A 144,179-nucleotide genomic window follows, 5' to 3' on the forward strand; every position below is an offset into this window, starting at 1 on the left:
TTGTTTTGCAGTAGTTTCTCTTCAGTAGGCTAGATGACACAAGAAGAAAGACTCCCAAACTCAGTTGCTGTCTGCTGAAGTTCATGAGATTATTTATTTCATATCATGTGAAGAAAAAACGAGGAGCATTCTGCCATTGGAGTTGCCATTTCCCACCGGACACTGCTGAGTCCCACTAGCAAGCCTCATTAGAATCAATGAAACTGTGCTGTGTCCCACCAGCAGCCCAATTTCAGCAGAGACTGGTGATGTTTGCCCATCAATCTGTGCAGCACTTTGCAGAAGAACATGCAGAGGGAGGCCAGAAACTCTGCTGGGGACAGTGTTCCTTGCTCAGCAACAGTGGTGCCATGCTATAGGGCAAGGTTCCCCTGGCAGCTACCCCTGGCACATCAGGGGTACCAATCAAGACCAAGTTCCTGAGCAGGAAGAGATTGGATCCACCTGATCAAGTGGAACAAAGCATCTTTGTCAACAGGCTCACCAACCTGGTGAAGAGCACATTATACTAGGACTGGCGTGGGAGAGAGATTACCGGAAATCAAGTCAGGAAGTGGTAGAACAGGATGGCAAGCAAGGGTTATGGGGTAACAAGAGAGAAACCCCTTTTAAACAGAAGAAAAAACATTTTTTACTGTAAGGGTGGTTGAACGCTGGAGCAGGTTGTCCAGAGAGTTCGTGGAGTTTCTATCCCTGGAGATATTCCAAACCTGATCAGACATGCTCTGAGCAACCTGTTGTAGGTGACCTTGTTTTGACCAAGGGGACTGGGACTAGACAACTTCTAATCTGAAGCAAGAAGAGGTGCCTTCTTGCTTCAACCATTTGGTGATTCAGCCTTTCCCTCCGCTCCTTCCTGCATCTCTTTCAAACATATTGTCTCACTGTTTCACGCATCAGTGCAGCTCTTCTCAGAGGTGCCAACACATACAAAAAAGTGTCTGGCACTGCTACCTGATGGTGTGGTTAAAACCCCAACAGCATTTTGTCAGTTAACATTTCCAGTGTCCTTATCCCAGGTGAGATTGCACTGGGACCAATGAGTCTAGAGACAGCAGAGGAAAATACACCTCATTACTTTGGAATCCTCCATTAAAATGTAATCTGCTGTATGTTGTTATAAATTTTGTCAACGAATATTGGCCTTAAAGGATAAGATTAAAAACCATGGGGAAATAACATGCAGTTGAAATGGCCAATAAAAGCATACCAATATCCACACAATCTTCAAGATCTAATATGATCTAATAAACAGAAGATCAACTTGGAAACTAAGACTGTCTAAATCCTTGCCTCTGCTACTCCCTAGGCTGTCTAACCTCACACAGGTCACTTGACCTTTCCATAATATCACTTTACGCACACAGTCCTACTTGCTCCTCTAGCTGTGAAATGGGGTTTGAAACAATTAACTACCCACACTTCTTATTTGATGACAGAACTAATTAGTTCCTTTGTGTATGAAGAATTCTAATGTTGCTATTGCCATCAGAGTATTCCTTCTAGACAGTAACTGCATTTTATAAGAATACTAATACTGTTTCTAAGCAGTCACATAATGGTTGTCTCATCACATACGAACATCATCATGCTTTGTGTTGGATGTTTACATAGGAGAAGGGAAACTCTTGGGGGCCATTCCAAAATTCTCCCTCATTGAGAACCCCCTGGACAACACCATGCTTGCTGCCAAATTCTTAAGAGAATTTCAGCCAGGTTTAGAGTCACTGGCTGCCTCCCCCCTCCCTTCACGATCTCCCCCTACAACTGCCCTTCAATGACCATGGCCACCCCTCCTCTCTCTTCAAGATCTTCCTTCATGGCTGCCCTTCCTTTCCCTTCATGATCTTCCCTCATGGCTGCCCCTCCTCTCTCCTCATGATCTTCCCTCATGGCTGCCCCTTCTGTCCCCTCATGATCTCCCCTCATGGCTGCCCCTCCTCTCCCCTCGTGATCTTCCCTCATGGCTGCCTGTCCTGGGTTCAGCAGTAGCAGTCATTTTTCTCCTTCTTGGTAGCTGTTGCAGTGCTGTGTTTTTGACTTTCAGCCTGGGAACAATGCTGACAACACTGATGTTTTTAGTTGCTGCTCAGTAATGTTTACTCTGACCAAGGACTTTCTGAATCTCATGCTCTGACAGGGAGGAGGGGAAGCTGGGAGGAAGCAGAGACAGGACACCTGACCCAAACTAGCCAAAGAGGTATTCCATACCACAGCATGTCATGCCCAGTATATAAGCTTGGGGCAGTTGCCCAGAAGGGCTAGATCACTGCTCGGTCGGGCTGGCTATAGGTCGGCAGGTGGTGAGTGGTTATATTCTCTCCCCTTGTTATTTCCCTTATCGTTATTATTACTGGTGGCAGCAGCAGTGGTTTGTGTTATACCCCAGTTACTGGACTGTTCTTATCTCAACCCATGGGAGTTATGTTCTTTCGATTCTCCTCCCTATCCCTCTGAGAGCAGGGGGGGGAAGTGGTGGGGAAGTGAACGAGTGGCTGCATGGTTCTGAGTTACCAGCTGGGCTTAAACCACAACACTGCCCCGCCTCTCCTATCATGATCTCCCCTCATGCCTGCCCCTTCTGTCCCCTCATGATCTCTCATGGCTGCCCCTACTCTCCCCTCATGATCTCCCCTCATGGCCACCCTTCCTCTTCCCTCATGATCTCCCTTCATGGCTGCCCCTCCTCTCCCCTCATAATCTTCCCTCATGGCCACCCCTTCTTTCTACTCACAATCTTCCTTCATGGCCACCCCTCCTGTCCCCTCATGATCTCCCTTCATGGATGCCCCTCCTTTCCCTTCCTTCATGGCTGCCCCTCCTTTCCCTTGATGATCTTCCCTCATGGCTTCCCCTCCTCTTCCCTCATGGCTTCTCCTCCTCTCCCCTCAAGATCTCCCCTCATGGCTGCCCCTCCTGGAAGGAGGATGCATGAGTATTTCATGTGGCTTTTCAGTCTGTTAGCCTGCTGGATAGCCTTTTTGGCTTTATTTTCAGCAGAATCCCACAGGCTGTGAATTGTTTAGTGATACCTGCTCCCCATTCAAGAAACCTAGCTCACCGCTAGTTCTGGTAGGCCAACAACTGCAGGAAAAGCACCCATTTGCTTTTTCCTAGGTGTAATTCCCTCTGAAATGCCAATAGGAAATTTTTATATGGAAGGATGCAGAATGAAGCAACTTTTCTTGGTATCATTAATGCTGTTGTCAATTCTGGCCTCTGTTGTTCCACCTGCGGTGCACAAAGACTGTTGTTTTTCCAGGAGCTCAATGTTACCCAGAATAACTCACTTTCAAAAGCTGCAACTGCCCTGACAGGCTGGCAGGACTAAGAGGAATAAAGATTGAATCTCCAAATTGCAGGGGAACTGCAGGCAGGGTCAGTCACCTATACATGTTTGGGACGACTATGAGAGGGAGACGCAACACAGGACAACATGGTGGTCTCTTGGGTCTTTAATATGTCTGTCATGTGGAGTGTTGTAGCACTGAACACTATAGGCCTTTTAATTAGAGGTGGAGACAGATACCTCATGCATCCATGCCAGAAATATCCAACCTGCCTGTTTTAAATAGCTTTTCATCCATGGCAGAGCTCTTTAAACTTTCTCCTTTTATTAAAACAGCTCAACTGAGACCATTTTAATGTGCCCCCATCTAGTTATTTTATTGGAAAATATTAAATGTGTGGACCAGGTGAAATTAAATGCTTTGAAAGTGGAAATCAAGCAGTACTTTCAGTTTTTAAAAGCAGCTTCCCCTTCTTGTGCTGATGCACTTAATATTATCCTCTTATTTAAGACCTATTGTTTGAGCTAAAATTGTGAATAACACCTTAATGGGCATGAACAAAGGAAATGATAAGTAAGAAAAATACAGCTCATTAAAGAGAGTGTGATTAAAAGGATAAATGGACTTCCAAAGGCTTGGGACATTTTTCTCTGGTTCTTAACCAATCTTCCTAGCATTCTTTCCACGACGTGCCAAGGGTAGAACAAAAGCATGAGAAGCCAAAGATAGCATGTCCTCCCCAGCTGCTGAGACCAGCAGGTCACCTCCAGGGAAAGGCTGAAATGGAGGCACAGAACAGACCACTTCTATCTTGAGCACAGAAGTCATGTCTGTTTTGTGGAAAAGACCAAGCTGTTACAGATGCCACTTTGCAGACTGGCATGTCCTAGCTGAAGGCTTAGCCTGGATGGTTGAGCCTCATGCATGGGAGTCAGCTGACATCCTCACAACCATGTGGGCAAGTTAAAGCCCATAACCAGAAAGACAGCAGTGCCCATATGCCTCTTGCCAAGCCAGGTAGGCAGCCAGCCTTAAAAGTACTTATAATTTCAGGTGAGACTAGCTAAGAGAAGAGGGGGCATTAGGACAGTAGTTGGCAAGAAACTAATTCCTCAAATGAATACACTGAAAAGCTTTTTCAGCCATGATTAAAATACCTCCTCCTGGTTCTCACTGAAGTACTGCGTTTTAGGTCCCATCTGACACTAAGGTCATTCATAGAGGAGAGGAACAATACTGTCATCACAGACACAGGATTGTCACCACGGTGGTATTAACAGCTGTGGTCCAAGCCCTGTGTCAGGATGTTTACAAGCCCAGGATGGGAATATAACCACGCTCCTTATCCCCAGTGAAGGCTGCCCATGACTGGGCTGCGCTTCTGTCAAGAGCAAGCACTGGAAGAGTTGTCTGGACATTCAAAGAGTTCTCCTACCCCAAACAGGCATTCTCCTTGGCACAGCTTTGAAATAACTTGCATATCAATCGTTTGCCGCACCTGGTGCAGAACAGCCCTTTCTTTGTAACTAGATGTGTGTGATATGGTGGTTGCAGTGGGATCCCAGTGCATTTTTGTGGTTCACATCATCCAAAGGCTGAGAAACATTCCTCTAGGCAAAAACACAGTTCAAAAGCTAGCAAAAAGGAATTCCCAGAGCTGCAGGGGGACAGAGGGGGACTACAGGATACAGAGTCAGTGAGGCAAAAGGAAATATTCTAGTGTAATCAAGCTGTAAAGGCTGACTGTTAAAACATGCCTATCCCATCTACCTTGGCAAGAGCACCAGTGTAAGCTGTACTAATTCAGCTGGGAGGGAGGTGAGGACTTCCTTAAAGGCAGCGTGACAAAGACATGACACCAAAGCTGGCCTTTCATGAACCTGCTGCAAGATGCAGCAAATCCATTTTATACAGCCCTGCTGAATGGACAGCTGTGTATGTTCATATCACAGCACTCTCACAAGAAAAAAGGAAAGGAGACATATGGGAACAGTACTTCGCCCAAATTTTGGGTTGTTTCACGTTTTATTTTAAGGAACAAAGTAATAAAGACATAGTAGTACAAATAAAAAATGTAAAATACGACTTTGAGAAAAAATGTAAAATATGACTTTGAGTTGACCTAAAGAGGATATGGGATATGGACAATAAATAAAATATTTCTGAAACTAAGGAATAAATCTCGCTCTGGGAATTCTCAGGGAGGGGAAAAAGCATTCATAAAAATTCACTCCTGTCTGAGCTGCAGCCCTGAACCTCCCATGCACTAGATGGGAGACACTGATAAATCTAGGAGGCCAAACGTGCCAACCAGCTCATATGTTTTCAGTGAGCAATGACAGGGAGCCAAATTGCTTTACTCCGATTAGTGAAAGTCCTCTGACTGCAAAATACACTGTGTGAAAAAAATATTGAGTTTTAGTTTGCTGACACATCAATTTAAGAGAATTATTGCTCTCACATAGAGGCCAAAACATGTATCTCCCTTCATGTATGTGCAGTAAAAACTAATTGCCAACTTTTATGTAGGGGCAAAAGGGGAGGGAGGGCTAGGAACGGTATCTTTCAGACCTGTGGCAGCATGTTCTGTCTCTCACATGTTATCTCAGTGGTAAATTACTGGCATTTTATTTTATTCCCATGGACAAAACAAGCTCTCCGTAAACAGCATATGCATGACACACATTTTTTTAGCTGCCTTTTCTCTAGAGAAGTTTCCAGAAAGCTGTTTCATCCAGCTTCTGAGCCATAAAGTCTCACAGATGGCAAAAGAGACCACTCATCTGAAATCCATGACTAGACTGTCTCCTGCTGCGGCTTAAATTTTGCTTTCCTTTCAGAATTAATTTGGGGGCAGTGGGGGAAGCTGGATGCCAAGGTGCTTGGGGTATGTTGCCATTTCAGTGCCCCGTCCAAGCGGTTTTTAAGCCCTGTCATGTGCTGGAGCTGATTCAATTATGCTATTTCCTGATTTGCCATGATGCTCCCCTCACTCAGAGGAAGGGGGGCTGTGAGTCCTACGCACACTAATACCACTCAGACAATAGGCATGCAAAATTGATGTTCATGCAATATCTTTAAGTCTCCAGAGATTTGTATTTTAGCTATTGCACGAAATGCTTCGCTTCCATTGCCTTTCTCATTCACCTTTGTTTCCCAGCTCACCGTCTCATCTTCCATGTTGGCTGGGGCTCCTGACTGCTGCAGGTTTCTTCATTGCATATTCAGGAGATCTACTGGTGCAAAGCAACTCATTTTCACCACCTGAAATTCACACCGTGAAGGCAGAAATAATCAAATATTTTGAAAAAAACTGGCGAAGCGAAACACTGCACATTAATTATTGTGATAGTTATAGGATAATTATTAATTATGCTTTCCAGCAATTCCTCCCTAGTATTTCGTTGAAATCTTCAGCTTGACACAGAAATTTGTATAAACTCTTCTAATGCAGCATTTTACAGTCAAAATATATAGTTTGCTCCTGGTTCTGCTGGAAGGTTTTTCTCTGCAATAAAAGAAGGACTAGCCCTCCCTAGGATGAGGAAAAAGAATTTACACAGCTTACTACTCTGGTGCTACCTGTGCCAAAACCAGAAGAAGAAAGAGGAAACAAAAATGGAGTTTTCTAATCCCAGCTTTCTCTTATCCCCAGTCATTTTGCCACTTCTCCATTTTCTCACAGTGGACTGCCTTTGATTTGCTTTCACATAAAGGCCTAGCTGACAGACAACTGTAAGAACAAAGGGGCCCAAACAGGAGAGGAGACTTTGGGGAGGTGCCAGCCATGAGGAGGAGGGGATGGCTTGGACCCGGCAGGGGAGACAAGAGGGTTGAGGAGGCTGAGAGCAGGGCAGTGTTGTGCACAGGCAGTAGGCAAATGAGAGGTAATGGCAGAGAAGAGGGATGGAAATAAATGAGATATGAACTGCAAGGAAAGGTGAGGGTAAGGATGTAGAGTCATGGGGTGTCTTATTGCCTAGCCAAAGAGAAGACACTGAGAGAAGCAGGATGACCTGCCTGCATGAAGGAACAGCCAGGCTAAGTGGAGCTCCTTCTGTGCCTGCTAAGGCTGAGCCCTGATCGATAGGTCTTGGTTAGATGTCCCTGCTGAAGGGTAGTAAGATCCATGAAGGAAGTATGAAAATGACTTTAGGAAACATCTTGCACCTTTCCAATGTATTTGAAAAGGGATGCAGGACATGCACCCTCACAGCACACTTCTCATGGCTGGGGAAACATGAGGGTTCCTCTAGGCCACCCTGTGATTCTGCCCTTGTGCCTGGGGTTTCCAAGCCAGTGCTTCCCTCTGTGGGGTTGCTCTGAAGACACAGGTCTCAAACTGGGGGCAGGTCACTCAGGAGAGCAGGCACAGAGCTGATGATAGGGAGGGAAGTGGAGAAGTGCTGTGGAAATGCTACCAAGCCTTCACCTCTCCTCTTCTGGGTCTCCCAACTCCAGCAGCTGTTTGCTTTGTGTTACTAGAAGACAGAGAAGAGCAGGACCAAAGGCTCAATAGGGGTGGAGGCGTGCCCTCCTTGTGAGGGCTGGCTCACACTCCTCATCTGATGAGTTATGGCAAGCATATCTGCATTTCATTTCCCCTGGGGAAAGTCCAGCCTTGCTGGCTAGGATGCGAGTGAGAGGGAACAGGGCCTCAGGACACTCAGGACAGAGAAGCCATGAATGTATGTCAGTGTGACAAGGAGCTGCGGAGGCAAACAGGAGAGGATGAGCAGGCAGGAGGCAGAGACAGGGTACAAAAACCTGCCACTGGGGAGATCTGTGGAACAGCTCTGAACAGGGTTGGGGCTGACATTGCTGGACTTCAGGATGCAGCAATACTTCAGCTGGGTACTAGATAACATGGGTTGTTCTGCATAGGGGAAACCTGAAGGAGCTGGAAGCAGGCAGGCAAGTGTTTGGGATAGACCAATGCATATTAGAAATGCATGCATGGGAGGAAGCCAAAGTACTGCAGGATTACAAAAAAAAAAAAAAAGAAAAAAAAAAGAAAATATTTAAGTTGTTTTAGAGCCACTACTTGACATAGCTGAACAGCTTTCAAGCATTCAGAACCTTAACGGCACTAACAGAAATGGAAATTTCTTAATGACAGCGTTTCCTACACAGTCCTTTACCATATAAGAGATGCATAACAGGAGCTAGGCAATCTAATGGAGATTAACTGCTCAAAATAAAAAATAAACCCCACAACACTTCTGCACAGCACTGACTGCTGCCTTAGCTCCCCATCCTCTGGCAGCTTCCCAAACACACAAGTTCATACCGTGAATGCTGAATTGGAAAAGCTGGAGGGCAGAGCTCTCGTGAAAACCACAGGGGGAGAGCATACATGAAGGAAAACCTTTCTGCATGACAGGATTTAAACTAGAAGGTACTTCTACTGGGGAAATAGCCCCACATACCAAGGCTGAGCCAGGGAAAATATGACCTCGCTAGAGTGTTGATTAAACCTACTGTAATCCAAAGAAACAGCAATTTGCTACTTAATTGTAGCCAGTCACAAAAGGAAAGAAAAAGAAAAAAGGAAACAGTAAGAGAGTATTTCCTCACTTTTAAAATTTTTGTTCATGGTGACTCATTACTCATGCACGGTGTAGGTATTCATTTAAATAATAGACAGATACCTACCTCCAGGTACAGAATCGGGCATGCTGCAAAATATGTAAACAAATTAAAGCTGGGCTCAGTGCCCAGGTAAGAAAGCTCACCAAACCCAAACAAGCCAACCGCAAAAGCTCAGTTCTTAGCAAAAGAGAAGAGTTCCAAAATGTTTGAGGTATGAGAGTAAAAAGCTGTAATGCTTTTTTACCTGACTGGAAATGTCTGATTAGTGGCATTACATCAGCCGATGTGTCAAGGTTTTCTTATGATAAGCGCTGTACAACTATAATAGTGAGAGATGGCTCTTGCTGCCTACAAAGAAGAGGCAGTCAAGTCATAGGAGAGGAATCTGAGATTTAAAGAAGGTATGGGATTTGGCGCAAGTTGCGCACAGAGCCAGGATCAACTACATACTGCTTTCCTCCCAGTCCTGAGTTCAGAGAACACTTCACTGCTGAGGTTCATGGCTTGTCTCCTGAAATCCAGCATGGTATATTAAATGTAAGCCTGACCTTCCTCCTATGACCTCATACTGTTCCTTCAAAGTCAGCGAAAGGAAATTCAGGGCTGAAGTCTGAATCTGTTAAGGACAGGGTTGGGAAGAGATGAGGAAAAAAAAACCTTTGCAAGAGATTTCTAGTTTGAGAAAAATCATTCTGGACAGAAAGCAAGGACAATTTTGTATCTGTCTTATTTGCCTTGGAAGGACATGACAAAGCAGAAGTCACTCAACAGCCTCAGGCCTGGATAATTAAAACCTTTATATAATACGAGGTAAAAGAGTAAACAGTCCTTCCATGGTGTTGTGGTTTAACCCCAACCCGCAGCTCAGCTCCACACAGCTGCTCACTCCCCTGCTGGGGAGTCAGGAGTCCCCCTGTGTTGGGGTCAGGAAAAGAACCAGAAAAGTAAAAGTGAGAAAACTCGTGGGTTGAGATAAAGACTCCTTAATAGGTAAAGCAAAAGCTGTGCACACAAGCAAAGCAAACTGAGAAATTCATTCACTGCCTTCCATCAGTAAGGCAAGCATTCAGTCATCTCCGGGAAAGCAGGGCTCCATCACATGTAATAGTGACTTGGGAAGACAAACACCATCACTTCAAACATCCCCCCCATACCTTCTTCCCCTAGTTTATATGAATATCATAAACCCATATGTTATGGGATATCCCTTGATCATTTGGGTCAGCTGTCCCGGCTTTGTCCCCTCCCAATTCCTTGTGCACCCCCAGCTGGTGGGGTGGTGTGAGGAGCAGAAAAGAGGGCTCTGTGTAAGCACTGCTCAGCAGCAACTTAAACCATCCCTGTATTACTAACTCTGTTCTCAGCACAAACCCAAAACATGGCTTCATACCAGCTACTATAGGGAAAATTAACTTGGTTCCAGCCCAAACCAGCCTGCACAGCATACTGAATTCAAATGCCCCTTTCCCACTTGCACCTCAGGGTTGTAGGTTTTTCTCAGAGCATCTTGAACAGATAATCAGAGCGTGCTGACATTCAGCAGTAATCAATTAGCGCCTACTTTAGATTAAATTGAGAATATGTAAATTAGGCTCCTCATCAGGCACCACAGTCAACATTTCAGAGACACTCACTGTGCTCTGAACATATCAAACAGATGAAATGCAGAAGTTGTTCCAAATCCTGTTCCAAAATGGGAGGCCAGGTGGGCTATACCAACTATTTAAGATTACTTTTTTCTGGTTTTGTTTCTGACCTTTTTGTCATATATAATATGACACATATATAATGTTACTTACACATGTAATATGATAAAATGCAGCACTTACAAATTAACACAAGGATTCTGGCTCCTGAAAGGCACATTACACCGTTCCCCCTCGTTTTCCTTTGGTCCTTCCAGTGAAAACACAGCCACCACCAGGTGTCAAGAGCTTATGCTGGTCCTGGCAATGCTTGGGATAATTACACTTTGTTTCATAAAAAGACAAAGAGGATAAGCCTTGGTGTTATTCCTCTCCCAGTGCCACAGCATCCACACCTACTGTTTAGCTAAGTTTCTGCTGGACGCAGCCCAGAAGTCCTATGTTTGTACGTATTCAATGGAAAAGACCTGCCAATGGAAGAGGAACCGCCTCTTTCTTGAGACACTGAGCAAGGAGCTTGGTGAGAATGGTGTAATTATTCTTACTGTTGGGAATTTTTTACCCACCTTCATAGCAAACTTTCTGTCAGACCCTGTCTTGGGTCAGTCTGCCTGACCTCTCACTATGAATTAAAAATGCTGATTCTTCACTACTCCCCTTTCACAGGACGCACCCCCAGCTGATCACATTTGGAGAAAGAGACAATAACTGGACTCCTCCTAGAGCAGATATTGTAGTTGGTGCTCATTAAAAAGAGCCTCTAACCTGTGTGAGGATAAAGGCAAGCATGGATGTGTTAAAAATACATGTATTTGAGTGGTTTTTCTATATCCTCTGTCTCTGAAGATCATCACGTATACAGAGGGGCTTTTCTTCTGGGTTCTGAATGCATATGATTGCCACAACTATAGGAGTTTTGCATTTCATTCTGACTCAACAAAAGCCGTATGATTCAGCCTCCCCCACAATCCCCCCATTATATTCTAGGTGAGCTTGCTCCTCTAGAGACCAGTTTGTCATTTTTGCTCAAATGTATTCCATTTACATAACTCATAAGGCATTAGCAAAAATGTACCCCTCAAACCAAGGCACACTCGCGCATATATATCCGTATAAAGCTGTCACACCGTGCCTACAACAGCATAACAATGTACAGCGGAGAGATGCTGCTGGTCCCGCAGTTTGTTTTTGTGATTAGCAGGCACAGCACAGACCCAATAGATATTAGCATGTCCGGGAAGCACTCACGATAAATTGCAGAGCTACTAATAATTTAGATATTTTTATGACTGTTCAGCGGTGGCTAATTTCGCCTAATAAAACCCCATTAAGTTGCTGCCTGGCCCTCTCCCTTCCTCCAAGTCCCCGAACGGGACTCATATGCTAATTGCAACCAGTCTATGCTAATTAGACCTCATTTCCATTTCTTAAAGAGATAAGCACTGCCTTGTGCCAACCCATCACTCAAACGTCCCACCTTTGCCGCAACCTTTCCGTCTGGCTCACGCAGAACCGCGATAAGCCGCCGCTTTCCGCCCCACAGGGACGGGGGGGTCCCTCAGAAGGGGGCGGGCTGCCGGCCGGCCTGACCTGCCCTTCCCGCCTCTTGGTTCGTCGCTTGGGGCATATACAAGGGTCTCAGTATGCGAGGGAGAAAGATAGCGAGCCAGGGCTGCGGCGGGCTCGGAGCCGGCAGTTCCCCTTCCCTCAGCGGAGGAGGAGCAGCCCCAGCCCACTCCTCCTGCTCCTCTCCCTCTTCTCACGCCCTGGCACCGCTCCTTCCCGCCCGCCCGGCCTTCGCGGGCTCATTAGAGCTTCGGGGAAGCAATCAGGAGTTTATCACGCTTGAAGGGGCGGCGAGCATCCTTGCGCTGCCTAATGTGATTTCGCGGCACCGCAATGGAGTCAGAATTAGATCCGTATTAAAGACCGGTTAGCGGGGAGAGAGCGCAAGAGCGAGCGAGCGAGGCAGGCAGGCAGACAGACGCTGCTCGGCTCTGGAGGAGCACAAGGTGCTTTCTCAGCTGCCGGCTGCAGTACCACCATACGCTCTGCTCAGGGGAGGATGACCTTCAAATCCCTGGGATGAGGCTTGTCAGGGTTTCCAGGCCCAATACTTAAGAATTCAGGCAAATTTTATGCTCCATGTCAAGCCAGCAGCCTTCCCTCGCACACTCAGGATCAGAGTCTGAGCTCGCCGGCACCACCAGGGAAGAAATCATGCCTCAGAAGTTCAGAGGGCAGCTCCCGTGTTACACCAGTGCCAGTTCAGAGCAGTGCCACCAGCACAGGGAGACTCAACGGGGAGTCTGGCTGAGCGGTTCATCAGCACATACCTTTCTCTCTACAAGGCATCTCTTGAAATTATTTAGAAATGACATTTCCCCTCCGCCCTTCCCAGGAAGCTAATTGTAACATTTTACTGTTTGAAAAAAGACAATTGTGAAGTCAAAGGAGCTGGGAACATTAGCGATGCCATTGTTTGAAAAATAAGCAGTCTCGAAACATCATTTGCAAATCTATTCATTATTCTGAAATGCTAAATGCAGTAAGAATGGGTTTAGCATCTGTCTGCTAACTAAATCCCTTATTATTACACAGTGGAAGAAGAACACCACAGACAGGCAGAGCGTTATTTCAGGAAACCTGAATGCTGCAGATGTGAAGGGTTCCCAAAACATGCAGAACCCTCAACCCCCCACGACAGGGCTCTTCACATCTTTGCTTTGTGCTGCTTGACAAATGAGGGTCGAGTGGCTCCTTATTTTTGTGGGTAAAATGAATCCCCAGTGTTGTCTCTGGGAGCTCAGTGATGTTACACCAGGGATGAATTTGCCCATGTATGCTTCACACTAATGCAATTCTCCCCATAACCAAAACCATTAACTGCCTGATTTCCTCTCCACTTTTCTTATCTCTCCCCTCTGTGTACACACACACACACACACACACACACACACACACACACACACGCATATACACTCTCTTTTGCCGGCATGTCAGTCACACCTATCTATGCAAGAGGACTGAACTTCACTCCTCAGTGTCTCCAGAGAGGTCACAGACGGCAGACACAGATATACGGCAGGTTCTTGGAATTCTCTGTGTGGGGCAACAGGACAAAAGGGCAGCATCCCCTTTGGTGGTGGTACCAGGGCAACCATCCGCCAAAGGTAACATTTAATCACAAGGCGTGGGGGAGAGGCAGAGTGGAGAGCTGGCAGCTATCCAGTGTAAGATAGCCTGTAGCGGTATCAGCTGCACACTGGTGCCGCGAGGGAGTGCCAGCAGCAGCAGCAGGAGCAGCACAGAGATGCTCCTGTAAGATGGAAGGAGAGGGAAAGGGCACGCAAGGCGAAAATCCATCAATATGTAAAAATTATTGCAAAGGCTACTTGCTTTCAGTAAAATTAAATGGACTGAAGGGGGGGTTCCTGAAGAGCTGATCTTTTTATTCCTTGCACATCTCTTTTTATACCTCTCCCTTCTGCTATACTGATTATTTAACTCTGTAGCTGCACTTTTACTTTAGGAAGAGCTCCAGGATAAGTCGGTTTGAAGGAGGCCATACAAAATACAATTTCATATTTTACTGCATTTTATTGTTCAGCATTTTAAAGAGGTAAATTAATCACTAAACTGATGTTCTGTGCTTTAAACTACCAGCTGTTCAGTGCTCTGAATAACAAGATTTATCCTTCAGGATTTTTTTTTTAAATAATTCCCCCCCCCCTTTCATATAAACTCTTTATAGAGAAAGAAGAACATCCTGGGGAGTGGAGGAGGGGATTAAGAGACAAAGAATCACACCATGCTTTGGTCTTCATCCACATCAGATGACTTGGTGACAGACCTTTCTCTGTGGGCTTTACAGCTTAATTACCTGGATTGTGGGCTTTCTGATTTCCACTCCTTCCAATCACCCTTCGTCTTTATTAGTATTTAGATGGTCTTGCTTAGTGTGTTGAGTTTTCTCTTTACCCTGGCATCTGCAGTGTTAAATACGCACACAAAAGGCCTTTGGTAAGCCGTCATCACTGTGATCTGTGCTGAAATCAAACAACGCGAAGTCTGACCGCAGCGGGGACCTTTTTTCATTACAGGTAGAAGTGAGGCAATAAAAAGAAATGTGTGCATGTGTATGTGTGTGTTTGCAAATGCCCAACAAGGTATCCACAAGCCCCCTCCTTTTAAGAGAGCGTGCAGGGCTGATGAATAGGATAAGGGAGGATGGTGGAGCAGTGATTCTGTGTGTTCAAATGCTCATCTTTTCCTTTAGCTATTCTGAGTCACTTCTCTGCACTTTTCACTGAAGAACAGTTTTGAGCTCTGGATTAAATGGCAGGAGCCATCTGATCACTCCCCTTTCTGTACATCTGGCTGGTGCTAGCTCACCTGCAGCATGTTCTCAAAGCATCTGCACCATGCTCAGAAGAGTTGAGCTCAGTGTTTCTGCTGGGCAGCAATGCCAGCATGCTAACCTCAGTTCCCAACCCATCCAAATGAGGTGTCCAGGCCTGAGCTACAGCACAGAGTATGACTGGGGTCTCTGCTCTCCACAGAGCAGACAGGATAGACAAACCCAGAATCCTCTTTGTCACTCCAGTACGGCTTTTTTAGCCATTCTGCCTACACCAGTTTCTCTCTCTTTTGCTTCTGTGTTATACTGGAGAAAAAGTCTTCTGCAGAGGGTAGAACATGCGAGGGAGAAGAGCAGGTCTCTGCCTCTACATTGTAGCTAACCCTTAGCATATTACACTGCAGTGCTTCAGTTTGGTCTCTCTTTCGTAAAACTGAGATAGCATTGCCAGTCTATTGTTGTGAAATGCAAGATATAGATGGAAAGTCCTCATACGTGTTCTAGGACTGGGCTGAATGTTCTGCTACATAACAGGTAGCCACACACACAGCCTGAATCCTATATAACAGGTGAGAATGGAATTTGAATGCTTACAATATGTCAACTAACCAGTGCAAACACAGGAGATGGAAGCCTCTTGGTAAGGAGAGACATCACACAAGCTTTCTGGGCATAGGTTTGGCAGTAGGTCCAGATTTATCACTAAGACATTGCCTTCAGACACCAGTGAAAAGCCCCAAATCTCAGCCACTGCCTTTTGATTCTCCTCTTACCTACAGCTACAGTCCTCCCCCTCCTCCAGCTGCAGAGAGATGGTAACTGCTTTAGTACAGAGCCTGAGTGCCCAGTAGGCACTCAGGACTACCTAAGGGCAACACTACTTCCTCCCACCATTCCTCAAAGTATCTTGTGGCCAACAGCTAGGGATGTTCTCTGCTTCTGTAGTATCCGCCCAAACATCCTTTCTCATATGCAGACCCAGAAAACGTCACATGCTAGCTCCTTCATGCCTCCGTAGAGCATCCTTCTAGTCATCTTCTCAACCTCTTCTGTAGTTAGATCCAAACTGTCATTTTCCCCTTTCTGTTCCCCTGAAAGGGCTCACAGGCTTCACTTTTGAACGGCACTTCACCATGCAGTTATGTCAGTGCTATTAATTTAATTAAAAAATTCTAATTGAGAATGAGATGCACAGCCTGATATGAGTGTGTGTGTGAGCTTAGACAAGAGAAAATACCACTCCCCAAATGCTGGTAAAGCATTTGTTAAACTGTGTCTCTTGCAAACCAGGGCAGTAAAAGCAACTCTTGGTGACAGGTACAGGAAGGGGTGTGAGGGTAGGTAGGAGGAGAGCCTTGGGTATGACTGGAAAGAGCAATTTCAGTGATTCATGAGGACAGGATGTCATGAACTGCGTACTGTAACGCAAGTCAGTAGGTTACTTGGTCACTTGAAAAGCATTGCAGGGAAGCTAGCTTTCATCGTGGCATGCTCTGAATTTTAAGCAATCCCTCTGAAAATTACTTGAAGGCTCTCTAAAATGTTCAGACACAGAAAGCTTGGTGAACTGAAGTGTGGAGATAACGCAGAAAGTTTTAAGATAACTTATTAATCTTGAAAATGTCTATGAGATGAGCGTGTTATCACTGTGCTTTTTAAACCTTTGATAAGGTAAATAAAAACATATCAGTTCAAAAATAGTTTGCCACACTGTTAAAAAAAAATCTCATGACATTTCAGACGCCAAATCTTTTCCATTCTCTGTTAATAGCATGTCTGGATCAGTTTCACAGTCCTTTAGAAACACTATCTACAATTATGAACTTCAATCAAAGCAAGGAAGACAAACTTTAAAGAAAATTTACATCAACTTCCCTAACATTTGGAAAAACCACTCAAAGATATGCATCCCAACATCCTATGGTTCCAACTGTAATTTTACCTGAGAGAAAGCAGTTTCATGTACTAGAACCACACGTGCAGTATGAAGTGGTACTAAGTCTGGAATCAATGAGGCATTACATGAAATATCAAGGACCTAATTCTCCATTATTTGTCTCTTGTACAGTCATTTACAATGCTTCAAGTCTCACTACATCATTCTCTTCATTCTTTATGCAGCTATTCTGCATAAGAATAAATCTTAAATTTCTGTGAGTGTTGTGCATTGTGCAGCAGCAGAGCCTGTTGTGACGTGTGAAGGCTAATGTACCAGCTTGTGAGCTAAAAAAGTGCTATGTTGCACTGCAGTTGGGACAGTTACCACTTTCTGGAGCCCTTCAAAGCACCAGGCGTAGTGTAATCCCCAGATCACATAGTTTGGCTTCCCCAACCATCACGGGCAGAATTTGGAGACCACCAATAACCATATCTCTCAAGGAACAAAGCAGTGGGGATTTTCCACATGACAGCCCAGCAGTGAAACAGTGAAGCCACCAGTGGACATCAAGACATGTTGAAAAACTCAGTCTGGAGTGTCTTCTGGCTGTTGTGTAGCTCATATGAAGAAATGGTGTACAGCCAAAGCCTGGCACCAACTTCCCATTGGATATGTATATAACATGAAGAAGCAGAAAACAATGGAAAGTCTTCCAAAATAACCTTACTTATGGTCATACCAATGTAGAGATGCAAGAAGCTATGCAGAGAAGCAAACATATCACTAGTATGACTCAGAGCAGAACTGGAGAAGAAATCCTTAGGTGAGCTATGCTAATAAGCAAGAAGACTGGAGCTCACCAGCACTGAGAATAGTATTCAGAAGCACCCAAAACTTACTACTTTTTTTCTCTGCTTAACCTAAAGAAAAATCTGGAAGTAAAGAACTGGATGTCCATGACATGGTCAAGTACTTTGTTGCCTGGTGATGGTCTAGAGGGGAAGATTTCTGACTTATGCAGTGGACCTAACTACCTCAACTTGGGATATGAAGAGCATATTGCACATGCACATATAAGAGATTTACCATATCCATTCACAGACTGTTCTTCCCTACACAGGTGGTGTTTATCACCTGAATTTGCTTCAGTTTTTTTTCCTGGGGAATTACTGAATAATCAACTTATCCCTCACATAATCATTTCCTTATTATCCAAGGTAAAACCCGCTGGATCTAATAGAAGACCTGCACACAAAGGGCACATAATATTCACCACAACTGAACAAAAGTAATTCTTTCTTTACATTTCAGATGCTACACTCCACAATGGCATTTTTGAATCTAATGCCATACCAAAATCTGATCAGATAAAGAGAAGTGGAATTGGTCCAATATTGAATTTTAGAGAATTAAGAAACCAGAACTCCCCTGATCAATCAGAATTCACAAGAAAGAAAGCCCACCAGCTTTGCTGATCCTGGATCCCAAAATGAAAACCTGGACATAATGCATATTCTTGACAGAGGAAGGAATAATACGGTCTTACTGAACACACTCTGGGGACAGGTGTAGAGGAAGAAAATAATAAACCAATATGAATTTTGGATTATATTTAGTTGAAGATTCACATGCAATTTAAAATCAGATTGGTTAGCTCTGTGAATGAGATGTGCCAACACATGATAACATCATAATATGCTGCATGGGATATTTTTCTGAAGAGTTTTCTCAAGCCATGAGCTGTGAGGGAGTGAAGGGAGGCTCAGCACAGCTTATCCAGATCAACATCTCTCTTCAAGACTGACAATGAGATTTTTAACAAAACCATTAGTCATTTGATTGAAGGCAGTTTGACCAAAATTGATTCTCCCTGATCCAAAGGAATTAATTTCAAACACTGCAGGGTGTTTTCATGTAACATGAAAGGGCCCCTTTTGTGCTGCATGAGATTCAGACCCCACAGATCTGTTCTTCTGCAGCTCCCATCTGTGCGTGGAAAATCCTTGACAGTTAGTTATCCAGATATTTAATGTTTCAGAGAAATAATTTATTACAGGGCTCTGGCACCTCTTCTGTAACCATGCAGCAACAAACACATGCCACCCATGTTATTAATTACTCTACTTTCAGGAAATCATAAGAAAAGGGCTACAGAAGGAAGGAAAAACATAGGGGGGCATATATATAATTATATATATATGTTTTTAATTCTGATGGTACACTGCTTTCTTATTTGGTTGGTAAACTGGAGCATCACATTTGGTGGACTACAACTCCCTCTGATTTGTACTGTCTTGTCTGCACCACCTTGAGGCAATGCTGATCTGAAGAAGCTGTAGCTCAGGAATCCTAGGCTGTTGAAAGCACATCAGTACAGCTGTCCATGCTACCTTGGACCACTGTGTGACTCAGCACAGAACAGGGACTTGGTGGGTGCCCAAGGACAGTGACAGCACTAGTTGCCACAGAAGCTGTCATAAGGGGAATCCAGTGTGTGTGTGTATCCTGGGACTCCCTGTCCCAGCTGTATAATTTAGGACATGGCACAACCACGCTTGCTCTCAGAAGCTGGCAGCTAGGTTAAGATGCCCTTTTATGCCCAAATTGGCATTTAACTTGGTGGTTTGGGTACTTTTGGGAAAGATGTGGATTTGAGTCACTTTGGTAGAGCCTTGTGAGTGAAGAGTAGAGTATCAAACCAGTAGGCTATTGTATAAGAGGCCCCTGCCAGGTCTTAAAAGAAAAAAAAGGTTTCCATTCCATTTGAATCCTATGTGCCAGCTGCACTGTGACAATACTTAGCAGCATAGATCTCTCTGGGGAAACAAGCATTGAGTACATAATTGCTGGGTTAAAGATGGGATAGGTGTCACTCTGCTCAGCTTTCTCAGAACTGAGGGGTTTCCAGGCATGAGCAGATGCACAGCTCCAGCCAGTTAAGGAATATATAAGAGAAAATTTGTGACATAGAAGATGAGGTGGACGCCTTCAGGTATGCAGCTTTGCACTTAGGCACCTGTGTTTCAGTTTATATGCCACATTATGTGCATAGGTCCTTTTTGGGATCAGCCCTTCATATCTTCTTGGTTTCTTTCATGTTTTGTTTTCACAGAGGACAAAGGGTTTCAAGAATGTTTCTTGCACAATCTGCATAAAGGATTAATTTCCTTTTGAGAATACTTTTATTCTTTCTTTCTGTCCTCATAAGAGAATTTTAAATCAGAAAGACAAATGTCTTTTTCCCCTGTCAGCATGTTATCCACATGGGAGATTAACAGTCACATGCTATTCTTGGGGTCAAATAAATAACAGGAATGAAAAAAGAAAGGCCTGAACAGTTCAGGAAAAAACAGATACTAGCATACAAAATGTGTATTTAACCTTTCATTTTAGATATAAGCCAACAATTAACTGCTTATCACTATGAAGAAATCTTTATTAACAGCTTATTTCCCAGCTATGAAATTGCTTTTTACTTTGCTTGGTCACCCTTGCACATGTGACCCTAGAAAAGGAGACCACAGACTAGGGCATTGATGCAATCTGGTAATTTCCAGACGAGTAGCAGGAACTGACATATTTTTGCAGAGACAATGGGCAAAGAACAAACGTATTGTTACCTGTTAGAAGATGTCACAAAATAATGATTTCTGAGAATCAAAACAGCCATATCTGCTCAACTCTGAACCACTGCTAGCTGATCCTTCTGGTAGGCATTTCCAGCTCTTCGGGAAGAGGGTGTAGCTCTGCACAGAGAATGAAATAGTCATATATGCTAGGCAGAAAGACACCACGAATGACAGGGATAGACAGGGGAACAGATAAAACATTTTGCTGGGGTGAACACAGAGTTTAACCTGAACAGAAGGGCTGAGTATACACACACCAGATTGCTGTTATGAACAGACTGCTGTATGTCTCATGTAAGCAGTAAGGCCTGAAAGTGCCCTGATGGAACATGAATGTACAACATAGTGGAACAGCACACACACTACACCTCTGTCCCATTTCAGGAGCAGAGATGACTTTAGAAGTGGAAGGCACCTCTTGTCCCTACTATGTAAAAACATGTGTTTACTAGATCTATAGCTAAGCTGGTTAAGTAGAAAGGAAAGGTGAGGAAAAAAACAGGACTGTACCACTACTGCAACAATGGCAGTGTTTTTTAAGGAAGGTTGCACATTTGGGGATTTCAGCAGCATTGAAGTTCCGGGATGTTACATTATAAACAGCAGTTCAAGCCATGTTCAAGGCTTCTTAAGTGAACACTTACTTAATATTTTACAAGAAGACTTGAAGCTCAGCTACAGCAGAGCAAAAGGAGGCACTTCTGCTGCAAACATCTCACCAGATTTTGCAACCTCTCTGTCTCACACTTGTAACTATCTAAACTTCATGTCTGTGAGGCATAGCAATTCTCTTGCACCCTCTTACAGATGAAAGAATTGAGAGCTAGTGCAGGGTTCTGGCTTAGGAGTGTGACGGGTGTACCTGTGTCAGCAATAGCTCAGTGCCTGTACTTGTTACAGCTACAGTCAGGGTTGCAACTTCTCCACTGTAGGAAAGGTTTGTCTGTTCATGTGGCAGACACCATATCTCTGCTGCTCACTATATGGGACAGCACAGGCCATGTAGGTCTGCTACTTCTATACAAACAGCTGAACTTTCTCTGAGCCCCTGTTCAGAGGGGAGTGGAGTCAACAAGGTTGGAAAGAATGGCTGTGGAATTTCTCAGTTACTCACTGCAGGTCACAAAGAAGACAGAGCAGGGGAGGAAACTGTAAATGCATTTTACAAGGCTACTTTTCTCACTCTCTTTCTTTCAACATCACAATCCTATTTCCATTTAATAGTGTTTATCTTTTCTACCTGTACCAGAACCTTTAATAGTGATGGCTTCAAGTGGGTTCTTGATCATCTTAGAATATAGTACTTACCTACTTAAAGAAGAATGGTGCAGAACTGCTTACATTGTTGGTGAAACCAAGAAAACAGCAAATAATACAAGAATTAAATGATGGTATCATCTGTCCATGTACTCCAGACATGAAAATACTGGCCTTTTCAGTTTTGAGATTCCTGACCCTTTGATGAAAGTTTGTGGACTTCTTTAAGAGATTAGTCTAAGACCTTACTAGATACTCTTCAGATCAAGTTCCTACTGACAACTAGCCCTTACCTCAGAAGAACAAACTTCAGTAGGAAAAGACCTAATGCACATTAATCTCACAGCTCAAGGTAGGGACCACAGAGGAAAAAAAAGACAACCCCACCCCAAACCTTTGGTCTTCAGTCTTACACTCCATTACAATGTTTATTAGCTACAAACTGGAGCATATGCAAAATTCTGTTATACAATACAACATGGAGAAAGTCAGATTACGCATAGCAGAGTAGCACCTGCTACAAAACAATACAGTACTGCTGATTAGACTTATGACCTAAGTGAAGCCATGTCCCTCTTCCCCCATTACTGCTCCAACAACTGATACAAAAATAAGGCTATCTCCTCTTGGTTCAGGTGCAGCCCCAGCTAGAATTCTGATGCTCAGGTACACCCTTAACCACATGTGTTTCATCTAACCAAAAATCTCACTGCTAGTTAGCAAAATTCCAAGCCCTATTGCACATACCTATAAGATAACAAAAACATTCTTAGTCAGGATGCCAGAGGCATATAAACTTTGGCAGCACTGCCACTTTTGCAATCCACAGTGGCAAAAGGATTGCTGCTAGTTTACAAAACACAGCAGTTGACATGCTCCTCTTGGTTGCTTGCCAGCATGCTGTCCTGAGATCCTCTCTCACAGTCTTTTTTGACTTTTTGACACAATCAAACTACAGTACAGACCTGCTTCCTGACTGTCCTCAGGTTTCCTGCTCCAGGTAATCTGACTGTCAGTGGTGGCAAATGTGAAATTGAGGGTGGGATATGAAGGAAGTAATGTGAACCCTGAATCAAGAAGGATAATGACAAAGAGGTAGGAAAGATGTCCGTTGGAAACCACAGCAGAAGATTTGTATTTTACCCTGTATTTAAATTGATCTTAATTGAAACATGGAGGCCAGATCCTTCCCTTAGACACATATCCATGAGTAATTACCAGTAGCTCAGCAAGGGAAGAGTTAACTTGACTCCAAGGTAATTAAAAACCCAACTTTTACAGCATCTGACTAATACGATTGCAGCCTTCCAGGAAGGAACTGGGGGCTTATCACAAATATCAGCTTTTATGTCATCATTAACTAATGACCAACTCTTCATACCCACCTAGAGATGAAAGTGAAAATTTGCACATGCAGTATCTGCTTCTTCTTATGTTTCCCTATCAGACTTAGAAAACAGAAACTTGTAGTGGGGCCTGACCCTGCATTTGCAGTAAATTCCTATGAATGCCAGTGTGATACGAGGTCATGTAAAGAATATAAGCCTGGGAAACTGTTAAGTAAGAATTTCACACTTCAAGATCTACAGTAAGAAAGTGCATTAAAGTATCAGTGTATTGTAAGTGCAGATGCTCCTGAAGGCTTTTAGAAATGCCAAAACACTCAGTTTTCAATCCCACGGTAATCATGTTGTTAGCTAATTGTATCTGTGGATGTGCTCAGTCTTTTAATACAGCTTTCTATGTAATTTTTACCCTCCTCCTTTACCATGAGTAAGCATCTATGTTTAATAATGGTTTGTGCCACATGAAACCCTCTGAATAGATAACCAAATGTAATTCATTTTTTAATAAAAGGTATGTTGTAAATATTGAGTAAATAACCATGCAGACAAGTTGGCAAAAGCATGCAACTAAAGGTGTGCATCACATCCAGGACCGTGTGAAGGACAGGTATCAATCCTTATTGTTTAACATTTGTGTAGAAAGTAGGCAAGATTTATATATATATTTATATATATATAAATATATAAATATATATATTTATATATTTATTTATATATATATATTTATATATATTTATATATAATATATAAATTATATTTATATATATTTATATATTTTTATATATATATTTATATATATATTTATTTATATATAAATCTGGACACAAGCTGGAAAACTTTATACAGTAATAAGCAATAAGTAAGAGAATCACAATCTAGAAATACGCATGAGTGTTTGAATTCTGCTATGGTATAGGTACCTTGTTTGTCTGTGCAGGTGTATGTAGCTATGCAGCCAAAATAAGGGTATTGCTACTTTCCTTATTCTTGCAGCCAAGATTTTCTTTATAATTACATCATGGACTTAATTTCTAACTAAGGCATGGCTAGAAATACAGGCTTCATGTAGCCAGAAAAGTAAGGTAAGGTTTGGTTAATTGTCTTTGGCCTTTGAAGAAGTGTACTTAAGTTGTTCAGTGGCCCTTTGCTGTCAGATACTCTTGTTAGATTAGAAAACATGGTTTAACTCTGTGAGTTTTGTTACATGGGTGATGAATTAGTCAGTTTGCAGTACATGTGCATTAAATGGGATTATTTGGAAAAGAACTGCTGATTTATTTAAGAGGGGATTTTAAGGCAAGTTTCTCCTGTGGGGAGATTTTGCCCTGAACAGTTTGTCTTCCTCTCCGTTGCTAAACACTACTCTCTAGCTACATCCCCATCTGAACTCTTCAAAATTCACTTTGTGGCATTCTACACCCCCCCCCCAACCAACTAGGAAAAAACCCTCTCTTAGGCTTATTAATTTCTGAATATGTCCTGTGCTTCATCATTAGCAGAAGTACTAAATATGAAACCATGCTCTCCTATTTATTCTATTTATTCCCTGGAAAAAAACAGCCTGCAGTAAGTCTATATCTTGAGTTGTCAGCCTTCAGTGCGGGGATGGCTTTTATTTGTATTGTCCAGCACTGAACTCCTTGGCAGGACTCTGAGCAAAATAATTCAACAACATTAGCACCTCCAAAGGGGCGATCGTTTGTTACATATAAAAAGAAGGCATTATTTTCTATGCTGATTTTGAGTACTGCTTCCATTTAAAGGACATGGGGCCAGGCTCTTGGCTGGAATTCAGTCCAATAACATCCTGGTGATTTGCACCAGCTAAGAATCTATCTGCTTGTAGGGATCTGGGGAATCACTGGTCTACCCTTTCCCTTTAAATTTCAAGAAACTAAAAAAGGGAAAATCTCCTAGCTTGATACCCTGCACAGAATGCATCCCAGGTATGTGAGATCTGTCCCACCTCTGTTGGCTCCTTCCCTAGATCAGCCCCAGTGCCTGCAGCACTCTCCAGGAATCAGAAGCAGCAGTGAATCCAGGCTAGAGGTGCCCAAGACATCTAGATGGATGGACTCAGCCATCCCCGGGAAAGGTGGTGACAGCCCCAAGCCAGGGAGGAGCAATGATGAGAACTGGTCCAACCCACTTAGAGATAGAGGTTCCAGCTTCACCACTTGTTCCCAGGCAGTGAGAGTAAGAAAAGCAGAAGCTTTCTCCACAGCATTTTTGGAAACCTTTGGTGAAGAAATACTGGCATGCTCCCTAATCCTTTAACATGAGATAAGATTTGGGATGGGCCACAACACTCAGAATTACGGGAGAGTTTTGCAGGCACACAGATTGTCCAGTGGGATTTCATAAGACATGCTGAGAAAGAAAAACATTTTCATTCATGACATTCCCTTGTGCAATTCCACACATTCAGAGACAGGAGCAGACTGTTTTCCCACTGTGAAATCTCACCAAACCTCGTTGAAGCTGTGGGCAAGGTCTGAGTGCAGCTGAATACTCTCAATTCTGGTGAAATCAGTGTGAAGGCTAGAGGTTCCTTAATGCTTTGTTGCAGCAACAGAAGGAAACGGGCTGAGAGAAAGAGAAAAAAATAAAAGTTTGTTTTCATGGGTACAGCTCAGAGCAAACAATTAAGCCTCATGTTGGTCAGCCAACTCCCCCTAATAGCTGACTATCTGCAGCACCTGCAGGCCCTACAAAAAACGTGTGTGAGGGATGGGAGAGGAGAAGAGAGAGGTGTGGTCTGGCCATGGTGCATGACTATTAAAACTGGTATTCTTCAGCACTGACCATAACAAATACCTTAGCAATGTTTACTGTGTGCTGCACAAGGGGTAGGAGCAACCAGATAAGGTGACTGTATGAAGAGCCAGGCTCATTTGAACTTTGGCCTGATTCTTCTTGCTGTTTGCTCAGTTTATTCCAGGGCCATAACAATAGTGCTAAAGAAGTCTCTAGATAAACACTCGTGTCAGTGAAAGGGGAGTCAGTCTCCTTGTCCTTCACGTGCTCTTCCTGCCCAGCATCATGCTGGCCATTTCAGTCTGTGACTGACAGCTGTTCTACAAGCATTTGGGTGCAGTTAGATGCCTTCATTTACCTTCTGCCTAAGCCAGGAGGTAACACACGCGTATCTCCATGTCATGGATTCATTTTCTTCAGAAAAACGCAGGGAAATGAGCTGCCATAGCTCAGTTCTGCTCCCATTCCCTCCAGAGTAAACTCCAGGCACTGCAGTGAACTCAGAGGAGATTAATTCAAAGCGAAACAGGGCAACTGACAGTAGTTTGGCTGGATAAACTTAAACAAAAGAATATCTGGCTTCTTTTAGATTTAACTGAAATAAATTTGCTTCTCAAAGCAAACGCAAACCTTAGCTCCTAGACTCAGCTCCTGTTCCCTGTCACCCTGTGAAAAGGCACAACTGATAGATGATCTTCCAGAAGCTGCAATTCGAGGCATGTTTATTTGATGGCAGTGCTGGCTTAGTAGACTTAGTCTCTTTTCACTACCGGTTCCCTCCTCAAACCACCTATCTGCTGCGCTGGGACAAGTGTTTGCTCCACTGGAAGAAGTGGGTCAGGGAACTGACATGGCTGAATAACTCAAGTTCCCCGCACACTCCCAAGGTTACTTTCTGGGGAGGTGAGTTCTCCAGGCTGCTGGGAGGGTGCAAAGGACAGGACAGGGAAATCCAAGGATCTTCAGGTTACCTAAACACAGCTTAACAAAGGTTGTAAGGTGAGGTGCCTCATGACACCTGATATAGACACCCCCATTCCCAGCTTTGCACTGTCAAAATAGATGTGCCAACTTTCATCAGCCACTGGTGGGGCTGCGGGACTCCCTCTGGAACTTCTTAAATCTGAGCTGCCACTCAGAACTTTTATGAACTTAAAGGAACTTCTAGGCCGGGGTAATATCCCTGCCTTGCACCTTCACCTCTAGCACTTTACCAGTTCCAGGATCGAGTTACCTCTGCTGCCTGGCCTTGAAAATGCAGCAGCAGTGCACCAGGTTTGTTACCAGAGAGGGGCAATCAAACAACACGGATTAAAGCAGAACAAACCCACTCCTTTCAGGTGAAGGTTTCCTCACACAAGGCCTTTTCCCTTTTCTTTAAATTATACGTACATGTTCGGGCCCTCCTGTAGCCAGAGGACTGGAAATGCTTGCTTTGACTTCTGAGGGCTGCCTGGCACATGCTGGCTGTGAATACAATGTGATCAGTGGTGTCTTGGTGCAACTGCACAAGCCATCAGGAGCACAGTCCTACACAAATACTTGGCCCAGCTAGCAGTACCCTGTTGGTAGGCCAAGGATGCTTCAGCCTGCACCGTGACTGAGCACAGCAGTAAGGCAGCACATGTGGAAATGGGAGAAGGAGGCAGGCAGCAGCTTGCTGAGGGTAATACCCTGCTGTGCAGGCTTTCTGCACAACAGAATGGTGGTATGTTTCTGCATGGTTTTAGTTTGGCCCATGTGACATCCTGCCTGGGTGGCTTCTTCTTACCCTTAGCAGGAAGTCAGGATTATAACTGATCCCTGCTGCTGGCTGGGCTGAGGTGGATAAGAAAGCCCTGAAGCTATGAGGGGAGAAAGCAGCTCTGCATCTCCTGTGTATCACCCTCATGCCTGGTAAAGGGCACAGGCAAATTAGTCAATCTTAAGGGCTATTCTAATTTATAATAGCAAAGAACAGGCCTCTGGGAACCATTATAACTAGGCAAGGGTAATTGGAGAGCTAACACCCTTTAGCTAGATGTCCTTTTCTGAACACTTTGTACGTGGGAACTGCCAAGAAGAAGCCAAATGGCATCAGTTTGGATAAATTCCCCATCAGACATATCTTCTGCCCCTTAACCATAGGAGTATTACATCTCTTTAGCTAAAAGGTGCTGGCATTGTCCCACGTGTGCACAGTATGTGTCTGTTCTTAAGACTGATGATAACTTGTACCTCTCCCCAGTTACAGAAAGTACTTTCATGTGAAGAACCAAGGCTTCAGTTCATTTTATACATAACCAGGCTGGGTACTACCTTTCCCACAGCCACTCCTGCCCCCAGTGATTGCAACTGCTGATTTAGGCTCTCATCTTTGATCTCAAGCACCAATTCTACTCTTTTGCAGTGATCTTAGTCCCACAGAAGATAAACTGATCAGGGCACATAATCCCATCTACTCACTCTGTTCCCAGGATGAGTTTGCAGCGAAAGTATGCAGAAAGGGTCATACAACACATGGAGAGCTTTTCCAAGACATTAAGGTGGAAGCTGATCCCTCTTTGAATAGTAGATAGTTGCTAAATTAGCCACACCTCTGCTTCAGGTACTATTGCAAGAATTGTCAGTTTTGCTTCCGCTATAAACCTGATGGCTGACTCAGTATGTGCCAGTAACTATTCTTCTAACTAAAGCTAGCTCAATGAATGTATGATGCTCAAAAGTATGTAGAAGAATACAGTACAGCGTACAGAAGCAAATACTACAATATGAAATTAGATGGCCTGGATTAAGACCCCACCTGCAGTACTTCGTTCAGCTCTTGGGCCCCTAGCACAACAGAGATGTGTACCTGCTTGAGTGAGTCCAGAGTAGGCCATGAAGATGCTCAGAGGGCTGGAGCACCTCTCGTATGAAGACAGGCTGAGAGAACTCGGCTTATTCAGGCTGGAGAAGAAAAGGCTCTGGGGATACCTTGGAGCAGCCTCCCAGTACCTGAAGGGGTCCTACAGGAAGCCTTGAGAGAGACTTTTTACAAGGGCAGGTAGGAATAGGACAAGGGGGAATGGCTTTGAACTGAAAGAGGGTAGATTTAGATCAGACATTTGGAAGAAATTCCTCACTATGAGAGTGGTAAGGCACTGGAACAGGTTGCCCAGAGAAGCTGTGGCTGCCCCATCCCTGGCAGTGTTCAAGGCCAGATTGGACAGGGCTTTGAGCAACCTGGTCTAGTGGAAGGTGTCCCTGACCATAGCAGGGGGATTGGAACTGGGTGAGCTTTCAAATCCCTTCCTTTTGGGTTTAGAAACCCAAACTGTTCTATGGTTCTGTTATTTCCATGCATCTGTTTTAAGAACCACAAAGACCACATTATATTATTATATGGAACTTAGAGCTAAAAGTAAGTTTCACTGGAATTGATTTCCACTCATGCCAGGCTTAAGGAGATAAGAATTAGGCTCTTATTCCAGATTTACATCAGAAGAACTAACGGCAGAATGCACAATTTTCTTCCAGTAATATCTAATGATTAAATAAAGCAAAAATGAAATTTGACAAGCAGCTGCTTTGATAAAATTTATAGGCACAGAATCAGATTCTCTGCCTCTTGCAATTTACATAGATGTTCAGACCAACTCTAAGTGACTATACCTCTCTACTATTCTAAGACAAGTGTGTCTCCCACCCAAAATGGTAAAAATAGAAATGACTGTACAATGCATGGGGCAGTATAGAGTCAGATACAGTAGAAATACATTGCATCCTTCCTTGTGAAAATTTACAGCCATGAAAGTTCTTACATTGTAATTGTGACAGTGTGTGAAAAAGGAAGCTGTTATTATGATTCTAGAAAATGGAATATTGAAAATGGATATTTTGGAAAACCATTTTACCACTTGTTCTGAGTATAAGGCTGTATCATCAGCTTCCATAGACTGACCTTAACCCAAAAAGCACTTGAAAATACTAAAGAAAGTGTGGTAGGAAACAGGATGATCACAGAATCACAGAATTCTAAGGTGTATGTAGATAATTCCATTCCCTTAATCATCTTTGTGGCTCTGTGCTGGACTCTTTCAAGCAATTCCCTGTCCTTCTTGAACTGAGGGGCCCAGAACTGGGCACAATATTCCAGATGGGGTCTCACCAGGGCAGAGTAGAGGGGGAGGAGAACCTCTCTTGACCTACTACCCACACCCTTTCTAATGCACCCTAGGATGCCATCGGCCTTCTTGGCCACAAGGGCACATTGCTGGCTCATGGTCATCCTCCTATCCACCGGGACCCCCAGGTCCCTTTCCCCTTCACTACTGTCCAGCAGGTCAGCCCCCAACCTGGGGCTTGTTCTTCCCCAGATGCAAGACTCTACACTTGCCCTTGTTGAATTTCATCAAGTTCCTCTCCACCCAACTCTCCAGCCTGTCCAGGTCTCGCTGAATGGCAACACAGCCCTCTGGTGTGTCAGCCACTCCTCCCAGTTTAGTGTCATCAGCAAACTTGCTGAGGGTACATTCAGTTCCCTCATCCAGGTCGTTGATGAAAATATTAAACAGCACTGGTCCCAGCACCGACCCCTGAGGGACTCCACTAGTCACAGACCTCCAGCTAGATTCTGCCCCATTGACCACAACTCTCTGCCTTCTTCCTTCCAACCAGTTCTTGATCCACCTCACTACCTGATCATCAAGCCCACACTTCCTTAGCTTATCTATGAGGATGCTGTGGGAGACAGCATCAAATGCCTTACTGAAATCAAGAAAAACCACATCTACCGCTCTACCATCATCCAGCCACCTACTTACTTGCTCATAGAAGGCTATAAGGGAGAAGGCTAAAGGGAAAAGCCAACGAGCTTTTTTTAGCTTTTGGCTAAATTATTTAGAAATGATAGTTCACTGATTTGTCTACCTTAGTGTATTTTTTATGCTACTAAAACAAAGAATAATTTGACTTCTAATACTTATGATAAGAACCTTGAAAGGAGATTCTGAGAAAGCATGAGTTTATGCCACTGCAAAATTCTGGCACAGGAAGAGGAGGTGAACATGATTCTTGGGATCAGCACAGCTGTCTGTTCTCATTTCTAGAGAATATACCAGGAGAAGCAAGTGAAGTTCAGAGTGCACTGATCACTTCAGACCAAGCGGTGCTTAAAAGCATGAGGGATCAAGAAGCAGAACAAGAAGTAGCCAAGTGTACATCTGAGAGGGAGACTTCAATAGACCTATATACTAGGCCTATTTTCTTGATTCAGAATACAATAGTTTGTCCTTGTCCAGCATCACCTTTGTGATGATGAGAAGTGTGAATGGTGCCAAGCTGTTCCTCACCCAGTAATGGAATATGCACATGATGGTGAGTTTTTTGGTGGACAGCTAAAGGAAGCATTGGACTCCTTTTTCCATTTGGAATGGGCTGTTGTACATCAGCTTGTCTTTCTGCTACAGGCACCACTGCAAGTCTGTTAAGAGAAAGAGGAGAAATGCAGTAAAGAAACCCAGATCCCCTGGGAAACAGCTTAAGATCGTTTTCTCAGACATCTCTAGAAAGCTCTTTGTTATTCTAGACTATGAGGAACTGTAATCTGAGCAACAAAAACCACTTAAATAGTGGGTCAACTGTCCTTTATGCATTCATTTTACATACCTTTGAATTTAAAAGCACAATTTGAACTAGTCATTGATGAATTAGAGTTTACAATACAAATAAACAGGCTACACCATAAAGTTAAGCAGGGGTAACTTTCACAGCAAGGCTCTATTGAAATTCATTTCTATCACTGTTAAAGGAAGGAAACTGAATTGACTGAAACATATATTTCCTCAGCTATGGCAAACAGCATTCACCTTCTGTCCTGTGTTCAGAGACATGATGAAGACGAATTCTGTTATGAATTGAAAAACCCAACCAAAAACCAAAAGAAGACACTCTCCTGACAGTTAGATGAAATACCAAACAGAAAAGAAAACAAAACAAAGCCAACTCTCTGCCGACTTTTTCTGAAGCTTTCTCTTGCTCCTGAAACAGACAGCTACCACATGGAGGCAGGCTCTAATGTGTGCAACCCCTGCTGCTGAGCCTGGATTTAAGCCATAAATTGTATCTTAAATGCTCTGAGCAGTCCTGTGACTGGTGGAGTCTGAGTCTTTCTGTAACAGAACAGGTCTTCTGAGTACCTGATCTTGCTGTGCAGTACAGCATGGAAACAGGACCTAGGAAGCCAAGTTAAGACAATCATGCTGCTTAGGTGGCAGCTGTATTGAGGGAAAAGCCAACGAGAAGGATGAGTGTTTCTTCTGCTGTAGATCAGGTATTATGCTGGGGTTGCCAGTGTGTCAGCTCTGGAAGCTGAGCTAAATCTATCACCAAGTCTCCTGGACTGTTTTAAATGAGCTGTTAACAATCTTGACTTGGGGAAAGCATCATGGTCATATCTTGAAGAACTGGCTATTTGGCCCTGCTGGTAAGCTGTCCATCATTTTGCACAACCCACGCTCATTGCCACAAAGGAGGTGATCCCATGCTCACATGTCAGGAGCCTTATGACACCCCTCGAGATTGCCCAGCCAGCACCAGGGCAGGATGATACCTCAAGCTGTGTCCCTCAGTCCTGCCCTGCATATCTTGACAAGGCTCTGGATATCCTAGTCAGACATCCCCTTGTCTAAATTTCAGCAGCAACAGAATCATGAGTGTGACACACAGACCAACAACAAAAAATTAAAACATCAGACAAAGGCTGGGGAAGGTTTTGTTGGAGATTATTTAATAAATCTCCAACAGAAGTTGGTTATCACAAGGAATAAAATATTACGTGAATAAAAAGAACTCATTTCAACTGTCTGTTTAACGTTTCCTTTGTAAAAACCTTGAAATACACCTGCCTCCACTTACAATGCACCGATGTTGCAGTTTACATCCAGTCCTCTGAGGCACTTGGATGTTACTGGGTATTGCCAGGCAACTAGAACTCTCAGTGACATAAAAGAAATTGGTGATCTTCTGCCGAAGATTTTTAGTATCTAGACAGATGCTCTGAGAACCTGATTCAAAGAGAGACGTGTGACTCTTCTCTCCTTGCACACCTGTATTCCTTGGAAGAGTGATGTGTAAGTGACTGCTAACTTTCCTGCTAAAAGTATTTCCTTTTTTTTTTATGATCGGGCCCTTTCTGACACAGGCTGCAAGTCAAATAGAGAATTTCAAGAGTGAAAGCAAAGCACCCATACAAAGCTCTGCTTTAGCCTGAAACAGCAATGAGCTCATGTCCTGATAAAAGGCTAAACACAGAGAAGAGCTAGCAAGATCAGAGGATTTTCTTACAACACAGTCTCAGCCAGCTTTGATATTGTGCTTCGTTTTATAGTGTAATATAAACATCCACTAAGCAGGAAGCGAACAACCTGCTTCAGTGGCAGGCACCAGCCCACCAGCCACAGGGAAACTTGGGATGCAGCCAGGGACCTGCCCTGCTTGCATGTTAGGTAGCTCCCTGGGAGGGTAGATGGTAAAGCCATGTGGCACACCACCCATCAGGTAGCCAGCTGCAGATGTCAGGCACTCCTTTCATGCATGCACATGGAGATAATTTGAGTTACCATCCTCCCAGCCCAGCCAGCCAGAAAAGACCCACCAAAAGCATGTTTCCTGACAAGGCAGGGGTGTTCCATGCAAGCAATTTCATTGTCAGAGCAGCATTTGCCAAAGGAATAGTTTTTTTTCCCTGGCAATGGGGTGGGGAGGACAGATAGCAGCACAAGATTAAAGAGGACAGAAGACTGTGAATTGCTTGAGAAGACATTCTCTTCCTATTTGTAGCTAGGTCAGGAGATCCTTTTCGTAAAGGGCTTTTGCACACCAAGTGTGAGCTCTTTTCCTCATGCAAGCAAGCCAGGACAGGCCTGGCATGAGTGGGATGGAGTTTTTCGGGGCCACACCTATCTCACAGAAACTTGTGTTGGAGCCAGCTGTGGCAAGTGCCAGTAAAACCTGCAATCAGGGGCATTTTTCATACTGAATGTGTCCAGGATGACTTTCCTTTCAAAACCGTAGAGGATGAGACTGCAAAATATGTCAGCAGGTTGATTATTTTACAGGATGTTTCAGAGCACAGGCCTGTCTTTCATTGCCATGGCAGAGATGTTAGGCAGTCAAGCACAGGCAGGAGCGCCCTGAGGAGCGCAGTGCAGATCAGGGGGCCAAGGAGGTGGGATGACCAATCATTCCCTCCCCACCAAAGACCAGTATTTGGAAGAAGGGGTGAGAGGGAGGGTGCACACCCTTAATTTAGTGCCTCTGTCTCTTTTACTTGCTAATGACTGAAACTGGTGGCAGGCTCATATACCTGATACAATCTCAGGACTCTGCTTTGGAAGTGGCTGTTGCAACAGAGCTGGGTGAAACCCTCTGGTTCTGTTGTTTATTCATGAGAAGCTGCAAGTTTCAGGTTGGTCACCAAAATTAGATCTATTATTTACACAGATCTTCAGGGAAACTGAACATCCATCATAGCACCACAACCAGACAATTTAAACAAAAATCCAAACCTAAAAGTCCTCCAAAGCCTGGATTATGAAAATATGCAAAACCAACATCAATATCCCTAGAGAGATACAACTGTGTAGTCAAAATACAAATTTGGCCACATTCTGCACTCCCACAGTCTTGTCAAAATTTATTTGTTGTGACTTGCACTCGCATGACTCTGAGCACAGCAGAAAGTGTTCATTGATCGTGTCCAAAATCAATTGACCTTGACTCCAGGCCTGAGTGAGAATTAAGCAAACCACATATTTTTGGCGCACAGATTTAATCAAGATTAAATAGTATGCAAAAGAATCCAAATGTAATTTGATAATAGAAAAGGGTTCCCCCCCCCCCCCCCCCCCCCCCTTTTTCTTAGAAACTTGGTCAATATGTTTCTCTCCAAAACAACAAACTTCTGCTCCTGAGCAAAGGACAGGCATTGAACGTTTAATTTGTAGTAACAATTTTTTCAGGAAGCTGTAAGAACAGAAAACAAGCCATTGTAAGACAAGTGCAAGTGTAGCCTTAAATAGGGCTTTCAGTGTCAACAAAGGCTTTCATAAATACTATGTGAGACTAACAACTTTGATTCTTATTCCACAGACTTTGAGGTGAATTGCTATTCTACCTGAAAACAATCCCATGTAAAGTCAATTAATAGTTAACAATCTTGAGCTTTCTTATAGGTTGCATGCAGAATAAAATGCATTCTTTGGGATTCTTCTCTGTATTTCCCCTTTGCTCTTTGTGCAACCTACCTAATTTTGCATCAGCCTCCACTTATGCAGCAGCCAGAAAACATGATCCCTTCATTGCACACAGCAAAGACTCAATAGCTTTGAACCTGATTTGACGCTTACTGTGCCTGTATCCTTTGCTATGCCAAGGAACTGGCACTGAGGGCTTCAGAAGGGTATATGGGCAGAAGTGCAGGATGCATTCAGCAGAAGCATTTCCTGAACCACACATCTGACAGGATGAGCTAGCTTGTGAAACCCCTCACAGGCTTCTCCTGGTCAAGGCATCGCCACTTCTACATTTCTTACGCTGTATTACTTTGCTGGGCAATAGCTGTTTTTCAAACACAGCCTAACAGGGAGGCAAAGAAACAGGCTTAGTGTTCAGGGTGGGGAGCTGTGAGCCCTGCTCCTCTCAAAGCCCCAGGAGCAGCGTACTTGCTGATGGGAGGCACAGCACGCTGCTGCTGACCCAGCCTGCCTGGATGCTGAACTGCCGTGCCACAGAGAGAATTGTAATTTGCTCTAACAGGATGGGCGTACGCTGGGCTGTGTCCCCAGCCAGTGTAAATCACAGCAGCCCTCCTCAAATCAATGCAATTATGCCAATTTTCATAGATTCATAGATTTTCAAGCCAGAAGGGAGCATTGTGATTTACATGTTGGTTACAGCTGTGATCTATGTTGTAAATGAGGATTTATAACAGCCATGAGGATCTAGCCCTTTTCATGCATTTCATGCAATCTAATCTTTTAGTCAAATAAATTCCACAGAGAGTTGCTTTGCTGCAGACAATTTTTAGCCCTGTTGGAGAATAGCAGAATCCTGCAGACCCACATGGAGTGGGAAGCTTTATGTACACCTTGATGAGAGGCTGAGGGGGCAAAAAAGCCCCAACACAAAGTACTGCCTTGAGTAGAGGACTGGGTCAGGGAGCAATAGAGGTCATTGAGCAAGGAGGGAATGACAGGTAGGTGGAAAGCACCAGCTCAGCATGACCTCTTCAACATGCTCAGGCAGCCCTGAGGCTTCCCCTTTCTCTCTCATCCAACTGTACAGTGTTCCTGCCACAGACCACCTCTGCACAGAAAGCACCAGCACTCTTCTCAGCCTCTTCTGCCTTCACAGCTTGATGCTGCCAGCCTATGGCCATATTGCAAATGTATGCCTCACATCCTTCGTAGCGATGTACCTCTGATGATCCAAACACCAGCTGACAGCATCCTCTGCCTTCTCACTGCTCCTCAGTCCACTTCACTGTGACCATGAGCTCTGTATGAACTGGAGGCTCTGGCTTTGCCAGTGTGAGTCCCCCACAGGTTGATGGTACTGGGGAGGAAGTCCCTAGCTGGTTCTGATTTTCTGCTGTGCTGCTCCAGACACCCCTGGCAGCTAAATGAGGGCAGACACAGAAAGCAAGTCAGAAGCTTTTGAGGCATAGTTGCATGCTTTCTTCCCTCTTGCAGCACCAGCTCAGCAGGAAACCTATAGGCTGAGTGGGATTTTGAGACCTCTCCCTTGTCTTTGCAGTTCCCGTCTGTTTCCAAAGGCACTTTGCTGCTTCTGCTTGGCCTCTCTTAGCCAACTCCAGGCAGACCTGCCTGCAGGAGAGTGCTATTCATGTACCTACACTTGCAAGGGACTACAGATTAGCAGACCTTTCAGTACACTGATTATCTCACACAAGTATTTGCACTGATAATTTAGGGGGTTTACAGATGTTAATTAGTAGGTTCATTTAATTTTCCCCATTTTCCACTATTTACTTCTGTTCTCTACTAGTAGGAAAACTGAGGCACTTGAAGGTTAAGGTAACAGTGCACCAAGCTTTAAACTACTGTTTTCCAGTGCCTTCTCTTTTCACCATGACAGCTAACAAAACCTTCCTTTTGTATTGCCAAAACATCCCACAGCGCAAATGTAGGGATAAGGACCTGTCATGCCAATGGGCTCTGCACAGTAGCCTGTCAACACCTAAGGACTGATGGTGGCATCCCAAAGGACAGGATTAGTATGTGAGGGAAAATGAGGAAACCTTAAGGAACTTTTTAGAAGCTCCCTCCTTCCTCAAAGGAATGTATTAAAAGTAATGGGTCCAGTCCAATGCTTCAGGTAACTGACACAGTTTGGGTTTGTCTTTACTGAGAAAACAGCTTGAAGCAATGAATCTAGAGCCTATCAAATAAGCTGTGGTCATTTTGCTTCATCTCACAGAACAAAATAAGGCTGGATTGAGTGGAGCAGTCCATCTGCACTGCCAGGAAGCTGTTTATGTTGTACGCCTTTGTAGGGAGAAAGTGGGTTAGTTCAGACTACTTGCAGCCCACTGAAAGGCGTCAACGTACCAATCCATCTGCTTAACCTTAACTCATCCAGCTCAAATTTGTGAGGTCTTAGTGAGATGAAGAACATGTATCTACTCCATGGACCAGACTCTGGGCTGATGTAAATAAGCCTGGCTTCAGGGGCACTGGTGCTTGATCAGAACTGGCAATTTATGGGGCATTATCAGGAACATTAAGGCTTCATTTCTGGGGTGTTGCAATCGGATGTGGGATTTCATCTGCTTTATTTCAATAGCTGTGGTTACCCAAGTAGGCCCAGACATTTAACTTGAGCATTCCTAGAAGCTGAGATGAAATAGCTCTTTCCCTTGAGAAATTTTATACTGTGTTCTGTATTTACTGTGCAGACCCAGTGAATATGGAATACAGTCTAAAATTTCTGAAGTCATGCAAAATACATTGAACTGCCTTTAAATCTTGCCCACAAATATAGCAGTTAGAGAGCAAGTCCTGGCCTCTCCCGTATCTCCTAACCCAGGTCTTACTCCAGTTGAAACACATAAACCAGCTCTGGAACTGCACCAAGAATAGGAGCACAGTGTGCCTCTCCTTCCATGATTAATTCAATTCACAATGCTTAAGGAAGAGTGCATAAACAAGTACACGCACACACACAGCAGCAGTCCACCAAATTATGCAAAGAGTTTGCTTCATTTTTAGTTTTGCAATCAACCCTCATTTTGATCAGTAGCACACTGACACTCACCTGGAAATTTTTTAGAAATTACTTTTTTGCTATGAATGCATATTGCAGCCATCCTCCACCAATGCAGCAGCAGCCTCCCAAGGCCCCAGTGGGAGTGGGAAAACATAAGGCAGTAGCTGGGAAAGGCATTGTTCCTCTTGCCTTTCTGGTTTACATCCGCACTGAATCCCACTTGATTTCATTGCCAGGTTGGTTTGGACACAAGGAGCAAAGGGAGTCAATTAGCACTCACCCCCCTCTGCACACACACATCCTCTTGGGAAAAACATCTCTGTGTCTGGAATCTCTCTTGTTCTTTCCTTAATTGCAGACTGATGCTGAAGGATTTTGAAGCAAGGCAAAAGAACTGCTGTTCACACCCAGTTTTTTCCTAAAAAACTGTTGTTTTCTGATCTCTTTTTAATTCCTCTCAATGTTGCCATTAAGAATTACATTTTAAATGCCAACCTAACATACAAGTCAGTGGTGCAGAGAATCCAAGGAAAAGCATTGCAAGCTTAGAAAGTAGGCATGAGCAGAGCACACTGGCTTACCTCAGAAGACGGAAACAGTGCAGAAACAGTCAGAAAGGTAACTGGAGACTTTCCAGACAGCTGCTTTTTCTGTGTTGTACATTTCCACAAGGATTCTGATTTGATGGCATGGTGGAACTGAGAGTGGCACCACCCGGGCATGAGAGGAAGGACTCCTGAAAGAATTATGGAAAGGAGCTGGAAGGAATCCAAATTGCTCTAGAAAGCACTGGGAAAACATATATTATTCAGGGGTTGGTTACTACTTCTCAATCGCTATAACGCCTCAGAACCAAAACCTGAGCTCAGGACAGGGGCTGATCCAAACCACAATCACCACAACCACCACCTTGGACTCAGAAGGTTTTGCTGTGCATGCAAAATTGAGGGCAAAATGAATTCTGTTTTAGAAGCAGAGGTGCCACAAAACCCTGCATATCTGTTTGGGGTGAGGGGGTGAAGAGCACCATTTTAAAAACAAGCTAACTCTTCAACTCAGAACAAAACATAAGATAGGAGTGTTTCTGCAGAACCAGAAATTCTGCACTTCTGCAACACTGAGACAACATAAATATGGAATATAGAAACAGGAATATGTAAATACAATAGCAAAAGTTGCAATAGGAAAGTTCAAGAAATCAGAATGAAACATTTTCACTTGCACAAAAGAAACAATTTGATGTTACCACAGTAAAATGAGAAAGTCAAAAGATAATTGTTTCTCATTTTCCTATTTTAAGTTTTGACACATTTCCACAAAATAATTGCATTCTGACAAAAACACTTTTACTGACAGAAGGCCACTTCACTGATTCTTTTTTTCTGCTCTGCTAAAAAGCTTCCCACAACAATGCAGCATGAGGCAAACCTGGTCACTTCTATAGGAACTGCTCCTGCCCTCAAATTTCTAGCCTGCTTCTGTGACACCAACTCTTCCCTGCTCATATGCTTCAAGTCAGAGAAGAATCTCATGCAACTGAAGTTATCAGCCTACCTGTGGTTTATGACAGATCTCATATTTTCTAATCTAAAACTTCAATTGTGGCAGCTAAAACCAAGGCAGGTGATATTTTTTATTCCTGGATTCATGTCAGGTGTCTCAGTGAAACACTGGTTCCACACTCAGTTGCCCTGAATGCCTCCATGTTCTGTCTCTTCTGCAGTTAAGATATGTGCTATTTTCTGCTTCTTTCCTCCAGTGAGTACCTATAAGGACTCCTATTACATGGTTTCCACAACTTGACCATCCACATCGATAAAGATGAGAAATCAAAAATAATCTGGAAATAAACACTGGAAGATGCACAATGCATCAGGCCACAAGCAGACCTGGTACAGCTCACTGTAAGCACACACCCCACCAAAGACCACCTGAGAAAGTTTTGGGCTTTGTAAAGGCTAGATTAGAGACTAATACTAAATAGTCAGGGGCTGTGGGAAGTGTTTGGCAGATACAATTCTCCCTATCTCTCTACCCTGAGCATATTACAAAGGAGTGCTCTTCTTATTATCTGAAGGAGACACTTTACTAGGGCCCTAGCTGCTTCTGCTGATGGAAGATATTAGAGCATTTTTCACATAAGGTGCACATGGCCCAGCCAAATCCCCACTGAGTAAATGCTTCCAGTCTACCTAATTCCTTTTTACAGTTTACATAAAACCTGGCATTTTTCACTGTCTGTACCCAACTGCTGTGTAGCATCATTCCGTGCTTCCAAACACCTGATGCGTCATCTCTGTGATGGATGAAAGGGTTCACACAGATTATGTGTGTGAGCCCTCTTGGAGGCTCCAGAGATAAAGCCTCTGAAATTCTAAAGCACAGTCTAATTTTCTGGTAATTCAGGTAGAAATGAAAACATTTTTAAGCTGAACCATGTTAAAAAACAAGTGGAGCTTGACTTTTCTGGGTGATTCAAAAACACTTTCTGCTTCTTCCACTGAACATTATAAAGTTCCTCTGGTTTCACTCGGGTTCTGCTGGACTACAGAGGCCTTTCATTTACTCCCGTGACACCTGTTGGTCTGCAATACAAAATGCCATGGGGCAGTTTTACATAACTTGGAAAGAAAATTCCAGCTTCAGCAGTAACAGGTAGATCCTCAAATTAGTCATCAGGTGAAGCCCAATGGAAAGTGTTTAGGGACAACTCAGCACCATAAAAACTGCCTGTGAAAGAGTTTCCCTGTCTTCTCCATTGCCTGGCTATGCTATGAAGCACAAGGCAGTAAGCGCACTAAGTAGACAGTACAGTTGTACAACTTCACTGATTGCTGACATTGATGAGGCTTCTGTCCTTGAAAGCCAGCCACTCTTTTATGAGACCAGGCTGGCCTTTACCAAACCTCAAAGTTCCCTGATACTGATAAGGTCTAAAGGAAAAAGAAAGAAAAGGAGAAAAAGTGCAGATTATGGGGGATGACAGTGAAATAAAAAGGAGGGAGGTGAGGATCACAGGACCAGACATACACTGAGAGAGAACTGGATGGAGGGAACATTAAGCAGAGCACCCGTCATGTCGTGATGGCATCTAAGAAGCGGGTGACTGCAACCCACTGATGCTGTGCCCAGCAATGTGAGAAGGTGATAGCACAGGCAGAGCTCCCACAGCTTCTGGGATTTACCATCAAACTTCCCCGCTGGGGAGGTGACAGCGAGGTCCCTCAACTCTTTGAGTTCATTAAGATCCCTGAAGCTCTGTATTCAAGCTTTATTCTGAAAGCCTTTTACATTAAAGCTGAAGGAAGCACACAAACCCAGAAGCTGGAGCTTTAAGAAGCACAGCACATATTGCAAAGCTTAGTGTAAAAAATTAGTAGTAAAAAATGCACCTGGTACTAGCAAGCTTCCAGGTGCTAGTTAACCTTTGGACTTCTTGGCGTACAGGGTGAAAGGGGCCTGATGGGCAGAGAAAGCTTGCGAGCTGAAACAGATCCTGATGTCAAGGTTGCTTCAACAGCAGCTTCCCTGCTTTCTCATGGTTGTGTTAGAAAGAAAAGCATGTGCCACACAATCTAAAACTCTAAGTTGAAAGAGCTTTGTGCCCCTTTTCTCATCTTCCTTATCCTTCCTGTCCGAGTGCACAATAAATGCAGAATTAAATATTGCATTAACATATATCATGTGGGATTGCTTACTTGAATACACAGTGTAAAAAAGTGTGGGATTTTAACTGGCAGATAGATTTGTGACATCTACCATTTTTATGTAAACGGTTGTAAAATGGTCTTTGCACAGAATGTGGTTTTGACATAGTATCCTTTGTCTAGCTCAGGAAAAGACAATGAACAATGCAAGGCACAGCATATACTTTTTCAAACTATTTCTGGCATGCTCTTTCATTTTACATAGTACATAGCTTTAGGCTGTATTACATGTTATATAGTAACAGCCAACAGCGTTAAATTTTTTCAAATGAATCCATTTTTTATTACACAAGCCCATTAAAACAGATGTTTTGTGTGTGACATGTGCGTCTGTGGATTTCCCTCAAAAAGAACCAGATTGATCAACTAAAGCATGAAAAGAGTAAGCTTCTGCATTGAGAGTCAAGATTTTGTCAAGTTCAGGCAATTTCTCCCCCCCTTAAAAACTGTAGGATTGACTTTCTTGCTCAGACCATGTTTATATTATTGTAGGTTTATTACTTCATTGAAGACACTGCAGGAGATACCAGAAATCAAGTCCGAGGTCTGTGCTGTTAAAGGACTGACGTAACCCACGTGGGAGGAGTGAAAACATGCACACGGAGGTGACCAAAATTGGGTTTATGCAGCAGGACTTGCAAAGTCATACCAGCTAGCCTTTAGATTTCCACCGGACAGCACAGAAACCAACGGCTGTAGTGTTAACATTTCTTCAGTGTTAACTCTGAATGCATGGCAAAAAGAGAAAGATTACCATGAGTGGTGCAGTTTAACTGTTCAGATACTCCCAGGGATATACAAACAGCAGACTACTCTCCACATGAATAAATTGAGTCAATAAATTCTGTCCAAAATGTTGTAAGACCCCAAATATATAATGGTCCCCATATTGCTGAAAGAGATCCTGCATTTCCTGGAGGCTGTTGGTGAGCAGCTGCCACCATTGACATGCAGACAACAACACAGACCCTTGTTGTTTTAACAGGTCTGGAGCTGCAGTGGAGCAAGTGCACAGCTTCCTGCTGAAGTGACCTGCACAAAATTACTGCATGAGCCTGGTTAAAGCTAGTGGAGCTCCATGGCATTTTCCACCAGACCTTAGCAAAAGGTCTAGAGGTCCCAAGATCTGTGCTGGCCTCCAATTTTATGAGGACTGCACTTGCCATTTTTTATGCTTGTGCAGAAAAGCCCTTTCATAAACATCTTTCTTTTTCCTCTCTCAAAAGAATTGTGTCCTGCCTTAAACACTACAAAAGAAGTAACAGAAAATACAGGAAAACAATGCAAGGTTCTGCATAATGTGTATAAGAAATGACTGTTTATCACTGTATGAATACCTAATTAGAACAGACATAGCTCAACATCAAAATAGCAAAAGTACAGGTTAAAGCATGCAGCATTCCATGGTTAGTACTGCAAAGATACAGACAAAAATGTGTAATGAAAACCCTGTGAAGTAAGAGCCATTAAGCAGGTAAGTAAAAAGTCCTGCAGAGATGAAGGCACGCTATAGCTGGGCAGCCACTCTAATCTCTTCATTGCAGTCCTTGTTCTCCACCCATTCCCGGCCATGCATTTATTCCCTGTCCTCACAAGGATGTTGGTTTCCAACCTGAAAAGACATCTGTCTGTCTTTTGATCGAACTGAGTGTATGGTCATAGGGTGTACTCAAGGCAGACTTCTTGAGATAAATGCTGACCTGGTTTGTTAGTTCACACCCAGCATCACACTAATGTGGTTACACTGCTTCCAGACCTGGCTGGCTTGTGCTGGTTAGCATGGAAAGAAAATACCCTGTGATTGCCAACACTCGTCCATACACATAGGAGGACAGGTTACTGTGCATAGAGACTGTCTGCTTTTGGTTTTGGACAGTATTTAGAGAAGCAGCTGGCAAAAAAACTCACAAAACCAGTTTTCTCACTGACCATGAGGTAGTATCACACATGTCTTGTGATTTATTCTTCCAAGCAATGAGAGCAAGACCCTCTGTCCAAGTCCAAACACCAGAATAGCCTTAAAAGGATTACCTGAGAGAGCATGGGAGTAACGGAACTCACAGTGTAGTAAAGAGTGCCACTGTGTAAAAAGATGTTCACAGCCTTAATACAACACTTTGTACAATACTTTGTGCTTTATTCTACTTATAGGAGGGCTTCAGCTGGCAAAAGTGCCCAATTTTATTTGTCTCCTGGAGGTCCTTTTCCTAATAGTCCCTGCTGTGGCTCCATCTCTTTTTTTGCACTCTACCAACAGATAAAAGCCAGTAAGCAAGATTTCAGAAGTGGTCGTATCATCCCTGCTCTGTCCTTAGCCTTTTCTTCAGAAAACTTTGCTTTCTTACCTGCTGTAAAATTCAGGTGCCCATTTCTCCTCTCCTGTACAGGCAAAATGTCAAACCATTCTCCCAGTATCTTCTTGCAGTATGGTTATTTTCTTTCTCGCAAAGACTCTTTTTCTTCCACATCCTACTTTCCACTGCTCACTTCCAAACTCAGCTGATCCTTTTCTGAGCTTCTGGAGTACACCTCATCCCAAATGCCACTGCAGTTTATTCCTCTCTCGTACTGCCTGGGGATCTTACTCATCATTTTTGGGGTGATTGCTTCTTTGCACCAATGCCTCATCTAATACTTGGCCTCTCCACAAGAAGAAGTGTAGTTAGAAGAAATACGACTACCTAGCAAGCCCTGGAGATAATGAAAAAGGGCCTCCATCCACTGCTTTTACTTTTGTTTTTTGGAGTGACCTGAGATGGGGTATCCTGGACAGCTCAGAACAGAACCTACCTCACATTAGGAGCACTTCAGTCCACTCCAGGGTTTTCATCTGGTGAGGTGCACGCCATTCATTCTCCAACACATCCTCAGCAGTGACAGGGACATGCTGAGTCTTTTCTCTGCCACTGTGCAGCTGGCCCCACTTATGTCTGAAACCACTCCTGAGCAGCACCCACCTGAACTGTCCCATCACTGGGACTGCTCAAATAAGGAGCAAAAGTGGGTGTGAGAAGGAGCCAAGCACATGGGCCCAGATTCTCAGCTCTTAAACCGCTTCACCAGTCACTGTGCAGCGTGCACGTCAACAGGAGACTATCTGCCTTATTCCACTATCCATTTTTGTGCTTCTCAAAATGCATTCTTACATTCACCTCTTTCAAAGACCAAGCTGAGTGCGTACTACATGTGGGTGCATCTCCCCTCCATGTTTAATTCCACTTTCTGAACTGTGCATTTTGAATGCTTCTGCAGCGCACAGCGCGCAATTAGAGACGGTCCCACAGGGCAGAGGTGCAGGCTGCATCCTGAGATATTCCTCTGCTGTAGAAAATAAACAGCAGCCTCTGAGACTGCCTCTCTGCCGAAGTGATTTTAGCATTTCACTGTCACACAGCAGGCGACCTGGGTGGGGATGGAGTGCGCTGAGAGGAGCCGCTGCGCCATCCTCGGGAGGCTGGTTATTTTCAAATGCACCAGACAATTAATTAATTTTCCTTAAAAAAAACGTGCTGCAAAAATGTAGTTGGAGGTATTACACTTCCATAACAAAGTCTCTATTATAAATGAGCCTCTCCTTTTCAGACAGGGCTCTAATTAGATTGCCTGCGGTGATGATGAATGGCCAAGGTGAATTCATTTCTGGGGGAAGTGTGCAGCAGCAACCCATGTCCAAAAGGCAGTGCTGCCTGTGGTTGCTGCCTCAGGCACCCCATCAGCACGGCTGGGAAACCACTGCCTGGCTTGGGGGGCTCGGATGTGCTTCCCGTAGCCAGCCAACACGTCATGAACAGCCCCCAGCCCCCAGCACGGAGGAGCCATGGTCACCATCTTCCCCCCCTCTCTCAACAGCAGCCCTGCAGCAGTGTGGGGCTGCCCCAGGCAACAGGGAGGCCTAAGGCTGCTTCAGTGCCTCAGGGCCTGCACCTGCCCAGAGACCCTGGCAAGGGGCTGAGGGCCGTGGGTCAGTGAGCATGCAGCCCTCCTTGCCTTCAGAACAAGCTACAACCTGGAGCACCGCTGGGCAGCTTTATTACTGTGATTAATGTTGGTGTGATGAATCCTACTCCCTGTCTTTCTTTGCCCTCTACACAGTAAATGCTGTTTCAGAGGTACAGAAGCACTGTGCACCCTAATGACCAGGGATGCTCTTTTTAAGGTCTGGCTTTAAGAGCATTTGCTGTCAAAAAGGAGAAGCTCGCTGGCATTTCGCAGTGCTCATGGCTGGGTTTCAAAGGCAACCTTTTGCAGGATGCAGCAGGTATCTGGAGAGAGGTAAGTCACACTGGGCTCAGTCCTGGCCAGGAATCACCCTGTGTTTACAGATGTTTGTTGTTCACGAAGGCCATCAGAATTTTGGCTAACAGCTTAGCCTTTGCATTGTTTCAGAAATTCTGCTTTCTCTAAATCACAACTTTATTTCTTTTTTTCTCTCTCTCAAGTTTACTGTCGGCTGTTGCGCAACAGTCCGTGCCTGGAAATGAAAAGCTCCATCCGGAAGTAAAAGCTGCTATAAAAAGAAGGTGTTCCCAGGACAGATCCATTTCAGTAAATGATGAGGGTGATGCGAAATGAAAGTTGTGCTGAAATCATTAGCTCTGAGAACATTGAAAGGACTGAAATGTATGAATTAAAAGCAGCATTGTCATTTACAGTTACAAAAACTCCTGCATGGACAAAATCACTGGCAGAATGAGGCAGATGATGACAGCAGCATGTTTCTGTTCTGTGGGCTTTTTGCTGGCATTAATAAAAATAGTCTACTTGGAGGATGAAACAGCTGCTTGTCAGAGGGCCTCTGGCTCCCCACACAGCACTGTTTGGTGTGGCGTGAATACTAAACCTTAGGAAGGAACACTGGATTTGGAAATTGCAGGCCTCACTAATGCACAGTCTAATCCACTTTAACCGCACGTTTTCGTGGGCCTCCCATTCCTCTTTGGCCCTGAACACTTTCTGAACAACTCTACAACTCTCAGCATCAATTAATGTAAATGTGACAGGCTTCTCTGATACGTAGGGTAAGGAGCCTTTCAGCCTCATTAGAGAAAGGAAGGGTTTTCCATCCATCTCCTGATTTTGATGGAAATAGTGTACAACGTGTTTTATCTTTGTGGAACAGTAAGAGCGAAGGGGGTGTGAGCCAGGGCCGCCAGCTAAGAGCAGAAAATGAAATTTAATTGGTTAGTAACAAAATTTTAGTGCTGAAACAGCTTGTTTACATCTATTTAATGTCATTGCTTCCTGAATTTGTCTATCAAGGAGTGCTGCCTGACTGCTTCAGCTAGATAACAGACTCGCTCATGCTGCTTCCAGATTTATCATCTCTTGTGGCCACCAACAGCCTCTTGCCAGTCATTCAGTCTCTGTCTGGTAGCATCCTTTCCTATTGAACTGCACTGATTTGCACTCTGTCCCTGCTTTATACCGTGGCTTTTCACCTGCTGGTACTGTTGTTTTAATTGCATCCTTTACCGCCGTTCTGGCTCTGTGCCTTCTGTTTGCCACCCACAGACCTTCAGCGGCTTTGAATCTGTTTCCCAAACCCGATCCCTTCCTTGCTTACAAACCCTGTAATGGGCATTTTACGTTAAGTACGTGAGACATTTCAGCTCTAACGCTAAATTGTGCAAGGACTTGGGAGCTGGACCTCAGGAACATGGAATTACTGAGTGTGCTCATTACTTTGCAGGACTGGGCCTGTAATGCACTTCTGTTTTCCTACATTTGCTTTTCTTTGAGCTATAGAGCCAGCTCCCTTCACATGCCTTTAAAAGGCAAACAGGATAGGAAAGAGCGTTTGTTCAGCTTGCTGTGTCTGTTGCAGAGTGCTGCACACTGCAGGAAGGGTCAGAGCCTGCACACTGCAGCCTCTGACCGAGCACTCTTTAGCTGGTAAGTGGCAGTATTTTCAAACCTGAGAGTTCAAGCATGAGAGGAAAAAGGAATGCAAATTTAGAGACAAACCTCAATATAGCTGGGAGCATAATGCATGTATCTATGTGCAGATGTGCCCCAAAAGTACCCATGAATTGTAAAGCACCGTAATTGCCCCCATTGACATTCAGGTGGTGTGGCAAACAAAGAGCAACTTACACATCCAAGAGGGCACACAAAGATTGGCTCCACAGTTAAAGGGGAAAAAATATGAGCCAATATCAGTAAAGTGCTCCTATAGGAAAGCGGAATGCAATGGTCTACTACTCTGCCTATTTGTGCTATCTGTTCCATGCAGGAAAAGATTTCAAAAGGTTTTTAGGACCATGACAGTATTCCCTACAAATGGTTCTTTGCTGCTGCTATATTCTAAAAACACGAAGGTGGCAGTAAGTTTTTTTAAAGGGGGAGGCAATTTTTTATGAAAAGATGCTAGAGGAACAGTCAGATGTACCTGAAAAAACCTAGCTTAGCATGATTTTCAGACTTAGAAGCTCAACAAAAAGCAATGGAGCAATTCTTTAATTAGCTTTGTAACTAGGTGAATCCCAAGTTTTACCATTTGGGTCTGGCTGGGAAGATTGTTCATCCAATGCAAACAATTGTGAGCATTTCCAGATTCTTCAGCTAAACTCTAAGAAGCTTGAATCAGGACTAATAAAAGGTCTTGTTACAGAAATAGATGATGGCATGGAAAAGGGATTCCGGCCCCCTGAATACTGACACATGCATGTTCATCATGTTCAGAGTGTCTGTTTTGCTTAGACTGAGTCAGAGATATTACATAAGGCTTAACTGCTTCTTACATGAACTTCTAATGGCAATCCATTGCCTCATAGCAAAATAACCAGTCTTGCAGAGACCCTGAGGCTCAGCTGCTTCTCTGTGATGCCCTCAGAACCAAACTACAGAAGGAGCAGAGATTTGGAATGCAATGTATAACACAAGTGATAACAGAAAGATGATGTCAGGAGGTATTAGCAAGCTAAAGGAAGTTGAGGAAATTGTTCTTGGAAGCACTGGATAATGAGGGTCTCATTAAAATGGACACCATTAAAAGGAAGCTGCTTACAAAGGAAAATGCCTTTTCAGAACTCCTACCAATACTTAGGAGAGCTACACACCTGTATTTATTGTTAGCTGGCATTTGGGGTTGAAACAGTGCAGATGCATCCCTCAGAGCTTTTCACAGTGACAGAGCCTCAGAAGATGACACTGGAGAGGATCTCCTCTTAAGCAGGGGAGACGAACAGCAATGGTGACATCAGATAATCACTTCTATGGGTGAGGAGTAAGTGGTGTACAGTTCTACCACAGAAAATATTTAATACTGTTCCTCTGGCACCACTTTTTGTTAGGTGGGAGCATAGACCAAAATTGGCATGTGTCAAATCCCATGCAGCAGTGGAACTCAGAAGAGAGACTGCAGTTACCTACCTGTGACAGAACTTTCAAAGATGGCCAGTTGGTTTTGGTTTCAAGTGAATTACAGGATGTTCTTCCCCATCCCCTGGAGTTTTCACACCTGTCTGCTACCTTTACAGAATGAGGCCTTTTTCCTTAGGGGAGCAGAAAAGAGAATACCCTTCATACAATTTTACTTTGCCCATAAGGGCATCAACCAGGCATGACGTATTCATGGCAACTAACAAGGTTTGTAAATATACCATGTCTGCAAAGTCACTGATGGCAGATGTTTTTTCTCCCTCACTGCACACAAACCTTGTAAGCATGAGCACCCTTTCAGCATAGTAGGGAAGGAAAAATGCAGTGATGTCTTGCCATAGAGAGAGAATGCTGGGGGGCAGGGGGAGGGTAGGCTCATTTAGGAAATGAAACATGACCTTTTAAGCAGAAAATGGATGGATATAGAGCAGACATCCCATCAGCTGTGCAAGACAAAAATGTTACAATCTGGCTAAAAGCACCCCGCGCTTTTTTGAACTCTAGATGTTATAAAAAGCTGTGGGCAACTAATTTTGTCCAGTTCCTATGAGTATTAATATATGCAACTGTTTGCAACAAGAAAAAAAGCAGTGTCTAATAATAATCATGATGCATTCTTATCACTTAGAGGAGAAAATTTAGCCTTGATGCCATCAATACAGCTGCGCAGGAGTCTGCCTTCCCTGCTGCCTCCATCCTGCAGGTTCCTACATGCCCTTATATTCAGTGACTACAGCTCAGCCAGCTCTGAACTACCACGCCAGTGCTCTGGCAGGCTCATTCCCTTGATGAAGAGCTGAGGCATCCACTGCAGTGCATGCTTCACCCCTGGCTCCCTCCAAGCCTTGTCTTCTTCTCAGGCACAACCTGGTGTGTCACAAGAACATGGCCAGGATGTGCACCCTCACATAGGAGCTGAGAAGAACTCTCCAGCTCCCTGGGGCTGATGCAGCTGCGGGAGCTGTACTCAGTGTCCCTGAAGAAGAGCCTCTTGTAGAAGATCCAGAACAAGACCTAGGGCTAAAGGAAACCTCAGTGTCTGTGGGGTGCAAGAGCTGCACAGTCATTGATGAATCCAGTGAAGTACCTGAGGTGAAGAATGAACTGCAGAGTCTCCTGCTGCTTTGGCACAAATCATGTCTGCCCTTTCCAAGATCCCCATACCACACCACCTCTATTGACCACTCCTCGGATGTGATACAACAACTTGGATGAGATACCCTCTGAGGGTAGGGGCAGGTGATGTGCCAAAGCTACCACCTACTCTGTGAGTTTGGCCTTGTCTACTGCCCTTTAGGCCTGATGTCTGGTCCATTCAGCTGCTGCATTTTGTCTCTGTCCCATCCACCCAGCTGAGTAAGCAGTTGCCTGGAAATGTCAAGAATCCCCAAACTTGCCAGTCTTCCTGCCTCTGCTTCATATTCCAGCCAATCCCTGAAAGCACACAGCCTCGTGGCTTTGTTTAATAGCGTGTTTCATTCATCCAAAATTGCCAGGCTGGGGGATCCCATGTCCACGCTGATACTGATTTGGAGAATTCATTTGTATATTGTGTTTTGTTTTATTGATGCTCATCACTCACTTTAAAGTGGAGCCAAACTGGTTCAAGGAATTCACAGGCTTGGTGCCTTCCTCTGAACAGCCTATAAGACACTGGTTTCCAGGAGGAAGGCTGTGGGAAGGAGGGCAGGAGTGCATCAAAGAATGAGCCTCTTCATTTCTGTGTTTACATATTCAGAAAAAATAGTATAACACTGTTTAAAACTCTCTTAAAAGTAACAGGAGTGCTCTTTCTGCTGACCTTGCATAAAAATGATAATCAAACAGCCTTTTTAGTTTACAACTCCAATAGAATCAGACGGAGAGAAAACATATGTTGGTCCAGTGAGTGACAGGGAGAGAAGTGTTGCTAAAAAGCTTCCAATGGTGTCATCCCAGGGGGAAAAAGGGAAAAAAAGAACCAGCTGAAAATGAAATACAATAATAGAAACACATCTTTTCATATGGAAATGTTGATAAATATGGACATGTTGAGCCATACCACTGCTGGATGTAAGCCACCATAACCCTGCAAACATCAGGAGTGCTATGGCAGTTCACACTATCCAAAGAGCTTTTTCTTTAAGTACGTCATGCTTTGAGGCAATGGGTTCCTGAGCAGGACTTCCAGTCTCCAACTGGACCAAGTGGACAGGTTTACACACAGCACTAAACCGAATGGCTGGTGACACAACCAGGAACCACTGGCTTAGAGTTTTTCCTCCTGTTTGAGATGACTATGATCAGCCACGTCTGCCTACAGTGAGTCTCAAGAAAACAGTAAAAATACTTGCCAATGCAAGCAGTAGCACATTAGTCGTGAGGTGGGTGCAAAAACATCATCTTTATCTGGCAAATGGGGAAACTGCATTCCCTTGGCATCAGGTCACAGATCTGTAGCAACCACAATTAGTCCTCTCATCTTCTCTCTGCACACCCCAGGCCTATGGCTCCAGCTCACAGTGCTGTCACAGGGTGACTCCAAAGAATGAGCACTTTACCTTGAAACAGAGCAGATTGCACCAAACACAAGATATTAAAAAAAAAGAAAAAATCAAGCTGCACAATGCCCCTGCAAGGTCTCCACTTACACACAAACCATTTCAAATCAGCCAAGTTAAACACTAGCCTGCACTATACCCCACACTCGGTACATTTCCCAAGGACACAATATAAATGCTTCCATCAAGGCACAGCTTAATTTATTTGTTTGCTTCTCTCCTTGCTCATGAGAAAGCATTTTTGTTTAAACGGAGAGAATAAATAGTCTCCTGACCCTTCTCTCTGCAGCACATGCTCCAGCACTGCCCTGTGTTTATGAGGCTAATGGGGAGAATGCTGTGGGAGGCCCTTGTTAAAACGCTGGCAGCGCCTTCCCTTCATAATGCAGTGATTTTGGGATGCATTGTTTGTAGAAGCAGGAGGAAGAAGAGGCTAATAAAAAAAATCCATTATCAGAGCTTTCTGTGTGTAAGGACAGACTGTCTAAATGCAGGGAAAACAACAAATACCTTGGAATAAAGAGCCCATGATGGAGATAAATAATCATGGGGCTCATTCAACAAGAGCCTGCTGTTCAGAAATCCACTGGAACAGCTGCAGCTTCCATGTCATTATACTTCTGATCAGTGAGGATTAGGAGTCTTTTTGTGAGTATCTTGTTTGTTATATTAATCAGCACAAAAGCAGACTCTACAGGCATAAAACCACAAAGAAAATGTGGGGACTTCTCACCCCAACTTTGCCACTCAGTCTCCATTTTAGTCTTTTCCACTCCACTCCTTTATTTTAATTTTCCCCAGTGGTCTGTGGGGAAATGTACATCTTCCCCATCAGACCTGTACAGCTTTTTGCTTTTGAAATCATCTGTTAGTCGAGTTTGATATATTATCAAGCTTCTGCTTGGAGACACTCATGGAATCTGGAGTCATGAAGATAGTAGGGTCTCAGGTCTTACATATCAAGCTTATTTTTGCACTGATTTCAGGCCCTAGCAGTACCTTAGCATTGTGTCAGTACGCTGTGAGGGAAAAGATGTTTTTCTCTCTTCTAATTATTTTGGGAATGTGCTGAAGGAAATGGCCTATCCATGAGAATTGAGGGGAAAGAAAGCACCTGGCTTTGACTGTGAGAAGAAAGGTACATCTCTCTTTCACAAACAAGTAGAGCTGGGACCCCAACTGCCCTCTTGTTGTTCCAGAAATCTTCCCCAGGCTTTGCATTAGGGCTGAGTAAAAATCATTTCAGTCCCTAAACAGAGTGCTCCTTAGATAGAGCCATTAGATGTTCTTCCTCCTGCTTACCTTAGGGTGGTTGCCCATAAGCCACACAGAGTGATGAGTGACCTGCGGTTCACTTGGTAGAGACAGCAATAACGGAGCCTCCCCCAGCAGATACTTTGTTGGACAGGAGGGGGCAATAAAACTATGCCACTGCCTTCTTCCTGCCCACCCAGTAAAGTTCCCTTGTGAGTGTCCCTGTGGTTCCTCTGCAGAGCTTGTATCGCATACTTCCTGAGATGTGTGGTGTCTTCTGTAGGCACAGTTGTCATGGAATGGGTTGTGTTCAGTCTTCTCTGTAAGGTTTTCTTTGGATCCATGTTGGCTTGACCATATAAGTACAAGCTGATGCTGATGTAGTTGTAGGAAGCCCCAGTTTCTAAACTGTGTCTGCATTACCAAAGTGGCTGGCACATCCACAGTCCGTGTTTCTGAACACAAGGGAAGCTGGCCATGACGGCTGATGGTGAACAATGACATGCTCTGGGCAGGCAGCTGGTTTGGACTACTGCAAAGTCAGGAACTTGGGATGTTCTGAGGCATATGCTAGCATGTCTCCATGGATCACATCACTCCACAACAGAATCTTAATTGCATAATTCAGCTCTCAGTATCTTCTTTAAGATCTATTACTTTGTTTTCCACAACCGTTCATTGCATATAGCCTGCCTTGATAAGGCGGTATCCCAAGTTAGGTCCTCATCCTGCCAGGGCAGCTACTACCTGAACACATGCTTCCTGTGGCTGAGAGAGAAGATCCCCTAGAAATACTGGAACTTTTCCTCAGGTGCACATATTAATGTGAAAAGTTGCCTAAGCAGCAGGAGGGCTCAATGTATACTGGACTGAACAATGTATACGAGACCGTGACAGTGCCTGTCACAGTGAGGACCATATCATAGTGCGCAATCTGGAGAATACATCATGTAACACAGCAGGTAAGTTCTAGTGCAGGAAGGTCCAGGATAAAGGATTTCCCTTCTCTGTTCTTGAGACCACTGCAATTGCATTGGAGCACCATGATGGACGTCAAACACCCAAGCTAACTTGGCACCCTATTGTTTTACTGATGAATAAGAGGATCTCTCTGCCTTTTGTGTTTAACAACTTCACCATCTTCTCAGGAATAGATGGGGAAAAAACAGCTCCCAGTACAACCAGTGTAGCTAGTATGCATCATCCACACATCTCACCTGGCCACTCTCCACCTCTGCCTGGCCTGCTCTCATGCAGTGTGTCCCTTCCAATTCCCCAGGGAGGGGACATCTCTGCAGTGACAGAACTGACTTTTCCTATCTATGCTGCAGGCCTTTGTGCTGGCCATTGCTCTGCTTGTCCTGCTGCATGCATGCTGAGATGGAGGGCTTTTCTGACAGCTTTAAGTGCGGGATCCTTTGGATGCTGAATTCATTTGTGCTAGTCTTCTCCAATTTTCTATCACTTCTAGACCTTCCAATAGAGTAAGAGTGACAACACAGTCCATCTAAACACACACCTAAGCACAGAGTCAGTCGTTAACCATAGCTGAGCAGGCAATCCACATGCAAAGATATAATGTGATATGTTTCTGAGAAGTTTATTTAAGATCCTGTGGGAGATAAAATAATATTATCTTGAAAAATGATGTAATGTAATTAAAAAGGCCTCCTCCACCCCCATTGACTGCTATTGGTTGTTTGCTGCTCTCCTTGGAGCTCCCTGGCAACATGCGAGCAAGTAAGCATCATCAATCACTTACATGCAGTTTGGTTTTCCTTTTCACCCTTGCTGTTTAATTTAAAAATGCCCCAAAGTTGTTATTGTGCTCCCCCCACTCCTAATACATAATAATAAAAAAAGTCATCATAAAGAAAAACCTCAGGAATTAGTCCTGACTTGCTTGTGACCTGCCTGACTAAATATCACAAGCATCCAGCTATCATGTCCTCAGCCCCTGACACCAAAGCTTGTTCTTGACAACAGCACCTAAATAACTTCAGCAGGATGGGCAGCTTATCCTGAAATCATTCATTAAGATGATTTATTATTTAGGAGGGCAAGTAAGGCCACTGGGATTTGCTGCTTTCTGCTCAAGAAAGACACACTGCATGCTGTCTATGTTAACCCTCTAGAATACAGTTATGTACATATTCATCACTACCAATAGATCATAATTAGACTTCTCATGTGCCCCCTTAGAAAACTACCCCAGTGTTTTTCCTAGTGGTGTTTCTTTTCCACTGGCTTTTGCCCTAGCCAAATGCAGAAAGAAAAATCATGATCAAGCAAACACAGACTTTCTGAAGGAAATAAATGTTTCCAGGTCAGAAATATTTCCTAGCATGTCTAGAGAATGTAAGTCAGTCATATTTATGCAAAAGGGATTGTCCTCTGGGCAATGCTGGAATAATTAGGAAGCATTAATTCCATAGACAAAACCCCTCTTCTGTGCTGGAGAGCTAACATTAAGTCCCACTTTCCAAAGGACCCATAATTCATGATAACAAGGTTAGTCTAAAGTCTCAATAGAAGGGTCTCCACAAAATTTCTCCCTTCAACCATGAACCCCAAAACAGAAGGATACAGGAACTGGGAAATCTGCTTCTTTCTTTTATTGTAAATCTCTGTGGCTTCTCCACAGCTAATGGGAGAGGCTGCTGGTGAGGGTCCTCACTGCTGAATTTGTAGACAACTAAGGACAATGAAAGGGTCTGATCCAGGGGGGACCCAGATAAACAGACTGAAGACTTCAAATAAGTGTGGATAGCGCCTAAAACAAAAATGCTGATGTTTTGGTTTAACCCTGGTGGGCAGCTCAGCCCCTCACAAAAGTGGGGAAAAGAGAAAACTCATGGCTGAGATAAAGACAGTTTAATAGGTAAAACAAAGCTGTGCACACGAGCAGAGCAAAACAAGGAATTAATTCCCTGCTTCCTCTTGGCAGGCAGGTGTTCAACCATCTCCAGGAGAGCATGGCTCCATCACGCGTGACAAGAATTTGGGAAGACAAATGCATTAACTCTGAATGCCCCACCACTGGCGGAGCACAGGATTCTCCTGCCCTGAGTTTTGTGGCTCCTGTGTTTCATCTTGAAGGCATTTCCCTCATGTGCTCCACTCAAGTGGCATACTGTGGGGAAAGATAGATAATCCCCTGGGGCTGTCACTGCAAAGTTGATTTAGCAGTATTCAGAGAGGGGACAGTGTCTATGACGAGCAAGGGTGTTTCCCTTGGCCTCCTTGAAGCACATCAGCAGCACAGGTAGGGCTTTGCAGGCTAACAGTTCATCCATACCCTGGACCAACTTCCATTAGCTGCTAATTACCTTGCAAAAAGACAACCTTAGGGTTTCCTAGCTTTTTCATGCCATGACCCCCTGTTTGAACACAAAAGAAGCTTTTTAACATCTCCTTCCATATTTGCCAGATAAAAAGAAGGCAGAGGAGGAGCGTTCAATCCCCTGCTGCATGCTGCAGCCCAGCAGTTAAGAGAGTCAGTGCTAGGACATCTGCATTACTTTATAAACAGCATTTTTAACACTGCAGCACCAGTAGTGGTGAGCAGAATAGCTTTGCTCTGAAAAATGCTGCCACAGAACGCAGCCTAGCAGGAGTCATGATCTCCCAGCCTGCAAGTAGTAGCAATTCAATACGCCCTCAGTAATAGCTATGATGCTTAATCATAGAACAGTTTGGGTTGGAAGGGACTTTTAAAGGTCACCTCGTCCAGCCTCCATGATATCTGGGTCAGTGCCACTCTGTCTAATCAACATGTACACAGAGCCCAGAGCAGCCTGGGGAGTAGCAACATAAACCTGCATTTCCCGTTGGATCCCAAGGACGGTGGCTGACTGCGCCCTGCAAAGACATTTAACACCCCTCCTGCTCCAGAGCCAGCGGGGAGCTGGGGGACAAAGATAGCAAAACCAGCCTCTCGTGCTATCTCATCTCTCTCCAGGTCACAGCAACCAGCAAAGGTGCCCTGCCCCATACACAGTAATAAGCTGATAGCAACGGTCTCCATGCCTTTTGGAAGAAAGTTGTGCCAACTGCAGCCCTCTGTGTGCCCACAATAAGGCAGCGGTACTGCCAGCATTGTCTCTGCTGCAAGGTGAAGGCATCGCTCACAAAGCTGAGAAAGTAGTCTCTGTTGTGCTCAGGCAGTCCAGCAACAGAGCTCTTAGTGACATCTTTTATCCTTGTGCTAGCAGCTGGAATTAATCTGGAGATTTTGGAATTATTATAAATTGTCATCAAGATGGAGAGGGGTGAACTTCACAGAGCAGAAATGTAGTGAATTCAGTCACTCCCTCAACACCATTCACATCCGCCCCTGAAAAGCATGGGTTTTGTTCTTCTGTGTTTTACTTTTGTCATCGTATGTGTTAGACCCAACCACCTCTTTGGCAATGTATGTGTGTGGGCAAAGCCAGAACTCACGCTAGGGTGGCTTGATGCTGCATCTCCCATTTTGGCTTGTCAGGAACCTTGCCAAAGAAGTCTTGTTTGGGTTGTATCTTTTCGGGTAGGTTTCAGTTATATCAGGAAATTGCAGAGGCAGACTGAAGCTCATAAAAGATGTCTTGTTTGGTGAAGTTGTAAGTGTTAAATTTTGTACTTGTGCGTTTCTCACACATACAAAGGCCATATTAAGGATGCATGTGCAATGATAACTATATACCTAATTTGTAAGTATTTGACTTCCCTGTTTTAATTTCTGCTTTATGTAAAATGAAAAATGGGCTTCTTGTGTATGTGATAACAGCATTTGTTTCTCTGGCTTCTCCCAGTCCTAGCCTCAAGCACAAACTGTGCATGTCAGCATCTCTCACCACTCTGTTAACTTTGCACGTGAATGAGCAATATTCAAGAAGCAAAAGAATTGTGAAAGCCTATACAGTATAGGTATGTTTACCTGTATGTTTAGCAATACACCGTGGAAGCTGGGCTGATGACAAAGGAATGTTCTTGTAATGGAACTAACTTCTGAAGAAATTAAACAAACCTTGTCAAGGGAAACTAATGCCATTTGTGTGTTAGGAAGGCACGTGGGCTGCAGTCGTGTGAATGCACCTTGGTGTAGGAGTGGTGCAGGGGCCCCAAGCTAGGGCTGGAAATAGAAAGAGTGATCAGTACAGCCCTACAGATGTGGTGCTATACCCATCGTAAAAAGCCCTGCAGATTGCTAAGTAATCACAGCCCTAATCTTTCTGGGCCTGAGTGTCTGGGCGTGTGCTCAGGGATACAGACACCGTGGTGGTGCTAAAGCCACACTTTCAGCCATTGCTAACTCATGATACACAGCCCTGCAGAAAGCCCCAGGGGCATGAAGGAAATGCACCATAATCACAAGCACCCCTAATACCTAGTTGTTTCCCTCTGATAAACTGCATTGCTTTCCGTTTCCTCTGAAGTGTCAGAAACACAAACTGTGTCACCTAACCAGGATAATTCCCAGGAAGGAGATGGAGGACATCATTGCCTTTCAGCAGCTCTTGCAGTGCAGGGCAACTTGGCAGTTGCACCCTTACACACTTACTCAATTCAACTCCTCCTCTGCCCCAATGGATGTTTGCAAACACTAACTAGTTACAGCAGCTAGTCAGGAATAAGGGTGAGGTGAGGGAGGTAGTTACTTTGCTTAGTTTACATGATGTAAAGCTTTCTATTCTGTCCATATAGAAAAGGAGAGATGGAGAAGAAAAAGATAATGGGAAATGTCAATGTAACATGTAAAAATGGTGGCAGTTGCAGGTTGCACTGTATAATAAAACCAGCTTGTGTTGTGCTATCTTTGACAAATAATCAAGGGCTGTTTAAACTCTGCTGCTGAAGTCAGCCCAGGATCCCAAGTGCCCCAGTGCAGGGTGGCATAGAGAGGGAGACGCTGTCACTGATTTGTCAGGGCTGTTTTCCTGACTCAGCTTTTACAATGCAGGTACATGGTGCATGAGCCCCAGCCCAGCCGGTTAGCTTCCAGTCTTGCTCCCAGTCTTTTTCTGGGAGACAGAGAAATCACTGAGTCCATTAAAGCAACTCCTCTCCTTGTGACAGAACAGCCCCTGCAGCAAGACCTGGCTTCTCCCAGCCTGGGTACCTCTGCAGTAATGCATAGGGCAGTGCTGGGTGTGCTGCCAGCTCCTCCTGCCTTGTACCTGTCTGATTAGTCAATACTATTGAGCCTTCTGCCTCAGCCCACATGGCTGCGAGGTAAGGTCACAGGGCTGTCATTGAAGCGTGCAAAACCACGCACCCTGGCACTTCCCTTCTCCTGTACGGAGAGAAGGGGCAGGACGCGTCCCTTGTTCCAGTCACACAGCTGTTACCAGGGGCTCTCCTGCAGGACTTCTCTGGCACCCTGTCGTTTGACCAGAAGTGCAGGTACAGCATGGTTGGGTGTGCATGTAGGCATCCCTCACCCATTTCCAATTTTGGAGGGGTGGGGTGGTGGTAACTCTCCCTCTGGCACCAGCAGCCGGTTGCCTGTCTCGCAGGAACATTTATTGCAGGCATTTCAAATCACTGTCAGAAAACAGGCATCCGTTTCTCTTTGACTTTAAAAGAAGTCAAGTCCCTTTTCCTAATTACTCAGCTCTCAGATTTCAAAGGCAGGGAGGAGATGGCGTGCGCAACAACCCTGCTTTATTCACTCCCTGTAATTTGTGGTGTGGCTTCTGCTCCCGGTGTCAGGGAGTAACTTTTCAAAGAGAATTAAAGAACAGCAAGCACTGAGCGCCTCTGGGTGAACAAGCTGTTTTCTTTACACCTGAAGACATTACAAGAGAATCTCAGCCTCTATTAACACAACTGCTGAGCTTTCATGGTGGTGGAGGAAAGCTTTCGAGTATGAACTCTGACTGCTCAGAAACCAGAAGTCAAATGAGAAACACGGAGAATGTATCAGTCACAGGAAGCCCACTAGTGCAGGCATGGAGGGATGCAAACATGATTGAATCCAACAGCATTCTGTTTGTAAATGTTTGTAAACACTGTTTCGTATCACTTGGGTATTGCAAATACTCTAAATTTTTGCTTTCCCAGAATTCCTGCTCTCTCCTGAAAACTCCCGTTGGTTTCAAGCTGACACCACTCAAGGTCACACTGGTCTTCTATTCACTATTAAATCCACCTCCCACAGAAGAAACCATTAAAAGCATCAGGAATCAGATCGCAAGCCATTTACTGCAGAGCCTGTTTCTCCCACTGTGTTTGCTCTTAGCTAGCACAAAAGACTCCCGATCCTGAATGGGGCCTCCGGGCATGACTCTAAATGTGAAACAGTAATTATTTTTTGGTTAGTTTTGTTTTAAACAAAAGGAATGAAAATCAGGGCTCGCAGAACTCCCCAGACAAAAGGGAGCTTGGGTTACCATAAACCACTCCGGCCTGTGGCAGATCATTTGCCTTGCCTCTTCTGGCACATTTTGGCTCTTAAGGAGTCAAAGTTGCCCTGGTTTTCCCTAGAAAAAAAAATTGTTGTAATATTTCTTATGACACTTGTTTTTAAAGTAGTTCAAAAAATAAATAGGACTATTTCTTCACACAGCTTGTTTTTACGAGTCTCAGAGAATCGTATTAATTGCTTAATTTATATCGCCATCAGGGTCCATCAATTAAGAGGAATCAGTGGTATTATTATCCTTGTAAAACACCACATCAGTCAAAACTGAAGCAGAGTCAGAGGTCTAACTGTTAATCAGGTCACATTTCACTTCCTGTTGACATTTTTATTTCCCTTGCAGAAAATACTTGACGTTAAGTCTCAGATTATGAGCACTATTCACCCAATGCAAACACCGCGGAGAAGCAGTCCTGTTGGTACCGCTGGGAGGTATGCACAGAGGCACTTGCGAGGCACCTCTTCAAGCAGCACAGGGTGGATCGACAGCCATTCATCTTGATGATGAATGGGAAATCACTCCAAGGTGAAGGTCAAATTTCCATCTGCACCTCAGAAAGCAAGAAACAGGACCAGCAATGGCAGCAGAAGTTGTTCTTCAGTGGCTTTGCTGCAAGCTGAGGAATTTGAAGAGTTTGGCCAAGGAGGCAGAAATATCTTACTGTGATAAATGTAATAACGTATTTATTGGCAATAGGGTAACAGAGGGCTGGGCTGGTGGCATGGTAGAGGAAAGGAGAACTGTGGTCCGCATTTGCTTTAAAACAAGGCTTCACACAGGAAGGACAATTTTGTAGTTAAGGAAATTGGCTAAGAGAAAGGGAGTCTTTCAGTTATTCAGAACTAGATATTCATGTGCTTCTTGAGTAACCTTACATGGGTCATTCAGTTCTGCTGCAGGAAACTGAGTAAGGAGATGCTTAGAATGTGCCAGCCTGAACAAGGTGGCTGTTGCATCCTAAGTAATACTGGGACAACACAGACCCCTTTCTCTGCCTCACAAGTTTCTTCCTAATGGACGTGTTAATTTACATCCCCATTACATCAAAGACACATCCTATGGTAATCTTCTGACTCAGCATTCAGTACTGCTCAGAACACTACTTGCTCACAGTCTGTAATAAGGATGCAATAGTGTTTCCCCTTTGTTCACCATAGCTTTGGTAACTTCCCAGGGAGGTTCCCAGAAATCTCTGTGGAATTTGAGTAATGTGGTCTGCCCAGAGATAGCTGACTTATGCTTTGAGAACAATATATGGTCTTTTCCAACCATACCCAATGTAGCTAGTTTAATCTCTTTCTTTCCTATTTCCCCTTTGCTAATGCCTCCTCCCCCTTTTCATTCATTTTGTCTCACAGTTTGTAGAAATAGAGATGCTTTACTTGTTATTCCTCCTTTTTGCTACACGCCCCCAGCAGTTAATGCTTTTTCTCACAAAGTGATGAATATTGCGGCTGTTTGTTAGCAATGATAGCACTGCACAGAGAAAAAAAAAATCTTTATAAAAAATGTTACTTGCACCAGCACCTGCAGAAGAGAACCAACTGCTGCCACAGTGACAACTCAACCATAACCAGTAACTTTCTAAAAGTATGTTTGCATTTTAGCATTTTAGTCATAGCTTTCGAGATCAGAACAATCTACTTCCCTCGCCAGCAGTCTGACCTGCACAGAAAAGGGGAAGAAACTACACTTATGTGTCCTTTTTCTCAATCAAACTTTGTAAAAGTTTCAACTGCCATTAGGAAGCTGAGTTTTCTACTTAAAAGGTCTGTAGAAAGCTGGTAACTTCTGTTTCAGAGGGAACCAAAGCCCTCCATTCCCATGAGCTGGACTGGAATTAGATCCAGTGGTGCAAAGTCCTTTCCTATGGAGAGTAACACACCTGCCTGAGGTATGCTGTTAGCAGCTGAATCTGCAGACCTTGCCTCCCTTTCCTGCCCACAAAAGGCATGTTTGAGGAGTAGTAATTCTCAGATAAGCAGATATTTCCTCTTTCTTACATGTATTTCTTTCTGTGTGCATGTGACACATTTTCTCTAAAACAGCAGTCTCAAACCCCCTCTTTTTTGGATCTCTCTCAAAACTCCAGGTTTGACAGCACTGCTTAAAAACCATTTTGACTCAGAATAAGGTTTTGTGTTTGTTGTTGTTTTTGTTTTGGGTTTTGCTTGTTTTCTTTTTCCTAGATTCTGCACTAAATCTTTATTTGACTGAATATTGTACATGTTTGAAGTGCCTGTGTGAGGAGGGGAGGGAAAAGAGCTCTCACTTCTGGCTGAGGGGCATGTGTGAAAAAGTGTGGCTTTGCTAAGGCCAGTGAGAGTGCTTGAAATCACTTTGCAGTCCTGTGACACTCAGAAGTTTCCTGAGGTTTCTATCTGACTCTCAGCCCCTTAACAGAATCAGCAGATAGGGTCCTCTCTTGTTCATTTAGAACAGGTCCTTTATGTGTGTGCCCCAAGTGTCAACATTTTGACACTCCTGTATTGAGACAATAAGCAAACCAAAGCTGCTTGATGTCTGTAGACCCTGGATATAAAGACAAAGGCAGGCAACTAAGGTCTCCAATGTAAGTAAATTTTTTAGTCTTCCCCAGAGCTGATCCACTGTTGAACAACCAGTTGCTTGCTCTTCATTTCACAGCAAGACCCCGCTGGCTCCAAGTGCTGCCACAGCTCACTGCAGTTATTTGGGCTGTCTGTCCTTGAGGCCACCTTTGTCCCAACTTGGGTATTGAAAAGCCACTAGCTTGAAATCTCCTCCTGATACAGGTGAAGCCTTGGATAAATATTGGCATCTCCCACCATAAACTGCTGTAAGGAAACAAAAAGCTTTAGCTCTGCAATCAAATTGTGAAAGAGCTTGTTCCTTTACCTCTGTAATATTGCATAACTGCAGCTGAGCGTGAACGGAAAGCAAGTGCATACGTCTCTATTTTTTCTTACGCATTACCTTCAGAGAAAGGACATGGTTTCTATTACATCTCTGGCTGCAACAGATGGGGTAAGATGTGGGTTTTTTATTCCTGCGTATGACTATAACTTCTTAAAAGCTGCCTTCCCAAGTTGATCAAGCAAGTCATGAAAAAGGGTCTGTTTATAAAAATGATGATTCTTATCGAGTTAAAGGCAGTAAGGCAGTCAGTACTGTCCCTAAAGAGAGAAAAAGAAAGGCTTTTATGGAGAAATATCTTGTTTTCCTAATGGCTTGGTTTGGAAACAAGTTTATAAAACACATTAAAATCCCCCAGGGGCTTCAAGACTGCAGTGTTTCTAAACAGTCACATTTACCTTGACCTTACAGTTGTAGTAGAAGGAAAGATTGCCTTCTTTTTAGCCCCAGGAATACAATACTTGGCATTTATATAGCACTTGAAAACTTAATAGCTCTAGAACCACAAACCAAGAATCCTCACGGCCCAAACAGAGCGGGGAGTTCAGGCACCTTTACTGTCTCCTGTATTATGTCCCTTTCCTTGTCTGCCTGAGCAGAGAGCAGCCCTATGGGGCTTTTGCCTGCCAGGGTCAGAAATTGTCAGCAAGAGGCCAGCAGGCTACTGAGAAGCACAGGCCAGCTGAACAAAACCTAGCCTGTTTCATATAGGTTGCAATGAACAGCCTCAATTTTGATCATATTCAAAGTACTTCTAAAGGCTGCTGAGCGAAGAGATGGGATTTTCATTTGTTTGGGATTTTTTGGATGTGACAATCACATTTTCTAACCCTGTTGTCTGCTTTTAAACCTTAGGAAGATCTTGGTTCCCACCTCTCACCAGCTTATTACACAAAGTACTTGAGAAAAAAACATGGAAAGGAGAGGGAGGGACCAGAAAGTGAACAAGCTGGAGAGACCAGACCCCATCAGGTTCTGACATGGGTCACCTTCTCCCCTGTCTCTTGCTGTCCTCACTAATGCCTTGGGATTTTAATTTTAGCATTTCAACTTAGCAAATTAATGGGAAAATGGATAAATGTAAGGGTAGCAAGGGAGATTTCTTAGTGCCGGTTCTGTAAAGTGAGTGCTTTATTTCCTTGACCACAACACCACAGCAGAAAGCTTCTGATTGGCTGCATGATCACTAAAGACAAACTGTACAAGTGAAGACTGCATTCTGTTTACCAGAGGGTCAGTCAAAGTCCACCCAGAACAAAAAATTCTCATCGAATAGCAGAAAATATGGACAATGACATGTTCCTGAAGCTTTTGTCTCCTTCTCCGTCAGACCTATATTAGAGGAACAGCTCACCTTCTCTCTCTGGATGACAGATCATGATGGTGGTACAATGCTTGGTGCATGACAAAAACACTGCCTCCAAACTGCAAGACCCCTACATTGATTAAGAGGACTTCAGGAAGCTTCATGGGGTGTTGCCTGCTAGCCAAGAACTCTGTAGGCAAAGACCAGCAATGAGGAATGAAGTCAAAGAAAGAGAACTGTATTTAAAGGAGCGTTCACTCTGGGAAGATGAAGTGTGAGATGAAAATAACAATAACAATAATAGTAATAATCATAGTACTAGTAATAATAGTAACAATAGTAGTAATAATAGTAGCAGCCTTCTAGCATAGACAGGAAGCATTTATGTAAATAAATGAGTCCACAGCAATATGGACTGTAAGATACGCTTAACATTGCACAGTCCTGGTGACCAGGCTTTGCACCTCATTTTCACTCCTAAGTATGCATTTTTGTTTATATCCTTTTAGCCACTGTTCTAGATGGCAGGGGGATTGGAACTTGATGATCGTAAGGTCTTTTCCAACCCTAACTATTCTATGATTCTATGATTTATAGCAACTTAGGACACTGGGATCTCAAATCAGGATGGGAACCCCTCCGATATTAACTCAATATGGATATTAACCTTCAGTTAAATATACTGTTTCACCCAACTGAACCATTACACTGCATTTTTTAAAACAGAGACTACCATTAAAACCCCTCTATCTTCCAGATGTAAGACATAATTCTCAAAAAATAATGAGTATAAAACCAAAAAATTGCCAGGTCATCTTATACATTATATAGTACTTACCTGGGAAGAATAGGCATCAACTATATATTTAAGAACTCACTAGATTCCTGGGAGCCACGATGTAATCATATGAATGCAATTATAATTTAAAGCAAATTTTAAAATCAATGTCTTTATGACTCATCATCAGCAATGCATCCCTCAAAAGAAAAGGCTGACAAAGAACTGAACTGATGAATGCTTCTCCTGTAATGCTGCTCAGGGCAAGTAATTTTACAGCACATTCCAAAGTGCTGAATGGCCTGGAGAGAGGTCAAACCCCTTTGTGATTCCCCTGGGAACAGATCCAGAAAAGTGTGGAATCCACCAGTAAAAAAAATTGACTTGCTGAATAAATTGTTATGTTTTTCTCAGTTGGATCCTCTATATCCACCAAAATGAGGGTGCTACAGCAACTTCCCAGATTAAGGCATGTGGCTAAAAGAGCTGTGCCACAGAACTGAAAATGTGCAAGTTCATCATGCTTTCACCAACAGGCACAGGCTATATTGTGAAAACCTGTAGACTCCAACTATAAACCTAATGGTAGTAGCATAGCTTAATCCTTCAAGGAATTCCTTTAGGCTAGCAAGCTTTAACAGTCTTCTGCAGATCTACAGGAAGTTATAGTCTGACTTTTTCCATACATAGCATGTGCTTGGTCGTCAAGTTTTTGTGATCATTTCTTTCCACACCTACGTCCTTTAGATCATAACAGAGGTTGTAAACTGTCTAACTTGTAACCATGAAAATTTCATTTCCAGGAAATAATTTTGGGTTGCCCTTGTGTCATTCTGAAGACTGGATGACAACTCTCTGTGGATGGAGACGTGGATGCCAACAGGGAATGTTCTTAAGTGGAGCACATGATCTCAAAGAAGTTAAAACCATTCTGAATCCTCTGCATTCAGTGTCAGAAAGTGGAATTATCCTTCTTCTTACACCCCTCAGTATAAAAACAACCAAATAAGAAGTACCAACAAGGATCTCCCTTCGATGCAAAGTAAGTCTGTGGTTCTGTCTGTGTGCTTTCTGTGATAACAGTATCTGATTACTAAAATAATGATGAACATAATGCTGGTTAAGGGAGGACTTTCAGTTTAGCAGCTCCGGCCAATGAGCATATATGGCCTATGTGCTAATAACATAACATGCTCATAACTGAGCATGGCACCAAGTTGGAGTATATCTTAAGTCATTGCTGGGCCTCACAAGACAATAGATGAGAACAAAATCTTTCTCCCAGGGCTGTTTTTATTGCCCGGGATTATGAGCAGGGAGCCTGGTGAGGCCGAGGTGGTGTTGGTAGGTCACTGCAAGGATTCACAGGGATGGCATTCTATTTCTGCACACATGTGTCCAGTTACAGCGGAGAAGGAGGCCCTGAAAGACAGCCTGCAGAGACTCCCTAGTGGAAAAGCCTGGCATGTCCATTCTCAGCCCAAAGCAGGGCAATTCAGCACCAGTCCTGAGATACCTGATGTATCCGAAGTTCAGTTAAGTATCTGCAGGGCCCAAGGTTTCTTTTGGTCTGAGTTTAACCCTTGCTCTGTTCTCTAGTTTTAAAGACAAACCTTCTGACTGCCTTTAAAAAAAAAAAAAATTGTTAAGCTTTGTTTTTTTTTTTTTTTTTTAAATGGAAAGAGGGAGACATGTCCTGGGAAAGATCTTAATAGTGCACACATTCTTAATGCCTTGGCTTGGGAGTTGTTATGAATTCCCAAGTAGATCCATCTACTACCTCCCATTGCTATAAGAGTACAGACTATGGGTCATAATTCCTGTTAACAAAATTTCCTCTGAAATAGGCATGCACTGGTGTTTTCAGGAATGACACGGTGCATGCCTGCCTTGCATCGTCCTCTGCACTGGGCAGCTACTGAATATGTGAGAGAATGCTAGGATGGTTTCCTGGGGCATGTGGAGGGAGGCTGACTTATCTTTACAGACTTCTGGGGAATTTCTCCTGGAGCTCTGAGATGAAGTCTACCAGGCTTCAGCAAACTAGTGAGCATCACTACCGGCTGCTCTACAAATAGGTAAAGAACAAGGCAAAGACTACTGGGAACCATGCTTCAGAGCCCATGTGGATGCTCCCGAGCACACAGCAGGCTTGGCAGGATCCCAGCATCCAGCAGGGGATGGACGTGGCTTTACTCACCTCCAGAGCTCACCTGGTGTGACCCTGGTATGGCAACAACCATAATCAGAGGTAACTGCTCCATTGTGATGATTGGTGCTGCCTGAGGATAAGGGTGAGAGGAACAATCTATTAACAAGACCTCTTTGGGGGTTGTTTTTACCTGTAATAACCTTTATTTCCCCACATTTCCTCTCTGGCAAACATGTGATGGTAATGTGTAAGAGCTTGAGGAGCAAGCTGAGCCTCCAAAAGCAGATTTTGACACATAGATGAGGATGTGGGCACCTTGTTTTGTGGTGGAGCCACATCAGGAACTCAGCACCTTGTTCATTCAGAGCATACACACTGCCGAGGCCTCATGCTGTTTCTTGTTAGCTCTTCAGCAGCTCACCAGGCCCCAGCTGGCAGTGGCTAATTGCAATCAGCAGGTGAGAAATGTGGTGCCTCAGCAATGGAACTGGTTCCAGGTCTGGGACACATTCTGGGAAATGGAGAGTGCCTGGAAAAAGAAAGGGGATACCTTAAACCTGAACTTCCGTGAAAAGCACTACTTGAGGAAGACATCAATGCACAGGACAAATCACATTTACTGGAAGTTATAATGGGACAACGTAATGTTAAGAGATGGGAATCTTTCAGCATTCACCTCTGGTGGTTTCTGCTTGCAGTCTAATTTGACATGTCTGTAACGTGGCTTTTTTTTCAAGGCTATAAGCATCCTTCTGAAGCTCAATGGGCAGTGAGAATATAGTGCCTTACACTTGGGCCAGCAGTTCAAATATGGCTCAGTCTCAGTGTCTGACATTGCCATCAGCCGGTGGCCTCAGGTGGTGGGCAGCTTTCCACTTCACTGTGGGTGTTGTGTGGGAACCAGGTATGCCAAAGCCAACTTACGGAACAAGTGTATGTTCTGTGTCTTGTAGCAGCAATTGCTTTTAGATGATTTTGTCTGAGCTAAAGATATCTCCACCATCTTGTCAGTCAGAGCCCGCAGCAGAGGAAACGGTGATTAAATCTGCAAAGAGAATTTGCTGCTTTCTCAGCCTGAGAAGTAGATCCTTCGAGGTCAAGGTTGAGTCACAAAAGCTGAGAAGCTTGCCAGGCAGCAATGTAAGTTCCTCTGTTGATAAATTCAAGAGGACTTCCATTTCCATGGCTAGCAATATAGTATCTTGACAGGTGCTCAGTTATCACAGCAGTAGGTATGTTACAGGACACAGAAAGCTATGGATGACGGATACATGTTTGAGCACCTCTACGTTTTAACGGGGTATTGTGAACCTAGGATTCCTCTGAGGTAGATGAGTGAGCCATTTCCAGGTGGTTTAATCAATGGAGAATGAAGGTTTCAGTCCTGCAAAACAAGCCACCACCTTCTTCCAAAAGAATTCCCACATTACCTCCCATGTAAGGATGGCCAGAATAGCCGATATGTGATATTAGCATATGTGCTGAGCAGTTCCACATCAGTGATGCTGCATGCAGCTGCTGAAATGAAAAAGCATTGAGCAGCCTGGGAACAATGGGAGAGATGCTTGGATTCTTCTAATGTGAGAGGCATGTCTGTGTTTATTTGTTTGCAATTGTGCCAATGTTACAGAGCCATCAAGGGCAAATTCAGCTAGATATAGATCAGGCTGAAAAAGCAATTAACATTTTGTTATCATCCCGTTCATATGCAATTAAAATAGGGTCGATTCCCCTTCAGATAAAGATGCATAAATAAGTAGAGACCAGATTTGGGTCCTAAAGTAGACAAAGGTATCCTGAAAGTCGTAAAAGATCACTTGTCAATTCAGTCACTCAGACTGAAATGCTGCAGGAAAAGGTGACTGAGACAAGCGGAACACATGGGAAATGGCAAGCAAAATGGTGAGATAGGATGCATACAGCTTTTTTGTTGTTGTTTCAAAACCCGATTTTAATTGCTGTGGGTTTACAGATTAATGAAACAATACATTTCTCCAAAAGAAAACAGCTGTTTGGTGGGTAATTTTAATTACAACCTGGTGATAACCTCCCATGGGAGTTCATCTGAGCTGCCAAGTAACTTTCTTAACAAACAGTAAAGACAGTCATGAGACCGTAGATAGAGAACTAACAAGTGGAAACAATTGTGCAAACTGAAACATAACTTCGTCCCTTGCGTGCGTATCTCTGAGTAGAGGAAAAAGCTGGAGAACACAGACCACTTTGTCATGAGAATACAGCTAGTACCAGTATACACACAATCACTTTTGCTAACTATCAGCTGGTGCAAAATGGCACAGCACATTTAATGCCAATTGATTGCACCCCAGCATGCCACCCATTAAGCAATTTGTTGAAGCACTCAGTTTGTATGCACTGCTTTGGGGTAGCCTCCACTGCTGAAATTGCTGCTAAATGGCTGGAATCAGGTGCTCCTTGGGTCAAACTGGATAGTGGTCACTTAGCATGACATTAATTGTCCCAGCAACCAAACACTGTAAAAACGAGCTTCAGCTGGTTTAGAGTGGTAAAGTTTAGAGCTAGTAAAGTGGTAAAGAATGCTAGTGACACTCCCTGTCTGGTGAAAGCTTTTAGAGCCTTTCACAAGCTGCAAAAGAGCACATAAATGATCAAAGGCAGTAGGGTGGGTGCATTATTGTTCTCATTAGAGCATCATCTGCCAATTTATTGCAGCAAGAAGCCAGCAAATGCAAAGCCTTCTCTCTGTAAAAAACCCAGGGTGCTTTTTATGTGACATTTAAGATATTCCAGGGCTGGGCACAGGTTGTTGTGGCTGTAGTCCTTGCTGAAGCCTGGCTCTCTATTTCTAAGAGCAAAAGCAGACAGAGGAGATGGCAGTGAGGTGGACACAGCAAAGACCCCAGCACATGGCTGCAATGAAGGCAGTGAGGGCACAACAGGCACCAGCTCATGGCCTGGACTGTCTGGTAATGTAAAGCACACACAGGATTCCATTATAATGAAAACCTGCAGATTCTTACCAGACTGTTAATTTTTCTTCATACAAAGATATACGTCACTGTCTTACACACATGCTTCCAGCCACACATTTATTAGACAAGGTGGATATGTTTTTTCCCATCTTCACTTATTTGTGGCCTAGATCCAGCTGCCTTTGAAACATGTGGTTTCTGTAGTACAGGACCAAACATCTTAGGAGCTCTTGAATTACAAGAATCCTAGTCTCCTCTTCTTGCAATTGTTCATCCACCCTCAGATACATTCTAATGGACAGGCTAAGAGTTTTGCTCAAGATATGCTGTTGGAAGAAATACTATTACTCGGGGAGCAGACAGGTTTTGGCCATTCATTTACCACAAAATTTGTGGTATAGTCAGCAGTTCACTGCATGACTGCTAGAGGCCAGGACTTAGACCCTGTACAGTAACAACAGGGTAACAGGTAACCCTAGTTCTGCTCCTCAATATACAAGCCAAGTAGTCAGGCACTGCAGGTCATAGTGGTATGAGCAGCTCTGGCAATGTGCTCAATCTCTACTGGCATCAGCTGATTGCAGGAGCATCGGAAGCATCACTCCCTAGGAGAGAACCTGGAAGCCTTGGTGCCTTCACTGACCCCTATGGGGCTGGATTGGGCAACAATCTGGCATCTGCACAGCAAGGCCTGGGAAACTGTCTGGGAGCTCTGCACACAATTGTAATAGAGATGCAATGAATTAATAAAGGCCTGCGATGCTCCAAAGACCTCTGTGTGCTACATACAAGGCTCTTTGCACTTGCTAAGGAAGGCGCTGGATTTAAACAAGCAGAAGCAGCCTTTCACTTCTAAAAAGAATCTAAAATTTGGAAGTTTAGGGAAGTGGCATACATGTGCTCTCTCTTCAGACAGAAGTGTCTTAAGATGGACTGGAATCCCTCTTGCCTCTTTGCTTTCTCAGCTGTATCAGCCCTCCTTGGAGAGAGGGAAAGTGTGGAGAGCAGAAGAGCAGTGGCCTGGTTATCCTAATGAACTAAGGATGCCCTCCTCCCACTCTGCTGCTCTGAGCCCAGCCAAATCTACCAGGTGAAATCTGGCTGCTGCCAGTTTATAATGGGCAGTGCCACACACAGCAGCTTATGCCCTGCAGAGCAACCTCGGGAAAGGGAAATCCCAACACACAGAAATCCTTCCCACCATTATACTTAGAAGCATGAAGCAACACAGGGGACTGCTCTGTAGTATAGCACTAACCTAATAGCATCTCATTCACAGCAGTGCAGCTGAAGGCCTGCACGGATCTTTGCAGACGGGAGGGATTGCAAATGCTTTACCAGCTGCACTCCTGCACCAGACTTCAGAGTGCTGCCAGCACCATATCATCAAAACCTGGAAAGGAGGTTTTGAAGCACCCTCCATCACTGTGCAGGACAGGCCATCCAGACCTCCCCTAGCACTGCATTGTGCCTGGTTTGCAAAAGCATCTGCTCCTGGGCAAAGCCCTGGACAGCTCTGATTTAGTCACCACCCCCCAGGGGAAGCAGGGACCCCAGGCACTTCAGCAAATCCAGGCTTATGTGTTTCTAAGTTTTGAAGTTTTGCTGGCCCCTCCTTTTCCTTTGTGGCTATAGATCAGAGACAGAGAGAGAGCAGAGAAAACAGATAGTTTGTCTAAACAAAGGTCAGACTCGCTGCTCAAGGGGCAATGAACCAGGGCTGTTCTGCAATGAGCAGCATAACACCGTCAGGTCACACAGGTAGAGAGTCCCTTTGGGAAGGTGAAAGCACTACCCCTCCAATGCAATTCCTATTGTTTATGAAGGCATGCACAAACTCACACAAATTGGACAATTAGATAGTTCTCAGATAGCTAGTACCTTCTGAGTTACTCAGGTAAAATCGGGCAGCAAATACAGCAGAAACTCCTGTTCAAAACATCTTATGGGGGCAAAACCATGCCCCAAACAAGAAAAACCTAGGTTTTAGCCATGTACCTGAGCATGTTGCCAAATACAGGGTCAGCAAACTACACAAGAGAGGGCCAGGTAGGTAACTAGCACTGGCTACTCTAGCAGGTGGACCTACCAGACCAAATGAAAAGCTAAAATTCATTGTTTGCACTGCATCAATGACAGAGCTAATTCAAAATGTGAGTAAGCTGTGTAATCAGGTTACCTAAAATTGTCTTTTACTTCTCATTCGTTAGGAAGGAGGCATTGTTTTCTATCTAAGAATGGCTATAGCCAAACTGCAAAGCTCACAGGGGAACAAGTGAAACAACATTATTTCACTAGAGTAGACATCACTAATTACCTTCTTACCTTGTAGAATGTCAAATTAGTTGAAAAAAATAGATCAAGCTACTCATAAATACAGTGATTAAAGTGATCAAAAGCTCATAACAGCACGAAGTGTGTGGCAAGGCTGTAGTTGTGCTCTAACACCTGCGTTTCATGATGGAAGATAACGAGGCAAGGCGAAAGGTAAACATGAGCATTTTGCAAATGTTTACACTGAATTCCACAAATCATCCCACGGACTCTTGGATTTAACCTCAGGCTTCAATCTCAAGGTGAGTTTTTCCAAAGCAAGGCAAGGCTTGTAGGAAGAGGTAATATTCTCTCTTCTGACCTTCAATCATCTTCGCTACAAAACACTGTTATGCCATAATTCCAGAGGCTCATTTATGTTTTGAAACAAAGAGATTCTGCACAGGTTTAAAGGACCAGTCTAACTTCTGGGCCAACATTCAAGCCAAACTTCAGATTTTCTTCTAAAGTCTACATAGGCACCCATCCACCTCTTTATCTGGAATAGAAGGAGTGATCTCATGAATTCACTGTATTTAATATTTATCTTCACAATGCTACTGTGTGAACTAAACATTAAGTATCTCTTTACACATTTGAAACAACCCCATGTAATAATCAAAGACAGGACTTTTCATAAGTCCTTTTAGTCACCTGGCAGAAGGTCTAAGGTTTCTCCATAGTCCATGGAGAAACATGGGCAATAGAGGAGGGTAATTTATTGAAACTCCCAGCTCCCTTCACTAGCCTTCGAGGCAACACAGCTTTGTAATTTAGACTGTGGTCTTATCACAGGAGCTTCCAGTGATATAACAAGAATTAGGTGCAAGTCTTGAGTGACTTGACCAGCGTTACACCGGGAGCCTGGGGCAGATCAAAATTTAAACCCATATTTCACTGGGTCATAAACCATTGCATACAATCAAATTGTTTGATTGTTTTGGCTCTTACCTCAGCAAGTGGATAGTTGCAATAGATGAGTTCATCTTGGAAATTTAGGTTTGACCAAATTAAAAATCTGCAGGAAAGAAGCAGATGAAAACTAACAAATGACAGTCACAGTGCCCATAAGTGCCCTCTTGTATAGCCCACAGAAACAAAAGAACCTATGTTAAGTTCAATAGATCTGGAGTTAAACCAGTGAACCCCATATGAAATATAACTGGCTGATGCTATAAAGAAAGTCCCCCAAATTAATATTATTTTGCCTGAGATCATTTACCTAAGCAAACAAAGCCAAACAGATACTCAATGGATGCAAGCCAGACTACTCTAAACTCTGTTGCATTACTTTATAGCAGGACTAAATTTGACCCAGCCTATCTAACAGGATGTTTGATAATCAGGATGTCTTTGAGAGATCTGAAATAATTGCTGCTGCTCTTGGCCTTGCAGTTCTTCAGCAGATAAAAGGGGGCAATTCTGCAAAGTTTTCACAGACATTACTGGAAATTCTGGAGAAGATAACATTAAGACTGATGAAATACACACAAGTATTGTCTTTGGCATTCTCATAAAGTGTTGCAAGATAGAAACTAATTTCCTCTTTGAAGCTGAGCAAAATTGAACCTTATAGTGCAGGAACATTATGATTTGCACAGAAAGAGAGACTGCAAACAAATCAGGAATGAGAAACTTTAAAATCAGTTGTGTCCTGGGTTCAGCAGTAGCAGTCATGTTTCTCCTTCGTGTTAGCTGGTGCAGCGCTATGTTTTGACTTCCAGCCTGGGAACAGTGCTGGTGATACCGATGTTTTCGGTTGCTGCTAAGTGATGTTTACCCTGACCAAGGACTTTGTGAGGCTCATGCTCTGCCAGGGAGGAGGGGAAGCCATGAGGAAGCAGAGACGGGGCGCCTGACCCAGGCTAGCCAAGGAGGTATTCCATACCACAGCACGTCATGCCCGGGGTGGGGGGTAACTGGGAGTTACCCAGAAGGACAGAGGCTTCTGGGTTGGACTTGTTTCTTGGCCGGTGGTATTGTATTCTCTTCCCTTGTTATCTTCTCTTATCATTGTTGTCATTGGTGGTAGCGGTGGTGATTTGTGTTGTACATTGGTTGCTGGACTGTTCTTCTCTCAACCCGTGGGAGTTGCACTCTTTCGATCCTCCTCCCCATTCCTCTGGGAGCAGGAAAGGGGAGAGCCCGGGGGGGGGGGGGGGGGGGGGGCTCGTTTGCTCTCAGCCAGGCACTACTCACTGGGAGTGAGTGAACAAGATGTCTGGCTAGGGTTTAAACCACGACAAGTTAATAATCAGTTGTTTTGCTTATTTGCATTTTCTGCCCTGAAAAATATGATTTGGGAAGAAAGAACCTTCCTGTCCTTAATTTCTTACCTGGAAATTATTTTCAGTAAAAGGTAGGCATCATTCCTATCATACCTCTGCTCATTAGTAAACCATGCAGAGTCACTCCTCTTACTACTAAACATCCCCAGCGTTGGGAAGCAGGCAGCAGTACAGAATCATAGGATAGTTTGGTTTGGAAAGGTCATCTAGTGCAAACCCCCCCTGCAATGAGCAGTTGGTGGTGTAGGTGCTGTTCATGGGCTGTTCACTGTGTAGTGCCCTGGGAGTCCCAGGCTCAGCACGAGACATAGAGGCAGTGGAACTGCCTGAAAACTGCTGAGACCATGAGGCTCCACAACAGTTAACATTTGAGTGCAGAGGAGAGGATAGGGGAGGGAAGTGGTTATTAACAGTTCTCTCTCTGTCTAATATACAGTTTGGTAAATAATTCAGAATTAAGAGAATTCAGCCTTTCCTTGGCTACTGTTGCAAGAATGGACATTGGTAGGCATATGACTGAAGACATACACGTTTTCAGTGTTTACAGCAAAGCGTCTCCATTGCTGGTTGTTCTGCTACTGAGAAAGGGAGGGAAACTTTATTTTTCCCGTATGTGCAGCTAACAATTCCAGGAACACCTCCCTGGTTCTCCTCCCACTTGCCTTTTTCCCTTTCCTGGCTCCTCTCCTCTGGGATTTGACAAAACCAGCCTGAGGCTCTGGGTTGTGCTAACATTGCTTCTCCGCTCTTTCTTCCAAACCTCCTAAAAGGAGTAAAAAGTGAAATCTGTGGGTTTGTTTTGCAGAGGTAGATCATGGGAAGAGCAGGGATCACACAGTTCTCCTGCAGCTCCAGCTTTGGGTGCCTATGTGCTGCTCAGTGTGGTGCTGGGTGGTGGTGTGCAGCATGCCTCCAAGCCCTCACTCAGCTCAGGATACCCACTCTGCTGCTTGGGCACAGCCTCCTTTCTAGATTTATGCCACTTTTCTTGGTGCCTGGCCTCAGCAGTCAAAATCTTGAGCAAATTCTGGCCCTTGTTTAATCCTTGCATCAGTCATCCCACTGGCACAGCCTTATGCCAGTGGCAAAAGCAGGAAAGAGCCTGATCCCAAGCAGACCCAGGAGATACCTGAGGGAATGCAGTTGTATTTGAGAGACTCATTCCTCAAAATATCTTCCAGGCACTAAAATCTCAGCATGCACTGAGAGGCTCTGAAAAAGATAAACACAAAATCTGGATACCTTTAGAAGTGGAAATGCTGGGGTATGGAGAACAGTGGGAGCCACAAGCTTTCTTGCTGCTTCTGTGTGTGCAGCTGGATTAAATGCCAGACATGTTTTTATACTATAATATATACTATATACATCTCTTCTGGAGGGCAGAGAGAGGCAGCACAGCAGTGAGAACAGCAGGATATCTGTGAAGGATCTGGTTTTGCTCAGGTACTTCCTACAGCCCTGGTCTATGCTAGGGGAATGTTTCCCTTCTGTGTGACTGTGAAGCAGGGATATGTCTGGTTTGCCTGTCACACAGGGATTTTATGGCTGATCTCTAGAGTGAATCAATTCCCCTGATTTCTAGTTTCCTGCTTTGACCCTAAAACTGCGCTTCCTGAACAGTTCCTGCATACATGCAGCAAGAAGAACGGGGAACGCATCCTGGTTTGTGACCATAACACCGCAGACCAGTGGTGCACTGCTCACCATGCCAAACAGACCATAGCAAGTGGTCCACTGCCATGTGCTGTCTCATCAGGTCACCATAGCCAGGGAGAAGCCAGCTCCCTGCACTGGGGTTACCACATGTGCCACTTTAAAGAGCTGCTCTTGGTAAGCACCCTGATGTGGCTGCAGCTGAGATCATGTCTCCTGGCCTCACAGGTCATTCATGATCTTCAATCCACAGCCTGGCATGGCCAAGAGCAGACCACTAGACACTGAGCAGTGAGTCTGCTTGGGAAGTGCTTCACTCCTAGACTTCTTTAAAAGGAAACAGTTGCATGTTTTGCAGGCATAGGAAGTCATGATGCGGTACTTCTTCAAACAGAGAATTCAGAAAAGGTTTTAAAGTTCTGTTTGAAACATTTTGTTGTATTAGAGTAATGGTGTGGTGTCTCTCTGACCAAGCTTGGAAGCTAGCAAGACCTAATTTCAGCATTTAAATGTGATACTGTCTTTTTAACGCCATAATAACATTGTCTGGAAAGCCCTACAAAGGCAAAAGACTTTGGCCCATGCTGTAAGGAAAGTTTTGGTTGGAGAAGGCACCAGTGAAAGTAGTGCAGCCATGATAACTCTGTTTTGCCAGGCATGCACTTACCTCAGTGCTCAACAGGCAACTGTTTTACTGTATTTACATTTATAAAGCCTTGTCCACTACACCTGGGGCTCTTGGTTAACATAACGTATAGGCAGCTGCACCCATACTGATTCTTAAATGGGTCCTCCCATCCTCCTTGGGCATGGCCTCAGGACGTGACCCCAGAAAACAGGCAGAAGGAAGGACAGCAGGAATTTTGCAGCTGTCTCTGGCTTGATTGCATATTTTCAGCTCAGTTTCACTCTCCCCTCAGAGGACTCATTACCCACCTTGCTAGACAGGGTGTTTCATGTCTGTAGGGTGCAGTCATGTCACTCAGTGATGGCAGCTATTTGCTTGGCTCCCCAGTGCTCAGGGCCAGCATGTGGTAAGCAGCACCTTCACATTCCCGCTGATCCCTGCTGGAGCAGCACCGGCCAGTCATAGTCTTATAAGTTGGCTTCACTTTCCTTTTTATTTAAAGCTATACATTAGCACCTAGGAAAACATCTCAGTGTCAGCCCCTGGCAGTCCTCAATTTCACAGCACGGGGCAATAGAAAACTGAGAAACAGAGAAAAATGCTAGGAAAAAAAACCTCAGCAAAATGAAATATTGTATAAGATGGGTCCTATCTCCCTTCCCACTCACATTGTAAGATTACTTAGGTCCCCATAGCTTCTTAGTCTTATGGGTATGACGAGAGGTATGTTATTATTATAATCTGTCCCAAAATCGTGCACAGAATTTCCTAGTGATCTCAGGACTGCAGTGTATGCAATATGAGAAAGGAAGCACAAGAGAGATTCAGCATTATGGATGTTTCTGCAAGAAGGTTTTGTTGAAGCTAGTGTTTAATCCAAATCTCCCACATAACTCGCCAGTGATTAAACTGCAAGAATATACTTGTTCCCTAATGGCAAAAAAATCACCAAGGACCTGTAAGTATTTCTGCGAGTGGGATTGCTGAGTGTTGGCATAATCAGAGAAACCCTTGACTGCAGGCTTTCAAGTGTCCAGATCAGCTCTGGAATTTGGAGAGCAAGAGTGTACGAGGACAAAAAGGACTGGTGAAAAAACAAGCAGTGGGTCAGAGTACTTGGTGCATGCTAAGTGGTGCTTTTTCATTCGCCTCTCAAATCAGATCATGTAGGGAAGGGGGTCCAGATTAAACTCATGAGCTCCTGAATGCTTTGTACCAGCTCTTAACAAGGTGAAATTTGCATTGCCCTCTAGAAAGGCCTTAGTCAAGTAAGGTCTGGGTATCACCTTGGAACGTATCCTGGATGGGTTGTGCAACCTTTTCTCATGCTGCTGCCCTCAGTTCAGTAGCCTCATTGCAAAAGCCAGTTATTGTACTCACTGTGTATATTTGCACCTTTGATGTGGATGTCCCTTTTGTAGTTCCTCCCATCCAGGTATATGGTACTTGGAAAAGAACCATATAAATATTAGTTATGAAACTCTTATGCGAGCCTGTGAAGTGGTTTAGGATTTCTCTGTCACGTGAAGAAGAGTAAACGGAGGTGCCAAGCCAATAAGTGCTTTGCCCAAGATTAGACCTGTTGTTGGAGTGCAGTTGGGGGAATAAGGTATCAATGGAAATATGGGGTCCTGCCTTCAAATTACTGCCTTTTACTGATAGAGCTGCAGTTTTGAGACTGCATGGTCTTCAAGATATCATCAGTGTTCATTTGGCCTTCACTGAGCCTCCCAATTCCCTGACATTTCATCTAATTTTATTCTCTTTTGAATCCATATGGTTAAAGGAAGAACAAATTTGTTCCCAGACTGACTCTGCCCTGCTGATGCCTTAGGACCTGCCCGCAGCAGGAGGAGGTTTGCTGGGACAGTGTGCAGTACAGGGGGAAGAGGATGCATGAGGACCACTGGGTGAATGTGGTGATGGATGGCTGCAGCGCCACTGCTCAGCCCCTGTGCCATGCAGGTGGAGACTGTGCCCATCCCTGGGTGCAACCACCTGGGGTGTGATGATGGCCCATTCTACAGATCCGTATGTTATCTAGATTACACTAGCTTGTGTCATTCCTCTATGTCAGTATGCAAATACAGATTGTGGGGTACCCAGGGACAAAGGGGGAGGAATTAAAGAAAAGAGCAGAGGGGTCTTTTTGCACAGCAGGACCACAAACACCCCAGTTTTCTACAGGCACATTAGCCACGGCTCTTTAACCTCTCACCTCTTTTGGTTGTCACCTTGATGGCCAGGTTTGCTGGCATACATGTAGGAAAAAAAGGCTGAAGGTGCCCCCCTCAGCAGACTTGCCACAGCTATTGGATGATCTCTCTCAGCAGCACACTGCTGCCTCCTTAAAGCCTTCACCTGTCCCCTGTCACCACTGATAGCATCACTACCGTGACCTTGAAATCCTTCTCACAAGTGCTACCCTGTCTCTTAGCGGTGGGAAATCAGATTTTCCTTCCCTCAGCATGACTCCCTGCATTCTCATTTCTGAAGAAAGAGCCAGGGAGGGGATGAAGTTTTTCCCTCTGCCGCAGTGACTCTATTTTCAGCTGTAGCCCAACAGATTGCTTTGCTCTTCAGCCTTATCATCCAATACCACCTTAATGCATGCGGCTATGCAAGGTTACTATTAGTGACTGATAACGCTGGTGCTGCTGGGTGGAGGTTTTAACCCTAGATGAACCAAAGTCTCCTCTATACCACATGCTTAGTACTCCCTGTGATTTCAGATGATATAAGCTATTATTATTTTTAGAGTGGACTTTTTTTTTGTAAACCAGAAAATACTGTAAGTTTGTTGTGTCAGAGGAAGACAAAGAGAGAAGTCAGCCGTTCTGCAGGTCCAAATCAATCAGTGGCTTACCATGCATGAAGTGAGTGACAGCTCTGGCCCTCTGGCATTGTAATTTATTCTCCAGTCTCAATCTCTTTGCAAGTATTGCATGTCATGCTCTTAGGAATGTATATATAGAACCAGCTAGATGGTTATTTTTAGTGCAACCACAGGTATGGAAGCATTTCTTTTTTTAGCTTCTCTTGGTACAAATATAGAGATAGGAGACAATTGAACGGCCTCTCTGCACCTCTCTTCTCCGCTCCTGCAAAAACAACCCCCCTGTTTGGAACTGTGCTTAGAGGAGTCTGCAAAGCTGCTCCTATGGAAGGGTTCTGCAAAGAACTGGTTGAGGAATGATGAGTTTACAGGACATTCCTAAAATTCAGCAATAACCTCAAAAAATCTCATTCCAGTGTGGAAAAAAAGTGTGGTACAAACCAGAAATTACAGTTCCCCCTCCAGAAGTCCTATTTTGAGATTGTGGAGGTCACTGGGGCTGCGCCGGTTGGTAAGTGGGAAACCCCGAAGAGCTGAACATCCTCAAATTAAGCACCTGCTCCAAGATAAGCATCCTCCAATTAAGGATTCCTGAAATCCATCTTCTGTATCTGACTGGCCCAGGTCCAAGAAAGGGAAGTGTTACCAACCTGGTGAGAACCTGAGGGCTTCCAACCCTTCTGGACCATTTCCAGCCTGGTAAAGTGGTCAAACTGAGGAAATTTGATAGCTCCAGAGTGTAGGTCTGAACACTGGGAAGAAACTGGGGATCAAGGACTCTGCTGGAGACCATCGATGTCCTGGCTATATGCCTGCAGAGTGTGTCTAACCACAGAGTTCCACATTTTCCATGGAAAAGTTGTTCCAGACAGCCCTGGTTTCAGACTAGGCACCAGAGAGACACTTGGCAGGGAGCTGCTGGCTGCAGGAGTGAGTGTCACAGGAGGGCAGCAGGGGATACGGCATGCAGGCAGCATCCCCAGGGACGTGGGGTATTCCTGATCCTGACAGCTGCATCCCACAGCAACTGTAAGAATTGAAAGTCATGAAAACCAGAAAAGTTCAATGGGTATGCAGACTTTTTGTCAGATCTGAACAGAAACCTCCACCTTGTGTGGCCTGATACCTCTTTTACAGGCTGCTATCAGCTGGTCTGATAAAAGGTGTTACTCTCCTTGCACATCTCACCTTGCTTTTACATGAGCTCATGCAGATTACAAGCTTCCGAATAGCCTCTTGGAAGTGCACCGCAAAAACAAACAGCTAAATTTTAAGTGCCATTGTCCATTTATATCACAGCTTTCTATTTATTTTCTGTTTGGTGACAACTGGTCTGTCCACACATAAGCATGCTCTTTTGTATGTGTACAAATCGATTAGCATGCATCCTTACCTGTGCAAATATGCTTGTTCTTCAGGCAGTGGTGTGTCACAGACTGGCAAGACCTCCCCAGCTTATTTTAGGAGTTAGAGGTATGTTTTTCACACATTGACCTCAAACCTATGCACACACACAAATATCTTTGCTTTTAAACTCTCAGGCCTTGTTTTCCCACTTCCCAGCAAGAAAGAAGGATAAAGCATATGCAGACTTAAGCGAGTATTTTGTAACCATTGGAAAAGTAGTAAAATGTTCTGCTTCAAAGCAGAGATACATAATCCATGTGTACCTGGCTGGATTGGTCTGAACAGAGCTCCCACAGGGCTGAGGCCAGGGTGGTGAATGCAGTGTCACAAGTTGTTTGGAGACAGCAGTGTTTGTATCCTGGGCATCAGTAAGGGCTTGCAAGTTATTATGTCCCTTGCTCAATGGGTGAGAGAGAAAAAGAGCGCTTTCAGGAGGGTTTAAGACATGGGGCAGTGATAAATGCAAATCCCCAGTGCTCTGCACAACGCAGGTAATGGGTCTTCAGCAGCTTCTCCCTGGTGGGGGGGGAGGCAGAGTCTGGCTGACCTCATCCAGGAGAACAAAAGACAAAAAGATGAGAACCTGTAGGAAGCAGCAGCAGTGACAGAGAGAGTGAGAGGTGTTTTGGGTACCTGAGTCTCAGAGACACAGGGCTGCCCTGGCCACAGCCTCTTAGGGGAGGACAACAAGCCGCTGCCTGGCAGCAGTTTGGCCAAAAGCATGCAAGTGGCAGAATGCACATTTATCATGGCTGAAATGAAGCATTTTTTGGGTCAGTTGAAGCTAACCAAGCGTCAGCACTCATCCTGGTGTGGGCATCTCCAAACCAGAGATAAACCCTAGCCTGTGCCTCACAGCAGCCCTGTAGTGCTAAACCGCATGCAGGAGAGCCCAGCCTTAGGGGCAGCCGCTCATGGGAGCAGAGAGGAGATGCTGCAGCCAGCTCCCAGGGCTCTGTTGCTGAAGCCACAGCCAGCAAGAATCCCAGAGTCACTGGGACAGGGGAGAAATGCCCCTGGGACACAATGAGACACTGACAATTCAGGAGCTGGCAGCCTGGCACTAGCTCTGCCAGGATCCCTCTTTTCAGAGGTCTGAACACCCGCAGGGTGCTGGTTAAAGAAATACATTTTTCCTTGCCTTTTTTCAAGGTTGAGTGATGCATAATCACTGCTGTTTGATGAAGCTGCTTGTTAATTATGCTTACTGAAATGCATTTCCCTCTGTGTCTTCCCAAAAGATATGATGCTGTCCCACAACACACAGCATGGTTCTAAGTTGAGCAGAAAGTTAAGGAAAAATACCACCATTTTCAAGGTGTAAAATGCCTACCATGGTCTTGCATACTTAGTGTACTATACTCTACTCCCCTCTCTGCCACAATCAATACCATTCTGATTTCTTTATCATGGATGATGGGGGATGGAGATGAGCGATCCTGTTCATACTTCAGCTTTGTCATTTTGATTCCCAAACAGCCCATTCACTAGCAGCATAAAAATAATGTAAAAACAAATACATCAAATAAATGTAGCTTGAAGACATCTCTATTACAACCCTGCTTTGTATTCTATAAGCAAAATATGCACTGTGCATACAAACACTGGGGGAACGAAGGGATGCCGGTATTAACACTGACATATCAAGTAGTTCCTTCATGAGACCATGTTAACTATGCAATCACCCACAAGTATTTACATATCATGAATGATGTTTTCCAAACAACACCTCCAGCTGTACTGCCTCATGCTGTTCTTGGATGAAGTTCAGGAGAAGAATGAGGCCAAATCGGCACCTACAGAGGGTGTTTTACCCACCCCTGAGTTGGGGTGACTCTGTGGCAGTGAAAGCCCCATGCTGCTGGATGTAAAGCACTGTGTCTGACACCCAAGACAGGCAAGTCCCTGAGCAGAAACAGGGTGGACAAGTTGTTAGCTGGATTCAGCCTCAATCTCTGGCCACAAGGTTGGGAGGTTTCTGTTTTTTTTGTGTTCTGGTATTGGTTCCTTTGAACAGAGTTAAGTGTAGGCAGACCTTGCACACTACTAGGGCTCCTGTTTGGAGCAGTTGTGGCTAATTTGCCACTCATGGGGTGTGGTGTGGCTGGTGGCTGAACTCACACGGCATTTTTACAGCCTCCTCCAGATGAAAAATAGGTTAATGAGGAAGAAGGTTTGAAAAAGCCACCCATTCTGCAAACAGCCTCCTTCTGCAGATATGCTGACTGAACAAACAGAGCTGGCAGCCCAGAAAGTTTGAATAACTTCATCATAGATCAATGAATTTGACCCACTCCTAAATCCTGATCAATCACTTGTTCAGGTAGGGAACTTTATGACAGTAATAAAACAAATCGTGGTGTAAATTGTCCCAGCAACAGTTCAGCAAGTTGCCTCTGAGTACCAGAATGTGACCAGGCCTTCATCATGTTCAGACTCCAGCACAAGTTACACATTTTACTTGTTTAAATTCCCTTTGTAGGCATTTCTCTATTTCTTTACTTTTTTTCCTAAGCCATTGTGATAAATTTGCTCTTAAAAAGACCCTGTTTCATTGAGTGTAGTTTACAGGGTAAAACAAAAAATCACCTCCCCTCCCTTTTTAGAAAGTGAAACATTTGGGAATGAAAGGTGCTAATACTGTAAAAATTATTAACCTATGATCCCCTTACTCAAACAGAAACCTACAGCTTGCATTTTTATGAACTTTCTTTTCTTTCACAGGCTGATGAGTAGAGTAGGAGGTGAATGGGACATCCATGCAGGATGTGGGAGATTAGGGCTAAACTCCCACTCTGCCCAAGAGAATGTGATCCACTGCTCCCACCCTTTATTAGAAGAGTCTCTTTATCCTCTGTCTTCCATCTACCCTGATGGGAGAGCAGCTGGCAGCTCTCAGCCAGCTGTGGCAAAACACTTGATGGTTTCTTGGCAATAGGAGAAGGAAACAAGTGAATGTCCATGTGAGGTGAGAGAGACACACAGTTGTGCTTGGCAAATATACAGGCATAGCCCTACCAGAGAAATAAATGAATTTAGCATTCAGCTGTATGTTCGTCCAAGCACACCCCACTGCTGGGGTAATTGTGCTGCAGCCAAGGGAGCAGAGCCATGGAGAAGGATTTTTCTCTCCAACTGCAAGAATCCCTGTGGCCCCTCTGAAGTCTCTTTTTCAGTGCTTCATCTCCAGTGATGGACATGAGCACTGGTCAGGGAGATACAGATGCTCTTTGGGGGGTTCAGGTCATGCTGCAGGTTCAGGTCCAGAAGAAGGTTCAGAAATGGACCATCCTCGGTCCACTTCTGTAATGCTTAGGCAGAGCCGCACTGCCGTGGTATATACCACTGCCATTACAGATACCATGCTTGTAGATATCAGATAGTACTGGAGTCCCATGTGAACCTGTGCCATTGGCATCCAGTTTCCCCATAGGCAACAGACCTAGAGTAAATTGAATTGCAGTGCCTTTCCCATTGGCCAGCTGGCTGGGCATTATCCAAAGCTCGGTGAGTCTCTCCATTGCATCTTGGTGGCTTTTGAACCAGAGTATTCCTGAATTTTGTCTCAGAGCTCCATTATGAACTTTGCATTTACAGCTGAACCATAAAGTGCCTGTAACTTAGGAAAATGAAGCTCGGCTTAGAAAGAAGTCCTTGCTACAAAAAAAAGAGACTGTGAGTACATACACCAGGCTGTCATGTATTGGGCTCACTTGCAGTCTAACTTCCTGCATTATGGATTCTCCAAATATCACAGTTCCTACAAGAGAAGGGGAGAGGCAAGTCCATCATATTTACAACACACACTTAGGTTAACATTAATCAGACAATTATTCCTCTGTAAGGAAAACATCTGTAGATAAAGTCCAGTCCATTGTAGGACATGGTTCTGCTGACATCAGTCATTCATACTTCCACAAGAAGTGCCACTAAGTATTTCTCAATTATTAACAAGCCTGAAGACAGACGAATGGGTACAGTTATGTCACAAGGGAGACACCTTTATATTAGGAAAACTCTAAGTTAAACAAATCACCTTATTGTAAGTTGGAAGCTCTTCCCATTTGCAAGGTGAGAATTTTCACCAGCCCAGGTCAACAACACTGCTGAGCCATGGGGCAGTTGATCAGCTCACACTGCAGGATGTGATCCAGACTCCATTTGGGCATTAGGAAATTTTTATCCACCTTCTGCAGGCACAGAAGCATCTGACAGGATGGGGATGAGCACTGTGTCAGTCAGCATCAAGATGCTTCATTGAAATCTCCCAAAAAATCTTGTCCGAAAGCCCTGCTACCAAGATGGATAAAAAGATGATGAAAGCTCACAAATTTTATCTTCCTCTGGGCTCTTTCTCTTTACCCAGGTCTGTATGTGCTTCTAATCTGTCTCCTGGACCACTGTTTTCCACTTTGACTCTAAAGCTAGCGTGGAAAAACTCCTGGCGCAGAAGTATGACAGCCCTCTTTACAGATCTGCTCTTCCCTCTGTCCTCCTGTCTAAATTGGACCATAACTTCTGCAGAGAGGCCTGGGAGGGTGAATATTACCCACCACTGCAGTCTGTGGAGAACCACTACATGTAGCCTGCAATTCATGCCTCCTTCACACAGCCAGAGTGTGAATCAGCCACCTGGCTGCCACTGCAAACAGGCAAAACTAGCACACTCCCACAGACACCCTTGGGATATAGGCATCTACACAGAACAAGGACCCCTCGGTCTCTTAGCAGAGTCTGTCCATAGTATTTATGTAGAACTGACACCTATGATCATTTATGGAATTGCATGAATGGGGAAAAATGTTTGAATGTTATATTGTTGTGCAGACAGCCACTGCTTGGGACCCTGTCAGCCTCCTGTATCATGATACTAGTATTTTGGTAATAGTCTTATCATCTTCACCTTCGCAAGTGTTCACCTGTGGTTTGCACCTTGGTGAACCACAGGGTCATTTCCAGTCCTGGCAGCATGCTCACTGCCTTAAAATGAACAGGGGGAGTGATTGCATGGGGGAAAAATAGTGCCCTGAAAGGAGGACTTGAGGGAAACCCACACCTCCAGCTTTCTCTGGAAGACCTGGAAAATAGGTGTTTCCTGACCCCTGGGGTAGGTAGGTTAGGGAAAGGAGGACAGGTCTGAGAGCATTGACTTCAATGAGCCCTCCAAAGATGGAGGGCTGAGCTCTGACATGGCATCTTTGGGGGTGATGGTAATGAAAGCGTTATGCACTGAGGAGCAATGTGTAGAATGCAAGACATAATTGGGCAGGCACTTTGCATCTACATGCTACATGGGACCTAAAAAGTCACGCAATCACTTCCTCAAACAAAGATTTGCAGTCAGGCTGTGTTCATGTCAGTTGAAGACAGATCACGGCCTCCCAAAGGATTTCTAAGATAGGATAACAAGCACATGCACACACAAAACTGCAGTCTGCCTTGAATTCCTCTGGAGGGTCACTAAGGCACTGCAAAGCCAGCTCTGGGTTGAATTTGCTGGCTTGCCTGTAGCCCTTCCAGTAAAATATGTTTTTCTGCCTGCAAAGCTTGGTACTAAGAAAAGGAGAGATGTGTGGAACTGTGCTGTTTCTGGAGCAGCGGTGCAAACAGCATCTCTAGATTGACTGTTTATATAATCTGGTGTTCCTGAGGACCATACGGCTTGATGAGCACCATACTGCAACACTAAGTGCAGTGTACAGGGTAAGACCAAAGTTTCTGGACCAGACTGGTAGCTAGTTCCCAAAATCAGGCAGGGATGAATGGGGATGGAAGGAGTAAGAGAAGCATGGCAAGCAGAAAATGATCTATCTCACTGCCACCTTCTCAGCTTCTGGTGGATGTGAATCTGGAAGGACTGTCTGGGCTGGAGCTTGAAGCTCCAGCATGTGCCCTGCAGCACCCGTTAGCCTGTCTTCCCAGCTCTGGCCAAGTCCTGCTGAAACTTGTTCACACTGGGGGCCTCCACACTATCTGGTGGCAGCGAGTTCCCCAGTTCGATGACGTATGGTATGGGAAGGCATTCCTTTGCATTTATTTTGAATCGGCTGCCTGGTAGTTTCAAAGGAGTTCCCATTCTGTCCTATCTAATTGGGAGGATGTGTGCCCAGTGGCTAGACCACAGGACCAGATCTCTGAATTAATTCTATTTTTATCTCTGTCATTCTTCTAAAAGAGCAGGTATTATTATTCATTGCAGGGAGCTTCACCTTCAACCAGCTCAATTAAAATTACCCCGAGCAAGCAGTGATCTGGAATTTGGACTGAAATGACATAGTCAAGACTAATGTTCCCTGTATACCTGCAGAGAACAGGCACAAACTAAACCAGGCAATAAAGGTAAAAATTCTATTTTAAATTTCCAGTGCCTGGATCAATTTGTGCAATTGAAACTGCTGCTAACATGTTCCTAAATAACTTGACGTACAGTAAAAGACCATATTATACAGCAGAATGCCTGTAGTTACAGAAAGATAAGACAAGATCCCACATGAAAGGGAAAAATGTGTCATTTCTAAACCTAGCAATTTACATACTGACCTAAGAGCCATCTTTCTCTCTAGCTGTTGTAATTGTGCAGTTCCCTATTTCTATTGACGTGTCTCCATGTCACTTGTCATTTGCCAGTGAAATAGCACAAAAATCATGAAAAATTTCAGCTACACCAAAGAGTGCTTAACAATCTGCATTAGTGGGTGAGTAACCCAACCGCTGGGAGAGGTTCAAGCATATAAAGGTGCTGTTTAAAATGGGAAGTGGTAAGTGTCTGTGTTAATTATAGTCTTGGGCACATGTTAATACTGTTGTCCCACAAGCAGGGTTCTTTTACCCAGTGTGCAAAAGCCAGTCAACACTGAGTTGAGATATTTGCTTTCATTACGATTCTGCAGAAAAGGGTGCCAGGCATCTAACACAGCTGGCATGCCTTCTAGGAAACAGGTAAAGCCTTTTATACAAAAGGCTAACAAGGGAGTAAGCATATAAAAATAGGTGATTGGTTACCAGCGCTTTACATAATGAAATCTCAAACACGCATGTCTTGATTCTTACCCAAGTCATTACACCAGGGTGGTCCTATATTTACATATAAAATCCCCTCCTACAGGTGTGGCTTTTAGTACTATAATCATCCAAGGTAACTAGAGGTTATACCTTTATCCTATCAGTTACCTCTAAGTTACTGTTCAACCCTACATCCTGGCGCGGGTCCTGCTAAAACAATAGTTGACCATGAAATAAGCACTTACAGTATTTTTCTCCTGATGACTTTCCATTCCCATTCCTAGGGTTCCAGGACAGACCACCATAAGTGCTCATTTTTAGATTTTTAACCCCTTTCAACATCAGTGCCACACTCACAGCCCAGCGTTAATGAGGTACTTTTCCTTGTTTCAGAGGCAAAAAGCCATAAGGAAAGTCAGGCATCCTTTCTGCAAGGGGTCATTTGCATCCAGGATGTGTACAAATCACTTTACGTTTATTTAGAAACTAAGGCAATCAGAACACCCCAGGCCCCTCCTGTTAACTCAGAAATATCATTATGAAGATGCTTATGCCACAGCAGCTTACTATGCTCGGTTTACTGGGACACTGGAAAGCTGCATTTTCAGCCATTTGATCTGCATTTTCCCGAGGTTCCTAATGACTTGCAAAAATCTGCCCAACAGTAACAACCTCAGGGAGGCTCCATTGTCTCTTCTGAGAACCCTTATTTTTTTTCAGAATGAGAAATTTAATTAGGCAAGGTTTTTTTGGAGGAGGACTTTGTACCATGTGCCCTCAGCAAGCAAGCTCTGTGTCACTTCCTAGTGCCACCCAGGAGACGAAGCCTTGCTAGAGCTGAGGATCAACTAGGGCAAAGGAAATTAATGCAGTTTTAAACTGGTTCCTTCTGCATTTTCCCACATGTCCAAGATAAGCAGCTGAGCTCACCTCCACCTTATGGAGTTTGCCCCTGTGCCCATGCTTGGGCTCATGCATGGGTTTCATGGGCAGGAGAAGGGCTGGGGGGTGAGACTGGGGCCACAGCTGGAGGTCCTCCATAGCTGCTCTGGGGTTGGCCAGGAATGCCACTACATGCAGCCAGGTGGCATTCCCCTGGCATGCAAACAAACTCATCCAGGCAGGTGCAGAAACAGGGACAATCAGGTGTCACCAGCATTCTTATGAGCTTTCTCAACTTCCACCATCCTAAAAGTGTCCCACACTCATGTGGCACACTTAGGAATCCCCAAATACTCTCCATTAAGTCCCTAATTGCTGCTAATTATTATGAGGATGATTTGTGAGAGCTGGTAGCGTGCTTGGTGCTGCGGAGATTGCAGAGCAGTGCCAATCCCCAGCTGGTGGCACTGGCACTGAAGGAGACACAAACATCACAAGCAACATCTCTGGCAGCAGGTTCAGAGCCATCCCAGGGGCACTGAGAAGGATACAGCTCCCCCACAGGGAACCATGGGGTAAAGGTAGACACAGCACTGCTGTGTCTGGTTGTGCTGCACTCTTCCTTGTCTCTCTTTTGCCAAGTTGTGTTTGCAGGCATGCTCCCCAAGTTATTTTGAAGACAGGCTGGCATTGCAAGGCACTCAGGGTCTAAGGAGAGGAAGAAGATGAAGACAGATACTTGCTTTTATCTGGCAGGAGAGAGTGAGCCACTGGAAAAGTTCCCCTTCATAGGATAAGACTCTTCCTCTTTGGATGGCAGAGTAACACGCATAGCTCCCTACCCTGCAAAGGTAAAGCAACTACCTGCACGTAAGTGCCCTCAGTCAGTGATTGCCTACTAGCCTCCTCTTCCCCATCCATTGTTCTTTGGAGAACGATTTTTCTTAGAGCAAATGTTTCCTCTCTCCTTGGCTAAACAAAATGGGCTAAATCAGCGATGGCATCTCCTACAGTGCCATTTATTTAGTTTGCTGTCAAAATCATTGTATGTATCATTTTTGCACAATTTTATTTCACAGCATAGGATTAATAGAGAAGGAGAGGGGGCTTAAAAAAATCAGTTGCAAACAGCATGTTCTGATGTAAATGAACAGTCTCCAGCAGCATTTGCAAATCTGCAGTAGTGCCTTGCGCATCAGACTGCAAAGGAAAAGTCACTGGGGTCCTGGCGACAGAGGAGATTTTTCTCTTTGTTTTTTTTCCTTTATGTTTTACAACCAAAAGTGGGGAAAAAAGGCTGATAACATGCAGCTGAAAGCTGAAATAGATGCTTAAAGTTCATTAAGTTAGAGAAGGAATTGCTCAATATTCCAGAAAGAATATGCTTAAGGTCCACGGTTCTGAACCATGCTGCGGGATGCTCCCCTGAATCAGGCCTTCCTAAGGGAGCTCTGTGTTGGGCTCTGCCGTCTCCATCTCCTGTGCAAGAGGAGTGCAAACCAGAGACAGTCATTTCCCATTCAGCTCATGTGGTCATCAGCAACTGATTAGCAAAAGGGAAACTGGCCAAGATTATTTTTAGCCTAACAGCATCCCTTTAAAGTCTGCAACACATTGATCTACGCTGAATGTGTGCCTGAACAAAGTCCAATGCAAAATTCCTGCTAAAAATTACGTAGAAGTGAATGCAAATGTACGTGGGAGTTGGAAGCTCGGCGTCCAGACGGCTGCCTGTCTGTCAGGGCAGGTCTCTGTGCCATACAGATTGACCACTCCCTATCGGGTGTCATTCAGAAGGAAACCCGTGCCTTACTAGACAACCCCTAATTTTCATATCTGTTATCCGGGCATCGCAGCAATGTCCAGAGTGAGATTACACAGGTACATAGATGGATGCTTTACATTGCCTTCTAATGACCAAAAAAGGGCCCTGGAGAGAATGTGTCACTTTGCCCCAAGGGAGGACACGATGGGTGACACATCTGTGATAACAGTAACTCAGCTACTAGTTTCTGCTTGCCCACTTTGTATGTGTGTAAACTTTGCCCTAAATAGCAAAATACCACATGCCATGAGGCTACCCGGTCATAATGCTCTAGTTTTGTGTCAAGGTTTTCACTGAAGTGTCTGAACAACTGAAGCAAATGCTGTAAGCAGCTTGTTGAGGTATCTCCTAAGCTTGCTATTGAAAGTCCAACAGACACATCATGGACCCAAAAATGGGAGTGTAAATGACTTCATGGGGCTGCTTCCTACCCCCACCCATGTGGTGGGTTGGCTCTGCCTTTTCTCAGGTGGAACGGGCTACTCAGGAGGGGAACAGAGAAGCTTTGCCTTGAACCTTGCGGGACAAGTCATTGCCTGAAATGACTCACTAAGGTACGACAAGCTTTGTTTAGAAACTGATATATACAGCCAGGGGCCCTCGGAGACTGTAAAGCATCTGTTTGACTCCCTCGGCGGGTTAGCTGTGTGTAAATCATTTACACACGCTACAACCTGCTCCTGCTCCCCCTCCTCAGCACTCACTGTTTGTGGTGTTTCGCTAATAAAACATCTCCTGCCTTTCCACTGGCGAGCGGCTCAGGACACACAGCCTGGAGTCTGACCTCAAAGCAGGCTGGGATTTGAATCTGAAATCCACTCGGTTTGATCTTGCAAGAATCGCCGTGCTGCACAGCTTGTCCGTCTTTAGTAGAAAGGCATGCCTTCAAATCCATGCTTTTCAGAGGCCTGTCTGCGTTGTCAGCTGCCATCTTTCAAGAGAAAGATCTAAAATTAGAGAAAAGCTGCCCTCCACTGCTGGAGCACACTGCTGCTGTGACATATGAAAGCAGGAAAAAGCTTCAAATAAAGGTCTTCTGCTTAGGCTCACAAGCAAGAAAGGCTTTGGGTCTCCTCTGCCCAGATGGGCGTTTGTTGGGATCTGATTTAAATCGGCAGTCACACCACCAGTGCTTATCTTTGTCTGCCTAAGCGTTTATACTTTGCTTGTCATCATAGGTGCTGTTATTTTGATGGAAACCTACAGATCCAAGGGTTTTCCTTTTAAATACCTTTCCTAGAAATCCTGGGGGATGCCAGGAGACCCTACTCTCTTCCATAAATCAGTGAAGAAGAAAAAAACCCTCTAGGTGGAAACAGCAGCTCGAGACTCTTTGTACACAGTGGTTGTGATGATGTGTGGACACTGTGCAGGGGCCAAGCTGTGGCTGCAGCCCTGGGGACCTTGGGTTCAGACCTCTGTGGCCTTCAGCTAAGGTTGTCCTCAGGAGCCCCCTGAAACCTATCACCAGTGGTAACACCCATGTGTTAGGGGGCTGGGGCACCTCTGCCATGTCCCTACTACCCTGCTGCTGCTCCTGCCACTGTGGTTTTTGCACACTTCTGTGAGACTCCCATTAAATGTTGTTTTCCCACCCTGGAGGGATTAGTGGAGCTGACAGGGTTAAAGCTGCTCTAAAGTACCATGGCATAACAGCCCAGGCATGGTGCCCAGGGGCAGCAAGCCCTGGGGACACCCCGTCCTAGTGCCAGAAGGGAGAGGAACTGGTGGCACATCAGGGCAGGAGAATTAGGATGAGAAATAAGTGCAAGTCTCCCACTACCTGAGGACAACAAAGATGCTGTGGAAGAGCAGGATTTGGTTAGGAGCAAGGCAGTGTGATGATTTACCTTTTAATTTGTTCGTCTCACTGTGTCCCAAAAACAGAGACCCTGCTCTAACCCAGCAAGGGTATGCTGCTGGGAATCACAGCAAAGAAAACGCAAAACCAATGTCCTTGTCTTTTTTCCCTGCCCCATCACCCTAGCATCCAAATGACACTTCCCTGCTGTGTCACAGTGGCTTGCTGTGAAAATATCCCGGGGTTTGGGTGGAGTTAAAAAGGGGCTTACTTACCAAGAATAACTGCCTCAGCAATCACCTGGTTGAACAAGAAGTTGCTCGGTAGCTGAATTACTTTAAAAAACACTAGCCAAAGGTGAGTGCGCTGAGGCTAAGCTCTCACCTCACAGTCAGAGTGCATGGAGAAGGAAGCAGTATTGGCACCAGGAGAGCAGGAGGACAGCAGGACCAAGGGAAAGGTGCAGAAATGGCACGAGTGAGGAGGCTTTGCTTATGCAGGATTGCAACAGGTGTCTGCAAACACATCACAAGCATGCCTTCAAAAGACACTTTTCCATATTGTGAACCCAAGAAAGGCTGCCTGTGGTCTTCATCATCCGGGGTCTGCCTGCAGCAGGGCCCTGGCAGCTCCAGCCCTGTGTGCCTGCACCGCAGGCTGCTTGTGGGAAAGGCTCTTCCTTGGATCCATTTTGCCACAATAACACAATGGGAGACTTTGCCATGTGCCTGGCAAAAACAGAGGCTTCAGTGCACTGGAAATAGCCTGCCGCCAGTGACTGAAGCATCAGCATGTTTTCCAGACCATTTCAGATTGCTGGAGCTCTTGAGACAGAACGGTAACAGGGGGAAAAAACAAAATTAATAGCTATAAGCGCAGGTGATGCAGGCACACTCAGTACAGGGCACAGTGTGGAAGGTAGAATTTTGTGGGTGAAAGCCTAGGTGTGGCTGGAACCAGCCTTGGTCTCAGACTTGGTCAATGGTTCATGTCTAATGGAATGCATAGAGAAAAACTGAGGGAGAATTAAGCTAAAATGATTTGTATAGAGATTGAAATTGAAAAAGATAAGGAGACTGTACTGCTGAGTCATGAGGTTCAGACTGGAACCCCTGGCTTTCTAAACTCCCAAAGGAGCCTAGGTGAGGCTCAATCCAGTCTTAGTCTCAGACTTAGTTAATGGTATACGTCTAAAGGGTTACAAGTGTTAGCAGCAGTTTGCAGTTTTAAGGTGGATCTTCTACAGTGAGTCAATAGAACTTACTACAATTGCTGTAACAATCTCTATGCACTAAAATACACACATTTACACAAAGACATATAAACGTACACCTGTTAAAAATTTCCCTTGAGTCAGTGAAATATTCACATCTAATGTCTTGTCATTCCTTAGTGGGCAAGGGCCAAGCATCAGTGAGTGGGGGACTTTAGAATAGATCCTGTCTCTTGGTCCTCTGACTATTGCAAATGTAACAGCTTGTGAGCTCTGAGAGGTGTACCATTCAGAGGGAGATGCTGGTCGTCATCCACTGCCATCCAGTGGAGCTCAAAGGGCCTCCCATAGGACCACTCTTTATAGGGTCTCAAGATAATGACTTTGGTCATTAGCAAATTTCCATCCTGGCCACTACCTGAGTCAGTAGTTACTAGAGATTTTCCAAAACTCCAGTAGAAATGGTATCGTTCCACCTAGGCTATGACCAAGGGAAGAGTTCTTGAGCCTGTCAGGGGATGACTGATTACCCCCACTCTCGCTTCCCACCTTAGCCAGGGAACAGGATTCCCTGGTACGATCAGCACCCCCCTCCTTAGCCATGTAAGAACTCTTGGTATAGCCCAGAGACGTTTTACTGCCCAGGTCATTACACAAAGCCCAAGGGCTGATGGGAATTCCTGAAATCATGGAGCAGCCCAGAAGATGGGGTGGGATGATGCACTAGCACAAAGAAGAGTGGGATTTGGTTGCTGGAGTTAAAAGGGACCTGTTTTTCTTTGGCAGGAGCAGCAGAAGTTTGTCTTCTTGAACCATTAAGGCGTAACCAGGATGGCTTGTCATCACATGGCATCACCCCAACACCGGTTTTACTGCTGGTTCTGCAGAGGGATCAGATCAAGTTACTAAAGGGCATGGCTAATTGTGTGCAGCCAAAATTGCATATATTTTTAGCATCAGCAACATTCCAGGCCTCATATGAAAGCCAAAGAAACCACTGGGAAAAAATCCATTTACTCCCTTGAGTTTTCTCCTCCTAGACCGGCCGTATGGAACAGTCCCACAGGAACCCAAGCTATCAGGGAATACTTGCAAAGCTACACAGATGGAAAACTAAGGCACGTTGCTTAAACCGAGAAACATGAGTATTAGTGAATCCATGTTGCTGGGTACAGTATTACTGCCATGCATGACTGTGCAGGATTTGCTCCTGATGCTTGCCTAATTCCTCTCTTACTTCTCTTCTATGCTCATGGAGGTCTATCTTTCACAAGCAAAACCTGATTCAAAGTGGGTTATTTATTTTAAGCCAAGACATTTGGATCAAGTTCTTAGGATGTTCACTGACTAAAATACCTGATCTCTAATCTCTGCTTAGCCTCTGACTTCGCACTTGATTTAGGAGGGCGTGATGCTGTGCTGCAGGAATGCCTGCAGATGCAGCCCCAGGGTCTGGAGCCACAAACCAGGTCAGCAGAGCAGGAATGAAGAGGGAAGGGGGACAGCTGCCTGAAACCCATGTGGGCAAGGCACGACATCTGTTTGCAGGCAGGACCCTGCTGCTGGGTGAGGTGACTGTGGGAGCGATGGGTCTTGGTCTTGCCTGCCAGGCAGCATGTGAGGTTTCTCACAGAGGGACTGGTGGGAGCTGCCCTACCTGCGGGCAAACGCATCACCATTTCCAGGCCCTCCTCTAGTTTATGAGTAGAGAAATGGATGTTTCAGTACAACTCTTTGGGCAGATTTTTGCCACCCTCAAAGTGCTGTAGAAAGCTCAGTTCCTGGACATCCACCAGGATGTCCTGGATCCACCTGGACATCATGCCACATGCAGAGCAGTGCATCCCAGTGATGTCTGTGTCTCCTGATGGCCCCTTTCACTGCGGCCTGTCTTGGTTTGGATGCTGTGCTATACATCCCCTCCCGCATCCTTTAACTCGTCCTTCCTTCCCAGACTGCTTTCCAGCCTGCACATGGAGGTGAGCTCCAGCAGATCACAGAATCACAGAGTCATTAGGGTTGGAAGGGACCTCTGGAGATCATCTAGCCCAAACCCCTCTGCCAAAGCAGGGCCACCCGGAGCAGGTTACACAGGAACATGTTCAGGTGGTGTTTAAATGTCTTCAGAGAGGGAGACTGCACGACCCCTCCCGGACAGCCTGTTCCAGTGTTCTGCCACCCTCAATGTAAAGAAGTTCTTCCTCATGTTGAGGTGGAACGTGTTGTGTTTTAGTTTATGGACATTGCTTCTTGGTAGTGTTTTGGGTGAAGGAAAGAGGTAACCCAGAGGGATTCCCTTCTGTCACATAGGCATAGTTGTTCCCAAGCAGTATACAGGACCCTTTCCTATATAGCTCCCAGTGGTAAAGCAGGGAAGCTATTAGTCCAGAGCCAAGCATGTTTTCAAGCTGTTAGAGTGCTCCTTTTCTACTTACTTGGGGGTAAGTGGAAATGTGGAAGTCAAAGTCCTCCAGACCTGGGACACTGTGGCTCTTGGTGCCCCTAACCACAAGGATAAGCAGAAATGAGGTGCCTTTGCTGCAAGGCTGCAGTGTAGGAGCAGTGCCGTGATGGTGTGGGAAGCTCTGGGTGTTCAAACAAAAGAAGTGGACACAGTTAAAAGGATTTTCTGATATTTGCTTAGTTTGGCTACCACACTTTATTGGAGAAAAGGAAGGGTTTTGCTGAAGTTGAAACAAACAGTAGGTCAGAACATTAAATAAAGGGTTAGCAAACCTGCCAGTAATGCTACGACAGGTATGCTGATGAGGTCAAAACTGAATTCCACATTGAAATTGGAAATTTCAAATACAAGTGTTCACAGCAAGCAAAATTTTATTACTACCAAACCTCCAGGTGCTCTGAACAGCCTCTTCATTGTCATTCATCTGATCAGTATTTGCAATACTAAGATCCACCACAGAAACAGAGGAGGGCAACTTTTTAGTCTACATAGGGCAGACACAGCAGGGAATCTGGAAACTGTCTACCCAGCCTGCTGTGGGGCCCCTCACAGGCTGACAAGGTCTGCAGTACCACCTAAACATCTCCCTCTGGTCTTTCCCCTATTGCTGTCCCTTTCCTCAGCTCCTCCATTAAATTATATTAAGTATAGGAGTAATTTAAAGGTGCTATTTCAGTGTGGTCAGGAGAAGCAGAGGGTTGGGAGGATAAGGAGAGTGCACGTAACAGGATTCTGGCTGATGGAGGAAGGTTCAACAGGTGGTTGAGTAGGGCATTGGCAGGGAGCTGCGCAAAACTCCAAGTGCTCTGGTATCAAGCCTCTGCTGGGTGCAACACATTAGCCCAGGCCAAAAAAGTAAGCATTGTAGTGAAGCAATGTGGCTTCCCCCCCAGTAGCATCCTTCCACCTCAGGAGCTCCTGAGCATTTAGTGAAAACAAGGGCATTCCTCTTCTCATTACTCCTATGGCAAAATGAGCAGCATGAGTAACTCCTTGCAGCAGTGAGTAAGAGATTCACAGCTTGGGATGTGCGCTCCTTACTCAACATCACACTGCCCATCTGCAGCAAAGCCAGGATCATATCTGGTGATGCACAACATCCAAGTGTGTGACTTACAAGTAGTAATTATTGTAATTAAACAGTAATCCCAAAATACTCCCTGCGTTACAACTGCTTCTTTGCTCAAGTAAACTCCCATTTACCTCAGTAAGGGCACAGCAAGTTTGCCCCAGAAGACTTTGTATAGCGTATTAAATTTGTATCTTCAAATTACACATCCAGTTAAAACACTCTTATAAGTAATTTTCCTATCTGTTTGCAGTATAAACATATTACCAAGTTAAAATTAAATGAGCAATTAACATATAGTATAATATAAAATTCACTCCTTATAATACAATCTAAAATTCAGCAAACAGAACAGTAATGCTGTCTAGCTAAGCAAACAGGATAGGTGTGAAATTAAACAGGATATAGATGCATTGTGTGGGAGAGATTCAATGGTGGAAATGAGTCACCTCTTTGTCAATAGCATCGCTACCAGCTACGGCATGCTGTGCAGAGGGGAAGCAAGACATCCAGGACAACACTGCCTGTACAACAATAACACCAGAGCCGTCCCAGCCTGCACTCAGTGCTCTTTCTGAAGCTCAGAAATGTCCAGGTTGGAGAGCCCTGCAGGGCTGGGGTCCCCATCCCAGCTCCATCAGCCCATCCCAGCTCCCGTCTGCTGCCACAGGATCTGCCTCTACCTGTCTTCATACGGGAATGGTGCCTCATGGCTTGGAGAAGAGATGACCGAAAGCTTTGGGGCAATATTGACTTAATCCAGCATCTCTGATAAATAAAGGCAGACAGTGCTATGTTAGAGCTGTTCTAGTGCCCGGCTGAATTCACCCGCACAGTGAATAAATGAGCTGCCTTTGACAATCTTGTTTCAGCATGCCTGAGAAGGGAGCGGCGCCCTGAAAGCTCAGGGCAGCAGCAGGGCACCCCATGCAGCCAGCCTCCTGCCCTGCAGTCAGCCTCAGGCTTCACTCACAGCTGCCAGCACAGTCCAAGGGCCATAATACTATTTTCAGGTGCACTAGCACAAATCTGGGACTGGGTCATTGGCCCAAACTTATCCAGGTTCCAGTCCTTCCTATTGGTGGTCCCACAGAGAGGAGAGTCTGTGAGGGGCTGCCATGTGCTGATGGTGCCCTTCTCCAAAGCACAGCACTGCTGGGAGCTATGGACCAGCAGACCAGGCTGCCTTCCTCTGTACCGACATCGTGGGCACCACGATTCTTTTCATGTGTGGTCCTGTGCTAGGCTGCCATGGGGACATCCCATTCCCCAGGGGATAGGCCCCCTGATTTAAGCAGTAGACTTTGTTCCGCACTATTTTGCACATTAATTGTTACATAAATGCATTAAAATATTTGCAAGGTTGATTGAAAATGTTGCTAAATCTGACTGCTCAGATTTAACCAGCAGAAATTAAGTCAGATAATAAACAATCAGCATTTCAGTCCTACAAAAGGATGGTAATTTTGTAGGACGTTGGGTTTATATTGTCTATGCACCTGCATGTGAAATGCAAATGATAAAGTGAGATTTGATAGCAAATTGGACTGGCAGACTGTTTTTGAACATAATTACTCAAAAGAAACCACCCGGAATCAATTTAATCACAGTGCAACTGATTTTTAATTTCCAATGGTACAAAAAAGTACCATTCACATCAGGCTTTTACTGACTTCGGTTTGTAATCATGGAATGTCTGTATTGTTGCCAAGCTAATTAAATAAATGCTAAGTATTTATCACTTTGTAATACAGGAAAAAAAAAAAAGAATCAAAATTAAAGGTGCCTCCTAAACAGCAAAATGAACAAAAGCTAATGGCTTGGCATCCCACTGAACCCACACTTGTACACAGTCTGCACTTGTTTAGCAGTTGTGAAATTCCGGGGCTATTGTCATCCATTTCTATCAGGGCTCTCTGGACAAGTAGCAGTTGTGCTAACAGACAGCTGGGACACCAAGCCTAGCAGCCAGAAAGGAAGCATTGCTGCAAAATACCATCTGAAGATCAGCGCGCAATGCTGATCTCTGTCCTGCAGAATAAGGTACTGCCCTCGCAAGGAAGGGGGTGGTCGGGTTAAAGGACTGCAGCCTGCCCTCTCTGATCTTGTCTTTTAACACAGGAAAAAGCTGTGCAGCCATCAAAAGGAGGGACAGAAGAAGTGCCAGGGCTGCTTTTGTCTCCCCTGGCTGTGGAGACAGCAGAGGAAGCAGACGCTCGCAGCTGCCCATGCATCACAAGGGAAGGCAGCAGTCAGGTACCGTGGTGACTGTAGAATGAGTCTGAAAAACACATTGTGTGTATTAGGAAGAGCAAAACAAACTGCCCCGTGGCAACTTGGTCCTGAGAGGAAAGGGCTGATATAATTATACTAATTTCATCTGGGATGAGAAGTCATCCCCAACCTGCTTTTATTCTCTAAGTGATCCCTTTTAGCCAATTTTGGTGTTTGTTCCGGATGTCATTCTCTTAGCTGGAAGCTACTGAGGCTCAATGATCTTAAATCCCTGTATCCTGAGACAGAGATCTGAGATGAGACAAAACTGGATTCTCGCCTTCTCATCCTGCTTTTGATTTAGGGAGGGAAGAATTAGATCCTATATTCTCATGGGAGGAAACATTAAAAACCATTTTTTTCTCTGAGCCTGAACAAAAGAACACAGACCCAGTGCATTCACAGACAAGTGAGGGGCTTCCCCTCTGTGACTGCAGCATCCCCCTCCACTAGCAATTTGCCTGGCAGCAGGTGTGGATATTTCTGATGAAGTAGCCAAGAGCAAAATATAAATTTCTGCTTTTATGCTGCCTGTTTGAGGGCTGTGGGAGGACAGAAAATGCCTGAACTGGCAGGACACCTGGCAGCCCACAGCCTTCAAACAGATCCCAGAGATGCTGAATTGGCAGAGTGAATCAGGGCTTTGCAGGACACACCACTGCCAGGCTCTGGGTACCACATAACTTTGGTCCAAGGCTCAGAGCCAAAAGAGCATCGCTGAATCACAGCCCACCTCCTGCAGACTTTATCACTGGAGGGTAATAGAGAAGCCTGTGCTGGGTACCAGAGAATCCCATGTGACACCGGTAGATGCCTTGGACTCCAGGGATGCTCAGGGAGCTCAGAATAGGTGCAAACTTCTGAAGGCTGCCAGCCTGAGTGAGAGGAGCACAGAAATACCCCGATAACTGATAAAACAAACAGTGGCAGCTCCCAGGCTCCTCCTTCTAATCAGCATAACAATGTATTTAAGGTCATATGCCACTTCTTGTGTGTGCACAATGTGCACTGCACCTCAGCACTGCCGGGAGAAATGTCTCTGGTGCAGGGGCAGCAGTTAGGCCAGAAAGCTTGGCCTTCCCCAGACACACAGGCACCAAAGAATGAGTGTTTACACAAGGCACATAGCAGTGCAAGGCCTCTCTCATCCTTCAGGCCTTAGGCAAAACCAGCCTGTTCCACTATATATATTTAAGATTGATAATTCCTGTCACAAGAAGGCCCCAAGCAATTGGCCTGGCTTTAATAAAACACAAGTCACTGGTGCCTTCTCTCTTTTGCTCAAGGGTGAAACAAAAGTTGTGCTTATTCTTTGTGGAGCTGGGAAAGGACAGGCTTCAGAGAATTTCAGGTGCAAAACCCAAACACCCTAGATTAGGCTACCCCCATGAGAGGTTTTTCCCATGCTGCAGGAGTCAGGGAGCACACAGGTTAAACTGCTGACACAGTGTTCAGGTACTGGAGACCTGAAAGCTGCAGCAAGCCCCACTCTTCTGGGTAACTGTGGTTAAGGCAGCCCACTGGCTCCCTGACGATGCCCTGGGGCTCAGTCACTTATCTCTTGCTTCACAAAGCAAGAAAACAACAACAAAAACCCCCACTGCAGTGTGCTCAAAGCATCCAGAAGCCAGGAAGACAACCTACACCAAGGAAAGTCAGCTTTCATTCTGAATTCATGTGCTCCTCACTCACATAGCCTGTGTACCATAACACTGGAGATGACAGACCCATTGTTTACCATCCTTTTTCCACAAAACCCCCAGGCAGCCTTCATAACTCCATGCACAATTAAAAATGAACTATACTTAGAAGTGACATCCAACATAGACTAACAAGAAGCAAACAAAGATTTAAAAGGGCCTGTAATTTTTCTTTCTTTTGAAGAACCCATTTGAGAATGGCAGCATCCCCAAACAAGCCTGTAGTATTTCCAGGCAACGATTCAGCTCTGTTGAAAGGATGCTTTAAAATAGACTTGTTGAAACAGTCTCCCTATCTCTTATACTCCTCATGAATTTCCCATGACTGCTACCTTGAGGGTATGCTTGGCAGTGAAATGCAGGGAAATTCTGGCCTGCTTCATCCCTCTTGCCCCACCCTATCACTAGGGAGTGGATGGCTGGGAAAGGCTTTGCTGACTCACTGGGTGGAATTCGGGTACCTAAATATAGGTGTCCAGTGCCATTTGAGATTCTCTAGGGTATCCTGCTTCATTCCCAGCTGCCATTCTGGGAGGGTGGGAATTTTCAGCAGGTCCTCTGCTGAATCTGCCTGCTTCAGATATCCTCAGGTGTCTAAAAGGGCACAAGGTGCTGAGATATATGGGGACACCAGTGTTCCCCTGTTGGGTCAAGTGGATGAACTGTGTGGTGCAGACATGCAGGAGGTGAGCCTAGAAAGCAGAACACCTATGCTGTTCCTACCAAGCCAACTTTACTGAGCTCCTCAGGATGCATGAACCAGGACAGCAGCAGAAGAAGGATGCACTGGCTCTGGGCAGCCAGGTGCTCCACAGCATCCTTGTGGCAAGAGCAAGAGGGGGCCCAGCATGGCTGCCATGTGAAAACTGGGACAGCCATAGACATGCAGGGTGTCCCAGGGCAGTGTGGGAGAAAGACGTGCCTCAGACACTGACCAAAATTCCCATCTGGTACCACCCAAGCTGGAATTTGCCTTTTGATGATCCCTGGTTAGCTGGACCTGGTGAGCTGGACCTGTGAGCAAAGCACACGTGACCCCAGGTATTGGAAGGCTCCCATGGGAAATCTCATCATCTCACTGTCCTGCTGATTAGATTTATTTCAGTGGGGACAAGGGTGATGCCTCAACATTTTTCCTTCCCTGTGCCCTGTGGAACTCAAGCTCCACCCTGAACAGCCAAATACCCTAGCATTATATGCACAGGGAAGCTTTAGCACCTTAGCACAGGAACAGAGATGACTTCCGTGTGGACACTGCTACAGTGGTATAGCTGCCTTCTCTGTATGCTGTTCACCTCCTTCCCTAGTTCAACCACACAAAAAAAATGAGTATTTTTGTTTCAGAATGAAAGTATCAGTTACTGGGTGGCTTATGCATAGCCGCCCTGTGTTAATGTCTTAGGCTGCATCCAGAAAAGCTTTCTCACAAAGATCAAGGTGAAGTGATGAAGGCCTGGAGGGAGCCTTCTGTTTGTGAGGAGGAATGTGAGTTCTATCTATGTGAGGTCATGGTCCCCTCAAGTGCCAGGATGGTCTTTAGGCTCCCATGTATTTGAAAGTTTCCTGTCTGAGAAGCAGAAGGCTCTACCAAGCATTTCCAAAGCGCAACTGTGACACCATCAATCTTTAAGGCATGAGATGAAAACTGGTGCCTGTATAAAGTTTATGAATCCTGGGAGACTGCTGAGGAAATAGGCCTCTGGGGAGAAAATGCACATGTAAGAGCAGGGCTTGTCTGTAAGCAGGGAGCCTGGCAGGTAGAAGCAGCACACAGGAGTAGGGCTTTTGCTGCAGATTGCCTCTTACCATCGAAGGTTACGGAAGCAGCTGGACACATATATTTAGCTGCATGAAACAAGAGGAAAACCTTAGGAGCTGACCTAGAGAATAAACATCAATAGGTGCTGCAGTCTTTTATTTCAGTACAGCTGTTTTCTACCCCAGCAACTTAGTATACTATTTTTGTAATAGACATGCTGCTGCCAGTACCCATCAGAGCTGCATGCAGCTGGTGTTGCTGCCAATAGGGATCCTTAGGGAAGGGAAAGGCAACTTTAGGACATGGCCCTTGGCCAGTTCCCAGCACTCCCTGTGGAGTGAGGGTCCAAATCCAGAGCAGAGATGAGTGACAGTTTTCTTTTTGCACTTGGGGCACCAACACAGAGATGCAGCTGAGAGTTGTCCTCCAAAACCAAATGAGGAATGCTGCTGTCTCTCTTTGGCACAGGTTATTTATCAGTCTCCTGAACAGTCCTTTTACCGGATACAGTATCTGCCCTTGGAGCTTACACAGACATAAAAGGGGAGGCTAAAAAAAGCGCTCAGACACTGACAGGCTGATAGCACAGGTTTGAGGGGAAGGTTAGGTGAGCCTGATAAACTGGCTCATTAAATTGGTCAGAAAAGCTATGTAATGTTGGATCCCATTAATTCTGAAACTTGTGTACAACAGGGTTATATTCCAGCTGAAGCCACCCAGCATTTCATCTGCCTTCCCTTGTCCTCAGCATACTTCCAGCAGCTGCCTGGACCCTTTTGAGGAGTACCCTTCCTGTTCCCATCCTGGCCTGCCCCTGGTCTTGGTGGATGTCTCAAAGCTTTCCCACTGTTTGGCAGAGCTGCAGCTGCTCTCCCATCTGGTGTGGCAATGTGAATGAAACCCTCCATGCACATCTGGGGTGGCAATGTGAATGAAGATCGCACTTAGAATGGGACCCCATCCTGGGAACACTGCAGATGCTGCTGAAGCCTTGTACTGCAGTATCAAATCAGAGAGTTATTTAATGTCTAGTTTCACTGAGTGCCTGAGCCCTGCTGCTGGAGCGAAGCACATCTGAGAGGCAGATTCCTACTCATAAGAACTGGCAAGCTTCACAGATTGCAGTCCAACTGTAACTTTTCCAGTATAACTCCATCCCCTCTGCTTTATCATAAAATGGTTCATGTTGCATTCCTGAAGGCAAATTTGCACTTTGGAAACATCCCTAACTTTTGCTGGGCCTCCCATGAGCAGGCACCTCTGTAAGCTCCAAGAAGGCATTGAGCAGACTGGTCTGGAAGGGAAGTTTGATGAGGTAGGTGTAGGAGCTCTCATGGTCCCGTTCCCATGGTGCCCACAGCAGAGGTACCCATCCCACCCCTGTGCACCCACCTCCCATTGCCCTGCTTTCGGGGGGGCCTGGCCTCCTTCACTTCACTGGCACCATGCTCCCTACCAGGATTCATCACTTCTTCAGCACTCTGACAGTCAGGACATGCTCCCCTTGTTTTCTCCCAGTGTTTTTTGTCCTCCCACAATGTAAATTAGTGCAGGGTATCCCCTGCCCTCTTTTCTGCTGCTTTCCTTTGGGAATATTAAGGAAAACAGTTAATTACATTTTTTTTTTCCATTTACAGGTGGCCAATTCACATCAATAAATTATCCTTACTATGTCTTGCAAGTAAATTTGCTGTCTTCTCCTGAGAGCTTTTCCCTTCCATATCTCAAGAGTTTCTTGTTTACCTTAACCTCCTGTGCAATATTTCTTTCATTCTTTATTTTTCTTTCTTATGTTTTCTAGTGTGTCTGTATGTAGGTTACTTCTTGGTCCCTTCTACCCTGTAACATGTCCCTCCATCTTCCAGAATGACATTTTACACTCCACATATGTCTCCCTCTTATACTTGATTATTTCCTGTGCTTCCATAATCATCCACGGTGACCTGTTCTAACTCTCATGGTATTTACTACTGTGTGGCTTATAAAATGTGTGGATTTACATGTCAGTGCTTTTCATTTCCTGCCAGCCCACCTCATGTCCTTTCTCTCCTTTACCATGCATCTTTTAAGCTCACCAATACCTGTTTTTTCTTAAACAGTTGCACTAGGAGCAGACGTATCTCTTTCTCCCTGTTTGGGAGCCACTTCCACTTTAGGATCTAGTGGAACCACAGGCTCTAGTGGAACCATAGCTCCAAACACCCCCAACAAGCAGCATAAGCACCTGGCTGATCCCAGCCTTAGCTCGCAGCTCTGCTGGCCATGCCATCTCATGGCCCCTGCCAGCCCTCATTGTAGACCTGCTGAGCTTCATCCCTGCTCCCCATCAGAGGGAAAAACGTGGCTCTTCCTATCCAGCAGCTTGGGCTGAGAACAGATTCAACCTTTGAGGATGCTGCTGAGTCCAGCCCCAAGCTGCCACTGGTGGTGGTGAAGACGGCCTCTCAGATGAGCCCCATCCCTAACCCAATCCCAATATCACACAGCCAGGAAAGGTCAGACTGTGATTTTGGACATTATTTAAATGTCTTTTTGGTGTAAGGCAAGTGCAGCACCCAACAGCCTGCACTAGGGATGCCTGGTTGTGTGCTCAATGCCACACTGAATTCAGTGGGATTGGACAGACATAAAAATGGGTGTGGTGGACCAGACCCACCACTGCATTCTCTGCAACACCACAGGAAATGTCACAGTTAATTGTAAGGGGTCCTGGCAGGGCTGTGAAAGCAGAGAAACCCAGGAAAGGGTAAATTGGTACCTCAGCTCTGTCCTCTGGAGATCAGGCAGGGCTGGGTTTATCTCAGCCATCCCAGCCAGGAGCCTGCTTAAGCCATTCTTTAATCTGTCGCAAGAGCTAGGGTTGGCCTCTGATTTGAATCACTGTGAGCCAGTCCCATATACCATTGTCCTAATGCCTCTTATCTCAGTTATTTCAAAACATTCCTCAGCAGCAATTACACCTTTCCTCTCCAATCTCCCCCAAAGTATCCTTTACTGTTTACCCACATCGATTTTTTGCATCACGTTGTGTTTATGCCTCTTGTGCCTTGAATTATAAGGTGAACAGCAAATTTTCAGACTCTAGCATGCTCCTGATTCACTCTGTGTGTCTGTTCTCGTTCTTACTTTGTACATACAACTTCCCATTGCTCATTTCACTAGTGAATCTGCTTTGCAAACTTATTAAGGGCAACCTTGAAGAGGGAGCACAAGTCTTTCTTTTTATGCCTAGCACCTTCCTTTTATTTTATCAGTGGGCAGATATGTCCTCCTGTACCCCCTTGAGATAATTCTCCCCTCCTGCCCATGAATTTCTTGTTAAATAAAAATACCTCCAAACATGGAAACATGTTAATCTGTGTTTTAAAATCCTCAGGCCTGGCTGTGTCTTTCTTGAGCAGTGCATTTAAATGCTGAAATTAATCCCGAGGAAGAAACAACTTGTCTGTTTGAATGCCTATAAGGGCTTACTGGACAAACAGCTTACTAAAGGCAGATAGATAGTATTTTAATGCAAGAAGCTCTCACATTATTAGAGTTCTACTGAGAGACCATATCCAGAACGTGCACTGTATGTTGGAAATGGATGGAAGCTCATCTGAAATTCACTTTGTGCACAAACTTTCCAAATACCTGGCGTTTCTGGTGTACAGAAATTGCTAATGAAGCATGGGGCTCAGAGATATCCCCTGTCTCCCAAACAACTTCAGCCAGCAAGCCTGGCTTTCTGATCGCTTACAAAACACCCCACTTGTTTGTAGCTGCAGGGAAGGCCTACACTATGTTAGGTCCCACAACTCAGCAAGAGCAGTCACAGGAGGTGCTGGGGTACCAGTCCTTATGACAGCTGTCACAGGATAACCTCCCAGGACAGCTCATTGATTTAAGAGCAGGTGATGGGCTAAAAGCAGCTTGTAGACTGGTATCAGTGTATAATGGCTATTGGTGATCGCTCAGTACATTCAGTAAAGCCTCCACAGATACGTATCTGCTTGTATCGATCAAACAGCATCCCCCTCTAGACCATAGCTGTGAAGCAAAACATCAACTAGGTGTTCAGGATGGACTTCTCATGACCAGAAGTAATTTGTTCAGGACAACCTGAAGAAAGAAATCAGATCTGCAGTGGAAACTACAGGCTTGAATAACTAGAAAATGTAAACACATTTGAAGACAAACCTCAAATGTCTGTGTCTTTGGTTAGCTTGCTTAAACATGTTGCTTAAATTCTATTTTGTTAGGCACACATTTCTTTTTCCTTCTTGACAATGGTTCTGCCTCTCCTTTCTTTCCCTGGCTGCCATTGCCAAATGTTGCTGCTAACTGGCACTAGAAAAGCAAGAGCAGAGAGGAACAAAGAAACTACTATCAAACAAAAGCAGTCATAAATGAATGGAGTTTTCCTGTGGTACTTCTAAAAACTCGACAAAACCTTCTTTCTCTTCCAAAAGAAACCATTTTGTAATGAATCATTCATTCCACGGAGCTTATTGTTCAGCTGATGAACATGCATAATGCTCATTTACATTAGCGCAGGTGCTGTGAGGGGAGGGTATAGCACAGCATATAGAAAACATGTTGTCAGTTCTGGGATGTTGCACAGATTATGGCATCTCCCCTACTATGAAATTATTTGCAACTGTAGTTTCAATTTTTCCTCTTCAGCAATGGATCTTATTTATTGGTCATTATGATGCAGGGTTTTACATATCAATGAGCATCTTTCCAATAACTTTCATGTTTCTGAATCAACCCTCAAGTGGGTTAATAATAACAAGACACCTTCCTCGCTACCAGCTTGAAAATGTTCCTGCTGAGGAGGGAAAGTGTGTTGCTAAATGGAGGTTTGTGACTCTCGGAGGAGATCAAGTCCTGCCTTCTCAGAAATCAGATGGGAGTTTGACATTTGCGTTCTAAGGCTTTAGGGCGAAGCAAGCATTATCCTATGGGCTTTTCCAGCAGGAGTCCCACCAAAGCCCTGTGGAGGTGAAGGAGAAGGCAACCAGACCCTGTGGGAAATCAGAAGCTAGCTGAAGCTGATTGCTAACTGGTAACATGGAGCTTTCTCCTGAGGGAAGAAGGCTGCAGGGCACCCAACCATCCCAGTTGCTGCTAGCTTTGGCAGTGATATGGTTACTCCTCCTGTTGCTGAAGCAGGTCTGCAAGATGAGAGCAAGAAGAGACGGGTGTGTAGGCTGGTGGGAGCACCCCAGCTCACTGATCCCATCACTTTGCATCAGGGCAGAAGCACTCAGGCTGAACATTACAGGCAATAGCATTTTGTCAGGCCTCTCCCAAAGTCCCTCCAGATGACCAGGCTTCTACCCAAGCCAGTTGTGAATTTCTTGCTGTGGGTTACACCATGTTTCTGATGTGAGCATCTGTTCCCAGCAGCTGGTTGGTGTTACCTGCTTTTGCCTCTGAGAAAGAGCCCATGGTATCAGAATATCATTCTGCACAGGCACACCTGTACAATGAGATTCTGGGGATCCCTGGGTGGATGCAGGTATAGCACTAGCAGAGGAGATACCCCAAGCAGAGAGTCAGAGGCAGAGCAACCACAGTGTGTCTCACCGGTCTTCCTTTGCCAGTGCAGAGGACTCCACTTTCTACAGGCATTTCTCTCCTGTGGTGTGACCTCTTCGATGGTCTCCCATCCTCATTTGTAGGTGGGTTGTAGGACCCTGGTTTGAACTCAACATCCACTCCCTAGGAATGCATTTTGTCCAGGCTGTGAGTCAGTTTTGGAGGTTTGCTCCATCCTCTTCCCTATTTTCTCAGCACCCTTTTAGGAACTGTATAGCAGAGCCAGACATAGTATGCTGTGTCACTGCCATTGATTCCTGTACTGCAGGCACAAGATCCACCTCTTGCTTCTCTCTGTTTATTGCTCTGCACTGCACAGCATCACATTAGCTATGTTTGCAACAGAGCTCTACTGAGAGTTCATCTCCAGCCATTTGCTTTACAATCATTGGATTTATAACAAGTTTGACCAAACCCTAATCTAATTTGAAACTGTGCTAAAGCATTTTTATATTTACTTTAGTAATGAAATAAAATTTCAGTTCTGTTTTTGAAGTGATTTATTTCAGCATTGCTACTGGTACAATATCTCATTTGTGTTTCATAAATTGCCATGGGCAGGAACAAAATAGTAAAACTGGTTTTCAGCAAATTACTTCTAAAGAGGATGCTTTCCCCTGTATACTCACACACACAGACTTACCTTTTCAAAACCAACCAGTGATTTTGGTGCTCAGTCTGACATGTATAAAAAGTGCCTGATATTTAGAAAAGGGTGAATAGACATCTTCTGACTACCCAGCTATCTCTAATATGGTTTAGAATGGATAACTGAATATAGTGCTAAATTAAATCACTTTTGAAGCTGTGGACAAAAGTTATTTAAAAATAAGATATCCATGTGATCAGATTGTGCTCAGCTAGCTTGCAGCACAGTAGCAGTGTGAGATGTCCCTGATAGTCTGTGTTTCTAGCCCTAAATCGGCCAGCAGGATCTGATCTCCTACCGAGGATCCAGATAGGTGAAGAGTTCAAGGCAAGAAGGGGATGGAGAGGAGGTGCCTCAATTTAGAAACTCATTTTCTCCTTTGGTCCATCAGTGCCCAGATTTATTAACCTTCCCAATAGGCTGTAAAGCCCATCTATTTCACTGTTCCAAGCTAAGGCTATTGTAAGGGTGTGAGTTGAGGAGGAGTTATTTATGGATGGTCCTTTGTCTAAGTTTATGCTGTTATATTTAATTTATGTGGTTGGCACCCAGTGTACTGCTGAGATGCCTAGAGATACATTTAAAAAATTTGACTACATAAATAAATAAAATACTCTGTACTCAACCAGAACTAAATTATGTAGTACAAAGAGAGTAGTGATTCAATAGACATTAGGGAAAGGACCAAAGGAGCACAGCAGACCAATGCTATTTGCAGACCCAGGAAACCTTACGCTTGAGGAAGCAATACAGAGGAAATGCAGCTGGCAGCCCAGATTTTAAGTGGTGCTACTGCCTCTTGTCCAGCCTTTCACCTGAGAGATGAGATCACATCTGCAGTGACCCTCAATCCACCAAAGAGAGCTCTTCCTAAATAAGCCGGATAGAGCAGATGTGTAGCACCCGCCATAGGTGGTGAGACTCTGACTCCTTTGAAACAGCCGGATGCTTGGCCAGTGGCTTGTAGGGAAACCAGGATTTCACTGGCTTAATCACTTATATAAGTCAGGTCTAACTGCTGGATGAATCCATTGTACGGCACCCACCACTTAATAGACAGATGTTTAAAGACTCAAAAGACATTAAGCAAATAAACATCAGCTGGCCTATCAACAGGATGACCCTGGACTGATGATGCAAATACTATAGTGTGCAATAAATATAGCACACGTCTATAAATGTACATAATTAGAGGTACCATATGATTTGTGAATGTGATGCAACAAGGAGCGTATCTCAAATGTAACCAAGAGCCTTGCTGGTCTGTGATGGGGCATCTATAAACATATATAATTATAGATATTAGTGCTATAATATGCTGATAATATACTGTACTTATTGGATATGTAATCATAGGATCATAGAATGGTTAGGGCTGGAAAGGACCTTAAGATCATCTAGTTCCAACCCCATGCAATGGGCAGGGACACCTCACACTAGACCATGTTGCCCAAGGCTCTGTTCAACCTGGCCTTGAACACTGCCAGGGATGGAGCATTCACAATGTCCTTGGGCAACTTCTTCCAGTGCCTCACACCCTCACAGTAAAGAACTTCTTCTTTATATCTAACCTGAGCTTACCCTGTTTAAGTTTAAACCCATTACCCCTTGTCCTGTCACTACAGTCCCTAATGAAGAGTCCATCTCCAGCATCCCTATAGGCCCCCTTCAGATACTGGAAGGCTGCAATGAGGTCTCCACGCAGCCTTCTCTTCTCCAGGCTGAACAGCCCCAACTTTCTCAGCCTGTCTTCATACGGGAGGTGCTCCAGTCCCCTGATCATCCTCATGGCCCTTCTCTGGACTTGTTCCAACAGTTCCATGTCCTTTTTATGTTGAGGACACCAGAACTGCACACAATACTCCAGGTGAGGTCTCACGAGAGCAGAGTAGAGGGGCAGGATCACCTCCTTCCACCTGCTGGTCACGCTCCTTTTGATGCAGCCCAGGATACAGTTGGCTTTCTGGGCTGTGAGTGCACACTGAAGCTGGCTCATGTTCATTTTCTCATCGACCAGCATGATCCTTCGGATCCACCAACATGTCATCCTTCTCCACAGGGCTGCTCTGAATCTCTCTGACCAACCTGTAGCTGTGCCTGGGATTGCCCTGACCCAGGTGTAGGACCTTGCACTTGTCATGGTTAAACTTCATGAGGTTGGCATCAGCCCACCTCACAAGCGTGTCAAGGTCCCTCTGGATGGCATTCCTTCCCTCCAGCGTATCAACCGAATCACACAGCTTGGTGTCATCGGCAAACTTGCTGAGGGCGCACTCAATCCCACTGTCCATGTCAGCGACAAAGATGTTGAACAAGACCGGTCCCAACACCGATCCCTGACGGACACCACTCGTTACTGGTCTCCAGCTGGACATTGAGCCATTGACCACAACTCTTTGCGTGCGGCCGTCCAGCCAGTTCTTTATCCACCGAGTGGTCCATCCATTAAATCGATGTCTCTCCAATTTAGAGACAATGATGTCACGCGGGACAGTGTTGAACGCTTTGCACAAGTCCAGGTAGATGACATCAGCTGCTCTACCCCTGTCCATCAGTTCTGTAGCCCCATCATAGAAGGCCACCAAATTGGTCAGGCAGGATTTCCCCTTAGTGAAGCCATGCTGGCTGTCACCAAGCACCTTGTTGTTTTTCAGGTGTCTTAGCATGCCTTCCAGGAGAATCTGCTCCAAGATTTTGCCAGGCACAGAGGTGAGACTGACTGGTCTGTAGTTCCCTGGGTCTTCCATTTTCTCCTTCAGGAAAAAATATATTTCAGGAATATATATATATATATATATATATTCCCTTTTTCTAGTCATTGTGAACTTCACCTGACTTCCATGATTTTTCAAATATGATGGCCAGTGGCTTAGCAACTTCATTTGCCACCTCCTTCAGGACCTGTGGATGGATTTTATCAGGTCCCATGAATTTGTGCACATAATAATCCCAGGTAGCATCCCAGTAAACCCAGATAGCACCTCACAATGTTATGATATGCTTGGTTAAACTAGGTAAGTGTAAATAGGGTATAATAAACATGTCCATTTTATGTCCTTTGGTCTGTGTATGACTTGAACTCAAATTATAAAGACAAGCAGGCCAAAGTCAAAACACATTGGCACCTCTGCACACATCTTTCTGTGGCCCAGGACCAGCTGGAACAGAGGCTGCAGCATGTGGAGGGGGCTCAGGGCCTTTGTTAGACAACACGCAAACCCCACATCACAGTGGTGGAAGTGCTGAAGGATAAAATTCTGTCCCTGGGGCAGGTTTGCACTGCAACCACAACTAATAAACATCACTGACACTGAGCTGTTACTTAAGCAAACCAGCTCAGATAATTTCACCTGCTTGGTGACAGTGGCATGAGCTTCAGTGACCACAGGCTTTTGCCTGGGCTGCTGAGAGCCTCTGTGGCTGTAGAAGCTGTGCTCAGGTTCAGTGATACAAAAGGCAGCAGCATGGCTGATATATCCAGGTTGTGGTGGCATCTCAGGACTGTTCTAAGGGCTTTGGCTTGGGAAGCAAAGGCAGCAGCTTCCCCTTTAAAACACCTAGTTTCCTTGGGGGTTTCTGTCTGCACTTTGCATTTCACCCAGATCAGGATTCAGGCTATAATATGTCACCCCTCCTTGAGCAGGTGAGCATCTGTGGGCATTCCAGCAGTTCTGAGGAATTCTCCCCAAAATGTGCCAAGCTGTGTCAGGCCCAGCCTGTGAGCAAAGGAGACACCACGCATGCTCCTGGTGTTAAAGCATAAGCAGAGAAAAAGGATGTGAAATAGGAAAGGCTCTCATTCCTCACCCAAGTCTCCAGCTCACATGGGTCACTCAGAAGTGCCTGGCTCCTCAGCAGAGCCTGGCTAGCAGCTGCCACCCCAGGGGACAGGGAGGAGGACATGGACATGTCCCTCAGTGAGTGCTCACTCCAGCACAGCCTACTGATGTCACCGCAGCTGAGATGGGTGGTACAGACCCCAGCACCTTCCCTCCAGCCAGGTTTGCTCTGCACTGTTCATGCCATCCTGCCCCACTGTCCTGCTGGAAACAAACACTCACTGTGGCAATAGACACTGACCTCTATTTTGCCACCCTCTGGCTCTCGGTGATGGGCAATACCAGATTGAGCAAGAAGGAGGATATATTTGCCATTAAGTGCATGATCAGAAATACCTGAAAGGGGTGCATGGAAGTTGTAATTGGTGCAGGCATTGATCTCATTTGCCGATATGAAGCAATGGGCATCTTCTATCTAAGAGAGGATGTCAGAATGCATTGCACAATTGAGAAGTTTTATTCCCTTTGTTTTGAAAGAAGTCATCAGGAACCGGATGGCTCAGGGATTTGGCAATAGAATATGAAACCTTTCATCTCTCCACCAACCAGTCAAATATGACCTATTGTATTAGTCATAGAAAATCATCAGATTACTTGCTGGTGTCTCACGTAAAATGAAATAGCCAGCCTTTTCTGCAACCCAGCTCCAGCTGAACAGATTTTCCAGCTGAAATGGTAGGACTTCATTCCAGCAATGTGCCTTTCAGCTTTTAAAAGCTCAGTCTTTCTGGACTGTGAGCTGCTGTCAGCTCCTTGCTGGGATGGAGTTGAACAGGACTGCCATCACTGATGCCTGCCACTGACGTGGGGAAGGGACACCTTGGAAACATGTCTTCAGGTATACACACTTCATGAATGAAAGTACTTTATGCAAGATGCTTGGCCAATGCTCCTCAAAGAGAAGAGCACTTTGGAATATGTCTGTGGCTTTATCGTGTCAGGTTCTCAGGGAAACACTACTGAAAGCAGTAGAAGTGGTGAAACTGCAGAATGAAGATGCGATTTGGCAGATTAATTTAGAGGAGAGACATCAAATGGATCAACTGTGTGAGCAGCGAGAGGTTTGGGATAGGTTTTTCCCACAGATGGTACTGCCTAGCACACAGGAGCAAACTGCCTGAGGTGGTAGGAGGCAGTGAAGCAATCCTTCAGTGCATGGTGCAGCAAGGGAGTCACTGCTTCAGTGGGACTGCAGCAAGTCACCACATTTCAGCTGACATGGGGTAGGAGACTGCAAGAAAGGTTCTATATCATGGTAAATGTAAGAGAACCAGAGGTAAGCCCCAATGACAAACCACTTTTATCATCCTTTCTGCTTGGTGGAGACCCTTTGAGTTTTTCAATCTCTGTACTGCCAGCTGGAGTGTGAGGGAGGGGAGTGGTAAGAGACCTTGATTGGGTCCATAGTTGAGTCTATGATGCACACAGTAGCTGAACAAAATGCCAAACCAAACAAGTGCTCTGTTATGGTGAATGAAATGGCAATAGCACAGAACAACAGAGGCTCATAAGGAAAAAAAAATGTAAATATACTTTGGAAACAGAGGAAAAGAAGAAAGAAACAGGACAGAAAAGGAGAGAGAAATGTGTCTTCAGTCTGTTCAGCTTTTCCCACTCATGACAAACCTCTGCTATGTAAGTACTGTCTCCTATCTTTGGCACCTGAAGTAATTAAACTTCTAAGGAATGTGTGCGCATCATGGTTTAACGGTGGGCCACTCAGTCCCATGGAGCTGCTTATTCACTCCCCCAGAGTGGGGATGGGAAAACAGTTGGAAAAGTGAGAAAACCCATGGGTTGAGATAAAGCCACTTGAACAGGTAAAGCAAAAGCCGCACACAAGAAAAACAGGAATTCATTCACTACTTCCCATGGGCAGGCAGGTGTTCAGCCATCTCCAGGGAAGCAGGGCTCTATCACGTGTAACAGCTACTTGCGAAGACAGATGTCATCACTTTAAACTCGCCCCCTTCCTTTTTTCTTCTCACCCTTTATATGCTGAGCATGATGCCATATGGCATGGGGTATCTCTTGGTCAGTTGGGGTCAGCTGTCCCAGCTGTGCCCCCTCCCAACTCCTTGTGTACCCGCAGCCTGCTTGCTGGTGGGGTGGTGTGAGGAGCAGAAAAGGATTTGGCTCTGTGTAAGCACTGCTCAACAATAATGAAAGCATCCCTGTGTTATCAATGCTGTTTCCAGCACAAATCCAAAACATGGCCTCATAGCAGCTTCTGTGAAGAGAATTAACTCTACCCCAGCCAAGACCAGCACAGTGCATGCTCCCTGTGATCCCTCCTGACCTCCAGGACAGGACCAGATTCCTGAGCAGACGTTCAATACTTGGTGGAGGATAGCATCTTTGATACATCACTGCATGGCCCACCTGCTTAGGCACAAATGCCAGCAAATTTGTGATATCACTTGTGATTCCTTGCAAAAGCAATGCAGTCCCATCTGCAGGTGCATAACGATTTCAGGCATGACCCTTACTATGCCCCATTTCTTGCTGCCATCACCGTTCTTCAGGGTCTTGGGCAAGGCAGTCAGTCTGGGCTCCAGCAGCTCTTCTGAAAGAGATGGAGCAGGCAAACAGCAGCTACTGGCAGCTCAGGGATGCAGTGAGAATGAGTAGCTGAGGCTTGCAAGGCACGCATAAATAGCTGAGGATCATGGCACGTTAAGAAGAATGGAGGGGCTACACTGGCCTCCTCATTTACAGCAGGTGGTGCAAAAGAGAGGCTGCAGTGGCTTGGGCTGTGCAGCTGTAGCTGCAGGGAGCAGCCAGACCTGCTCTCCCAGGCGGACACCAAAATATATTACAGAGCAGAAAAAGCCTGACATGTTTATAATAGAGACAAAATTTGCTGTCCTTCTTCCCTTCCTGTAAGCCTCTGTAATGTAATGTAAAAAGGAAAGAAAGGGGTATGATCTCATGCTTGGTGCTTTATCTAAAGTGAGTTGCTGGTCTCAGTCCAGCTCCTAGTGGGCAGATCCAGGCTCAGTGAGCATCTGCACACTCCTGACCTCCTGGTGGTTTCAGTGAGAAAGTCATGACACTGAGGGCCCAGACCTTGCCACTGGGGTTTTGCTTTTGATTTCAGGGGCAGCAGAGCTGAAGGGATAGAGACTGGAGTATCTTTTATTTATAGAGGTTGTGCTTCAAAGGTGAGGGTTTAGATTTACCAGTGGGGTACTCTTGCTGTGTGGTTTCCTGTCAATGAGGACTAGAAAGCTCCATGCCTGGACAGGCAATGTATTCAATCCAAACTTCACTTTATAAAACAAATCAAACACCAAAACAAGAGAAATAAATGTGACAGGAAGTAATGAGCAGGAAAGCCAGCAAAAGAACAGCTGAAATACATTTAAATCCACCCCAAAAAGGTTGTACCTTTAGGATTAGTGGGTCCATCTCTAGAAGTCTCACTTGTGCTGATGTGACTGTGCTGCTGTTTCATCCTTTTTGCCTGTTTATGTGCTTTCCATCCCCAAAGCCCTTTGTCAGAGAGGCAGCCACCTTGATCGCTGGCAGGGCACAGGAAAGCAGAAACATGGGACCGAGAGCAGGTGCAGTTTCATACCTGCAGGTGGTTTTCTTGCTGGCTGCCACCATGGACTGGGAATCTCCTGCTCCTGGAGTGGCATCCAGCTCTTCCCTGGCCACACCAGGGAACTTCAATGTGGCAGACATTTCTATCCCTCTGCCACCTTGCCTGTGTGCTGCATATTCATCATCTTTATATTTTCTTTACTTTAATCTCCCTCATTTGCATATACACAGGTCCAAATGATAACAATTACCATAAAACAATCGCATTGTCACCCTACTAATAAAAATGGCTCTGTTAATCAGGAGGCTTTCAGAGGCACTATGCCTGAAAGACCTCAATTTAAACTGTCAGGCTGAACCGGGCAGCAGGTAAATTAGCTTATCTATGATTGCATGCTGAAATACATTGATTTAAGATTTTTCCCATTCAGCCTGACAACTTGTCTAAATAGGCTCATGTCTGAAGAAGGCAGCTTGCAGACATGATGTGAATGACAGGGCATTGCAAACATAATGCAGCACTGCACAGGCTGAGGGAGAGAAAACATTGCAGAAGGGATTAGCAGGATAAAAGAAAGGGTTAAAAATAAACAGAAGCAGGTACTCTAAACAGCACAGGTCTCAGATTTCACCCTGATTTTCTTCTTCCATTTCTAATTGCTCAGCCACTATAAGGGAAAAGCAATTACTGATCTGCTATCATTCACCATGTCATCTTCAGGTCCTCATTAGCAATTCCATAGACAATCTTAGCATTTAGCTCCCATCCTGTGATTCTGAGCGTCCTAATCACAATGTGATGCTTCGGGGTGCCTGAGGAGCAGAAAGCAGAGACCACGTCTTCCTCTGTGTTTGGAAAAACATGGTACCTTAGGTATGGATCTTCAGAAGTGAGTGATTGAGATGGGTTCCAGTCACCGCCAGTGCTGTGGGCTCTGTACATGCTGTTCCCACATATGTTTTCGATCCTGATCAACAACAGGAACACTTGAGAAGGACTAATTCTTGTTTTTAAAAGCATCCCGTGAGGCATCCTGCAAATCAGCCCTATGCCACAAAGGTTTTAACCATATAAACTAAACCCCAGCGTTTTTCCTCACCATCAGCACACAATGCCAGGAAGATGAAGGTGAAAGAGCTGACATTACTTACAGCATATGAGTGGATTCAGCATTAGATTTGATATAAAATAATACACATATTTTGATAGACTGTGTAACACTTCTAGGCCCCAGTGGATTATAAATATTGAGTAACTGCTGGATTGTCAATGCAAGGCAAAGGCAGAGAGATGGAGATTTATGGAGGGACTTCACCGCAGACATTTCCACCCAGAGGGCTCAGAAGGGCTGAACACCAGGAAGGTATCCTGATCCTCTGTGGAAGTTGAGGCAGCTGGTGCCTGGGAGCCCTTGGGCCTGCATGGGCACATGCAGAGCTGGGATGTATGGGGCCACGCTACTGGAGCAAGCCAGGGTGGAAAGATCCTCTTCTCTACCTGCAATGTACCAGCAGGGTCCCAGCACAGCCTCTGTGAACACCTCCATGGGAAATCCTTAACAAAGCCTTGTCCCCAGCCTGCCAGCCTCCTGTTAGCACTTTTCCTCCCCCAAGAGTAGCTCTAGGGTCTTTGTGAGGGGCCTCCATCGAACCTTAGCCAGAGGGTCTTCCCTCTGGGAGCAACCCCTGTACTCCCCTGGGCACAAAGTCAAAGCTCTGAGCAGTGTGCTTCTCTCTCTCAGGACACAAGGATGCCCAGCTATGGATGTATGCATTCTTTCTGGAGCTAGTTTTTGAGATCTGTAGTGCTCAACATCAAATAGTGCAGCTTGGAGGTCTGTAATGTGCTATAGAGCAGTCTATGGGCAAAGCTTCAAGAAAAAGAGGGATGTGGCCCTGACAACACATGAAGACCATGCCCTTGGCAACAGGAGAGCTGGGAAGAAAGCTGCGGTTTTCCATGTGTACCAAAGTACCAGTGGAAATCCCTTCCCTTTCGCATGCAGATATACCTCAAGGTGAAGCATGTGCTGCACAGAGGTATGGGACCCTCACCTGAATTCTCACCTGTGCTCCCCCAGCTTGCATACTCAAACCCAGGCCTACCTTACCAATGATGACCTGGTTCCTTGCTGCATTGGTCCTCCACTGTCCAGAGACCATCAGCTTTTCGTTGTCAACCAACATGCAGTGATGACCAAGGGTAGCTGGGAAAAGCCTATTAAATACCCAACATGTGCCACTGAGTCCACTGGTGTTAGTCACCAGAAAGGCTGGGAGCACTGTTGTGATTAGAAATCCTACCTGTGTCCAGCAGGACAGGGAAGAGCTGCTGCAGGTGCTTCCTTGGATTCAGATGATCTGTGTTCCCTGGAGGAAATCCCTCTGATTCCTCCTTCAAGAGCATCACATGGGCTTTCAACACTCACTTCCTGCTTCTGCTTGGTTCTTGTGGTGTACTGACATCTGAAGAGGGTGCGGGATCTGGAATGCCTCTGACACTCTCGTTATAATTTATTTGATCATCCCCCACCTTAGATTGCCTTACTGTTTCAGACACAATGCAGTTTTCTCCCGTGGATCAATAAATTAAGGAGGGACACATATATTTAAAGCAAGCATTTTAGTAAACAGTCTGGAAAAGAAAAAAGCTGGTATTGAGGAGAAAACTGTCCTTATGTTCTGATCATTGGAAACTGCTTGCACCAGACCAGTGAGAACAATGCAGCTGCCTGGGAGGCAGAGGCTGCTGCCATGAAGACACCCTGCGAAAGTACAGGTCTATGAGGAACGACAGTGGTCTGCTCAGAGACCATTGGCCCTCTTCCATTTCATTTGGAGGTACAATTACAGAATGAACACACTGCACAGTCATCCTGTGGGATGATCCTCTTCCTGAAGCCAGAGCCCAAGGTTTGATACGCAGAGGGAAAATGGTTATACTCTATGGTTCAGAAAACATCCAGAACCAAGGACTGTGCTTCATGTTCTGAACCCCTGATGGTCAGCACTGTGTACCAAGAGGCCCTGCAAAGCCCCACTCTACGAGTTGTTCGACCTCTTTCTTGGATTCAGAAGATCCATGTCTCCTGGAGGACATCCCTCTGACCCCTCCTTGATTGCTCTGGCTCAGCACAGATGCATCCTTTTGGTGGGACCAGAGGCATGACAGTAACTCAAATAGCATTTCCATCTGCACTTGCTAGAAATTGGATCTTTTACCCTCTACCCGTGGGGATCCATGGATGCTCCTCTTCCTTCAGATGGCTGGTTCAGTCCTGACAGCCTGCACTGGCTTTGTTTCTCTGCAGGATTTACTTGAGGTAGAAGCATCTTCCTCTCTGTCCAGGCTACGCATAGTTCACTGATTCTTGCAAATTCTGCTGCACAGCAATGCAGTTATGATATTTTGCACACTTACCTCCTGGGGGTTAGTTTATGCTGGCTGTCACAGGTCATGCCTCTTTACAGGCCATTTTTTGCTAGAGTCTGACTTTGAACTTCGCATGACCACTTGCGTAAAGCCTTCACCTGCAGTATCTTGATTTTTCACTTTGTTCCTTCTGTCAAGACACTGTCCTCCTCCTTCCATAATTTACCTCTCTTTCTTGACAAGCTTTCATTCTTTGCCATGCATTAATTCTGTGCCTACCTTTAATCTCTCCCAGAAGGCCTCGATCCAAACCCTCCTTATAACACGATCTTACCACAGACTTTACTCCTAAAACCATAAAGGTATTCCTGCAGCTTGAGATGACTTGCCAGCCTTTCCTCCCTTGCCTCCACATGCAACAAGTCATACGTACACCTCCTTTGTTTCCTGTTGACATAACACACACCATGACGAAGCTTCTGCCATGCATTTTCACAGCTAATCTGAGTTAAATACAAATGACTAAGAATGCAAGGAGCAATTTTTCTGGCACCAATTGCTTGTGCATAGTGCTTGTGCATAGTGCTTGGAGGAGCTGAGGCTGCTCCAGATGCTCTCCATGCTTGTGGCATTTTGGTTCCTGATGGGAGACTCTGGCTACATAAATGGGATCCCCATACCCCTTCCCAGTTTAAAGCTGTTCCTGAGGTTGAGGCGCTCGCAGATCCTAGCTCAGGGTCCCCTTCCTGGGGGTGTGTCTGTACCTGATGCACTGGTAGTTGCCATGCTGAAAGGAAGTCCCTTTGGGGATGTCTCTTCCTGCTGCTCCTGCTTCACCAGCTGCCCCACCGCTTGGGTGGCGAGTGGGTCCGTCTTCTCTGCATATTCATTAACAGCAATATAAAGAACAGATGGCACCTTCTCCCTTTAGTGCACTGAAATGAAGTTTGATATTATTCCCTGTTCTTTGTTACAAGCAGGTTTAAATTACATTAGAAGCTTCAAGATCTGCAGTACGCGTCATCCCTTTCATGCAGGGCAGGAAAATAAACACCGCTGAACTCGCTATCCAGTGACTCATTCTCAGGAGAAATATGTTTTGGAGATAGGCTGTTGGTCAGTGCACATCCAAGGGCCAGAACACTCCTTCGCTTGCAGATACATCTGAAAGGGTTGATAGGGCTGGCAGGGAATGCCAAAATAACAGAATTTTGCTTTGGGGAAGATGTCCCTAAAATAATGGGAAAACAAGGGGGAAACAAGAACCAGATTCCAAGGATATAATTAGTTATTTAGGCACTTACATTTTCATGTTCAATGACATTGGAAGGGGATTAAATGCACATTAATAACTGAAAATTCTCAGGCTAAATATTTAGTGGAAAATGATATTTAGTGGAAATGATCTCCAGATTTCTATTCTATTCTATTCCAAGGCAAAATACTATTGTGTATAATTATGATGTTAGGAAATGGCCAGTACCTAGAACAGGTGCCAAAAAAATGAGTAAAAGCTAAAGTTCAATTTTACATCAGGATCTGTGCTGTTAGCTCTGTAATCCCTGGGAATAACCTCTGGCTTCAGTGGACATAAAGCCTGACCTAAATATTACTCAGGTTTCTGCTTCTTCTGCACATGGGCACACTTCAACCTTCTTCGTATTCAGCAGAGCTATGGAAATTTACTTTGGGGGCTTTTCTTTGCTTTGGCCTGAAATTTTGCTTCACCATAAAAGCATTTACTTCTAATGAGAATCTCTGGAAACACCCATAGCCCTGCTCCCAGAATCATCATATCTGCGCTCCCAATGGTAATAAAGAGGGGTTTGCTTCTATTTGGCTCTCCATATGGTCATCATTAACTTTGTCATCATTTCCCAATGCTTCAGGTACCCAGTTTCCCCAGCCACTTTTATTATGCTTGAAAAAAATTAGCACTTTACACATAGGTAACATATTTCAGCCACTTTGTCAGGCTACTTTAAGTATCGCAACACTCCATGCAGTAAAGCCTGTTGATTGGAAAGTGAAGAAAGAAGTTTGTTGACATGGTCCAGGAATAAAAAGCACATTAAACAGAGAAGCGGGAATAAAAGCCACTTGTTCTGAGCTCCAACCCTCTCATCCAGGGCACGTAACCCACCCTGGCCTTTACTAGCCAGGAGGTACTGTGGGAGCAGGGAAGTTGGCTGTCACACTGCTGTGCTTCACTACATTGCCAGCTTCCGCAATAGGCTTTGTCCCAGGCCTGAAGCACTTCACCGTTTGTAACACCACTGCTAACAACACATCAGCTTCACTTACTTTTAGGTGAGTGGCAAAGCTTTGTCTGTTATCAATATGTAATAAAGGGCATTGTTTCCTTTTTGTTGCTGCTCTTTCTCCACTTGTTGCTCGCTGGATTTGAAGTCACTGTTAATCTGGTTAAACCCAGGTTGATCAAAAATGCAGCTAATGAATAAAACTCAAGAACATGTCGGTAGCACACACAGCCTTCCTGGGAAACTCCTGCGAAGTTCCCTGTGAGTCCCAGCCCTCCCTCATGTAACACTGGCAACCCAGCACCTATACTGTTAACCATTCAAAAAGCTGCCCCTACAGTGGGTAGAGGTTTAAAGGCTTCCTTCCTGTGACGTGTAGAACTCCAGCAAGGAGGTAACAACCCCCTGCAGTTGTACAGCCACATGCAGAGGGTTTGGGACACCTGAGGAGCTGTCTCTGTCACGAGGAGAAAAGCAACTAGACCCCTAGCAGTGGGAAATTCGTCAAGCAGGACGATTATCCTGTTTCCAGCCCATGAACTGCAGGGCCAGGTTCACAGTTTTCCTCTTTTGCTGAATTTCAACTAAAGGTCAAATTATCCACGTTTGAAAACACGTTTTTGCATTTCTTAATCTGTTAGCAGCCACACAGCCAGATCTCAGGCTTTTATTGAAAGCTCTGCGGTACGTGGTATGCCAGCTAAAGCACCACTCCTGGAGATGGTGTTTATGCACATTTCAGCCTTCCTTTGATCTCTTTGCTTATTTTTCCTCTTTGCTTTTAAGTATGTTTGCTTTAACTCTCATCCTTGGGATTTTACAGAATTGTAAAGCATTCTTCTTAAAAAAAAAAAAAAAAAAGCAAACACATGTTTTTATGAAAAATATTATAAGAAAGAGTTTTCTGGTCTGCATTGTCACAAACAGCAGAATAACTTGGTCCTGTGAAAGGATCTTTGTTTTCAACTGAAACAGAAATCTCCTATCTATGTATTAAGAAAGTTAAAACAAAGTAAATTGCTGAAAGGAGACATAGATATACCCCAAATCCACCAGAACATCAAATAGCACCCCCCAAAAAAACAGAATATCAGGACAGTATCTTTTATATACTGGTTTATTACATGTGATATTGAATGTATTTAGCACATCATAGTAAAGTTATACCCGTATGTCAGAATTCACCAGCACAATTAAAAAACTCTAAAAAAAAGCTAAAAAAAAAAAAAAGAGAGAAAAAAAACTAACACTGCTTGCAAGTTTGGGATCTACCTCTCCTGCTGTGGCCCAAGTTTGCATAACAAGGATGCTATTTTTAGCAAGGAGAAGTTTGAAAGTGGATGAACTTCTTAGCTTCCAAGGTTTTAACTACACTGAACTTCTTCCTTAAGGCAAGACAAGTGTTCTTCTCAAATCCTTCCTATGTGACAATTTTCAAACATTTTTAAACTCTTTATAGACCAGATAAGCCTGAAAATATATTGTAACTGATTTCTAAAGTCCTTTGGAACAACCCATTGTGCAAAGAAAGAGTCCTCCTCCTAGCTTACAGCTAAGCTATGATTATTCATAGAATCATATGAATTATTAAACCAACCTCAAGACTGGGGAGGCTGGGACTGGGATTTCATGGGACTATTTGATGCCATATTATCCATTTCCAGATAATGATTTCTCCTGTGATCCCCACATCCATGTTTTCTGTCTTGTGGTCCTGGGATCAAACCCTTCTACTTTTTAAGTCTGGTCATCTTTGCTCAAGCAATTGTTTTTTCCCCTCTGATGTTAACTCACATCATGATAGGACTCTGATGTGTCCTAGAGCTCCTTCAAGACCCTCCAGCAGCAGCTCAAGCTCCCAACAGCACATCAGCCAGGCAGCATTCCAGCTCCTTCTTCCTCTCTGTTTTGCAGGACTTCTTAAAGAAAGAATACTTGAATGTCTCCAGGGATGGGGCATCTACCACCTCTCTGGACAACCTGTGCCAGTGTTTCACCTCCCTGATTGTAAAATGCAGCATCCTGCTGGATCAGGATGCAGATCCCTGCTCTCCAAATGTGGCCTCACAAAAGTACAGAAAAGACTGCCAAGTCAGCAGAAAACAGGGCAGCAGCTGTCAGGGACCTTTGGACATCATGGGGAACTTCCTGAAGAGGACTTAAGCAGGGAGGAGGATTGCCCTCCTCTCCTCAGCCCCATCCCAAACCTGGCTTTTCTGCTCCCTTTTCTTTACCCTGTCCCCTCCCCAGCCCTTTCACTTGTGAGGATGCTGAGACAGAAACTTGCTTTATTCATACAAAAGGTCTGAGAAAGAAGGAAGAACTGACTCACACCTGAATCACCTCCACACTCCCCAAACATCAGGTGGCTTTCCCGCACACCTGTCTACTATGTCCTGGTACCAGCAGCAATGCCCTGCCTGGCACTGGCAACATGGGCAGAGAAGGGACCTCTGGCTGCCCAGACTAACCACATGCTGCCAAGGAAAGTCATAGCTGCATCAACAGTTTGCCAAGGTGCTTCTCTGAGCTAGTTAGGATATTTTATTTTCTTTTTTTTTGCCCCTAAAGTATCATTTAGTTGTGTTTATTTGTCCTGCATAATGTTACGACAAACTGTGAGGGCAGCAGCTGAATTTCCAGGGGAAGAAGAAAAGAACAGACCACAGCAAAGAAGATACAAAGTGATGTGTCATGGATGTGGCCTGACCTCAGTGCTACACATCCCCCTGGATTATTCATGCTGCAAATCCACTGGCATGCCCCCCCAAAAAATTAGAGACTCATCAGCACAGATACTTTAGAGGAGAAAAATAATAAAACACCAGCAGTCTTCTTATTTTCACCTACACAACCATGAGAGGAAATAGCGGTGGCTTTGAGGGAGCCCATCAAGCACTGCTAGTGTCATGTCCAGAGCATCTAGGGCTATAGGGCTTGGAGGGAAGCACCTTGACTGACTACTTCTCTGCTTACTCCATGCCAAACCACACTCTACTCCCCACGCAGGGACTGTCCATGACCCAGCCACACTGTGGGTGCGTCAGGTTCAGCTGCCCTGGGTCATGGGTGCTTTGCTGCCTGTGAAGGGATTTTGGATCCTACCTTTAAGAGCATAGATTTGGAAGATTTTTTTCACAGAGGTAATTTGTTTTGCAGGGAGTTGGCATAAGCAAGCTACGCTTTGATTTCCTCAGCAGCTTCAGCACTAGAAAAGCTGGGATCTTATACAGAAACGATCAGCGAACTTGTGATGAGATGTTTTTCCTTCATTAGGGTATATTTCAGATCCGGAGGAGAGGGCCAGCTAGCAGACAGGAATGAATAATTTTCTCCTGCAAGCCACTTCTGATGCAAGTTCACCAGCAAGGAGGCGAAGCATGAGAGATGCCTGCCTGCTCGCCCTCACCTCTCACCCGTGACAGTACCTCACATCACCCTGTGCCAGGCAGGGTCACTTCACAGCAGGTGCAAGACCTATATCCAGATTGCTGTTGTGTTGGCTTGTTTCCTGCATTTCCTAACGCAATGTTTGCATTGTTTTGTGAAACGAGTGTTTGATGAAGAATCGAGCTTTTGGTACAGATACAAAGAGCAAGCACTGACCCGGGATAGGTGTTTCTGCTGTTTGCTGGCTCACGTGCCCCATCTGTTCTCATGCACAGCTCCCAAAGGACAGAAATCAGTCGCAATTGCTCTCAAGCAGTGCGGTTCTTTAATTCAAAAGGACAGAGATAATTAGCTTCCCGTTTGAGATCCCCCAGCCCAGCCTTTGGGGCGCTGGATCCCACTTAGCTGACTTTCAGGGTGCAGGCTCTTAAGCCTCCCGAGACATGCAGATGGTGCCGGTGTTTGGTCCCCCCTTCCCCAGGGGAAATCAGCAGTAGGAAATTTCATAGCTGCTACATCCCCCCACCCCAGAATCCACCCTTCCATGAAAATGCCAGGGAGATTTAAACAGCTTGCATGATTTCAAGGGGAAATAGTGAGGGCAGAAATAAATACATATCGTAATTGTATAACATGCCCCGGTTACAGAAAACCAAAACAAAAGCTATCTTCACAAAGGTATCCACATCAGCTGGCAGCTTTTGGAGCCAGATGGGGCTGGATCTACAGAAGAGCCCAGCAGGATTAAATGCCTGCAATGCGAGGGGTCTACCAGGTGTGGTAATGGCTGCTTCACCATTGCTCCAGGTGGTGGTTTAGCAGAACCTGCAATGATTGCACAGGCAGATAACCTCAGAAAATGACTGCTTTGAGATTTTCTGAGGCTGTTGTGTGTTCTTACCCTGTGGGGTCTACTTGCTTTGTGTTTTAAACTATCAAATGCTGATCTGCATGTGCTAGCAATGGCATGGAGATTTTACTTAATAATTAACAGAACTGACACAATAAAAATCTCTTCCAGACAGTTCTATAGTGAAATACACAGCTTTTCACTCCTGCTTGGGAGGCTTCATCTCAAGTTTCTGGGGAGATACAGAAACACAGTGCCCTCAATCACTCAGAGACCCTTTCCACACCAGTTTGCCCGTTTTAGAAGCAGCAGTTGAAGAGAGCGAGCTCCCACCCATCCTGCACACCTGAAATAAAGCACTGGGCATTCTGTAGGATGGAGGAAGTACAAGATCCCTGAATCTGCAAGAAGGAAAGGCCACAATGAAGTCAGGTGGGTGTCATCCCTGTGGCAGCCCATACCATTCCTCTCATCTTGGGAGAGGTGACCCACATTTCCGTCGCAAACAAAAGGAGCATCAAACCCAGGAGCTTACACACTGCGATGACATTCATCCCAGTGGGCCTCTGCTCCCAAGGAGAGCAGGCACCAGGAAATTATGTGCAATACATTTAAGTGATTTACAGCTCTGTGTATTGCAAGCCCACTGTCAGCTCTAGTTACCTTACACTCAGCGGCAGCTTCAAGCCATTTAAAGATTTCTTTTCCATTTCAAGATATACGTACAAGGTGGAAATGAATCAAATTCATGAGTCCAGGTTAAAAGGAAAATGTAATTTCAAGGAAGAAAATACATATTACCCATAAGACAGCAGAGTCTGACATGTACCTTGGAAAGGAAATTCCCCACTGACCCAGGCACTGAGGAACTGAGGGACCAGCTTGCGGAGGCACTAGGCAGTGATATTCCCCTTGAGCCCACAGGAGATGTCAGCTACAGGGGCATGGGTGAAATGGATACCATCGGCATAGGGTATCTTCCAGGATGAAGAGAATCTGCCTGTTTTTTCCGCCTGCTTTAGTGTGTGGAGAGCCAGTATTAATATGAATTTATTTGGAAATAAACAGCAATTCTCAGGGAAGCAGTGGAAAGCGTGGATGAGTCAGACATAAATCCAGTGACAAACAGTCAACACACAAGTCTCAGATTCACACATTTTGAGACAAATGTGAAATCATGAAATATATTCCTGTTTCTCATAACACTGCATCACAGGGAACTACAAAACATCTTTTAATGGGAAAAAAATATCTTAGTAAAAGTTAAAAATTAACTTCCCTTCTTTATCTACATCTAAGCTGAGCTCAGACTGTCACAGTGGGCACGCCTCCAATTTCTGTTCATGATTTGAATCACCCTTCAGAATGTCTCTTTGCTCCCATAGCAAAGACCAATTCTGAACTTTGTGCTTTACCAAGTTTTCTTCACTGGGACCTATTTCTCGTTAAAAATCACCCAGAGTGAGACCATTTTTGTCTCAATGCATTTAAATTTTAGCCTGGTGACTGCCTCCCTGAACTCCAGTTCAGGCCCTTGCGAAGCCGAGGAGAGTAAATGAGATTCTCTCCATCTATATCTATTGTCTTTAGTTGAAGTTCTTGTGCGTGTGATTGAAGCACTAGGAAGTGCTAGAGTTTACTGCACCTCCTAGATAAGTTGGAGCTGAGAACGTTTCACCTTTCTACATGCATATCTATATCTCTTTATTAGCTACAATTTCTCCATGGTCAGACTTTTCCTGTTCCCGCTCCAACTTTATCAGACTTGGCAGGGAGAAAATGCTGCAAAGAGTATTTTTATTTTTCAGTTTAGTTTCTGAACTTTTTAAAGGTTTTGTTCTCTAGAGTGGAACATGGAATATATTCACTACCAGGGCATCCAGGGGCTACACTTAGAGCCAGGTCCCTCTAAGTCAATTACTATCCAAGCATGAAGGAAGAGACCATTGCTACCTCATAGCATGTACAGCTGGGATGTCTTCCCTAAGCCACTGACACATGTGCACAGAGAAATAGTTAAGCCCTTCTAAACTCAAACCTATGTTCTAGGTAAATGTTGAAATGGTCAAAGATGTATGTGAGATCCCAGTATTTTGTAACTACTCACTCATTAGAGCTCTGAAAACAGGGTCTACCTACAGGGCAGATAAAGCATCAACAAAGACCATGTGGTAGCCAGAGACTTGCCTGAAACCCTCTGGTGAGCATGTTTCCCTGCATCCCTACCAATGAATATGGAATACCTCTACATCCCAAGCTCAGAGAGCTACCTGGGCTTCACAACACCCTCCACAGCAAGCACAAACCCCTTCTGCGTTCTTGCTGGCAATGAAACCACAGGGAACAAATCTGGCTCCTCCCCACCCCTCCACCTCCACATGCTTCGCCTGAGCCCCTTCCTCCTGGTGGGGAGTTGACAATTCAGGAGGCATCGTGTGCTACAGCAAAAGCCAGATGTTTGGTGTTGACAAGCTCAGCATGAAATGAGTTTGAAACAGCATAATAAAGACCACACTGTAGAGAGCCCTGCACACAATTTCTGTCTTGTGCAACACTTTTCTTAATTTGAAGTACAGATAAATGTAAGCACTACCTGAACCATTAAGACTGAATTGATAGCATAGAAAATGCACTCTTTGCTATGCACATAGTAATTACTTTTGTATTTTGAATAGGAATATTAATAAATAAAACTTAGCACCTATGTTGTGGCTGTGCTCCAAACTGCCTCTAAAATTAGCTAATTCTCACCAGCTTGTATGAGGCAGAAAACCATTATTAGCCTAGTTTTTTACACTGAGGCGGAGAGCCTTCTCCAGCCTGTAAGCTCCTTGTGCAACAACATTGCCTAGCTCTTTAAATAGCACATTTAACTCCTGGAGCTCAGATTACTTTGCAAAGGAAATTGGTTTCCTTTCCTTGAGATGAAAGGAGCCGGGAGGAGAAGAGATCTGTCAATTCAGAGGTCTAGACATGTTTCATTTTAACCCCCTGGGGCTGCAGGCATGCTTGCCAGCTCCCCTGCCTTGTCCCCCCAGCTTCTGGCAGGCACTGAGGATGTGAGGAGGGTCTCCCCCAGCGCTTATAGCTACAGGAACAAGGTGAGCACAGGAGAGATGCTCCAGGCCCTGTCTGGCATCACCCGGGTCTGCCCGGCACCAGCCTTATCAACAAGCAGGATCCTGAGCTGACAAGTGACCTTCCACACAGGACCTGCAATTATAGCAGAAACTGCCACTCCAGCTTTTCTAGGGTTGTTATCTTCTTCCTCTTGGCCAGGATCCCGGAATCTCTAGTCTCCATCAAAATCTTGGAGACGCAGACCTGACCTGTGACTTGGGATTGGCAAGCCCTGAAGCCCTTTCCTAGGGCCAGACGCTCCAGGACAAGAGATGGGACAGGTATCCTGGCCAGCCATGCAGCTCCTTCCCAAGAGACTGCTTTTTTAATGTTAAAGACTGTTTTGGGACTCCTCTAGTTTGCTAAGCAGCAGCAGGGCAGGATGAGAACCCCCACAGTCTCCCTGGCCATTAACCTAACCCTCGCCCAAACAGCCTCGCTCCAGACAAGCTGCTCTGAGTGGGGACACCACACAGCTGATAATGCACATGAACAACTGACTTGTCTGGAGCCAAGATTTAGGATTAAAACATCTACAGGCTTCTCTAGAGCTTAGTAAGGAGCAGGATCCACTGGGGCACACGTGCAGGCACAGACACAAGTTGTCTGTGGACACTTGCCAGAGAGGGGCCACTTCCCTGAGCCAAACCCAGGGCAAAAGGCAAGGTTGTTTTGGTTCACTTTTGTTTGCTTAAAGCAATTCAACTGAATAAGTAAAATAAAAAGGGCACATAGAATTGCTGCTGCCAGGTGACAAAGGCCATTTTAAGTAAGGCCAGGCTTGGCCTGGCCTCACCTCACCTTGCTGTCAGGTCTTCCTCTCACATCTCCCCTTCTTACAACAGCCATATCCCCAGACTTCTTTCCCATTTTCTGCCGTACCACTTTCTTTCAACCTCAGTCCCATGCCAGTACCTGCTGTGCCCACTACCTGCATCTAATAAACCCCATACAATCAGGTAATGAACTAACTGGTCCTCTTTGGTGTATGTAGCTGGAAAAATGGAACAAGCCATCCTCTGCAGCAGTACCTCAGACCGAGTAAATGGTCTGTGTAAAGCGCAGGGGACTGTACATGACTACAAATTTGATTTAACTTCTGAGTCAGTCTTGCAGGTGAGGGAAATGCCATCAAAATTATAAATACAATTTCTGCATAAGTATGCTATTATATCACTGGGACACAAGCACAGTCATCACCACCCTGGAGCACATCCACATTCTTCAGCCTTCCCTCCTCACCAAAGCTTGCACTGGCAAGCCCTCATGGTACTTTCACACTGCGTTAACCTGGTCTAGTGGAAGGTGTCCCTGCCCATGGCGGGGAGCTTGGAACTAGGTGATCTCTAAGGCGCTCTTTCCAACTCAAACCATCCTACAATTTTATGATTCTGTGATCTCAGCTAACTGAGAGACTAGCTTCTTTTTCACAAATCTGAATTTCTGAGGAAAAAAAAAAAAGGCAACAAAAAAACCCCAAAACCAAACCCACAAAAAAACCCACCCCATTAATCCCCCACCCCCCTAAATTCCTAAAGACCCCCCCCCATGCCCTCCCAGACCTCCTCTGAAAGCAAAGCCCAGCAGAGCTCAAAAGGTGCCAAGAAGTGTCCAGAAGTTCAAGCACTATGTGAGACGAAGGCCAGAGGTTTTTGAGAGACAAGACCTAGGGACCCTCTCTGATGGGCTCTTCTTCACTTAGGTAGCAGGTTTGTGCAGGTTCGACAGCAGCAGCATGTAACAGAGTGGTAGCTGCTCCCTTTTCCAAATGATCATTTAGCTTGGGTTTACCAAGCCATTCATTTCATGCTTATTAACCTTTGGAGTACTGTTTTGTCCAGACTGCCAGACAAATTGACTTTTAAGAGGGGTCTATATGGATGTCTGCAAACTCCCTTAGACACAAAACAACTCTTAGGGAATATTTAATGAAATATTTAACGGTCAGTTTATCTGTCTATAAACTAACACATCATTCTGGACAACAGCTCATTGGAAGTACTGTGGGTAACTCTTATTTAAAGAGGCAGGTAGAGGGGAGAGTAGGGTGGTCAGAAAAGTCTGGAAGATTCATCTAGAGAAGTGCTTATTACTGTGTGGAAATGATTTACCTGGCTGTGGAAGGAGCTACACCTTACAAGGATCCTTGCATGTAGTCCAAGAGCTCACCTCCACCAGCTGGGCTCATCTGCTCTGTCCTTCCTGATGACTAATGTGTTTAGAAGACTCAGTACCCCCATCAGGCCCTCTGCCAGATTTCTATGAAAGGACAAGAAGAAGTTGGATAAATATCATACGAAGCAAAACCAGAGTCCACTCTTGACCTCTGCTGCCACATTAGTAAGATACTTGGTGCAAAGGGTGACATTCCCCCTCTGTGCTGTGTTCTGTACCACATGCACAAATACCCCTTCAGGATGTTGTGTCCCAGTCTTGAGAAGCTCACAAGACAAACCTGGAATGGCTTTGGGAGCTCTCTTAAAGTTGATCTTCTGTGTGGCTGACAGGAATCATTTTAAAAAGGCTCTTAAACCCTGTGCCAGATCCTTGCACAGGGCACCAAACCCCGAGCACCAGACTGCAGTGAGCTGCAGTAAGGAGGTGTCAGTTTCAGGGGGCTTGGATGACAGAGTCATCCCAAGTCCTTGGGAGAACCCCCAGTGAAAGCAAATTCCCTGAAGGTTGCCTGGATCCAGAGATTCTCTCTCACAGAATATTTGCACACAGGCTGGGTCTCCTTCCTAACATACTTTGCCTTTTGTCTTTTTTTCTGGCTTCCAACAACAATCCAAATGAAATGCTGGAAACAATGAAAGCATTAAGGGAAAATGTCATGCCAATCAATATGCGCCTTTGTGGCCGTGGGAGTGGAGAAGGCGTGATGTCACTGGTGGGAGCAGCTTAAAATTTTCCATTGAGAAAAGGGATCTGCCTTTAACAGAAGTAACACAACCCAAAATCTGCACTGTGCCATTGTGTGCCATCCAATCACACAGGAGAGCACTGAGATGTGATGCAGCACAGGCCAAGGAGCCAATCTAATTCAGAAGTTACAGAAGAAACTTGCACTCATTTACCATAGGGGCATATAGCTATGATGAGTGTGGGATTTAATTCTGTGAGCAAAGACACTGAGCATAGAAACTGGGAAATAAAACCAACCTATCTAGCAAGTGATATGTGAAATGAATGACTTTGATGAATGGTTTTAAACTGAAAGATGGTAGATTTAGATTAGGCATTAGGAAGAAGTTCTTCACTATGAGGGTGGTGAGGCAATGGAACTGGTCAACCAGGGGAGTTGTGGCTTTTTCATCCCTGGCAGTGCTCAAGTAAATGCCCAAGTGTTCAGGTTGCATGGGGCTTTGAGCAACCTGCTCTAGTGGAAGGTGTCCCTGCCCATGGTAGGAGGGGTGGAACCAGGTGATCTTTAAGGTCTTTAAGACACTGTTTAAGCTCTTCCAACCCAACCATTCTATGATTCTATGAAATGCTGAGGCTGGGTGTGGAGCACGCAGCTTTGCAGCTGAGCTCTTCTCTGGGCTCTTCAGTTTAACTGTCCAACTTTACATCAAATCCAATAGTGAGTAAGCACACAGGTTTGCTCCCTCTCCACCTGAGACCAAGCAATTGGCTGTCTCATGGGCTCCGGTTTGTTTTAAGGGCATGTCAAAGGGATGAGTCTACTCTCCCCATGACAGAGATGTTAATTCCCCTGGTTGACTTCATTCTGAAGTAGACTGGAAACAGCAGCCTGGTCCCTTATGGCTGGGTAGTGGTTCAGAAAGTTGCCCCTCATCACCTTCCAGCTCCCACCCTTTAGTGGCTCAGCTATTTTAAGCACATCGCTTAAGAGCTTTCTGGCTGGTGGCTCTCTGTGGTGGCAGGCAAAGTGGATTGAGATCAGATTAAAACTTCTAGAGTTTGCAAAGGGACCATACTGTGATGGTTAATTTCAGATCCAGATGTCAGACTCCTGAATTTGCTGGGCCTGTGGGATCTGAAGTTCCGGTTTCAGCAGCTACAGAGGTCTAGAAGCGAGATCGGGGCTTCAGTTCTGGACTGGGTGAAAGCTGCTGTGAAACACTTCACCACCTCTTTGTCTGACTAAAATCTGAGACTTCCCCACACGGGGATAAGAGTGAACAAGCAGAGTTTCAGACAGCAAAGTCCTGCCAAGCTTTCTGTTTTTCCTCTTTATAGGCACCATTTCTGCTCTTTTAAGGAACAAGTCTGGAGGAAAATTAGAGCAATTTACAATGTCACAGCAAACTTTATAATGAGAAAGTACAGGCTCCTGGGAGTCTCTGCTGGGTTATATGGAAATATATGGACTTTGATGCAAATGCATGATCTACTGGGCTTTTGTTGTTGCTGTTGATGAAAGGCACCAGCGGGTATGAAACAAGTTGAGCAGTGAGCTTGTCTGCCTGCCTTTGAGGTCATCCTCTCTCATTTGTAGCATGCCAATTGCTTGCTGCCAAAGATATCCCTAGGTCACAAACAGAGGAAGACCAGCCTCAGCTGAAGCATCAGCAAGCGTGAAGGTACACTTTTGTTTCTGCTCTGAAAATGTCGATGCAGGGCTCAGAGCATCTGCACTGCAGGGAGCAGCACTGCCCGGATACAGCCGAGCTGGCCCTGAACGAGCTGCCCAGCATGGGAAGGACCCAATCAGTTTTGGTGCACCTCTCTAACACACATTCAGTCCAGCTGACAGAGACCTTGAGCTGGCTGGAGCACTTGTGCAGAGCTACACCCTGCTCCCCTGCAGCTGTGCCTGGATCCCAGGGAAGGTTTGCTCTCTATTTGGCATGGTCTCAGTCCTCAAGACTGGACTGGTGTGTCCCACAGCTCCCTGACTGCCTGCGTACACACGTTGTAATGTAATTGAGGCACTGCCGTGGACCTGCATCTTCTCATAGCAGGCAGAGTGCACTCAGTTCCCACTGTTTAGATGCTGGAAATCCTACCAGCCCTGTGAACTGACCCTTTCATCACGACTGATGATTTCTGGCTCACCTACCCCAAAAGTCAAGTTGCTACAGCTAGAATCCACTGAACGCTCCTGTTTATAAAGTAAAGGCCAGCACAGCTCACATTTCCAAAGCATAGCTGGATCTGGTTTAGAGAAAGAACAATGAAGTCATAACAACTTATTCTATCATTAAATTCAGATGGCCTGATTTGGGCATGCTCAGGAAGCATAACAATTGAGGGTGAAGCTAAACAGACCCTTTTCAGGGTAGATTTATACTGCAAAATGCTGCAGATCTGGGTTGCTAGGGTTTCTTCACAAGGCTCCTGTGCAATACTAACAAGTGAAGGGTCATACCAAATGTGTACCATATGCTGCACAGGTACAGTATTCCTCTCAAGGTTTTCATTATATTACATTTTGCATTTTTTTTCCTTTAAGATTTAATTCCCTAGGCTGTTGTTGGAAGTAGATGAAGTTGTATCAATGGAAGGAATTTCACCTGTTCAAATCGAGTTTCGAGGGATCCAGACATAGCTGGCTTTATTTTATTTCCTAATAAGCATTCCACCCCTTGTCCCTCCAAGGTTTGGTAGCCATGCTTCTCATATTCTTGCATATAACCAATGTACTCATGGCTGTGCTGCACAGGGCTAAGGCAACATAAGAATCATCTGCTTACTTAATAGAATTATGTAAATGAATGTCACTACCACCTCTAATGTCACTCAAAAGTCAACACAGAAAGATTATATTCCACCAAAAGTCTTGGTCTGCAGGTCGCTGTCCCCCTGCCAGCCTCCTCCAGCTATTCCAGGAAAGTCAGCAGACGCTGCTGACAGGTCACCTCTTACAGGTGGATTAACAAATCCCACCTCTGGGTTCATTCAGGCTTTTTAAAAGCGTAATTTTTCAAACAAGGAAAATACATACTGAGCAAATTCCATTCTAGCTGAGACACCCTTAACCAAATTACAGTTCAAAAGTTTCTGTTTGTTATGTTGAATGCAGTGATGATAACTTCCTTTTTCAAGTAACAGAAGGGCCAACGCAGTGAAGTGCTATGCTGCCCCTTGTTCTCACCAAGAAGGAGGGGCTGGTAGAGAATGGGAAGCTGGAAGGCAGCGTTGGCTGCAGTGACCATGAAATGATGGAGTTCAAGATCCTTAGGGCGGTGAGGAAGGTGCACAGCAAGCTTGCTGCCTTGAACTTCAGGAGAGCAGACTTTGGCCTTTACAGGGATCTGCTTGGTACAGTACCACGGGATAAACCCCTCAAGGGTAGAGGTGCCCAAGAAAGCTGGTGAATATTCAATTATCATCTCCTCAAGCTTAGGAGCGATGCATAAAGATGTTGGAACCGGATGACTTTCAAAGTCCCTTCCAACCCAAACCATTCTATAATTCTATTTCTCTATAAAAGCATTGTAAAAAGACTAATCCACATTGTTAACTGTACCACGCTGGTAACAAAGTACATCAGCCAATTCTATATTCAAGTTTCTAATTCTGAGTTTATACACATGCTGAAGGAAGCTCAGCTGTCACTGTTTGTGGACCACTCTCAAAACCTGCAGCTTTTAAACACTTTCTTATGCAGCTCCTGAGTTCTGGACAGAGTTGGAATTTCAAGAGGTCTATTCTCAGTGATGTGGCAGATCAAATTTAAGCACCAAATTAATGTAAAAAAACCAAAACAGTAGGTCAGGTAACTTGCAGAATAATTTTTTGAGAGCCCACTTACATTACTCTTTGCACAGACAACTTTTCTTGGAAGTATCCCCTCTGAACAATTCAAAACCACGTTGCTTTTTGTACTGTGAGGGAGGCAAAGCTGGTTTCAGAGAGATTCAGGCTGAGGAGAATTAAAATACTAATTTTTATAGTGATGCATTCTGATTCTCAGCTAAATCCGGCCCTAGGACTTACTAAGGACATGCAGAAAGTGTTATAAACACTCCTTTGATGTGTAACATAAAGGTTTGATCCTATGTTTACTTAACAGTACTGTATTGCTGAGCATGGCCATGGTAACTTTACCTGGTTTACGATATTTCTGCAGCCATTGCAAAAAATGGAAATTTTAATATTCCACTTGGGTATAATGTAAACGTCAACACCAGAAGCTCTTGAAGCAGAACTCATCTTTCCACTCATGGATGGAAGCAATAACTTCTTTGACTTCAGAGCATTGTTAAAGAGTCAATAAACCGCCACCTAAACCTGCACGTACTCTAGAGAAGGGTGACAAAAAGGATGAGACTTTAATTTCCCTAAACTCTCCCACATTATGGGACATGCAGTACAGAGCTTGAGAGCCATGGCTTTAGCTAGACATTTGGATGTTTGCATCCAGTGAGCACTACACCAGCACTCACTAGGTTAGGAAGGTGAGGAAACCATCGAGAAGATTGTGTGGGTGGTATACAGGCACTCCCCAGCCAATCATTATATACTCACTGATTTTAAGACCACTGATCACACTCAAACTAACTCTAAAATGGTGGATACATTGCTTTTGGACTTCTCTCCACCCTTAAGGTTTAGGTGTGTCTTTTCCTGTCCTGGCTAATTACAAGATGCACAGACACTGCCTTTTTTTGCAGCCATCTTACTCTTATCTAGCCTTGTTTATTTAACTGTGTCTTAATCCAAACTAATCACATTCCTAGCAGCAAAATATGTTCTAAATGACAATGAATTATGTTAGCAGGAGCATAATCAGGGGATAGCAAGCCAATCATTTCTACTTTTTTTCAGCATACCTTAATCAAAAGCAGCAATGAAGGAGACACATTGCAGAGCACTATGAGTTGAACATACCTGGAGCTGTATAGGCAAGCATGAGGACGGTGTAGGGTACTCCTCTATCAGAGCTGTGCCTCCAGGTTTGCCCTGACTTTAGGGCAAGTAACACATGGGTTGTAGGAAATGGGTTCGTGGGTGTTTGTTAAGGGTGAGGAGGGGGTTGAAAGATCCTGGTTGAAAAGTGTTACCTGGATTTGAAAGCACATTTAGGATCATGAACAAATCATGATTTATTAGTCCAGCACTAACAGTCTGCACTAGACTCCAGAAAAGTCCTTGATGGGTTAGTACCATGTTGAGCATGGCTGGGACTGTGCACTGTTTCCCTTACTGATCTAAAGAGTGGTAAAAAAGAAGGTACAGGGGGAGGAACAGATGGGTGTGTTAAGACTGGCAGTGTCTTAGTGGATGCTGAGGACAAAGACAGGTCATGCTGCAATGCTACACAACCCCTTCTGTCACCCCGGCTGTTTGTCTTCCAGAGAGACACAGTATTATGGATACCGGGTATTTGTTACTCTGGATACTGGGTATTTGTTAGCCTTTGGAATACCCCGACCGACAGACCACATGTCAAACAAACTATTTGCCAGGAAGCACTTCTATTGATTTTTCTTTTTGATAAGAGAGTAAAATATTGGCAAAGGTTTCTCTTACTCCTTATCATGAGCATCAACACAGAGCAAATTTCATGCATTAGCCCTGTATTTTTTCAACAATAATGCACAAAGCTTAAATAAACCCATTCATCTCACAGCAATGTTGTTTCTGGAATAGCTGCTTTGTAGCAGTTATTCAAGTGCTGGGAAGTGACGGATCAGCAGCCAAACAGCACAGCCAGTCCTGGCACTCAGAGGGGATTATTCGGGGCTAGAGAACAGACCCATGCAGAAACAGGCACTAGCAACAATTTGTTAAATATGCCCAGTCCTGGAGCTGAAAAAGTACCCAAACACTGGGACCCTTCCTCCACCCACCTGCTCTCATGTGCTTCACCCTGAACAACTCAAAACCACGCTGATGGAAAAAAGTACATTTTGTCTTCAACAGTTTCACCATGAGAAAATAGGGCAAGGCCTACTCTGCAGTGGGAAAAAAAAAAAAAGCCCTTAATGGACAGCTCTTTTTCAGCAAGCCTTAGGGAAAAAACCCATGCTCCTAAAAAGGCAGCACATAAATTGAGATTCAGCCTACAAGAATGCAGGCTGGTATGTTCTGGGGGGAGAGAGAGGGAGGAAAGGGAGGAGTACAAAGCAAGAGGCACTTAAAGCCATGAAAAAAGCTGAGAATCAATAAACAGACTGAAGAACAGTGAACAAAATGCACCACGATTCAAAACAAAACAAAAACCCCTCTAGCCTTGGGGAATTTGTGCTGCGTATACAGCTGCAGTGGCTCAGGAAAACAAAAATCGAGGGATCTTAAACTGTAGATGGCTGTGGCCAAAACCCCACACATCTTTATTTTCCAACTGTAAAAAGGACCTGAGAGTTTGTGACACATATCCTACTTTATGGCAAACTCTCCAGGACTGGGATCAAACCTTAAAGAGTCAAGGAAACTGCTTTCTGCCACTCTCAGGGGCTATACCTGCTTGCTGGCGTAGAAAAGGACACTACTAGAGAAGGAGGCTCAGAAATTTGTTTTGGGAAGTTTGCAGCTGTGATTTGTATATACTGAATGCTCTCAGCACCTCACAAGGTTTTTAAGAAGTGTTTGCAATGGAATATATTTATCTACTTGTCTGTCTTTCTTCAAAGTGTGTTGCCATAAACTTCCTGGGATTCTTAAAGCTTGGGATCCTGTTTCTGTAAGACCCTCTTTTCCTCTCGGGGCTGTGCATTAAGCTCTGGGCTGAGCACAGGGAGCTCAGGCAGTGAAGCTATACACCACTGCCATCGATGCCTGCTATGATGCTGAGCAGAAAAGCAAGGTAATCTCACCAGACCCTGCTCATGGCATGAAAATGCATAGACAAGAAGACATGGAAAAGCACCTCATCTCAGCACAAACATCCCCCTCATTATGGCAGGTTTCCTTCCACATGGATATCAGCTGCACTGCTGGTCAATGAAGGGTGGGAGGTAATATTTCTCACATTAACAGCCCAGCTGTGGCTGTTAGAACAGGTCTGGCCCACTCTAGCATTGGCTTCCCCCATGGGACTCTGTGTAGGACTTCAGTGAGTGGAAGGTAGTGCTACCATGATGTGAAGCGTATTGGTGTAGCCCTGGAGGAGAGGAGAAGCACAGGAGCTAAACCAGTGTCCCCAGGCACAGATTTTGCTTAAACTTTGGAGTGAGTTTTCTTTCACCCCAACTCCCTGCAGGGACCTTATCGAGCTCACAGCAGGCAGGTCTCAGTGTCTACCCCAGAGGTATTCAGACAGTTGACCCTTGTGCACCGTGAACCACTCCAAGGTTTGGGACCTGCTTGTTCCCAAGTGTAGGCATGGGACCAGCACTCCACAACAGCCCAAGCAGCCCATTGTCCCTCAACAAGCAGCCCGTTGCCATCTTCTCTCTCTGGAAAAGATGCCTGATCAAGACCCTTTCTTTAAGCCTGGTTTCCAGGAAAAAACAGTCCATGTGATTTTGCTCTGTGCATGCATGAATGCCCAGATCTCCCTTAACAAGTCTTGAAACATCAGCCCACTTCACCCAGGTTTGATGGAGGAGTTGGTATTTCTAACAGCACTTACCTGCGGGGCTAAGCAAACTTGGAGGTGAAACATGCTGCAGTACCTGGTGGAGAAAGCCACATGCTCCCTGTACATGTTTCCCTCTTGGAAGTGACAGGGGCACTGACATTTGGCTGTGTTTTGCCCACACACAGGGTGAGAGTGAGGGCATGTGACCCAGGAATGCAGAGGCTCATGGGGTTTCACAGTCCAGATGCAGCCAGAGACACCAAACTTCTGCAGGTTTTGTGGGAACAGGCATCTGGGTATCCATGTGCTTCCTGGGGCAAAGACCGAAGCATGAGGTCATGCTTTATCGGCAGAGAACCCACATGCCAGAGAAAACACAATGGAGACACACTCATAATGCCCCAGCTTCAAGAAGAGCTTCACCTGAAGCTTTCATTTCCTTAGACGTCACAGTCTATCAACACCAAGACACAGATCTGTAGCAAAGCATCTGGTCATTAGTCCTTTTACTTACTACTCCTCATCTTCCCTACCTAGTTCCCCATCATGCTGTCACCAGCTCACTCCACTTCTGGGGTATAAAGCTTAAGAGGAAAGTGAAGCCACATCTAATCTGTATAAAATAGTACATTTTATAGTTTGTAATTATTTTCTCCCCTGCACATCTTCACATGTGCCACAGCTTTTTCTCAAGGATGCAACCCACAGCCAGAACTCTCATATCCCCTAGGATGGAAATCTGAAATCACAAAATGATCTCATGCATTTTTCTTTGCTCTGGTTTCAATCTCTCTTCCCTTTCCCAGCATATTTCCAATATACGAAGCATGCTTCACACTATTCATTTTTAATGCTCTTTCTTCTCTATTTCCATATTAGCTTATTCTTCCTCCAGCTCTTTTTGCCTGTCCTTTGTCTACCAGTTGTCCTTTCCTCCTTCTGTCCTGTTTCAAAATCTCCCTATGAGCCAAACCTACTGTCTCTAAAGAGTAATGCTGTCAACTTTAATGGGAGCTGGATTGACTCCCACAGCTTTCATCTTCCCATCATTTTTTTTCCCTGCATCCTCTGACTGTCCTCCCCTTCCCAGTTCCTGTCTCCATGCCTGTCTTCTCTGCATGAACTTTTTAAACTTTTCTTCCCATTGCCCACCTCACACCCTTCTGCTCCAGCTCCCACTTGTGTCTTTCCTGCTCTTTTTCATCTATCAGTCTCAAGGCAAACAATCTGCCTAATCTACCATCTAGGCAGCTGCTGAGCTTTCCAGTCCACACCCACCACAGTTGTATGTGAGCACCTAATATATATTGTATATTAAGATTAGGATCTTTCTTGTTCCCTCCCTCTTCCTTTCCAAACTATGTTGAAAAGGCTGGTGTGTGGTGGTTTTATCCAGTAGTTCACCTCTTCCCTCCATGCCCCTCCCTATGTCTGCTAGGGAAACAGAGAGCCAGAGATGCGGGTTAGAGAAAACTGTCATTAGCGCTTACACAGTTAAATAGAAGAGCTTTACTGTCTCTCTCTCTTTGCCCTAAAAGAGGACATGAAGCCTGACGTCATCCAGGTCAATGGAAAGACTGAGATTAAATTCCCCAGGAGCAGGAACAGACCCATGAGAGAAGAGAGATTGACAGGGGATGCACAAAAGAAAAAAAAAAGAAAATGGATGTGAATAAGGACTGCAGACGATAGGTGGATAAAAAGGGACATTAGAGGAAGCCCATGTTACCTGAAACATGATCTGCTCCCTTGTAATCAGGATCTCCCTGGAAATCTGCGTTTCACTACAACAACCCAGCACTCCCCAGGGGGGTTATTCTGACCTAGAGAGTAGGGTAAAGAAGGATACACCCATTATGATCTCAGCTATTTCTTTCTCATAGTTCATTAAAAAGTCATCTTCCCACAGCCACTGCTTCTCCCAGACATCTGTGTTATTCTGGAAAGTAAGGATGAAAAGGCAACTTTGTGCTTCACCCAAACTGGATCACAGGAGAGGTACTATCAGGTCTGGAAGGGATTCAGTAGCCCTGACAAAAGCAAAGAGGAGTGGATCCTGCTCCTCTCTGTCCCCCAAAACTGCAAGAAGATGAAGAAAGACCCTTACTGAAGTCCTCAGTCCTTCTGTGAGGCCAGGAGGGAATGGAAAAAACACAGAAATCAACAAGGGTGGAGACATACAAATGTATCCTATCCTCTTCCTAGATGCAGAGAGGAGATGGGAAGTGAGGATGAAAGCCTTTTCTTGGTCTCTCCATGGGCTGCAAGGCAACCATTTGGGTAAAGCAGTAACATTCAGGGAAGGGTGCTGGGGATGACATGGGGAGCAGAGGACTGAATATAGCCCTATGGCCCAGAGAGTTCTTCAGTTCCAAAGCAGAAGAGGGACAGAGGTGGCGTAAATCTACACACGTGCTTAAGAAAGCAGGCTTCCAGCCCTGGAAGCCTGGCTAGGCTGCTGTAGGCAAGCACTTCCCCAAAACACAGGGGCTAAATTCAGAGAGAAAAACCACCCCAAGTTGCCAACCAGCTTATTTAAGAAGGAAAAGGAAAGAGAGAGGAAGAGAAGGAGAAAGAAGGGAAAAAAAGACACAAACAAACAACAAAAAAAATCAACCCAAAAAACCCAACAAACCAACCCACAGGGTCATAGAAAATTTAATTCAAAAACCTCTTAATTCACCAATATTCAAATCAGCTATATTCTGTTAAATAAATTGTGCTGGTAAGTTAGGACTGCCTTGACTTGCCTTATCTAGCCACCACAGCTTTTTACATGCATCAGCAGTAAATTAGTGTATTTGCCATCACGATGTTCTAGCAATTAGAATTAGGTTTCTGCAGGTTTCATTTCTCCTCCTTTCCTACAGCAGGAGCCAAGATGGAAATACGAACATCTCTAACTCATGCGCTACTCACAATTTCCCCTCTCTTGATTACTCAAACCTTCTACTCCAGGCAATGTAGTTAGCAGCTCTTTCTGCTGTGTTGAGCCTTTGCAGCAGGTACAGCATGACACCAACTGCATGTCCTAATCTCAGTCCATAAGGCTGAAGTAATACAGTGTATTTTTCCACAAGCTTCCATAAATTTAGAGAAATATTTGCAGGAAGGAAAAGATAATAATTCTATGTCCATTCAAATGAATTACAACCCCAAAATAATAGCTGGAAATTTGCTTGCAAAAATCAGTAGACTTTATAACCAGCAGTGTGTGGTTTGCGAAGAAAGATCATGTTGATGTGCTCAAGAAGAAAAGGGATTACAGTATAAATAATGCAAGAGGAAAGGAAGAAGGGACAGACAAAAAAAAACATTATTGGTAAAAATCAATAACAATCATCATAATACAGTTTTTATGAGAACCTATCCTCCTTGAATAGGTGAAGGCATAGGAGTGCACCTCAGTAGGAGCTTAAAAAAATCAGAATGTTAAAGAGAAGTAAAGCAGACCATGTTTTTACCACTTGTCAAATAAAACACTACATATTTCTGTGTAACTAAGGCAGTATTTCTGCTGGCAAAGTAGCAGTGTATAATACTGTCATCTGTATACTGGAGGAACTCAGATCTGCCAACTCAGAGAAAGTGTGGCTTCCTAGAAATGAGTAATTTCATCTGATTAGTAATGAAAGGACT

At 44.8% G+C, this 144,179-nt stretch overlaps 2 long non-coding RNA genes across 2 annotated transcripts; one reads left to right on the forward strand and one right to left on the reverse strand.

Annotated features, from left to right (window-relative positions):
* Positions 1–10,315: 10,315 nt before the first annotated feature.
* On the forward strand, positions 10,316–12,079 carry LOC134167419 (uncharacterized). Its single transcript, XR_009966179.1, has 4 exons — positions 10,316–10,587; positions 10,907–11,048; positions 11,195–11,297; positions 11,962–12,079. It is a non-coding gene; the product is annotated as an uncharacterized LOC134167419 (long non-coding RNA).
* Positions 12,080–67,604: 55,525 nt separating this feature from the next.
* Positions 67,605–120,332, reverse strand: LOC134167418 (uncharacterized). Its single transcript, XR_009966178.1, has 3 exons — positions 119,416–120,332; positions 73,639–73,705; positions 67,605–67,949 (listed from the first exon to the last, which is right to left on the reverse strand). It is a non-coding gene; the product is annotated as an uncharacterized LOC134167418 (long non-coding RNA).
* Positions 120,333–144,179: the final 23,847 nt, after the last annotated feature.

Source organism: Pezoporus occidentalis, unplaced genomic scaffold, assembly GCF_034315485.1.
Source record: "Pezoporus occidentalis ecotype Australia unplaced genomic scaffold, CSIRO_AGI_Poc_V1 ctg288, whole genome shotgun sequence".
Lineage (NCBI taxonomy): Eukaryota > Metazoa > Chordata > Aves > Psittaciformes > Psittacidae > Pezoporus > Pezoporus occidentalis.